Genomic DNA, 121896 nt, shown 5'->3' on the forward strand with positions numbered 1-121896 from the left:
ACACATGGCCAACCTGCACGATAGTTGGGCAGGTTGATCCTCCGGTTTGATTGGACAAACCACCTATTATCAGTTTGACGTCTTGTCCAACTGATAATAATAAAACACACGCCCAACTATCATCCAACAGACCAAGTTTAGATGATAGTTGGGCAAAATAGCTGCACGTGTGCATGTGCCTTTAGAAAGAAAGCTGAGGCTTCATAAACCTTAATTAGTTCAGGTTCTTGAAAGGACTTCTGATGAGGCTCCCATTATAATTAGGAATAGGGATGAGTGGCAGAATTCCAGCGTTCCAAGTAAAGTTTTGCAGGTTCTGTTTGGAATCTGTAAAGCTAGAAAACATGCTTAACCACATCAGTACCAGCGGTTTCTGGCCACTTAAAGACTAGAGACCGCTGGTACCAAAAAAAAAAAACCAGGCTTGCTGCACGGGATCGCTGCTGTTGCCCTTCACGCCACTCACCCTTCACCTCAGCTCACTCGCTCTGCCGTCACAATGACAACAGAGCTCTGTGATCCGGTCAGAAGCCGATTTCATTGGCTCCTAAACCTGTGATCAATGTGAGCCAATGAGATTGGCTCACAGTGATCATGAGTATAGGATAACAGCTCCCAAACTGGGCGTAGATTTCAATTCACGTCGTCTTCTGGGGCCAGGTTTTTTTCCTGCATTTTTAGTTTGTGCCACTGAGTTTGAGTTGATTGTGAAGCCCCCAAACATGCTATCATCACCAAGTGTGTTATGTATGTTAGGGTCAATAGTGGGAACACCTCAAAATGTTTTTTGTTGTTTTTTTTTCAAAGAAGAACGTGTAGTTCATGAGAAGGTCTGTATTAAAATGTTGGGTGCTAAAAAAGGTTTGAAACCAAGAGAAGAGCCAGATAGCAGTCTTGCCATTTGGACGGGTATAATATTAACTCCAAGGCAGTATAGTATACTTAGTGGAATTCAGTCATCTGTAGCAAACAGGCTGTCCTTTTTTCATAGACTCAGCTGAGAACACCCAGCTAATAGCAATGAGATAAACCATGTTCCTCCCTCACACATTCTTCAGTCCTTTAATTTACACAATGGATGATCTGACAATAGGGAGTGTGGGATTTTTCCCTCAGCTGCATTTTTGTCTTGTAGCAAAGAGATAACAAGATGGTTCTCCTAAAATCTTTTATGTTTCTCTTGCAGCCATGAACCGGACATACTATGATTTCTGGATGAGACAGAAGCATCCCACGTTGCCTGCCAACCTCCCCCAGCAACAAGTCTTCATGCTGGCTGAGCCCAAACGCAAACCTTCCAACTTCTGGCAGAACATCAGCCGACTGACTCCTTTCCGCAAATGAAAGCAGCTTTGTGTTCTGCTCCTTGCCTCCTGTACAAAGAAAGCACTTTACTCACAGTTGACGAAGTGCCCGTGCCTGGGACTCTTATTTTTCCTCTTAAAGGGCCTGGCGCTGGCTGGTACATTACAGTATATTTATTTTTTAGTAAGCGTTGGACATTTTCCATGTATTGTTTCTTGCTGCCTCTGCCCAGGTTAAGTGACCCATCTGGAAAGTGTTGTAGTTTTATCTTTTTGCTCTGTCGATGTTATGGACCGTATGCTTCTTTTTACAATGTTTACCAACTGGACATTTTATAAACTCAGACTGAAACTTTACAATGAACACAGAAAGTGTCCATGGATGGCAGATGTCTCACCAAGAACGATAAGTGGTGAGAGATCGGTCTTCAAAGTGTTCATTTTGACAGGCCCCTTTTGGATCTTTCCCTGGATTAGGCCAATGGAAGATGGCGATACACATATGGTGAAACAGCATTCTCTTTTCTCCTAAGAAAAGGGAACTAATAGCGATCAGTAACAGAGATGATGGCTGGAAGAGAGAGAGAGACTTCTACCTCCACGTGACTTAACTCAGTTTCATCACTTCCTTTTACTCAGCCAGTCTAAGGTCAGACATGCTCTCACAGACCTTGGTCATCAGAGTGCCTAAAATAAAAGCCGTCTCTTGTTCCACAACATTTAGTCTTTTTTACATTTTTGTTTTCCAGTTGTTTTATTAAAGAACACGTCGGATCATATGTTGCGAAAGTAATAGTTCAGCTAATTTTAAAGAGAACCCGAGGTGGGTTTGAAGAATATTATCTGCATACAGAGGCTGGATCTGCCTATACAGCCCAGCCTCTGTTGCTATCCCAAACCCCCCTAAGGTCCCCCTGCACTCTACAATCCCTCATAAATCACAGCCACGCTGCTGACAAACAGCTTGTCAGAGCTGGCTGTGTTTATCTCTATAGTGTCAGTCTGCTGCTCTCCCCGCCTCCTGCAGAACTCAGGTCCCAGCCTGCATCCCTTCCCTCCCTGCTGATTGGAGGGAAGGGACGGGGGCAGGGACCGAAGCTATGCAGGAGGCGGGGGAGCAGCTGAGACTCACACGACAGATGTAAACACAGCCTCACAGCGTGGCTGTGATTTATGAGGGATTGCGGAGTGCAGGGGGACCTTAGTGGGGTTTGGGATAGCAACAGAGGCTGGGCTATATAGGCAGATCCAGCCTCTGTATGCAGATAACATTCTTTAACCACTTGCCGACCGCACGCTTATACCGTGCGTCGGCAAAGTGGCAGCTGCAGGACCAGCGACGCAGTATTGCGTCGCCAGCTGCAGGCTGATTAATCAGGAAGCAGCCGCTCGCGCGAGCGGCTGCTTCCTGTCAAATCACGGCGGGGGGCTCCGTGAATAGCCTGCGGGCCGCCGATGGCGGCTCGCAGGCTAAATGTAAACACAAGCGGAAATAATCCGCTTTGTTTACATTGTACGGCGCTGCTGCGCAGCAGCGCCGTAAGGCAGATCGGCGATCCCCGGCCAATCAGCGGCCGGGGATCGCCGCCATGTGACAGGGGACGTCCTGTCACAGGCTGCACAGGACGGATAGCGTCCTGTGCAGCCCCGATCACCGGGGGGACAGGTAGGAGAGGGAGGGGGGTGAATGTCGCCGCGGAGGGGGGCTTTGAGGTGCCCCCCCCGCCAGCCACACGCAGGCAGGAGAGATCGGACCCCCCCCAGCACATCATCCCCCTAGTGGGGAAAAAAGGGGGGTGATCTGATCTCTCTGCCTGCACCCTGATCTGTGCTGGGGGCTGTAGAGCCCACCCAGCACAGATCACATATTTCAATGCTGGTCCTTAAGGGGGGGTAAAGGGTGGGTCCTCAAGTGGTTAAACACACCTCGGGTTCTCTTTAAATACTTGGATGAAGAACATGCAAGAAGTTCTGGATGAAAACTTAAATCCTTTAGCAGAACGAATTCTTACATATAAAGCAAAGCTGGGGGTTGTGTGAACATGTAACTAAAACAGGAGTGTAGTCTCAATTTATAAGCTAAAAGTTTGCCTTAAAACAGAAGGTATTTGCGATCATTTAGGTTGGAGTGTGCATTGAGGTCTCCCACAATGCATCCCAGCTAAATATGCAAATCATCAATTTGTTGTCCCTGATAGCTAAACACACCTCCAGAACCACTAGAATGCAATGATGTGTCAGCCTCTATTCATAGGCTAATATCACCTCAATGCGTGCCTCAACAGGGAGCGTGCATCAGAAGATATTAGCCTGTGAGGCAACACTCCTGTGTTGTTTGTATTTTCACAACCCACACAGACTGAAAATGTGGGCTGGCAGCATGAGTCGCTCACCTTAGGTTTTCAAATAAGATTTTAAGAAACCAGGGAAAAGCTATCTCTTTTGCTGTTAGATTACAAACTGTAACACAAATATACCTTAAATGGCAACTGAAGTGAAGAATATGGAGGCTGCCAAATTTATTTCCTTTAAACAATACCAGTTTCCTGGCAGCCCTGCTGGTTTATTTGGCTGCTGTAGTGTCTGAATCACACCAGAAACAAGTATGCCGGTAATCTTGTCAGAGGACACCGAGCAGCGCCAGAACATTAAGTAATCTAGCCCACTTTGGGCTCCAATCAATAGGCGTTTCCCTGATTCAGGTGTACTTTAAGCATTGTACTAAGGGGGGAATTACATAGATGGCTTGAACAACCTGTGAGTTTGCTCTCAATTTGTGATAACTATAAGTGAACAAGATGCGTTTATGAATTCCTGATCACAGTAGGGAGATCATTTATGTGTCTGTTACCGTACTGAAACAGTGGTGCAGGATCACTGTGAAGGGACATTATAAAGCTACAGTAGATAAAGGTAAACATTGATAATATCATGGTATACAGCTGTTGAGAGCATTTTACTGTCAGCTTACTACTTGTTTTCTGAGGTCTTCACCCTGGAGTTCAGAAGTAACATAAGGTGATCAATTTTCCCAAATTGGGATTCCAGTCCATATCTGGTCGATCCAGGACATGAAAACATGTACTGTATATATGTCCCTAATGAACCAATCAAAAGTCATAAAATGCAGCAGGTATGAAGTGTCTGAATGTAGAATATTTTCTTGGAACCAATCCATGTTGCCCTTTAGTTTTATAACCTGGCAACTTGGCAAGAAGGAATGGAGAAAACATTTGCTTGCTAAGTGAAGAGTAGACAATAGTCTATGGTCAAACACTTCATTTTCAAGGCTCTTTGCAAACAATTTATTTTAGTATTTTAACATTTTCCACGGTGCCTTACAGAGTACCCTATATATAGTCTTGTCACTAAGTGTTCCTCTGAGGAGCTCACACTTTAATCCCTACCATAGCCTTATGTCTGTTGTACTCTAGGGCCAAATTAGTGGAGGCAAATTTACTTATGTCTTTGGGATGTTGGAGGAAACCATAGTGCCCAGGGGAAACCCACACATACATGGGGAGAACATACAAACTTGTTGCAGAGGCCGGAATTCGAACCAGGGACCCAGCACTACAAAGCGAGAGTGCTCTTTACTACGCCACTTTATCAGGGAGTTTGTGTGCCTACTGTCAAATCACCCACTGGCCTCTAGTCAGTAAATAAACAAAATTTAATTGGTTGGTTCCCAACTTTTATTGAATGGTAGAAGCTAATGGGATTGTGGTTGAGAATTTCCTGCCCCAGCAATAAAACTATTCAAATAAGGAGGTGCTAAATAGCATTACTGAGGTAGCACCTATTCAGCAAGCACAGCCATGCCTTATTTGAGCAGTGATTTCCCCAATGTGCATTAGGAGCAATGGAGAGCCAAAGCAAGAACATACTATTGGACCAAATGTTCCATATGCATTTGTTGAGGAATTAGTCAATTAATTTTCAAAAATGTTCAAGATTCTCCAACCTCCCATTCAGTTTTTGAATTGCATGGGGTAGAGTTTGTGAATCGTATTGCACGTTTGGACACTCCTACTAATGTCTGTGTAGGTTGTGTGAATGCTATTCTATGTTGTGATACATATTCACCAATAAATGAAGGCCTCTGTTCCATGGAAGTGTTTGGTAACACCACAGATATCACATATGGGTGAAAAAAAAATGCTTCTGAGCACAGCAACCACTGTTCTCAGGTGCAACTCCATGGAAGGGGGGGGGGGGGGGCGCCTGTTTGTTGCCAGTACCGAGCGCTAGCAAGCATCCGGCTGGTGAGTGAAAGCAGCCTGTCAGGCAGTGAATTCAGGCAGGCAGGTAAATTTGGTCAAGTACCAGGTTTTCCCATTTCTGGCATGTAGAATATGGCCCACTTGGGATCTGAGCCAAGCACTGTAATTACAGCGCAGGAGATTTGGGTGCAGCCGGCGCCACCATAGACTGTAATAGGAATTACAGCTATAGTGGCGCAGTCAGAAGACGGAGTTTAAGTTACTTTTAAAACACTGTAATTTGGCCTCCAGCTATAGCTGAATTACATCATTCCCCACCATCCACGTGGACCTGAAGGGGGGATAGTAATTAACGCTGCCGGGACCTGTACAGCAGCAGGATAAGCCATATACCGGCTGTAGAGTACATTTGAAATCGGCGCCGGTAGACTTGGGCGCAGGATACAGCAGTATACGGCTGATCCTGCTTCTGCACAAGTCCGGCCCGTATTAATTACTATTCCCCCTCCAGGCCGCCATGGATAGTGGAGGAATGAAATAATTCGGCGTCCAGCGATTGCTGGAGGCCGAATTATTGTGTTTTTTAAGCAACTTCATCTCCGCCTTCTGACGGCGACGACTTTACTCACTGAGAGCTTGATACAAGTAATTCCTATTGTAGTCTATGGAGGCGACGGCTGCGCCCAAATCTACCAGCGCTGAAAAGCACTGCTCCGCGGCTGTATCCTGCACCCAAGTCTCCTGGTTGCGATTTCATAGGTATGCATCTGAGCAACTGCCTGTGATTACATCCATTATAGACCTGCACACACTACTTTGGATACTTTATGGTGCCCATCAATGATACAATCTTGGTTGTACAATCTTATCACATCTCTGTAGTAGGAGGGTAAGCACAGTGAATATATTTTGGATGGATACTTTATGTAGTCCCTCATATTACCAAGAAATGGTAAGCATACAATCAAGATTGTATCATTAATGGGCACCTTGTGGAAATATCCATACGGCACTTCCTAGGCATTGGATATACATTTGCATAGTGGTTTGAAATGAATCCAGGTACAGGGAGAGTGGCTGTACTAATGTGATGCCCGGTATAGATTGCTGTGTGAAGTATAGGGCACCTGGATCAGTGCCCAGTTAGACTGCGCACTAAAGTCTGTCATAAAGGCAGCTAGGTAACATGCTATGTAGGACTTTTGGAGACACTTCATTCAATTTCTACTACAGGCGACATTCCACCTTAAAGGCAAAACTGTAACAAGAGGGATGTGAAGGCTGAACTATTTTTTTTCCTTTTATTTTAAACAATGCACATTTCCTAGCAGATCCTCTGCCTTTAATACTTTTAGTTATGGACCCTGAACAAGCATGCAGATCAGGTGCTCTGACTGAACTGACTGCTACATGCTAGTTTAAGGTGTTCGATTTGGACACTACTGCAGCCAAAGAGATCAACAGTACTGCCATGCAACTGGTATTGTTTAACCACTTGAGGACTACAGTGCTAAACCCCCCTAAAGACCAGGCGTTTTTTAGCTTAATAGGCCACTGCAGCTTTAAGGCCAAGCTGCAGGGCCGCACAACTCAGCACACAAGTGATTCCCCCCCCCCCTTTTCCTCCCACCAACAGAGCTATCTGTTGGTGGGGTCTGATCACCCCCCAGATGTTTATTTTTTTGTAAATATTTATATCTTTATTTTTGTAATAAATTTGTGTATTCTTTTTTCCCCTGCTCCCTCCCTCCCTCCCTCCGCCCGCCAGCCAGCATGATCAGCTGTCATAGGCTTCAGCCTATGACAGCCGATCACTATCCAGCCTATGGAGATCGCAGCGCTGTACTATGTAAATAAACGGCGGTTACACCGCCTAACAGTCTCCCGCTTGGAGACTGAAAGCGGGGTGGAGCTCCGCCCCCAAGCAGGAGATGCGCACGATCTCCTGTAGTAGCTGGCTTCAGGACCTGACGCCAATTGGCGTTAGGCGGTCCTGGGGCTGCCGTCGCCACCACGCCCATTGGTGTGGAGCGGTCGTAAGGTAGTTAAAAGGAAATAAATATGGCAGCTTCCATATCCCTCTCACTTCAGGTGTGCCTGAACACCTTCTGCATTAGCACCAAAGAACAAGTATGCAGATCATGTGTTCCACCTCCTCTGGCTGCATATTTTTTTTTTTATACTAATAAAGCTAAGAGATCAGTTCTTAAGCCCCATAAACATGCTCAACTGCCGTCTTTTACAGTGCGTGCAAATCAAACGTTTTGGGAAAATTGAATGACAGTCTTCACGTGTAGATGTGCAGACGCCTGAGCGAGAACGACAGATAAGAAGAGGTTGAATCGTTCCGGAATTTAGATTGATTTTGAAAGATGGCGAGAAGATGTCTGCAAACTGTTAATGTGTACACAAATCTAGACGATTATGCTATTACATAGTTTTATCGACTATGGTGAAGAGACGGCGCTGTGATGCTTTAACAGTATGGTAAACACACGCCTTTTAAGGAAGTCACTCATTTTTTCGTGCAGTGTGTATTAACGTGTGCACGTCAAGGCATATTTTTATCACTTAAATTTGTCTTCTCGTTTGTACGGAGCATCCTTGGTTGAGTGTGTGTATGGGGCTTTAGAGCCAGACAGTAGTAGTTGCGTTCCAAGAACCAGACAGATTAGAAAAGCAACACCACACGTTATCTAAGCATTACTTCACATACAGTGAAGCAGTCAATGAAAAGTATGCTTCACCACATGGTTTACAGGAGCACACTACATGCAGTGCATTACGATGCCACAGGACGTTATACTGCAGTTTGCCTGCTGCACTGTCAACACCTGGTAGGTGGTGCATTGCAATCCGGCAAGCCACGTTACAAAACAACCATTATGCCACACCACTGAGAATATAGCCTTACAAAAGAAGTTGCAGTGGAAACTTTCATATTCCCCTGTCAGTTTTCTTTTAAAGTTGACCGGAACTCAGAACTTCTCTCTGCTCTAAAAGATACACAACAGCATCATAACACATCAACTACTGGTATATGCCAAACTTGTCTGTTAAGCCCCATTCACACGCTTAACAGCAGTCTTTTATGCAGCCCAATTGTCAAACAGCTTTTGTTGAGAAAAGTTGAAACTAAAAAAAAGAAAGTCTTTTGCTATTGTTCAAAAAGCTAATAAGACTGATAAGAAGTCAATCCAACAGCTGGATTGACTTCTTATCAGCTGTTTGAACAATAGCAAAATACTTTTTTTTCCCCTTTTTAGTTGGTTCAACTTGTTTCACGACAAAAGTTGTATGGGGCTTAACCTCCCTGGCGTTCTATTAAGGATCGCCAGGGGGCAGCGCAGCGCTATTTTTTAATTTTTTTTTTCAATCATGTAGCTAGCCTAGCGCTAGCTACATGATGCCCCCCTCCCTTCCGCATCCCTCCGATCGCCGCCGGCGCTGTAAGCCATAAGGAAATCCTGTTCTGAAACGGGATTTCCTTTAGGGCTTCCCTAGTCACCATGGCGACACGTGACGTCACAGGGAGACCCGATCCACCCCTCAGCGCTGCCTGGCACTGATTGGCCAGGCAGCGCACGGGGTCTCGCCTGAGGGGGCCCTGCATGGCGGCGGGCAGATCGGCGACGATCAGGTGAGACTCGCAGCAAGCAAAGTGCTTGCTGGGTGTTTAAAAAAAAAATTATCAAAATCGGCCCAGCAGGGCCTGAGCGGCGACCTCCGGCGGTAATGGACGTATTAAGTCGTCCATACCGCTAAGGAGGTTAAAGAGACACTGACGCGAAAAAAAATATATGATATAATGAATTGGTTGTGTACTATGAATAATTACTAGAAGATTAGCAGCAAAGAAAATATTCTCATATTTTTATTTTCAGGTATATAGTGTTTTTTCTAACATTGCATCATTCTCTAATATGTGCAGATTACACAACACTCTGCATTCAAAATGATTCTTTCAGAGCAGTCTTTGAACTAATGACCTCTCCTCTGGCAGATAAAAAGAAAACTGTTCACTTACAGTTGAGATAATAAAAGTCAGAAGACAGCCCTCTCCACGACTTTGAAAGTCATAGAGATTAATGGCTTTTTTGCATAGAGATAACAACTGGAGTTTCTTAACTCTTCCTGTACTGGAAACAATTAAACTGATGTATCTGATCTTAATGTTTTATTTCTTAGCTGTGCTACACATACAAATCATAATTTTTTTTCGCTTCAGTGTCTCTTTAAAGAGGATCTGTAACCTCAAAAAATCCCCTGGGGGGTACTCACCTCGGGTGGGGGAAGCCTCCGGATCCTAATGAGGCTTCCTACGCCGTCCTCTGTCCCACGGGGGTCTCTCTGCAGCCCTCCGTGCAGCTGTGACGTAATATTTACCTTCCTGGCTCCTGCGCAGGCGCTCTGACGGCTGTCGGCTCCGAACTACACGGAAATACCCGATCGCCGTCAGGTCTGCTCTACTGCGCAGGCGCAAGTTTCCGGCGCCTGCGCAGTAGAGCGGACCCGACTGAGATCGGGTATTTCCGTGTAGTTCGGAGAGGAAAGCAGCCACAGCGCCCCCGCTGGAGCCAGCAAAGGTAAATATTGAAATTACAGTCGGGCCTGTCGCCGGCTGTTCAGAGGGCTGCAGCGAGACCCCCGTGGGACAGAGGACGGCGTGGGAAGCCTCATTAGGATCCGGAGGCTTCCCCCACCCGAGGTGAGTACCCCCCAGGGGATCTTTTTCATGTTACAGAGTCTCTTTAACAGACAAGTTTGGTAGATAGTTGGTAGGTGTGTATGAACCTTTAAAGGGACTCCGAGCAGTGCAGAAAGTATGGAAAAATGCATATCATTTTAAAGCTCTCTTTCTCCTCTTTCCAATGATATGTAAACCACTGCCCTACGACTTTTAGTTTTCGCTATTTTCGTGATCGAAATTGCCGCGGCTTCGATCGCGAAAATAGAGAAAACTAAAAGGCGTAGGGCGACGATTTAGGTGTCGTCAGAAAGAGGAGAAAGAGCTTTAAAATGATATCCATCTTTCCATAGTTAGATTGTATTACACAGGGCGACTTTTTCTCAAAGTCAACAGCTCCATTCAGCAGGGAAAAGAAAAAAAAAAAAAAAAAAAAAAAAAAAAAAATCGCCCTGTGTAATACAATATAACTATGGGAAGATGGATATCATTTTAAAGCTCTCTTTCTCCTCTTTCTGACGACCCCTAAATCGTCGCCCTATGCCTTTTAGTTTTCTCTATTTTCGCGCTCGAAGTCGCGGCCGCCGCAATTTCGATTGCGAAAATAGCGAAAACTAAAAGGCGTAGGGCGGTGGTTTATATATCATTGGAAAAAGAAGAAAGAGAGCTTTAAAATGGATATGCATCTTTCCATAGTTTCTGCACTGCTCGGAGTCCCTTTAAGCTTCATATGAGCAAAAAACATTTCTTTTGTTACAGCTAATACAAGTCCTAAAATAAATCTGCAGTTTCTACTTCCTGATTCATGGAAGCAGACATATTGTTTACAGCCTGTACTTCCAAATAAGCTTATCTGCCGTAGGCAGTCATGTCACACAGTGGGGAAATTAAATTACAACTAGTGATTAGACACAAATGAGGGAATTACACAGGCTAAACTCTAAATACATACAGGGTGCATTTCTGTAAAAGGTAGCCATACACTGGTCGATTTGCCATCAGATCAACCAACAGATAGATCCCTCTCTGATCAAATCTGATCAGAGAGGGATCGTATGGCTGCCTTTACTGCAAACAGATTGTGAATAGATTTCAGCATGAAACCGATCACAATCTGTGAAGCTGCCTCTGCCCCCCTTCCCCCCCCTGCATACATTACCTGCTCCGACCGGCGCAACTCCCCCCGTCTCCGCTGTCTTCTTCTCCGCGCTGGTCTCTGGCTGGCTTCACTGAACTTCCTGTCCAGGGGAAGTTTAAACAGTAGAGTGCTCTACTGTTTAAACTTCCTGCCGGGACAGGACGTTCAGTGAAGCCAAGCCAGCCGGACCCAGAGCCCAGCGCGGAGAAGACAGCGGAGACCGGGGGAGTCGCGCCGGCCGGAGCAGGTAATGTATTGCAGTTAGCGTCGGTCGTCAGGCACTCGAAAGCCGCTATCGACGCACTCCCGACCCACCGGCGATCGTTCTGTCACCGTTTGCACAACGATTTCACAACACATTGATCGAATGTGCTGTATATCGGCAGGAAAATAGTTAGGTGTATGGGCCCCTTTATGTTTTCCTTCTGTCCTGTACAACAATTCAGGTCCACTTTAAGGTCCGTCTTTAAAGCAAGACATCTCCACTCACATTAGCAACACAAAAGTCAATATTTATTCAAAACAGTATTAATACATAACAATCCTTGTTACAATAAACGTGCTTTTAAAGAATTTAAATCTGAGCTGATCTAATCACATTATACAAAAAAAGTATACATAATTGAAGTTGCTCAGAATGGACACGCCATCCACCTACGACCGGAGACCTTGTGTAAATGCAAGAACGGTACTTTGTTTTCTTTTTGGAAGACAACATTTAATCTACATATAAAAAAGTATGAAACCTGCATGTAAAGTAACATATCTTTAACCAAAAAGCCAAACCCTATAGGAAAAAAATAATAAGTCCATGAACAATTGAATTCATGCTCTAACACTTTCTGACTAGGTGGGCAAATTGTTCCCATTGACCTTATTTAGGCTGAATGGTTTCCGTATTTGCTTTAGACACAATTGCTACTTTGCTCTTCTCCAAAGCATACATGGAACTAAAGAAAGGTTTATAGGAAATTTGACTACTGTGGTTATACAGTAATTCTATTCAAAACAGTGTAAAATGGGCCTGAATTTACAAAGGCATCTGAAAGCTCAAGACCATAACTGAACCTGCAGAACTGACCTGAAGCTATTAACAATAGTCTACCGAGGGTGGTGAGGGAAGGACTTGCCATAATGACCTGGGCCACAATAGACCCCGCCTATGGGTTTGTGAATTAGCAGTTGCACTATTGCAGTTGAGCGCATGCATCCCTCAGAAAGATGTTTCCAGCCAGCTTTGCAGATCACTTATGACCTCAGATGTTTCTACAGCCTACTTGGTAAGCCATATTGTGCTTCATGGGATTTAAAAAAAAGCAAAACAAAAAAAAACACAACACTTTGTACAGCTGGCCACAGTGCTGCACATCAGTGTATACCGGCTGTATAAAATTGAGGCAGTTTTAATTTACACATAGGGGAACTCCATGGTTTTGGCTTGGGGTCAAATAGAGACTACCTGGCAGGTAAAGTAATTAATTTCCATGAGCAAGTATAGTTTAGGGGAGGGAAAGTTTATAGGGAAATTCCACTGACATGAGTGTGTGGACAGTACCCTTTCAGATAGGTTGTAATAAACGACGCCCACACTATTCTGCCAATCACAACACTGTGCTGTAGAGGGTGCTGCGATCAGAGAACTGTTCCCTATGAGGTTTTCTTAACTAGACTAGTGCCCACGTCCAGAGCTCTGTAAAGAGCCACCCTTATGGAGATTACTTGTCTTTAGCCATCCAGCGGGGTACTTTTGTGTCAGCCATACTGACTTCCATAGAGGATCTTATAACAAGATGGAAGTGTTAAGGAGTGATCTACTCAGCGGTACTTTGCAAACAATCAGGACTTCACTGAGGGACTGTCATCAGTGTTACGCCAAACACTACAGTGATTTAGGTTTAGGAATATGTCATTTGCTCTTCAGACCTCATTTGTCTACAAAACTGTTATATAGTTTACTGCATTACCCCAATATAATACTGCACGAGACGTGGGAAGATCTTTCATGTAACAAGCAGGAAGATTTCAGTGTACTGTTCTATCTGGCAGGAATTACATGACAATACGATAGTTAAAGCATTACATTTAGTACAAAACCACTTGTGAGAGGGCCATAGTGGCAGTTCATGATTACCATTTACACATACAAAAACACAAGCGCACTTCGCCAAGTGTATGACCCTGCAATGAATATTCTGACAGCATTAAGAAGTAACAATTTTGTCTGCCTTATTGCATGTTTATCAAGAACAAAACCTGGTGCTGCTAATAGTAAATACAGCACGACAGGAATCTATTGAGGAGGCATAAAGAGAGGCTAGAAAATGGGGAATGGAATTAAAGTGACAGCCATTGACATAGATACTAAACTAATTGTATAATAAACCCTTTGGTTTCACTGGATAGATAAGTAGGGAAGGGTTAACACTCAGATTTTTCCCTCATCTGTCCTGGTGACAAGAGATAAGTCAACCAGATGCAGGAATATGCAAATTTTATACCCAAGTATATGCAGCTTGAAAATTGACTAATGGAATCATGGCTGAGGTGGCATTTGATTGGGTTGTTTTCAAGCTGTATAAATTTGAATAATCCTGCATCAATTTGGAATTATTTGCATCTCACCTGCCAGTGAGATGTCATGTGAGGGGCTCTACAGTGAGCTGAAATTTGCTGACCACTGATGAGTAGGTAGTTCGAGCTATGTGCACAATCCTGTTGGACTAGATAGGGAATGATTTGCTCATCACTGCTGGTTAGCAGTCAATGTCTCTGGCTACTTAGTAAATGCTGCATAAAGACATATAAAGACTGCACGGCACTTACAGGGCACAGCTAAAGCTCTGGGTGACAACAGCATTAAAAGCCACAGGAAATCTCAGTAGTGTTTAGGAAGTGAGTTCTACCCAACTCTCCCAGTGCTGAACTCTCCAATAGTGATGGTCATGTCTAAGAGAACTCATGGAGAAGCATGTGATCAGTTCGGTCAGGTGACAAGTATGCAAGTCCCTGATTTGCCAGTACTGATCATGTGCTAAAGCAGGATATGATCACAGCAAATCAGAGCTTTGCAAATTTATCAGCTGACCACATGCTTCTCCACAAGTTCTCCTAGACAGGACCATCACTACTCTCCAAATCTAATGTGATTTTAACCTAGCAGGTCTGCGATAGTGAATCGCAATAAGTCAGACTCAAAACATGCTGACGCCTCGGGTCTAACAATGTGGTAAATGTGGTTACGTTCACAACTGCAGATGTATATGGGGTGGCAGTGGGCAAATTTAAAAGCCATGTCCAGAAATAGAAAACCCCAGTTTGATGACATCACTCATATTAAGGGAGTCTCAAAAAATGTCAATACAATCCCACCACAGTAGAGCCATTAGTGTTTTGTTGTGCAATGAATAATGGACTCCACTTTCCAATATTCTCCCTTCCCTCACGGTCTCTTCTAATCTCTTCGTAGGAACAAATTCAATAATGCCATATAGTATATTTGCATTACTAATAAAAAGCCTTTGTTAAAACTTCTCAGAAGAAAACATTGAAATGACAGTTGTACATAGATGAAATCTGACGTAATGTCATGGCAAAATCCAACTACACACTAGATGTATATTAACAAATGGCCTTTATCTGCAAAATGTAGTCCGTTTGTTGCCCATGGTAACCAGACTGCATCCTCCCCATTCCTGCAGTAGATACTGACTGGGTGCCGTGGGCAACGTTTCGAGTTTTCCTACAGAAGTAGTAGCTTCTCCCCTCCCCCTTAATCTGATAGCTCTATACTTCGTAATGACAGGAAGCACAGAAACCATATAAAAGCAACTTTAGTCTGGACAAAACAGGAGAAAAAGAAAGGGGGTGTTTTTTGGGGGAGAGAAGAAATATCGCACGTGTCCAACAATAAGGTTCTGTCCAATTCTAAAAACATTGCAATGAGGCTTCTGTGTCTATCACTTATACAGCTCTTCAATAACTCACCCGATTACGCACACTGGAATTAGGAATGTTCACCATATTTATTTCTTTATTGTGGAATGCAAACAAAACTTCTGCACAAAGTGAGCATAATAAAAAAAAACTTATAAAAAAATGAAAAGAAAAAAAAAAAAATCACTTAAACTGTGGTCACTGTATCGTATTCGCTGAAAGGGAGACACTCTCTACCTTTCCTGTTCCTCTTTTCCAGTCACATTCTGTGATGCATAGATTTGTCTATTTTTAATTCAAACCATGAGAGTATAAAATGAAGCAGGTCTTCTGGCTTTCAGTGGACAGCTAGAAGTGCCCTTTCCTTTAACCTGCAAGTAGTGCAGAGCCAATTCTATGGAGAGTATATGGGGCCATCTCTCCAGGCAGCAGATGCACCCCTTATAAGGTCATAGATTTATAGTGTTCAACGTTACACACTGCGTTCTACCACTAAGAAATCCTCCTTAGTCACACAGCTAGCTGGTCACATCAACATGAGTCAGCTATTCCTATAAACACAAAAGTTAAAAAAAAAACAAAAAAATAAACTTAAAGAGGAACATAAGAAACGCAATATTCCTAGTGATAAGCTGTATATATTCTGAAATACACTATTTTAATATGATGTAGTAAGTCACGTTTCTCTTTAAAACATGGCACCATTTAAACTAGCAAAAAACTTCAAAAAAATAAAAATGGCAGAGCAACACTCAAAGTACACACTGGGTGATTAGTCTTGCTTCAGAGTCGGAGGCCTCCAAAATGGCAGCCGGCCTCACAATCTCCTCCCTCCTCCTTTGGATTTTGCATATGATGTTTTATCTTTTTTTTGTTTTTGCATATGTCACTGCAATAAACTGAGCAAGCTTTGTTTTGTGTTTAAACATGCATTTAACTAGATATGGATTGAAACGACTTTATAACTCCCTTTTTTATATCATTAGAATTAGCTAAAAAAAAAAAAAAAATGCAAGACTGTCCACAAAACAGGATTTTTTTTCATATTAAAAGACAACCACTAGAGTCCCAAGATGTTAAGATATGCAATAATGGAAATCTTCGAATCCTGAATTAGTGTTAGGCAAATGTTGAGAATTCAGAAGGAAGAAACTTCTCGCTGGAGGCATTAATGCTTCAGCACCATCTAATGAGCCTCTGACTTGCTTGCATATCTTCCATCTTTAAACCTGGGAGGGAAAAATAAAAAGGAGACAACAGCTGAGTATTGGCAAAAATGTTTATCGACAGTTTAAGGCTATTAAGTTCACTAGGGAAAGGCTCAGTTCACACTTATGGACCCAGCCATAGCAGCAGTTTATACAAGTACAGATATGCTGTAGTATTCTGGAGGTCCGCTACAGTGTCCTACTACCATTCTATCTGGCCAATGGAGCTGGCAAAAAAGGGCGCAGGCAGCTAGTGGACAAAAAGGGCGCCGCCATTCACTCCCATAATAAATAACGTTTAATGGGTGCCGAGCAGGAAAAAAGGGCGCCGGAGCTAAATAAAGTTTAAAAACGGCGCCGGGAGATGTTTAATGATTTATAACTGAGCTTGTGGTGATTTACGTTTATAAAATGCACCAGTGCCGAATAACGTTTATAAAAATACTAAACATATTTATCTTATTTAACTAATTAAAACATTATTTAAAGTTTTATCCCTTACTGTTTTTAAAACATTATTCACAAAATAAAGCAATCAGTACGTAATGTAAATTGCAATATATTTTTTGGAGTCACAATTTGTAAAACATTATTATCCACATAATAAAGCGATGACTAAGGGGGGTGGTTAGGTTTAGGCACCACCAGGGGGGGGTCTTAGGTTTAGGCACCACCAGGGGGGGGGGGGTCTTAGGTTTAGGCACCACCAGGGGGGGGGGGTCTTAGGTTTAGGCACCACCAGGGGGGGGGGGTCTTAGGTTTAGGCACCACCAGGGGGGGGGGTCTTAGGTTTAGGCACCACCAGGGGGGGGGTCTTAGGTTTAGGCACCACCAGGGGGGGTCTTAGGTTTAGGCACCACCAGGGGGGGTCTTAGGTTTAGGCACCACCAGGGGGGGTCTTAGGTTTAGGCACCACCAGGGGGGGTCTTAGGTTTAGGCACCACCAGGGGGGGTCTTAGGTTTAGGCACCACCAGGGGGGGTCTTAGGTTTAGGCACCACCAGGGGGGGTCTTAGGTTTAGGCACCACCAGGGGGGGGGGGGGTCTTAGGTTTAGGCACCACCAGGGGGGGGGGGGGTCTTAGGTTTAGGCACCACAAGGGGGGGGGTCTTAGGTTTAGGCACCACCAGGGGGGGGGGGGGTCTTAGGTTTAGGCACCACCAGGGGGGGGGGGTCTTAGGTTTAGGCACCACCAGGGGGGGGTCTTAGGTTTAGGCACCACCAGGGAGGGGGTCTTAGGTTTAGGCACCACCAGGGGGGGGGTCTTAGGTTTAGGCACCACCAGGGGGGGGGTCTTAGGTTTAGGCACCACCAGGGGGGGGGGTCTTAGGTTTAGGCACCACCAGGGGGGGGGTCTTAGGTTTAGGCACCACCAGGGGGGGGGTCTTAGGTTTAGGCACCACCAGGGGGGGGGTCTTAGGTTTAGGCACCACCAGGGGGGGGGTCTTAGGTTTAGGCACCACCAGGGGGGGGGTCTTAGGTTTAGGCACCACCAGGGGGGGGTCTTAGGTTTAGGCACCACCAGGGGGGGGTCTTAGGTTTAGGCACCACCAGGGGGGGGTCTTAGGTTTAGGCACCACCAGGGGGGGGGTCTTAGGTTTAGGCACCACCAGAGGGGGGTCTTAGGTTTAGGCACCACCAGGGGGGGGTCTTAGGTTTAGGCACCACCAGGGGGGGGGGGGTCTTAGGTTTAGGCACCACCGGGGGGGGGGGGTCTTAGGTTTAGGCACCACCAGGGGGGGGGGGGTCTTAGGTTTAGGCACCACCAGGGGGGGGGGGGGTCTTAGGTTTAGGCACCACCAGGGGGGGGGGGGGGTCTTAGGTTTAGGCACCACCGGGGGGGGGTCTTAGGTTTAGGCACCACCAGGGGGGGGGGTCTTAGGTTTAGGCACCACCAGGGGGGGGGGGTCTTAGGTTTAGGCACCACCAGGGGGGGGGGGTCTTAGGTTTAGGCACCACCAGGGGGGGGGTCTTAGGTTTAGGCACCACCAGGGGGGGGGGTCTTAGGTTTAGGCACCACCAGGGGGGGGTCTTAGGTTTAGGCACCACCAGGGGGGGGGTCTTAGGTTTAGGCACCACCAGGGGGGGGGGGTCTTAGGTTTAGGCACCACCAGGGGGGGGGGTCTTAGGTTTAGGCACCACCAGGGGGGGGGGGTCTTAGGTTTAGGCACCACCAGGGGGGGGGTCTTAGGTTTAGGCACCACCAGGGGGGGGGTCTTAGGTTTAGGCACCACCAGGGGGGGGGGTCTTAGGTTTAGGCACCACCAGGGGGGGTCTTAGGTTTAGGCACCACCAGGGGGGGGGGTCTTAGGTGTAGGCACCACCAGGGGGGGGTCTTAGGTGTAGGCACCACCAGGGGGGGGGTCTTAGGTGTAGGCACCACCAGGGGGGGGTCTTAGGTGTAGGCACCACCAGGGGGGGGTCTTAGGTGTAGGCACCACCAGGGGGGGGTCTTAGGTGTAGGCACCACCAGGGGGGGGGTCTTAGGTGTAGGCACCACAAGGGGGGGGGGTCTTAGGTTTAGGCACCACCAGGGGGGGGTCTTAGGTTTAGGCACCACCAGGGGGGGGGGGGTCTTAGGTTTAGGCACCACCAGGGGGGGGTCTTAGGTTTAGGCACCACCAGGGGGGGGGGTCTTAGGTTTAGGCACCACCAGGGGGGGGGTCTTAGGTTTAGGCACCACCAGGGGGGGGGTCTTAGGTTTAGGCACCACCAGGGGGGGGGTCTTAGGTTTAGGCACCACCAGGGGGGGGGGGGTCTTAGGTTTAGGCACCACCAGGGGGGGGGGTCTTAGGTTTAGGCACCACCAGGGGGGGGGTCTTAGGTTTAGGCACCACCAGGGGGGGGGTCTTAGGTTTAGGCACCACCAGGGGGGGGGTCTTAGGTTTAGGCACCACCAGGGGGGGGGGGTCTTAGGTTTAGGCACCACCAGGGGGGGGGGGTCTTAGGTTTAGGCACCACCAGGGGGGGGGTCTTAGGTTTAGGCACCACCAGGGGGGGGTCTTAGGTTTAGGCACCACCAGGGGGGGGGGTCTTAGGTTTAGGCACCACCAGGGGGGGGGGTCTTAGGTTTAGGCACCACCAGGGGGGGGGTCTTAGGTTTAGGCACCACCAGGGGGGGGGTCTTAGGTTTAGGCACCACCAGGGGGGGGGGGGGGGGTCATAGGTTTAGGCACCACCAGGGGGGGGGGGGTCATAGGTTTAGGCACCACCAGGGGGGGGGGTCATAGGTTTAGGCACCACCAGGGGGGGGGGTCTTAGGTTTAGGCACCACCAGGGGGGGGGTCTTAGGTTTAGGCTCCACCAGGGGGGGGGGTCTTAGGTTTAGGCACCACCAGGGGGGGTCTTAGGTTTAGGCACCACCAGGGGGGGTCTTAGGTTTAGGCACCACCAGGGGGGGTCTTAGGTTTAGGCACCACCAGGGGGGGGGGGGGTCTTAGGTTTAGGCACCACCAGAGGGGGGGTCTTAGGTTTAGGCACCACCAGGGGGGGGGGGTCTTAGATTTAGGCACCACCAGGGGGGGGGGTCTTAGGTTTAGGCACCACCAGGGGGGGGGGTCTTAGGTTTAGGCACCACCAGGGGGGGGGGGTCTTAGGTTTAGGCACCACCAGGAGGGGGGGTCTTAGGTTTAGGCACCACCAGGAGGGGGGGTCTTAGGTTTAGGCACCACCAGGAGGGGGGGGTCTTAGGTTTAGGCACCACCAGGAGGGGGGGGTCTTAGGTTTAGGCACCACCAGGGGGGGTCTTAGGTTTAGGCACCACCAGGGGGGGTCTTAGGTTTAGGCACCACCAGGGGGGGTCTTAGGTTTAGGCACCACCAGGGGGGGTCTTAGGTTTAGGCACCACCAGGGGGGGTCTTAGGTTTAGGCACCACCAGGGGGGGGTCTTAGGTTTAGGCACCACCAGGGGAGTCTAGGGGTTAGGGATAGGTACAGGGAGGGTTCTGTGTGAGAGTAGGCTTAGGTATAGTTTTACTACAATTTTAGTAATATTTACTAATGTTTTACAATACTTATTACGAACGTAGTTATATTTATATCATAGCTATAAAGAATATTTTCAGATTTTATTATAAGAACAAACCATAAATGAAGGTTATTCACAATAATATACAATTATAACAATCATATATTATCGTTATTTTAATAAAACGTAATTCTAAGTTTCACTTTTGAAACGGAAGATTAAAGTTTTCACAATTGCCGATTTCATAAACATTATTTAATGATTTATAAATTTGTTAAACATTATTTGTGAACGAAATATAGCACACTTTTTATAAACCCTATTAATGATTAATTGTTAATTAGCGTTTACACCCCGCGCCCTTTTTGTCCGGGCGCCCTTTTTGTACGTACGCCTGGCCAATGCTCTCCCCAGGCTCTTTTACCCGGCTAATTTTGGTGAGCACCCAGCTGACATTGGCTCGCCTCCTCATCCTCCTCCTATGCTGTAAGTAGAGTTGGGCCAACCCTGCATTCCCTGTGGCGCCCCACCCAGCTACTTTTTCATGCCACCCAGCTGTCTATAAGGGTGCATACACCCCTCCAATTTTTGATTGATCAATTTTATCACTTTCCTTGTAGTATGAGTGTTTACCTAACTAGTGTTCATAGGATCAAAAATCTGTTGTCCCTCCTACTACACAGAGATGGTAAAATTGGTCACGGTTGGCTTCTAGGCGCTGGAGGAAGCAAATGTGTCTATCAACCCAGCTCTGCTCTCTGCCTGTCCCCCAGGGTTCCCTTCCACAGCAGTTGCCGACCTTACCAGATCGGCAGCTTCTGTGTATGCACACAGTCACTCACGGTCGCAGAAGTATTGCAGATCGCTTCCAGCACCAGGCCCTCGGGAGACAGGCGGAGATCGGAGCTGGAGTGAGGGACACATAGGCTTCTAGGGGCTGGATGAAGCCGTAAGTAACTGATTTTTTTTTTTATAAAATTTGTCTCATGCATCCTATAAAGGACACCTGAACTGAAGGATATAGAGGTTGCCATACTTATTTTCTTTTATACAATACTAGTTGCCTGGCAGTCCTGATCTTTTTGGCTCAAATAGTGTGACTCAAACCTGAAACAGGCATGCAGCCAATCTACTAAGACTTCAGTCAAACATCTGATCTGCATGCTTGATTAGGCTCAATGGCTAAAGGTGGTATTCCTGATACACGCGATACAATTTCCCATCAGATAGATGGGTCGAGAGATAATTTCCGACAAATCCGATCTAAATATTTATCTGATCGATTTTCTGATCACTTCTATGAAAAAATCGATCAGAAAAATGATCGGAATTCAGAACGGACCTGTCGTAAATTAACTATTTGACCCATCTATCTGACGGAAAATTGCATGGTGTGTACCAGGCTTTAGAGGACAGGTCAACAGGACAGCCAGGAAATGTGCATTGTATAAAAGGAAATAAACAGGTTAGCCTCCGTATTCCTCTCAGCTCAGGTGTCCTCTAACATTAAAATTGTATTGGTAGTTTTCTAGTTTTTTTTACTTCTGCCTCCCTCCAAGAAAAAAAAGGTAATCAGAGTTGATTTGTGTTGGCTTGTACTGTAATTGTATTTGTATTGTAGTGGCCAAGGACATCATTACGTAAAATCATAGAAAAACTATGGGTGTGTACTGTGCTCTCAGGGCTTTATAACCCTCTCACCTATAGATTGCTGCTTTTTTGGAAGTAGCCCCGGGTAAGTAAAGATAGATTACGCTGGTCACCTCTGGAGTCCTTTAACCACTTCAGCACCACAGGGTTTTTTGCTTAAAAACCAGAGCAATTTTCACATTTCAGCGCTCCTCCCATTCATTCACCAATAACTTTATTGCTACTCATCAGATGTAAATGATCTATATCTTGTTTTTTTTTGCCACAAATTATGCTTTGTGAGGGTGATATTTGCTTTCAGTAATTATGCTATTATCTGTGCATTTTAAAGGGAAAAATGAGAAAAAAAAATACACAATTTCTCCATTTCCATGCACTATAGTTTTCAAGTAAACAATGTTACCATAGGTAAAACCCACACATTGTATTTGCTAATTTGTCCTGGTTATCTCAACATTTAAATAATGTTCCTAGTACAATGTATGGCGATAATATATTAGTTTCTGGTTTGTGTTTTTTGTTTTCTCATTGTACTCTATCAGTAATTAAAAGCCCTTATCTTCATGATTAACAGTAATACACTCTCATGGCATACATATTTTAAAAGCTAAGTCCCTAGGGTAACGATGTATTCTCTTTTCAATGCTGTCACTTTTGTTTTTTTTTACATTTATTTAGGGGTATAGAGTACATGAAAATAACAGTTTTATTGCTTTTCATTCAGTTTTCCGGTAAAAAAAAAAAAAAAAAAAATCACATGACTTAGCCCTCAGTTGTCAAACAACACAAAATCTATTCTCTCACTTGTCACGGTTAAAATGATACCCTATATACATAATCAGATAGCTTATTGGGCATACAGCACACTGTTTACCACAAGTACGCCTATCTACTCCCCTGAGCTTCAAGTAAAGTTTTGTGGGAGTAGATAAGCGTAGCAAGGGAGGTAAAGTGGTTAAAGAGAACCCGAGGTGGCTTCCTAAGAATGAAATCCGCACACAGAGGCTGGGTCTGCCTACACTGCCCAGCCTCTGTTGCTATCTCAATCCCCCTAAGTTCCCCCTGCGCTCTGCTATGCCCCATAAATCAAAGCCGCGCTGTCGACACGCAGCGGGCTGCGTTTACCTCTGTAGTGTCACTCTCGCTGCTCCCCCCGCCTACTCCATAGCTCCGGGCCACGTCCGCGTCCCTTCCCTCCAATCAGCGAGGAGGGAAGGGACGCGGTCAGGGATCGGAGCTATGCAGGAGACGGGGAAGCACGCAGAGTGACACTACAGAGGTAAACACAGCCCGCTGCGACGCGCTGCATGTTGACAGCGCGGCTGTGATTTATGGGGGATAGCAGAGCGCAGTTCAGTTCAGAGTGCAGGGGGAACTTAGGGGGATTGAGATAGCAACAGAGGCTGGGCAGTATAGGCAGACCCAGCCTCTGTGTGCAGATTGCATTCTTAGGAAGCCACCTCGGGTTCTCTTTAAGGTGGGGAAAAAAAAAAAAAAAAAAAAAAAAAAAAAAAAAAAATCACTAAATGTTTTCATGGGTTTCCTTTACAAGATTTGGAAAAACTTTATTCCAAAGGAGGCGGGAGGTGGCATGAAAATGGGGCAAAATAGTGATTGCTGTAACAGCACTTCCGTGTGACATATACTATGCAGAGTATCAATGAGCAATCCTTATCTACTCATGTATAAAATTAGCCACACAGCAACTGTAGTATGGACCACATACATACAAATTCAATGCATTCCAAGTTCTGTCATTCACCTCTAGTATATTAATGTCAGCAAACACATGGTAAGAAAGAGGCAGCTAGTACCTAATAGAGTGGTGGAATGTCCTTCACTTACACTGGTAGGCTTATCACCATTGTGGTGGGACATAGCTATATGTCGGAGTCCCTGGAGCCCGATATGCAGGCATTGTGACTTGATGAGGAGCTACTTGAGTTGGAGAATGAGTGGTCAACAATGTACCTACAAAACAAATATATTAATGAAATCTAAAAACTTCTGAAAGACATACCACCCCCCCCCCCCCCCCTCCCCAAAAAAAAACTATCAAACCAAAAAAACAAGTTCTAGTTACACAGGAAACAACTTTTTAAAAAGAAAATTTGAACACAAGTTTATTGGTGATGAACATGAATAGTACATGCAGAAGGAAAAGCTCCATTGACTCAGGCATTACATCATCCATATGAAGTCTGCTATTGTGATTATAGGATAACAGAGCCAAAATAAGCTAGGGTGAACAGGCATATACAGTCACCTGTCCTGATGCCTACCTCTTCCCCCGTTCTCCCCTCAGCCCGCCCAGGCAGCCTCTGCCGGGTCACCAGTCGGACACTACTGCGCAGGCACTGGCCGCCCACGTCCTACAGCGCACACCTGTGGCCGGGAGCGCTCTGTGCATGACGTCACTACATCATGCACGTGACGTCATACGCAGAGTGCTTCTGGCCACAGGCACACGTTGTAGGATGCGCACATCGCCTGTGCAGTAGTGCCCGATTACGGCAACCTGGAAGAGGCTGCTGGAGGAGCATTTAGGTAAGATGGGAGGGAGAGAGGAGAGCGGGGGAAGCGGTAGGCATCAGGACAGATCACAGTACATGCTTTCTCTCCCCCCCCCCCCCCCCCCTTCCTGTTTCTCTAGGTTATTTTGGCTATGGTATTCTTTAATCACAATAGTAGAGTATATAAATATCGTACATTTTACTCCTACAGTTGACTCGACCCATAGGATTGTTAAGCTAGCAACGACCGAGTCAAAAAAAGAGGTAATGGCAAAGGATGAGCCAGAAGAAAGAGAAGAAGACCTCCACAAGAGGAACAACCAGATTTTAGAGTATTTCTTGTCTGCATTTATCTACAATAAACTTGATACCGCCATTTTATGTTATATAAAGATTAGACAAATAAAGTATTAGCACTGACAAGACAAGTACTGGGAAATACAATGTATAGACGTACCTGCTGACATTGCCATTGTGGTCCCAGCCACCATCCCCATGGCCACGCCGCTGCCTCTGCCTGGTTGAAGAGATGCAGGGTACATAGCTGCTGGCATTCCATTGGGTTGCACAACAGTAGTGTGATGGATGACATGTGGAGGGGCTGCATACAGAGGTTGTGTATAGTATGCTCCTTGCTGTAAGAGGAAAAACAAGCAAATTCTTATCTATAATTTGCACAAAACTCAACTACTTTACACAGAACTACAGTATTGCCAAACCTAATCACAATATGAGCCTGGCATCTGTGACAGGATGCAAATGTGCATTTATTCCCTTCATTATTACACTGACACCTAATTCTTCTACAGGGAAATTCCAAATCTAAATGGTTGCAGTTTGGCGCTAAGTACCTGTGCTTTTTACTGAGGATTAGAGACAAGGATTGCGGTGTCGGTTGGTTGAATCGTTGCATCTGGGACACACAAGTATTTGCTTTTTGCGACCAGCCAATGAGTTTGTTCTCATAGGCTTTCATTGCCTCCATGCAGCTGGCATTTTGCTGTCCTGTTCCTGAAAAATGCTGCAGGTCGGGACTCTGGATCAAATTCTTTTCACAAGTGGATCCTATTTTTAAAGTGGACCTGAACTCAGAACTTCCACTCTGCTCTCGCTACCTTTAAAAGGGAAAACATTTCTTCGTTACAGCTGTTACAAATCCTGCAATAAATCTGCAGTGTCTACTTCCTGCTTTTATGGGAGCAGACATATTGTTAACATCCTGTGTTTACCAATTAGCTCTCTGCCATGGCAGCCAACTGACCGATGAGAGATCTAATTACAACCTGTGCTTACTCACAGATGAGGGGGAATTAGACAAGCTTAACTCTCTAAATACATACAGGGAGCATTTCTCTGTTTTCCTTCTGTCCTGTGCAAGAGTTCAGGTCCACTTTAACAAAAGGATTAACTTCCTGCATTTCTCGGTGGTGTTTATTCTACACAAGTGGTCTTAGGCCGGTTTGGTGTGATGCGACACCCCTCGCATCAAACAGACAAAAACAAGATTCATATGACCCTGCTGCAGAGTGTGCAGACAGGGTCATATGCATAGCGCCGCGCCGCACTCAGTGACTGACTCCCTGCTGGACAGGAAGTACTTCACTAGGATTCCTGGCTTCCCCGGCATATTTACGTCATCCTGCGCATACACGCTGCACCGCCGCCAACAAATTTAAAATTACTGCATCGTGCATTTACTTCAATGCATTCCACTGCTGCAGCATCGCGGAAGTCGCATGGTAACACGCTTTTGACTTTGCGGCAGTCTGCGCTGACTTGGATACTTCCGGCACAACGTGGATAATATACCGGACCCCATACACTTTCTTTGCTGTTGCGTTACCCGGGATGCAGAGAAAAAAAAAAAAAGTATATGGGTGTAAAAAGGGGCCTTAGTCTTTCAGCAGCAGCAGCGAGGAGGTGGGCAGCTCAGGGCTGGCCAGCACCCCCTCCAAGCTCCTCCCTGAATAACTCTTGTGGCCGATGCCGAGTTACACACAATATCCAGGAAACTAACAGTGAACAACCATTCAGGGAGATATCTTACTGTTACTACAAGTTACCTGTGCGTATGGGTTTTGCTGTGCATAGGCACTTCTTACTGGATATACTGCAGTCTGGTAGGGGTTTGGAGAAGAGGAGTATGGTGGAACAGTTCCACTAGTAGGTGAACATGACACTTTGTATGGAGTTCCTGGCGTATATCCTGCAATCAGAAACAATATTGATCATTGTGTTTTCAAGTCACTGTTCAGTGAAATATGCATACAATATCTAAGGGCTAAGAGAGAGATTCGTGTACTCAAGTTCTCTTATTTTACTTAAAATACTGTACATTCATTTTGATTAAATTCAGTGTAGAATGAATTTACATTAAAGCGGACTTTAACTCGAACTTCCTCTCTGCGCTAAAAGATACACTACAGCATAATAACCTTTAAACAAAAAAACATTTGTTACAGCCAATACAAATCTTACAATAAATGTCCAGTGTTTCTACTTCCTGCTTTCATGGAAGCAGACTGTTAAAATCCTGTGCTTTCAAATGAGCTTATCAGCTGTCAGTCAGCTGACAGGGAAAAGATCAAATTATAACTTGTGCTTAGTCACAGATGTGGAGGAACTAGGTAGGCTAAACTCTCCAAGTACAGAAAGGGTGCATTTCTCTATGGTTTCCTTCTGTCCTGTGCAAGAGTTCAGGTCCACTTTAATTAAAAAGCAATCTGCTGAAGTCATCTTTAAAAGTATTTGAACTGTAAATGATGCAGAACACACTGTATACTAGAGTTGGCTTATACTAGAATATATACTGTAGTACAACTATTTTAAGTACAAAATGCTCCCCAGACGCTGCCAGTCCAACTGGACCAAATAGGTGGAAGATTAACATGCAAATGATGCAATACTTTTATTACACATCAATAGTGGCATAAGTGCATACAGTACAATAGTAACAAAATCTACTCCCACCTCATTTGCATGCACCAGAGATGCATGATCTAATAAACTTACTATGTACACATCAAGCATTATTATTCCCATTGGCCACTAGGTGGCACTGTAAAGAAAGATGAAGGTGGATTCTCTATGTGCAACAAAGAGCCAGCGAAAGGGAACTTAGAGACAGGGATATGGAGGCTGGCATTTACTTTTAACAATACCAGATGCCTGGCAGTCTTTCTGATCCTCTGCCTCTAATACTTTAAGCCTTAGACCATACATATCAAACTCCGGCCCGCGGGCCAGATTTGGAGATGGCCAGTAGACATCGAGGTTGCCCTTCGACTTGGTCCCAGTGTACAATTTCGGCCCACTTTGTATTTGAGTTTGACACCCCTGCCATAGACCCTGAACAAGCATTCAGATCAGATGATTGACAAAGTGGCTGGACAGTGTACTGGTTAAGGGCTGGTTAAAGCCAGCACCTATTCAGTATGAGACCTTGAGCAAGACTCCCCAACACTGCTACTGCCTCTAGAAAGAGCCCTAGCTGCAGCTCTGGAGCTTTGACTCTGCCAAAAATCGGAGATTGCGCTGTATGCTTGTTTCAGGTATGTAAATCAGACACTACTGCACCCAAAAAGATCAGCAGGACTGCCAGGTAACTGGTATGGTTTCAAAGCGGAAAAATAAATGGTAGCTCCATATACCTCTCAGTTTTTTTAATCAGAGTAGACCCAGTAGCCAGAGTAAAGCGTGCCGGAAAGAAACTCCCAAGTTTTCCATTCAATTCCCATTCCATGCTCCTTGCGTTGTCCCTTCACAACAACTGATGCAATGCTAGACCTAGCATCTGTCTGTACCGCTCTCTGCCCTGTCACCTGATAGACTCCCAATCTCGTATGGCGACAGTAATCAAGCCTTATATGGCCCTTGAGGGCTGGAGATCCACACCTGTGCCTTAAGGTAGCCATACACTGGTCGATTTGCCATCAGATTCGACCAACAGATAGACCCCTCTCTGATCGAATCTGATCAGAGAGGGATCATATGGCTGTCTTTAGTGCAAACAGATTGTGAATCGACTTCAGCCTGAAACCGTTCACAATCTGTGGTGGTGCTGCCACCGCCCCCCCCCCCCCCCCCCATACATTACCTGCACCGGCCGGCGCAACTCCCCCCGGTCTCCGCGGTCTTCTTCTCCGCTCTGGTCTCCGGGTCCGGCAGGCTTCACTTCTTCCTGTCTGGGGGAAGTTTAAACAGTAGAGCGCCCTCTACTGTTTAAACTTCCTGCCGGGACAGGAAGAAGGAAGCCTGCCGGACCCGGAGACCAGCGCGGAGAAGAAGACAGCGGAGACCTGGGGAGTCGCGCCGGCGGAGCGGGTAATGTATTGCAGCTGTATTGCGTCGGTCGTCGGGCACTCAAACGCCGCTAGCGACTCGCTCTCTACCCGCGGGCGATCAACGGTAATTTCCCGCACGGAGCGATCGACGGGACCGATCCATTTCGGGACGAAATAGATCGAAATTTAGCGTTATTTGACAGCAGATTCGAACCCAGTGATCGAATCTGCTGTCGAACAGCGGGGAATCGGCCTAGTGTATGGCCAGCTTTACAGCAAGAGCATCAATGCAGTGTGAGATTTGAACAAAGATTAAAATAAGATACTGGAGCACTATGGAGGTAACAAAACAAACTTTTTTTATATTACAGTACAAAAGATATTCCTCCAAATTTTCATGAGCCATTTTTACAGTACACACAATCCCTCTAACATTAAACAACATATACTCAAGGAAAATGGAAACATACCAAAAGTAAAGAAAGAACTTTATTGTAGTAACTGAGCAACCAAAATGGGGTCTAAAGCCCAATTTACACGACACAATTCTTTGTGTGATTCAATTACGATTCCATTTACGATTCGATTAAATCCGACATGTCCGATCAGGATTCGATTTGCCATTGCATAATCATTTCCGGGTGAAAGAGTTTACTTCCCGACGGCAAAGTCAAATAGCTGTGCAAAAGCGCTTTACAAAAAAAAAAAAAAATCGCGCAGGTAAGTGCAGGAAGGCACAAAAGGAAAAAAAAACAACACACTGGCGTGAGCGATTGATGTGAACAAGGTCCCAGCAAGAGGAGGAGGAGGAAAAAAAAAATGTGTGATGGAGGAAATTATGTCAGGAGGTCAAAGATGGGAACTATCTAGAACAGGATTCTCGGCTTTTTCTTTATAAAATTCACAGGAATCACAACGTGGACAGTGCAATCTGTTATGTAAGTAGAACTATTTATCTACTTATATATGTGTTTGTTTGTTTTATTTCTAGGTTAGCATGGCTGTCACTTGTTCTTAAAAAAAAAAAAAAAAAAAACTGCAATAAAATGCAATTTGTTCAATTAAATATGGCCTCAGCTTAAAAAAGTAACCAGAGATGAGAGACATTGACGCTGCCATATTTATTTCCTTTTAAACAATATCAGTTGCCCGGCATCCTGCTCATCTTTCTAGTCAGTTTCAGAATCACACAACTGGAACAAGGATGCGGTTAATCTTGTCAGAAACATCTGATCTGCGTGCTTGTTCAGGGTCTATGGCTCAAAGTACCAGAGGCAGTGGATTAGTAGGACAGCCAAGCAATGTTTAAAGTCAACCCGAGGTCAGAGTGATATGGAGACTGCCATATTTATTTCCTTATAAGCAATGCCAATTGCCTGGCAGTCCTGTTGATCCTATGCCTCTAATATTTTTAGCCATAGCCCCTGAACAAGCATGCATCATATCAGGAGTTTCTGACATTCTCAGATCTGACAAGATTATCTGCATGCTTGTTTCTGGTGCAATTCAGTCACTACTGCAGCCAAATAGATCAGCAGGGCTGCCAGGCAACTGGCATCGTTTAAAAGGAAATAAATATGGCAGCCTACATACCACGCTCACCTCGGGTTCACTTTAAAAGAGAATAAATATGGCAGACTCCCTAGTTCTCCCAACTTAGGTTCCCTTTAATGCCATATGTATTACTGTCCTACTTTTCTGTAGACAAAGAGCACCAACATGGAGTGGGTGGATAGGAGGGGTAGTGTTACGTTTCCAGGATACAGCTAAAGTGCCTGCTTGGTGGTCAGATACAGATTTTTACCATGGGCTCCAAGCAGAATGGTACTACAATAACAAAAAAATAAGCCAGACAGCCTAAAGCCCTGTAAACACATCTAGCATGCACCACAGCCCAGATCCCTCTTGGCCAACTTTGGCTGACCAAGGCCAAGAGCATTGTTTTCTCTGCTTACTCCGCCCTCAGTGTGACACGGTTTTCCCTAATCCATTAGGAAAAACTGTCACTACCCTACAGGCTGACCATGCATCTGTCAGCCTCAGCCCAGCCATGTCACCTGAGGGATCGCAGTGGCCACTGCAGTACACACTATAACACGTGCATCATGCTCAATGTGGATCCTGCCTTAACTGCCTGCCTTTCAACCCTTGCTGCTACCATAGCTAGTGAAGGCTTTTCATTGACTGTTGTGGGCTACATGCTGCCACCTGATGCCAAGCCACACAACCCTCTTACTGATATAGTGCGAGCAGGGTGGGCATGAACCATAAGGTGAAGTCCAGAGACAAAAGAACAAGTTATCCTTGAAGAAGAGGTCAAAACTTACCTGATGGAAATGCTGGATTTGCACCAGGATACATGTTAGGAGAATAGGCAGGAGCAGCAGCTGCATAGCCCATGGGGAAGCCAACTGGTTAAAACAAACAACATCAATAATAAATCCAGTTTTATCATACAACAAAATGAAATTATTAAGGGATGGCAGTTCCCTTTAAAAAAACATTATTCCACCCCATTTCTGAAAATTAGAGAGACAATACAGAAATGATGATCATGCACCCCTAAACTGGTTTGTTAGCATTTTATACCAGCAGGAGAAGCTAAAGGACCACTCATTACATACCAGAAATAGAGCCTGGTATAAACAAAGCAGTACCGAAAATTGAACCAGCCAAATCAGGCCCCGATTTACCCCACAAGAGCCTATAGGCACAGATGTCCTGGCACCTTAGACTTCGCCCTCCATGAACCTACAAACCCCCATCAAACTGCACTGCAAGTGTGCTGACTGTCCCAGCTGTCACTTCTCCCTTACTTCCATTGGCCATTCATAGGTAGCTACAGGTGCCCCTTAGTATTAGGTAGCTAGAAGTACCCTCAGAATTAAGTAGCTAGAGGTATTAGGTAGCAAGAGGAACCTCAGTATTCGGTGGCTAGAGATGCCTCTGAATGAAGGCAGGACTCTGCATAGGGAAGGAGGAGCTCAGGGAGGGGAGCCTTTCCATCATCTGGTGCCTCTAGGCAAGTGCCTACAGTGCCTTATGGTAAATCAAGGGAAATAAAAAAAGTTTATTGAAAGCGTAAATAGTTGCTCTATATACAGTGGGTGTGGTTTCAAAAGTGGGTGGGGCTATACAATGTGTTATTTGGAGATTGGGCCACCACTTGTTGCCCCTGGCGATAAGTACAAGCACGTGCTAGCAAGGAAGAGTAACGCTTTATAGTAGAATGTGGTAAATTATTCAGGAAACCCACTTTTACATTCAACATCCTGATTTCAGCATCACAAACACTTCTTATAGCAAGCACTTTTATGTCCGCCAGGAAAAAAGCCCAATACAAATGTTATGTGTCTTGTCTACATATTGCTGTATATTGGTATATAGCCCCTCCCTCCCACTGAGGCTTTATTATGTGGAGCATTCTGGAAGATCAGAGATCTTTTCTACTGGCTTTGGGACTAAAGATGACCATACACTTATAGATTTGCAGCAGATTTGACCATCAGCTAGATTTCTGTCAGATGCCTGTCAAGTCAAATCTGACAGGAATCTGATGTGCGCCACACACTAGGAACAGATTTCCAATAGATTTCAGAATGAAATCTATTGGAAATAGATTTAAATGCATTATTGGACCATTAGATCCAATGCAACTCTATGGACCATCGCTCTGCTGCCAGCCGCAGATCGACCTAGATTTTCCATCCAGTCAGATAGATCAAATCGATCGAAATCAGCCGCAAATCGATCGGCTGTCAATAGAATCGATTTCCGATCGGATCGATCGCTGAAATCGACCAGTGTATGGGCCCCTTAACAGTAAACAAACATTCCACAGAGATTCCAAAGAGGTTTTCAAAATGTAAATCAGGGAGAGGAAAGATTTGACAATGGGTAGACGCTGACTAAATTTATAAATGAATATTGTAGAAAACATTTTTTATTCGATAGGTTAGGAATATCAGTCATGAAAAGCTTTTTTTTTTTTTTTTAAACAAAAAGGCATTCTAAGATTATAGTGAGTAGGTGTTTAAGTATGTGCCTTTGAAAGATACTACAGATGAGTGGCAACTGGCAAGTCCAAGGAAAATGCACTGGAACCAAAGGATTCTCACCCCCTGGTGCAGGGTCCAGGCTGCACATACCAGTCGGACTGAAGGTGGAGGAGGAAAGAACTGGTAACTTTAAAGGGGTGAAGGATTAAGTCCATTATATTGTGTAAAAACACATAACTGCATATTATAGCCAAATCTCCTAGTGCAGTGTTCTGGCTATACATTAAGCAGAACCCTGCAGCAATTTTGTTATCATATGGTGCTATGGTCACCTAATTTGCATGCCTGCAGGTGAAGTGTGTCACATGGGAGCCTCTGACGCAGTACGGAAATTCTGTTTGCAGCTGAACGATTTCAAGGTCATACAGAGTGAGAATGTCACGGGGTGTGAGAATGTTACAGTGGACAACGCAGCTGCAGGGAAAACTACAGTGCAAAACAAACAAAATACCGTCAGGGGAAACATTTATACAAACTTCTATTGCGAACAGATTATATAAATTAGGCTATTAAATTGTAGTTTGTTAAAATGTGGTACTGTATCTTATTCCCAGATTTTTAAACACCCACTATATTCATGGAATACCTTTTGTTTTAAAATGCTGTGTATCACACCTAGGGACGGTCAATGTAAGGCAAACAATTCTGCATTGTTGCCAATTTTATATAAATGTATGCAGTTGGAAACTGATCAAATCAAGTGCTACTACAGCACTTCATTGGTTGATTTTTAAAGTGTACCTTAGATAGGGAGCAATATAAATTTTATACATACCTGGGGCTTCCTCCAGCTCTCTTCACCCTGATCGCTCCCTCGTCGTCCTCACTTGCCCGCTACTGGCCCTGGAAAATCCTCCAGTCTAGTCCAGTTGGCCCAGGAGCGCTCCCATCGCCGGAAGCATTCTGCGCAGGATGCACCAGGCAACGTGAACCCAGCGGGGGAGCGCACACGTGACCAGGCCACACATGCACAGTTGGCGCCAGACCAGAGGACTTTCCAGGGCCAATTGTGGACAAACGGGTAGTCAGAGGAGCACAGCATGGGAGCAATCAGGCTGGAGGAAACCCCAGGTAAGTATCTTATTTTATGCCCACCTCAGGTTCCCTTTAAGCTGCATAAATGTACATGAAAATATTTCATTGACCACCCCTAACCGGCGATCAATATCTTCCAAATGACTTTCATAAAGCAGTTGCCCTGAAAAAGACGACATGTTGGAACATCAAGGGTAAAATAAATTAGAGGCAGGGAAATAATCCTTACCAGGATACCCAATACCTTTGGCATTTGCATATGGAACCCCAGATGATCCAGGGCTATAAACTGGATTCATGATTTAGATCTAAAGAGGGGGGGGGGGGAAAAAGGAGAAAAGTACGTTAAATTAAATTACAGTAATTAAAAAATTAATTCAATCATTACAATAGTTAATTTACCAAGACATTGGATTAAGAAAAGTATGTCAGGGCACGTTCATAGTGGCTGCAGTGTTTTCTGCAAAAGCAGAAATGCAATTGATCGGGATAATGGCACCGCACATTACGTTGGTGTTGTGCCGGGTACTTCTACTGTCAGGCCTGGTGCACACCAAAACCCGCTAGCAGATCCGCAAAATGCTAGCAGATTTTGAAACGCTTTTTCTTTTTCTGTAGCGTTTCAGCTAGCATTTTGTGTTTTTGGTGTAGTAGATTTCATATATTGTTACAGTAAAGCTGTTACTGAACAGCTTCTGTAACAAAAACGCCTGCAAAACCGCTCTGAACTGACGTTTTTCTGAGCGGTTTGCGTTTTTCCTATACTTTACATTGGAGGCAGAAACGCCTCCGCAATCCAAAATCTGCAGCATCCCCGGAGTATGCGTTTCTGCAAAACGCCTCTCGCTCTGGTGTGCACCAGCCCATTGAAATACATTACCCAAGTGTTTCCACATCCGCAAGCGGATCGAAAAACGCTGCCGAACCGCTCTGGTGTGCACTAGGCCTCAATGTACGTGTTTACAGCTACACTACATCACATAGGTGGTGCATTGCAGTGCGGTAAGCAGGGCTTCAAAGCGGCCATTAGACTGCACCCCTGTGAACATGGCCTAAACCTGCAGAAGTCAGGTAATCTAGAGTTTTTAGGGATTTGTTTTGTCCTAAACGGTTAACAAAAAATTTGAAAGTTTGGCCTGGGCCAGAACATAATATAGAGAACTGCTGAAACATGCTAATTATGACACACAAGACCCATTTAGGTAGGATGAAAATATAACCAATAAAAAAAAAAAAAAAAAAAAAAAGGTAGTTTGCCTTTGGAAATAATAAGTTCACTTGAAGTTGCCAATGCCATGCATTCAAACACAAACTGGTACCAAGTTACTTTACACTCAGCTGAAAAGGTTGCACTGGCATCAGGCAAAATGTGCACAATCCAAGAAAGATGAAAACTAATGTTAATATAATTTAAATTCACGACTAGGTTAATACTTACGTAATATGTGGATTACTTCAATGTCACTTAATTATATACGTCAATATTTTCAAGATAGAACTAAAGGGAAAAATAAACAGTTAGCACCCCAACACTAATTAGGAACATGAAAATAAATATCTGAAACTTGTTTTTCTCATAAAACAAAGGTAAGCTTCAAAAATCACTGCTCGTCTTGTCCCAGGTAGGTGCTATGAGAGGTGGGCAGAAACACTGGCCACACCTGGGCAGCTGAGGCTGCTGGGCACTTCTGTGGCTGCAAGCAGCTTGCTGCAACACATATCAGTATTTACAAATAATGGACAATGAAATCCCCAATTCATACTAGAAGCACATATCAAAGGAGCATAGCAGCTGCTATTGGGGCCTAACCCTCACCCGTGTATTGCAATTATTGTGTGTGCCACTAGCTAGTTACAAGACACTTGCATTTAAATCTGGAGAGGGGGCGAGAGAGTTGTAGGATCTAGCAAATGCATGGGTACTGCTCACTACTGAAAAGTCTGCAGGGTAGCTATGCTGGAAACGTAGCATGCTTCCCCTGCAAGATGTGAGGTCACTGATCACTGAGTCTTGCCGGAGATACACACACTCATCAGGGCACTTAGGAAACACTAACCAATTCCACTCCCCTGCAGGCTCAATGTGTTGCAATAGTGGGTTGAGTGGGTAGATTACCATAAGTCTCCATATCTACATTTAGGCCTAGTGCACACCGAGCGGTTTTTGTAGCGATCCGCCGGCCGCATCCGCCTGGAAAAACGCTTGGCTAATGTATTGCAATGGGATGGTGCACACCGGCGGTTTGAGGTTTTTGCCAAGCCGCAAACGCGCCTCCTGCTGCGCGTTTGCGGATTTCGGAAGCGTTTCGCCCTCAATGTAAAGTATAGGAAAAACTCAAACCGCTCTGAAGAACGCTACTTCAGAGCGGTTTGCCAGGCATTTTTGTTACAGAAGCTGTTCAGTAACAGCTTTTACTGTAACAATATGTGTAATCTGCTACACAAAAACGCACCCAAAACTGCTAGGTATGTTTAGAAAACGTCTCTAAACATGCCTAGAATCGCTCTGAAATCAGCTCCCAAAACCGCTAGCGTATTGCGGATCTGCTAGCGGTTTTGGTGTGCACTGGGCCTTAGAGTGGCTGGACATCATATCCACTCAAAATCAAAAAGGGATGCTAGGACAAATCTAGTTAGTGTACAGCAGCCCCTGATAGCCTTTAACGATTCAGACGAGTACTGGGCAAGATTGCATGCCACAACAGAACATACTGCTATCCAACAGGCTAGCTATGTGACTGTCTGTAAAGCCTCAGACGTGTATAAGATTTAAGAACAACTGTTTGGGGGCTGCCTCATGTCATTTTAAGAAATAGCAGTTCCCTGGCAGCCCTGCTGGTCTATTTGGCTGTAGTGTCTGAATCCAGGGCTGTGGAGTCGGTACAATAATCTTCCGACTCCAACTGCTCAGTTTATGAAACCACGACTCCAACTCCGACTCTGGGTGCCCAAAATTGCCTTGACTCCAACTCCTCCACTCCGACTCCAACTCCGACTCCACAGCCCTGTCTGAATCACACCAGAAACAAGCATGCAGCTAATCTTGTCATATCTGACAATTTCAGAAACACCTGATCTGCTGCATGCTTGTTCAAGGTCTATGGCTAAAAGTATTAGAGGCAGAGGATCAGCAGGATAGCCAGGCAACTGGTATTGCTTAAAAGGAAATAAATATGGCAGCCTCCATATCCCTCTTGCTAGTTGTCCAAGCAAAAGGCTGTAAAGCTATGTATTACTATAGAAGAGGAAAATGTACAACCTTTCTTGTACTGTAATACTGTAAACATTTTACAATATTGAAATGAGGAAAAAAGTATTACAGTTATTTTGCTTGATGTTCCAAGCCCATTTAAAAACATGCTAAACTGTAACTTATGCCCCCAAGTCACAACTGAGTTTTAATTTTTCAAATGATAGACTCCAGTATAAAATAATCACAGCCAACCACACCAACAAAAGTCTAAAGCAAATGATAGAAATTAACATATTTAGTGTAACCACCCTCACGATAAGGCAAAATTAAACTAGGTGGATGCAAATACTGTACTTCCATTTCTGGCTACTGTCCTTGACCAAGAACTAAGCAGTGAGAACAATAACACAGAAGGAAACAATGACAACTGACACCAGTATCTATTTGGAACACAAGCAAATTTAAAATGTGCTGGATTTTACAAACATTGTAAGGCTTTACATTTAGGCTCGGTTCACACTGGCAATTAGTCAGGGCTGTGGAGTCGGAGCAATTTTGGGTACCCAGAGTTGGAGTCTGTGATTTCATAAAAAGAGGAGCCTGAGTCGGATGATTTTGTACAAAATCCACAGCCTGTATTAGACTAAGGAGTTGGAGTCTGAGCCATTTTGGGTGGAGTCAGTGGTTTCATAAACTGAGGAGTCGGAGTTGGAAGATTTTTGTACCAACTCCACAGCACTGCAATTAGTGGCAAACGGATCCATGAAAACAGATCTGATTACCGGTCGATCGGATCAGTTTGCTGTTCAGCTGCCTTTGTTCCGTTTCCCCATCTCCCCCCAAAGTGGAGTTTGCTGAATAGAATGGTCTGTTTCTTCACTAGTGTTTAGAAGTTTCTCATTGCCCCCAATGCAGTGCTTCAGCTCCTGTTCCGCTGGGCTCAGCTGTCTGTAAAAATTGCCCCCAAAAAAATGTGCAGACCGTTCAGTGGATTGTGTGGTACGGATCCGCTCTAACAGACCAATGCGAATGGATCCATAGGTTAACATTGGATCCGCTAACATCCATTAGGATCCGCGAATGGACTGTTTTTTTAACGCTAATGTGAACCGGGCCCAACACAAGTAACAGTTCTAATGCTAGGTACACACTGAGATTTTCTGGCAGATTTACTGTCAGATCGATATTTCCAACATGTCCGATCTGATTTCCGATTGTTTTCCAATCAATTTCTCATAGGAGTGAACAGAAAAGTTAAACAGTCGGAAATCAGATAAGACATGCTGGAAATAATCGATCTGACAGTAAATCTGCCAGAGAATCTCATAGTGTGTACCCAGCATAACAAAGAAATGTATACATTCCAAGATATCAATGCCAGTGTTCTAGCAGATTAAATTAGTAATAACTGCACCAGTCACTGTTAAAAGAAGAATTAGGGCTGGTTCAGACAGACGCTTGCAGAGCGTTTACAGCCAGCGTTCGGGGCTTGGCGTTAAACGCTCCCATTCAAGTGAATGGGAGCGTTAGTACCAAGCTTTCACGCGCGTTTACACAAACGCAGCGTTTGGGTCCCGATTTTCCCTGGCGTTCAAGGAGCCCCTGGAAGCTACATGTAGCTTCCAGGGGCGGTTAACCGCGACGGCTAATGTCCCCCCAGGGGAAGAAAAACCGCGACCGCATCCAAACGCAACACGAACGCTGCTGAAAGCCCACGAACGCGACGCCAACGACCGCAACGCCTCCAAACGTCCATCTGAACCAGCCCTTAGGAAAACAGTTGCAGATCACAATTAAACTTGCCTTGAATGGTTTCCTTTTGAGAACAAAAATCTATCTACAGGTATATATTACTTACTACACAAGACATCTGAATGAACTGAAGGTCATTAAAGCGGACCTGAACTCAGAACTTCCTCTCTGCTCTAAAAGATACGCAACAGCATAATAACCTTTAAAGGGGTTCTGTTGACATTTAAAAAATAAAAACTGCCACTTACCTGGGGCTTCTATCGGCCCCCTGCAGCTGGAATGTCCCGCACCGTCCTCTTCCGATGCGCCGTTCCCCGTCGCAAGCATCGGTGTAAATATTCATGTAACTAGACGAATAGAAGTGTGGCTACGCGGCCGCGTGCGAGCTTGCTTCAGCGTGCGTCAGCGCGAGCATACTGCGCAGACGCAGTGCAGGAAAACTTTGTACTGCGCCTGTGCAGTTAGCTCCCGCCGTGCAGTCGCACTTCTATTCATCTAGTTAGACGAATAATTACACCGATGTCGGCGGCGGGGAACGGCGCATCGGAAGAGGACAGAGCGGGACATTCCAGCTGCAGGGGGGGGGGGGGCGATAGAAGCACCAGGTAAAAAGCGTCAACAGAACCCCTTTACAGAAAAACATTTATTACAGCCGATACATATCCTGCAATAAATCTGCAGTGTATCTACTTCCTGCTTTCATGGAAGCAGGCATATTGTTAACATCCTGTGCTTTCAAATTAGCTTATCAGTGGTTGCAGTCAGCTGACAGGTGAGAGATCAAATGATAACTTGAGCTTAGTCACAGATGAGGAATTAGGCAGGCTAAACTCTCTAAGTACATACAGGGTGCATTTCTCTATGTTTTCCTTCTGTCCTGTGCAAGAGTTCAGGTCCACTGTAAACTATCTACATTAACTGAAAGGCGGCCCCCCCAAGGAGTTGAGTGTCTTTTGACTACCTAGCAAAAAAGAAAAAAAAAATTGTTCTCTCAAAATCTGTCTGCTGGTGCTATTAATTTTAAATCAGTAGAGGCCCCTCTCTGGCTACTTATAGTGTGGGGGAAGTCACGATTCTGGCCACCTAATACTCGGGGTGCCCTCTCTAACTACCCAATACTGGAGGAGTGCCCTCTCTGGCCACCTAATAAGAGGGGGGGGGGGGGTAGCCATGGCTACCTATACTGGGGAGTGCCCTCTCTGGCTACATATATTGGGGGGTGCCCTCTCTGGCTACCTATATTGGGGACTGGGGAGTGCCCTCTCTGGCTACCTATATTGGGGACTGCCCTCTCTGGCTACCTATATTGTGGAATGCCCTCTGTCTCTGGCTACCTATACTGGGGGTGCTCTCTCTCTCTGGCTACCTAATACGGGAGGGGGGTCTCTCTGGCTACCTAATACTGGTCAGCTAACTAACAACAGAGGGAGACCTCAAGCTACAGTGTGCCCGAGTCTCCCCCGGGGGTAGGGAGGAGCACGGAGCGTACATTTGAATACGGCGCTGGTAGACTTGGGCGCAGGATCCAGCTGTTAAATGGCTGGTCCTGCTTCTGCACAAGTCCGGGGCGTTTTAATTACTATTCCCCCTCCAGGCCGCCATGGATAGTGGGGGAATGAAATAATTCGGCTTCCAGCGATTGCTGGAGGCCGAATTATTGTGTTTTTTAAACAACTTCGGCTCCGTCTTCTGACGGAGCCGACCTTCCTCACTGAGCGCCGCTATAGACTGATTCCCATTACAGTCTATGGCGGCGCTGGCTGCGCCCAAAGCTAGCAGCGCTGAAAAGCACTGCTCCGAGCACGGAGAATGAGAGAAACTCACCCTGACAGCTATTTATCCTAGAAACTGCCCTATCCATACATTATATTTAATTGGCCACATGCAAACACCCAGTTCTGTCCTACTACTTCTTGTAAACTATGACTAACGGGAAACGAAATGGGAACCTGAATTCCAGGTCACACCTCCAGGCATCACTAGCCGATGACAAACTACCCCCCTCCACAGCCACAAAAAAAAAAAAGGCAGCCTGGAGCAGTCAGGTGATCCGCGTTTCTTACTACAGAATAACAATGGGACGATCATCATTGTATGTCGCACTCAGTGATATCTATAGGGAGGGCAGTGGGTACACCTGCTTCCTCTGGTGTCCGTTATTGCATTTAGATGTAAATATAGAGGGGAGCTGCCATTGCCAACCAGCGCTTGGGGTGTACGAGAGACGCGCCTGGTGCGCAGAGCTGTACCAGCCGTGTGACCGAGCAGCCCAGCTGATGTGTGCAGCTGCAGAGCCGACCCCTTGTGCACAGAGCGGCTGGGTAAGTAGGCCGCATCCCGGCTGGAAGTGATGCCTGTGAATGGGCTGCAGGTGAAGCCAGCAGAAAGCGTCCCGCCCCTCCTCACCCGCCCGCTGCACTAGCAGGACCAGCATGCCGCCTCCTCACCTCCCGCTCAGCTTAATCACACTCCGCTTCTCCCTACACGCTGCAATACCCGGATTGCCTCTTCTTTCTTTGCTGGGATACCGCGCAACAACAACCTACGGGCCAGTGTCGTCACTTCCTGCCGCAGCTAGCTACCAGCTTGTTCCTCCTCCTCCGCCGCTGTGCGAATCACGGGGAGGGGCCAGGTCCGTCCATGCTCACGTGATGTGGCAGAGCTCTCCGCCCACATCTCTGTGCTGCGGCCGGACACGGAAGTCCTGCTACTATCTAGAGATGGGAAGTTCGGATCTTTTCAATGATCCGGATGATTCGAATCGGATCATTGAAGAGATCCGGATCTTTGATCCGAATCTCGGATCATTTTACTACCGGAAGCATTCGGGGGTGAAATGAACAGCAGGACAGGTCTGTGGACAGGAGAAGGGGAGGGGGTGGACACACAGAGAAGGGGAGAAGATGGACAGAGGGCAGGGAGTGGACAGAGGAGGGAGGAGGGACGAGCAGAGAGCAGAAATGTTTGCACGTAATACCCACATGCTGAAGTCATATGCTTTACATATATTTCACCTATATGTTCATCTGTACACTTTGAAAGAAAAGGTCGCACAGTGAAAGAAAACATTCCCAGAAGATAAGTGCAGCTGTTTAGTGCAGGAGGATTATATTGCCTTTCAATCACAGTGTCTGCAAAGTTACTGAGCTGTGCTGAGCCAAAAGCTTCCCATGTGATCACTGTGCAGCACTACGGAACAGCCAGCCTATAATGGGCAGCACATTGCAGCCAGTATGTGTGCTCTACACATATCTGGCAGTGGCACCCATGTCCCCTCTCTCTCATCTACCTGTCCCTGTGCAAGGCTGCTTCCACTCCAACAGAGCGATACCTGCTTCCAGGACCCCGCTGCCCGCTGAGAGGGGGCGTGTCACTCCTGGCCCCGCCCCTTTTGCGATCCGAATCACTCATTTTGATGATTCGGATTATCGACTCATAAAATAGATTCGGATCAAAGATCCGAATCGTTCATGATCCGGACAACACTACTACTATCACTGGGGTAGCTGTGACAAGTCTGCATATAATGACAGCTGGAACAGTAAAAACAGGCTACAGTAATAGCTAGCCTAGTGTATATAATGTATGGTATAGACAGAATTCTGTAGGGACATACAAGTAACTGCAGGGTAAAAACATTCATTTACTTGGAAAAAAGGTTTATGCCTGGTACACACCATGCAATTTCCCATCAGATAGATCAGTCGATAAATCATTTCCAACAGACTCTTCTGATCGATTTTCTTATCACATCTATGCACATCGATTAGAATAATAATCGGAAATCAGATCGGACCTGTGGGAAATAATTTGCGACCCATCTATCTGCCGGATAATTGCATGGTGTGTACCGGGCTTAATGCTGGGAATACATGATGAGATTTGTCTGCAGATTTACTGTGCAATCATTTGTAGGATTGATTTTCCAATTTTTTTTTTATCGATTTCCATTAACTTCTATGAGAAATCGATCAGAAAAAAAATAGAAAATCAGATCGGAAATTATCTATCGAACCATTTATCTGCCCAAAAATCTCATGGTGTATTTCCAGCATAAGGCATGAACAGTAATCTCATGCCTAAAACGCACAATGAGATTTTCTGGCAGATTTACTGCTAGATCGATTATTTACCACATTTCGATGGTTTTGCGATTGATTGATTTTTGATTGATTTTCCGTTAATTTTTATGGAAAATTGATTGGAAAATCGATTGGTAATCAGATTGGACATTTTGGTAATAATCGATCTGGCAGAAAATCTCATTGGGCTCTATTCATAAAACATTTGTGGCGAAAAAACTCCTGGAGGGAAAATACCGCAGCGGTATTTTAGACTTCTGGGTGGTAATTCATAAAAATCTTGCTAGCTGCGATGCAAGTGCGGAGATCTCCCGCTGAAGGCTGGCGGTAAGCTGTCGGAAGGCATGCGGAAACACTTCAGCCGGCAGAGTCCCTCCGTGCGCTGCTCTCTCTGGGAGGTCTGTCCCACTCACTTGTATGTAATCTGCAAAATCAGAGGAAGCGGTATTTCCCGTCCACATACCGCTTCCTCTAAACTTTATGAATGGCCATTTTGTTACTTTTTTTCTAGATAAATCTAGAAAAACACTGGAGAAGGCGGAAATGTCTCGCTCTGCTGGGGGATTGTAGATTTTCATGCGGGAACAGCTTTTATGAATGCCCACTTTGCTAAATGGACGGGAAAATCCGCTGTTTTGAGTGGAAAACTTGCGGTAACCTTTTATGAATAGAGCCCATTGTGTGTATTAAGCATTATAGCTCTGATGAACTACTAAACATCAATAAATGTGTTGTTTACCCTTCCATTGCTGGGTTCAGGCGTCTTTTTGGTTGCAAAATATTGATCCCTTATGATAGAAATCGTAATGGGTAAAATAATAAGTGTTTAAAATTTTTTATAGAATTACATATTTGCTGTTCTGTTATTTGCTGGGTCTGTTCATTCAGGCAATTGTAGGATTTTTACTGCAAGCCGTGGCGCTCATTACAGCGTTATCCATTTAAGTGAATGGGCAGCACCTGTACTGTCCTTTGCACGATTGCCACATTCTGTTCCCGATTTTTCCCCGTCCTTCTAGCCGACCCTGGAAGCAACATACTGTTTTCAGGGTTGTGTCTCCGTGGAAGGGTGAAAAAGCCATCGGAACCTGTCAATTGCCCTTCTGCATCCTTGCAAAAAAGCATTGGAGTGACAAGCCACCTGAAGCCTGTGTGAACCAGCAGATTATATGGATGGGTCTACTAATCTCCATCCTCTGCAATGTTCAAGTATACTCCCAAAGTAACTGTCCTCATTGTATATGTACATAAACATTTCTGCTTTAATTTGTAACCAAAGCACACTATGGGCTTGATTCACAAAACGGTGGTAACTGTTAGCACGGCAGTTAGCACAGCTTTTCGTGCGATGTAGCGCGTTTCCGTGTGAAAAAGTTTGCGTTTGTGAATTTTTCGCGTGTTAACGACGCAAATTTATCGTGTGAACGCGACCGTTAACACGCACAAAATTTGCATTAACGGGCGAACGTGAACTTTTTCGCGCAAAAACCATTTTCACAGCGTGTTAACAGCGCCGTTTTGTGATTCAAGCCCTATATATGCCCTTGTCTACCCTTATTTCCGTGTAGACTAGGCGTAAAGTAGCCCATGCATATGTAAATTGTCACCCAATGGGGCAAGCAGACCATCCCTCGCTGATCTGAGGCCCTGGTCACAGTGATGTATTGCGGTACTGACACATTGTTATGTGGAACCTCACACTGCAATTTAAAAGCTATGCAATGTTCACAGGGCATGCGTTACCACAAAATGTGCATGTTAATATTGAAGCATACTTTGCATTGACTGTATGCTACACTGTATGCGACGCGATGGTCGTACAACATGTGACACAACTTTCCCATTCTGTCTCGTTTCGCAGAGCGCACTGTGAACGTGGCCTAATATCGATAAAATCGATGCATGTATGGCCTGTGTGAAACTAAATCTAGACAAAACGGAATTTATGATCTTCCCACCCCGGCCATCCACGAACCTCCCAGATGTGCATGTCACTGTTAACCACACTACCATTCGCCCAAACTCTCAAGCCCGCTGTCTGGGTGTCACCCTGGACTCCGCACTCTCCTTCACTTCCCACATCCAAAACCTCACAAAGTCCTGCAACTTCCACCTTCGTAACATCTGTAAAATTCGCCCTTTCCTGACCTCTGCCACCACCAAACTCCTCATCCATGCCCTCATAATTTCCCGCCTTGACTACTGCAGTGCCCTGCTGTCTTGTCTCCCTATGACCCGAACAGCCCCACTGCAGTCCATCATGAATGCGGCAGCCAGAATTATCCACTGCTCCCATCGCTCCACCACGGCAGATCCCCTCCTAGAATCCCTCCACTGGCTTCCTATCCAGTCCAGAATCAGATTCAAGATACTGTGTCTGACCTACAAATCTGTCCACAAAACCTGTCCAACCTACATTTCCGATCTTACTCAGAGGTACACACCTAGCCGCTCACTCCACTCTTCCAATGAACTTCGCCTAACCGCCCCCGCATCACCCAGTCCCATGCACACCTGAAGGACTTCTCTAGAGCTGCTCCAACACTATGGAACTCCCTACCTCCACACATTAGGGCAGCCCCCTCCTTCAACATCTTCAAGAAAGCCCTCAAAACTCACCTTTTCACTCTGGCCTACTACCCCTCACAAGTGCTCTAAACCTACAGCTGAACTCTGGTCCCCTACCATTCGTGTCCTTACCTCTCCCTCTAGACTGTAAGCCTTTGGGCAGGGTCCTCCTCCTTTTGTGTCCTACCTGATCTTGCACCTCCATTACTGTGCACCCATGCTATGCATCTGAGTGAACCTAACCTGCCTAATCTCCATGCTCCCCTCCAGTGACTGACTAAGCATTACCTGGTACTCATACTATGGTGTGTGATCTGGTTTTCTTGTATTCCTGTATTGTCATATTGCTGTATGTCACCCCTAAATATTGTCTGTAACCTAAATTAATGTTCAGCGCTGCGTAATATGTTGGCGCTTTATACATTCAATAAATAAATAATTTTGATTTGCCAGTGACTGGCCAATTTTACCACCTCCATGTTGTATGAGGGACAACAGTATTTGAATACTATGAACAGATTGTGTAGGTAAGCTTTCATACTACATGGAAGTGGTAAAATTGGACAATCGAAATTGGATGTGTGTATACATATTGATTAGATATTGGATGTGTGGCAATGCACATACTGATTTTTCTGATCACATAAGAAGATCTTGGGCAAGACCCCCATAACAGAGCGTGTCCTAACGGCTGCAGGTCTAGCGTTTTGAGTCCGCCAGGAGAAGAGCGCAATATAAATGTTCTGCGCCTTGTCTTGATGGATTTTCAGGGAATTTGATCTCTTTGATAGAATCAGCCAGTCATCCATTGCCCTAACATATCCAACTGATTCACTTTCTATTGATTTTGGGCTGTTTACAATGGAAAGTGTGATCGGACATGTTGGAAAATCTCAGTGCAAGTGGTGCAGAGCAGGAGCGGTAGAGGAATTGATTGCCACATAGCTTTGCACTGCATCAAGTATGGTTTGATCGATGCTCAATAGATTTCCACTAAAATGTATCAAAATTGAGATTGCCATGTGACATAGGAATTGAAATGGATTCACAACTTTAAAAGTCTTGACTAGTTACATTGCACTTACTATACTGTTTCTGGGGGTAAAGGTGGCCATACACTTATAGATTTGCAGCAGATTCGACCATTAGATAGATTTCTGTCAGATGCCTGTCAGGTCGAATCTGACAGGAATCTATCTGATGTGTGCCACACACTAGGAACAGATTTCCAATAGATTTCAGAATTAAATCTATTGGAAATGTATTGGAAATCGATCTAAATGCATTACTGGATCGTTAAATCCAATGCAACTCTATGGGCCATCGATCTGCTGCCAAATCGATCAAGTAGATCGAAATCAGCTGCAAATCGATCGATAGATTTAATAGAATCGATTTCCGATTGATCGTTTTTTTAGAATCGATCGATCGAGGGCTGAAATCTACCAGTATATGGGCTGATCGATTCTATAGAATCGATCGATTGATCAAAAATCGTTTCTTTCAAATCAGCAAATCGATCGATTTGCGATTGATTTTGATCAATTTCGATCAATTTGATCTATCTGACAGGATGGAAACTCTAGGTCGATCTGCTTCTGGTGATGGACTAGATGAACTAGTTCAAAACCGACAGATTTTGGACTAGTCCATCTCTTCATGGGGAATTCTCTGGGTTTAATTTGTTTTCAGAAGCATTTCCTGAATGGCAGTTTAACTGCCAAAACAGTAGATACCAGCTAGCCTCCCTACTCACTTGCACACTATTTTGGCAGTTAGACTTAGCAACTGCCGCTCAGGAAATGCTATTGAAATCAAAGAAAAGCTTGAAAATTTCCCATAATGAGATTGACTGGTCTAAAACCTGTCGGTTCTGTCAGCTTATAACTGCTTACTTTTTTCGCAATAGTGGTCTATCTATGTTTCTCTAGAAATGCTTGGAGGAAGTATATCTCGCTTCAGGGAACCTCAGGAAAAACCCATGATAATCCTTTCTGTCCACAGATGCAGGCTCAGTATTAAAGTGGTCTGAAACTCTGACATAACATTCAATAAGAATGTGTTTTCTACTTTTTCATTACCCATTCAGTTACCATTATTGCTTTTGTGCACAAGTATTATTGTCCATTTGCAAATGACAAGCTCCCAAAGTACAGTTAATCTGCTCTGAAAGCTGCCATTGGATTTTATTCATAGCGGCTAAAAATGATATATTAAAATCTTCTAGTGAGCTCTGCTGAATGGTGTGCATGCTAGAAGCACAGAGAGCTCCTTTGCAGCTCAGCTAAGAATGTAACAATTGTGGAATGTAAAAAAAAAAGATAATGTTATTTCCTCTGTGGATGTGGATCATAAGCTGAAGGGGCTTTCCAGTGCAGAGCAAAGTGCTGTTTTTAACTGTTTTAGTGCTGTTCTGCTACATTTTTTTCTGGTAGTTGGATTAAAGCTGTAAGTACCGGTAATCTTTTAGAGCAAAGAAGAAATTATGAGTTTCAGACCATTTTATGCTCTACAGGTTCATTGGACCAAGATAGAGGCATCATTCTGTTCATACAGTAGACTGTAGAGGGCAGTAAATGACACACTACTAAAAGTAAAATCTTATTTTTACCAAACTCATATCAGGGTCCAGGCAGTAAGGGCCAGTTCCCACTTGTGCAAAAAACGTGCCCAGAAAAATGCGGCACGTCGGGACTATACATTCCATTTGCTGGAACATGGCAAACGGATGTTTTTTCTTTTCAAGTGCTCTGGAAAAAATTCTGCAAGGCCTAGGAGGAGCTTGTTTGCTTCCCTCGAGAGTGTCTCAGGACAAAGAAGTCCTCAAAAGCTTCCCAACAGATCAGATCTCCTGTCTCAAGCTACAGTATCTGACACAAGTAAGTGTACTTCTTACATTTAAAAAAAAATATTTTATTATATCTTTTCACAGGAATACACTCAAGATGTGATACTTTGATACAATGTAAAATAGTCAGTGTACAGCTTGTGTAATAGTGTAAATTTACTGTCCCATCAAAATAACTCAATAAAAGAATGTAAAAATTCTGCCCAACTAGACATTTTTCCTCCCAGGGGTCATGCAACTCATTAGTGCTACAACGTCTCAGGTGTGAATGAGGAGCAGGTGTGTTAAATTTGGTGTTATCAATCAATCTCACACTCCCTCATAGTGGTCATTGGAAGTTCAACATGGCACCTCATGGCAAAGAACTCTCTGATGATCTTAGAAAAAGAATTCTTGCACCACATACAGATGGCCTAGGTTATAAGAAGATTGCCAACATCCTTAAACTGAGCTGCAGCACAGTGGCCAAGACCATACAGAGGTTAAACAGGACAGGTTCCACTCACAAAAGGCTTCCCCATGGTCAACCAAAAGAGTTGAGTGCACATGCTCTGCATCATATCCAGAGGATGCCTTTTGCAAATAGACTTATGAGTGCTGGTAGTATTGCTGCAGAGGTTGAAGACCATACACTGCATCAAATGGGTCTGCATGGCTGTTGTCCCAGAAGGAAGCTGCTTCTACAGATGATGCACAAGAAAACCCTCAAACAGTTCGTTGAAGACAAGCAGACTTAGGTCAGGAACTACTGGAACCATGTCCTGTGGTTTGACGAGACCAAGATAAACTTATTTTTGGTTTAGATGTAAATGGTGTCAAGCATGTGGGGCAGCAACCAGGTGAGGAGTGTGTCTTGCCTACAGTTAAAGAGAACCAGAGATGAAGCACCCTCATGTATTTTATTATATTTATTAGTGGGAACATGACAGTAAACACCTACCCTGCTTTTAAGCCCAATCTACACAATACGATTCTTTATTCGATTACGATTCTATTTACGATCCGATTAAATCCGATCAGGATTCAATTCGATTCAATTCGATTTGCCATTGTTTTGCAATCAATTTATTGATCGATTTAATCATATCGTAAATAGAATCGTAATCAAATCGTATAAAGAATCGTATCGTGTAGATTGGGCTTTAGTTTCATTCTTATCTGCTTAATTAGTATATTATCAGCTCTGATAATAATTCCCGACTGGCTCCGTCTAGGTTTGACCTGGAATCATTATAGCTGAGTCACTCTTCTTTGATGTCTTTTCAAGCCCAAGCCTGCCACCTCCTGGCTCAGATTTCCTGCTTTGCATACTGAGAGCTGTGATGACATGGGAGGGGCTGCTGCTGCTGAGAGAGAATCTCTGAAACAGACAAGTGTGGCTGCAATGTGTGCTCTGTGTGCACTCTGTCTGCATAGATACTGATTATGACTGCAGTTTCATTCCTATGAGAGAGACTTCCTACAGGCAGCTGCACATCATACCAAAATGAAAGCACACAGATGAAAGGCTGCAGCAGCCTTTCTCATATAGCCTAAATAGCAGCCTAGTCTCATATAGCCTAGACAGCACATCCAGAACAACTCATAACCCGGAAGCAGAAGGGATATGAGCTGGCGGCCATATTTGATTTTTCCTGGAGCAATAATGGATAAAAAAAACACTAAAAAAGGCACACCAGAGCGGTGAAATTATCAGGTAGAGCATTTATTCTTTACAAGCTATCGACTGATATGTTTATTTTGTGTGAAACGTTCATCTCTGGTACCCTTTAAGCATGGTGGTGGAAGTGACAGTGAAGTTTTGGGCTGCATTAGTGCTGCTGGCAACAGGAAGCTACAGTTCATTGAGGAACTATCCATGCCAAAATGTACTGTGACATACTAAAGCAGCGCATGATAATGAACCCAAACACACGTCCAAGATGGCCACTGCCTTGATAAAGAAACTGAGCATAGAGGTGCTGGACGGGCCAAGCATATCTTCAGACCTAAACCCTATTAAGCATCTATGGGACATCCTCAAACAGCAGGTGGAGGAGCACAAGATTTTTATCATCCATCAGCTTTGTAATGTCATCAAGGAGGAGTGGAAAAGGATTCCAGTGGCAGCCTGTGAAACGCGAGTAAATTCTAAGATAGTTAAGGCAGTTGTGGACACACAAAATATTGAAACTTTTGGTAAAATGTTGACATTCTTCACTTAGGGCTGTATTGGGACAGAATATTTACACTGTTATACAAGCTGTATACTGATTACTTAAAGAGAGTCTGAAGCGAGAATAAATCTCGCTTCAGAGCTCATAGTTAGCAGGGGCATGTGTGCCCCTGCTAAACCGCCGTTATCCCGCGGCTAAACGGGGGTCCCTTCACCCCCAAGCCCACCCCCGCATACCTTGGTCGCAAACTTGGTCGTGATTTATTTCTTCCTGGAGGCAGGGCTAACGGCTGCAGCCCTGCCTCCAGTCGCGTCTATCAGCGGCGCATCGCTGCCTCTCCCCTGCCCCTCTCAGTGAAGGAAGACTGAGAGGGGCGAGGGAGAGGCGGAGATACGCGCTGACAGACGCGCGTGGGGCAGGGCTGCGGCGGTTAGCCCTGCCTCTATGCGGAAGAGGGGATGCGCTGCACGGAACGGATTTTGGGGGGTAAGGGACCCCCGTTTAGCGGCGCGATAGCGGCGGTTTAGCAGGGGCACACATGCCCCTGCTATCTATGAGGTCTGAAGCGAGATTTATTCTCGCTTCAGACTCTCTTTAACATTGTATCAAAGTGTCAAATCTTCAGTGTTGTCCCATGAAAATATATATTATATTTCCAAAAAATGTGAGAGGTGTGTTCACCTTTGTGAGATAGTGCAGGTGCCTAGCCAGGAATGATGGCTGACATAATCCCAATGTCTGGGATTGTAGGAGCTAAATTCAAATGCATTGAAAAGCAGATATCCACTTGAGGGTGATCCAGTTCATGTACCAACTGTACTGACTAGGTTCCGACGAGTGTTCAGTGTGCCCGTCTACACTCTTCTCCCAAGAGCTGTACTTTAGCATAACTTTTGCCATGCCACCTGAGACTAGGCAGTCAATGGTCCCAAACCTTTTTTTGGCCCAAGGACCACTTTCCTAAGAAATTTTCTGGAGGGTGGTGGGGAATTCAAGCACACAATTAGAGTGCATATACAATGCATCCAATTTTGTTTTGCCAATGATTGCCCAATTTTAACACTTCCATGTATTATGAGAGCTTGCCTACACAATCTGTTCATAGTATTCAAAATCTGTTGGTGGTAAAACTGACCAATAAAAATTGCTTGTGTGTGTGCATTTTCCACAGTTGAACTGAAGACATTCTGGCCTTCGTTTGTTTTGACAGTGGAGAATGCATCTGCATTTTTTTACACAGGTCTGCAGTAGTGTGAACAGCGCTATGTCAGCAAACAGAGAGGCCCAGGGAGCACCACTTCTGTACCACTGCCATTGGCACCATCTGTAGTGTGAAAAAAATACATCTGCATGCATTTTAAAGTAGTGGAGATAGGCCCGCCATTCTTTTATGCTTGGTAGGGTTGCAGTTTTTCAAACTTTACCATGGTGCAGTGTTGAGGCACACAGCAGTACAGCCCCACTCAGAGCTGCCATAACTCTTCTAGGCATAGTTGCAACTACAGTAGGTGCTGGAAACATTCCTCAGAGCTTTTGTTTCATATTGGCAAGATAGTATCACGAAGTTGGCTTCCCCCTACTGAAAAAGTATCTTTAAATAAAACAAAACACAGGTACCCTTTAACCCATAAGCAGCTTCAAAGCAATTATGTCATTTAAGATTGCTATTAGCCTCAGCCGGCAGCAGAACGATTGCTGTTAATTCTTGTAATGGTTTGATGTCTCTCTCATAGCAGAGGATATAGAAACTGAAAGCAGAAGTCCTTTGTTATTGTCTCACACTGCCCCCTAGTGACAAGTGGCCATAAATAATCATTGCAGCAGTACAGTACTAAAAAGTAGCAAGGAAATGTAACAAATAAGAAATTAAAAAAATGTGCTAAAATACATTGGCCTGAAGCACTTGCAAACCTCTAAATAAATTGGCTGCTAACAGGTTAAAGGTTTTAATTTTTGCAAATAAAACATAATGTTTTTATATATATGTATAATAATTATTTTTGTGGTTCCATTCAGAGGCCCTCACTTTTTACCTCATTCTTTCAATTCTTTGTCTTGTGAGGCTCATGTCTGGAGGACACGCCCACATCTTGGGTTGTTTATTCTAATTTCATTCTCACCAAAGAAATGGCTGTAAATTTTGCTAAGTGGGTCAATAAATAAATATTTCAGGAATGCCCTACCCAGTTGCAGAGGATGGTTTTGACTGTCAGAGGACAGAACTATAATTACACTGTTTGTGTTAGCTGTACTTGAAATTTCTCACAAGTCTGCCATACTACAGATCCAGGCAGATAGACTTGTGAGCAGCAGCTGTATGTAAACAGCGATCACAAGACTGGAGTCAGAGGGGTAGGTGGTGCCCAGCAGGAACTGATATTTGATTCTGCTGCTGGGGAGGCAGACTGACAGCAAGAACAAAATCCAACAAGCTTCAGGAGGGAGGAGAGAGGCAGGTAAGCTACTGTTCATTCTCTTGCAAGTAATAGTGACATATACTGACACAACATAACAAAAATGTTTAAATGACAGTTTTCTAGTTTTAAAAAGAAACATATTTGAAAGCTTTGCAAATGTACCAGAAAGTTGTTGTAGTCACAGGTTTTCTTTACGTTTCCTTCAGTTTTACTGTACTGTAAATGCCCTTTTTTCAGTGTTTATTTAGCATTGGCGTATTACACAACACATTACTTAGAAACATTTGCAACTGTCCCTGTCTATTAAAGGGGCACACAATCTGATAACCTTACTGTACACTAAAATTGCGATCAAGCCAGTTCATTAAACTTTATTTTTAGAATGAGGGGATAAAAGTATGGAAATGGGAAGAAATACTGTACAGACACTGCTTCTACTGTTTCTCTTCAGCTTCAGGCTGCCAGAGGCCGCAGGGCCCCAGAAGATGGGGGGGTCCCCATGGAGTTGTACAGTTTGCACACCCCAAGCACTGTCCCTAAGCTTACCAAATGACATCCTGCTTGTTCCACCCCTTGTCCATATCACAGAACAGCCTGCTCTGCTGAGAGCCAGCAGTCTTGTATGGGAATCGCTAGTTAACTGTCACCCAACATTTCATGGTGTTCTATAAATCTAAACACAATCTGATAGTACGTTTGAGATGATTGGGTAGTAAAAAATCATGAGCTTGCTAAACAAACACATAATCACATGCTCCATGCTGAAGTCTCTGAGTGGTAATTATCTGTACTACAGAATACCCATATAGCTCATGGTGACCCAGAACCACAGGGAAATCTGGTCCACATCATGCACTGATGAGGGCCAGAAAGTCCAAAACAGGCTGTCTGCCTATTGGGTTGATGTGGCTGTAAAATGTATAAGCTATGGGCTTGCTATACACCAGCGGTTCTGGATGCGAGGCCTGGCTTCAGGGGCAAAAAGAGATGATTTGCATATTCAGGAGTGATGCATCATGGGAAACCACCGTTGCTCACTGAAAGCTGAATTATCGCAAATACCTTCTGTTTTAAGAAGGCAAATTACACTCAGCATAATTATTTGTGTTGCCTGATTTCTGTTTACCCGACACAGGATGCAGAGGTTAATCATGATCATGTGATTATGACCATTCAATCAGCTCTATAAATCAATCATATGAACACATGTCACCTCTGCTCCTCCATGATTTTTGATGCAATACAAACTTATTAAATCCACTATAAAGTACTATCCTAACATTTGTATAGCGCTTTTCTCCTGTTGGGCTCAAATCGCTCAAGTGCTGCAGCCACTAAGGGCGCATTCAATGGGCCACCCTGCAGTGTTAGGGAGTCTTGCCTTGAACTCCTTACTGAATAGGTACTGACCCCAGCCAGGATTCAAACCCTGGTCTCCCGTGTCAAAGGCAGTGCCCTTAACCAGAAGTGGCAGATTTCTGAAATAATCAAGATAGTATATAGCCATATATGTGTAATGACCTGTAAACCCGTTTAAATACTGTAACCTGCAGTAATCGGAACTTAACCCCTTGGGCAACAGTTCCGAGCCAAGTGCTTTGCAGACATACTGTTGCTATGGAGCAGGGTGTAGGGACAATGGCCAGAGAAATGGGGATAAGGAGGAGAACAATACCATCAACCCTCGCTTGAGATGATAAGACACACCAAATCGCTTGGCAGGGGATCAGGGAAGGTCGGGGGGCTTCTGTACACACACTAAATTCTCAGCAGAGGTGGCTACCTTCTGGCCGAGAACCATCTAGCATATCTAGTCTTAAGACTGGACATATACATATCAGATGTGCCAAACTCTGTCTGATACCAAGCATTTACCATCGTGCCTCATTGCCCCTCCTGGTATTAGATCAGCAAAGATCGGAGCTAATATCCCTCTCATTGCTACATCTGCAAGCTTTGTACTGTTCACTGCAGTACAAAACTATGGAGCCTCTCTATTGTAGCGCTCCTGATCATTCACCCCTGCGCTCTATCCTGCATGATGAGGCTATCAAATGTGACATTTGGGGCACATTCATATGCCAAGCGCAGATAGGACAATTTTACTGGAACGTATGCCATTTGGCCGCAATAGCAGCATAGGGGGCGATATACAGGCTGGGAACGCGAAGAATCACTTGCGTTCCCATGCCTGTCGGCCGGTGACGGCCAAACCGGAAGTGTTCGCCGGCGGGTCCTGGAGCGTCAGAGCGGGGCTGCGAGGGCACCGATCGGCTGCTGGGGGCTGAGGGAAGCCCCAGGTGAGTAAATCTCATTTTTTATTGTTGACTTAAGTTTCCCTTTAATTGTGGTGGATAGCCTTTTTGAGAGGGAGGGGGGTTTCTCCTCCTTACCTATAAAGACTCCACCTGTGCACAGTGTTCTTGCAACTATGGCTAAGGGCAGATTGTAAGCCTGACAAGCGTCAGTTGACTTTGTGGATGTTTTTAGTGTCGTATTTTGCCCAATTTAAATAAAAGATGAGTACATATAGTACCAATCCTACTAAGAACTGGGGTGTGTTCTCTTTTTAATTAGTTTTATTGCAAGGCTTAATAAACTAGTGCTAATTATTTGTACAGTTGGAGAGGTAAGCATAAACAACCCTTTGAGTATCCCTGCATTCCCAAGCAAAATAAGCAAACAGGGATATATTTCCCTGCTAGAGGTAAAGCTATAGGGACCGGGTTGTAGTAAGACAATTTAAACATAAAAAATTGGACCAACCCTAGCTGGCACATTTGCATGTCCGCTTCATTACTTTTATTGCTATTTTGTATTATGGGTTTTTTTGCACACCTAGTCCATGCACCTGCACTTTTCTTTGTACATTGCAACTTAGCTCATTAGCACTCATCAGCTTCTGTATTCCCTCTTGAGGTCATCTATTCTCCTGATTCATTTTCTGAACAATTGACTATATTGTTGGCATATATATTTTTTCCTGATAAATTGGTGATGAACACGTTAATGACCATGTATTGTTGAACTCTAGATATTGTTGATAATTAGTGCAAGTATTATTCATGGTGCCCTGCCCACTCTTTTAGTTTTGTTTTTAACCTGTCTTTTTCATGTTCTTGGACACGGCCACATTAAAATGAATTAGGGTTGTAGATCGCCTTCTTTTTCTTATTTATCTGACACAGTAGCGTAGCAATAGGGGGTGCAGAGGTTGCAACCGCACCGTGGTCCTTAGGCAAAAGGGGCCCGAGGGACTCTCCCTCAACAGCAGTATTAGCTCTCTGTTGGTTCTGTACTGGTAATAATCACTTCTATAGATGCTTTAAACAGTAGTAATCCTTAACAAGCTGTTCCCCATCCCCTTCTTGCATCTCTGACACTGTGTTTGTCCTTGGCAGGTTTTGGTGCACCTTATCAATTGTTATGTCTAGAGTGCTTGGGGGGCCCAAAGTAAAACTTGCACCTGAGCCCATAGCTACACCACTGGTCTGACATGGGGTTAATTTAAAAGGCTGTTCCTTTTCTTGATTGTGTACAGTTGAAGAAGGAGTCGAACTGCAGTGCAGATTTCCTGAATACTAATCAGTAGCCAAAACACCTACCTTTACCTAGCTGAACAATCACTCCTGATAAAAGGATAGTGCTGAAAAGTTCAAAGGGTCATTATTTAATTGTGTGGGAGCTGAATGAAGCAGATATTATGAAGCACTGATATGGCTGCTGTTTAAAATTCACATTTGTAAGTTTGTCGCTTAAAATAAAGATGAGAATGTGAAACTCCAGGAAGTATTTAACATAGCTACCGCACATGCAAAATACCTCATGTTCCTGTTTGCTTCAGCCTTGCTTTGGACTAGATAAGACACATCTTCCCCTGTACCACAGGTCTATGGGTAAACAATTTAAAGTTCATGTTTTGTGGTGGTAGAAATAGCTGTCACATGATTGCTGCCTTCTTTTTGCTGTCCAGGACTGCCTGATAAAGGACTAGACCATACATGAACCATAAAAGCGTGAAAGAGCTTTCTCTTCTAAGGCATTATGTGGCACTAACCTCAAATAGTTCTTCTATATAAAGACTGAAACATCTATAGACCTTTGCTTCCTTCTTACATTGTATGTTTATATCATTATGCTTGCAGATGATACCACAGTTGTTGGCCTTGTCAGTTAGAGCAATGAGCAGGCCTACCGCCAGGAGGTAGACAGAGTCTGCAATTGGTGTAGAGAGAACAGGCTAGTGATAAACACAGCCAAAACTGTAGAGATGTTCATTGATTTCAGAAAGCATGCCACTAACCCACCACCAATCTATATTGATGAAAATGAAACTGTAAGGGTACCTAACGTCCGCCTCCTGGGCACAACCATCTCAGAGGGTCTAACCTGGAGGACTAACACATCTTAACTCAGAAGAAGATGCAGCAAAGACTCTTCTTCCTTAGCCAACTAAAGAAGTTTGGTATGGCCCAGGAACTTCTGAAGTCCTTCTACTCTGCCACCATCCTTGGTCCTCTGCTCATCCATCCTGGTCTGGTATGCTAGCTCTTCCGCCAGCAACAGATACAAAATCCAAAGGGTCATCAGCTCAGCAGAGAGAATCATTGGAAAACCTCTTCCCCCTTGAGACCTAATCTATAACACCAGACTTTGCACTAGAGCAATGAAAATTGCTAGCGACCACTCCCACCCAGGCCACAACTTTTTCAGTTGCTTAAAATCGGGCCAGAGGTTAGGGTCCATCCCTGCCAGGACCACAAGGCAAATGAACACTTTTTTCCCCATGCCCGTTAGACTTTTGAACTCTGCCCTTTCCCCAAATGCCCCCTCCATAGCTGTCTGCTGACTGCCATCTGTCCACGGCTGCTGCTGCTACTCTGCTGTCAGTTTACTGTCCTGCTAGAGGTTGTACTAGTTTTACTGTTCTTATCGTCTGTAACTTGTTGCTGTCTCTGTAAACTTGCATTGTCTTACTCCCATTGTTGTATTACTTTTACTGTGCCAGATCCAATTCCGGGCACGGCCCAGCAGTGCTTGGCGAAAATAAAACAATTCTGCTTCTGTACATTAGTGATTATTCACATCTGGTTTACAGACCAATGGTGGGCCATGGGTATGTGCCTGGTGGCCAATGAAACTAACTTTTCTGTAGATTAACTACTGTACATCCACTATGATCTATCTCTTTTGGGTAGGCACTGTATTATAGGTCCATATATTACCTATTTGGAAATGTTTCAAGACATTTTAGCTGTGACATTCATGTAAAAGCATACATTTACTCTTCTATATCAATGTACATATAGTTTTTGATTTGCTGTTATAATATCTGCATAGTCCTGTAGTTTAAAAAAGCTGCTTACATTCTGAGCAATTACCATGTGCTGTGACAATGGGAAATGCAGTATTTAGTTAGTTGGATAAGACATTTCTGTCATTTTTTCTTTATCGTTCTTACATGGGTGCAAACATGCATTGTGCAATCCGCCACCACCACCTGCCTTGTAACAGAATACTCCAGAGATACCCTAGACTTGGGACAAAATGTTCTACAAAAGTACAGGGGAAACTTGAAAAATTAGAATATCATGTGTAAGTTCATTTATTTCAGGCATTCAACTTAAATGATGAAACAAATATATTAAATAGGCTCAATACATGCTAAGAGAGATATTTTAAAGTGTACCAGAGTTGAGCTAAAATAAAAGTTATTTTAGCCAGTCGCGCAAAAGAAGTGCGCCCTCTATGTTTCTCTCCGGTAACTGGCTGAAGTTACGTGACCCGGTGCGCCCTCTATGTTTCTCTCCGGTAACTGGCTGAAGTTACGTGACCCGGTGCGCCCTCTATGTTTCTCTCCGGCAACTGGCTGAAGTTACGTGACCCGGTGCGCCCTCTATGTTTCTCTCCGGTAACTGGCTGAAGTTACGTGACCCGGTGCGCCCTCTATGTTTCTCTCCGGCAACTGGCTGAAGTTACGTGACCCGGTGCGCCCTCTATGTTTCTCTCCGGTAACTGGCTGAAGTTACGTGACCCGGTGCGCCCTCTATGTTTCTCTCCGGCAACTGGCTGAAGTTACGTGACTGACCCGGTGCGCCCTCTATGTTTCTCTCCAGTAACTGGCTCATGTTACGTGACCCGGTGCGCCCTCTATGTTTCTCTCCGGTAACTGGCTGAAGTTACATGACCCGGTGCGCCCTCTATGTTTCTCTCCGGTAACTGGCTGAAGTTACGTGACCCGGTGCGCCCTCTATGTTTCTCTCCGGCAACTGGCTGAAGTTACGTGACCCGGTGCGCCCTCTATGTTTCTCTCCAGTAACTGGCTCATGTTACGTGACCCGGTGCGCCCTCTATGTTTCTCTCCGGTAACTGGCTGAAGTTACGTGACCCGGTGCGCCCTCTATGTTTCTCTCCGGTAACTGGCTGAAGTTACGTGACCCGGTGCGCCCTCTATGTTTCTCTCCAGTAACTGGCTCATGTTACGTGACCCGGTGCGCCCTCTATGTTTCTCTCCGGTAACTGGCTGAAGTTACGTGACCCGGTGCGCCCTCTATGTTTCTCTCCGGGAACTGGCTGAAGTTACGTGACCCGGTGCGCCCTCTATGTTTCTCTCCGGCAACTGGCTGAAGTTACGTGACCCGGTGCGCCCTCTATGTTTCTCTCCGGCAACTGGCTGAAGTTACGCGACCCGGTGCGCCCTCTATGTTTCTCTCCGGTAACTGGCTGAAGTTACGTGACCCGGTGCGCCCTCTATGTTTCTCTCCGGTAACTGGCTGAAGTTACGTGACCCGGTGCGCCCTCTATGTTTCTCTCCAGTAACTGGCTCATGTTACGTGACCCAGTGCGCCCTCTATGTTTCTCTCCGGTAACTGTCTGAAGTTACGTGACCCGGTGCGCCCTCTATGTTTCTCTCCGGTAACTGGCTCATGTTACGTGACCCGGTGCGCCCTCTATGTTTCTCTCCGGTAACTGGCTCATGTTACGTGACCCGGTGCGCCCTCTATGTTTCTCTCCGGTAACTGGCTGAAGTTACGTGACCCGGTGCGCCCTCTATGTTTCTCTCCGGTAACTGGCTGAAGTTACGTGACCCGGTGCGCCCTCTATGTTTCTCTCCGGTAACTGGCTGAAGTTACGTGACCCGGTGCGCCCTCTATGTTTCTCTCCGGTAACTGGCTCATGTTACGTGACCCGGTGCGCCCTCTATGTTTCTCTCCGGTAACTGGCTGAAGTTACGTGACCCGGTGCGCCCTCTATGTTTCTCTCCGGTAACTGGCTGAAGTTACGTGACCCGGTGCACCCTCTATGTTTCTCTCCGGCAACTGGCTGAAGTTACGTGACCCGGTGCGCCCTCTATGTTTCTCTCCGGCAACTGGCTGAAGTTACGTGACCCGGTGCGCCCTCTATGTTTCTCTCCGGCAACTGGCTGAAGTTACGTGACCCGGTGCGCCCTCTATGTTTCTCTCCGGTAACTGGCTGAAGTTACGCGACCCGGTGCGCCCTCTATGTTTCTCTCCAGTAACTGGCTCATGTTACGTGACCCGGTGCGCCCTCTATGTTTCTCTCCGGTAACTGGCTCATGTTACGTGACCCGGTGCGCCCTCTATGTTTCTCTCCGGTAACTGGCTGAAGTTACGTGACCCGGTGCGCCCTCTATGTTTCTCTCCGGTAACTGGCTGAAGTTACGTGACCCGGTGCGCCCTCTATGTTTCTCTCCGGTAACTGGCTGAAGTTACGTGACCCGGTGCGCCCTCTATGTTTCTCTCCGGTAACTGGCTGAAGTTACGTGACCCGGTGCGCCCTCTATGTTTCTCTCCGGTAACTGGCTCATGTTACGTGACCCGGTGCGCCCTCTATGTTTCTCTCCGGTAACTGGCTCATGTTACGTGACCCGGTGCGCCCTCTATGTTTCTCTCCGGTAACTGGCTGAAGTTACGTGACCCGGTGCGCCCTCTATGTTTCTCTCCGGTAACTGGCTGAAGTTACGTGACCCGGTGCGCCCTCTATGTTTCTCTCCGGTAACTGGCTGAAGTTACGTGACCTGGTGCGCCCTCTATGTTTCTCTCCGGTAACTGGCTGAAGTTACGTGACCCGGTGCGCCCTCTATGTTTCTCTCCGGTAACTGGCTGAAGTTACGTGACCCGGTGCGCCCTCTATGTTTCTCTCCGGGAACTGGCTGAAGTTACGTGACCCGGTGCGCCCTCTATGTTTCTCTCCGGTAACTGGCTCATGTTACGTGACCCGGTACCGAAGAGGGAGAAGACTGAGGACAGCGGCGTGGGAGCGATCCGTGTACATGGAGCTGGAGGAAGCCCCAGGTATGTATAAATCTTTTATTTTAGCTCAGCTCTGGTTTCCTTTAAGCCTTTATTGGTTATCATGTTGATGCTTATGGATTACAGTTTATGAAAACCCCAAAATCAAAATCTCAGACCATTTCAATATTGTGAAAATGTTCAATATTCTAGGCTCACAGTATCAGACTCTAATCAGCTAATTCATCCAAAACACCTGCAAAGGGTTCCTATTTCATATATTAATTACATTTCTTTGTGAATTTGTGAAATAAATGAACTTTTGCACAATATTCTAATTTTTCGAGCTTCACCTGTAAAGCCCAATATTTATCCTTGTTTGTTAGTGTAGATTGAAAAGAACTGCATCAGGCAAGGATTTCACTTTTTTTATCTTTCTTTCTTTTTATCTTTTCTTCCATGACTGTGGAGTTGGTTCACCTTTATTATACAGCACTAAAACATGCACCCTTTCTACTCACTAAATTTGCCAGTAAAACCACTAGGTGGAGCTGCTGATATTTTCCTGACTGAAAAAAAGGGGAGCCGGGAGGGTCGCACTTGTTAAAATGACCACCATGAGCAGACTCCTTTACCCTACGCAGACAGTCCCACTCCTCATTTGGCATAATGATGCCCTGCAGTTGGAAAGAAGCAATAAATACATTTATCTGGCGTGGTAGAAAATCACGGATTGCGTTGGCTAAAATTTGTGCTACTGTTTGAAAGATATAGGGGGCTCTCAAGCATACCCCCTGAGTACCAAATGTGAGCTATCTGGGAGAAGCCTGACCTGGCTCTAGTACCTGTAAGCACGATATTTCAGAATTTGGTTTGTGAGATATCGTTCTTAGCTACTATATTTTAGGATGAACAGCACTGGAGGGGATTCTTTTCTTTAGTTATGGGGGTGGGAGTGGTGCAGCGGTTCATCTCGTTTTTCCACATTTAGGCTACTTTCACAGTGGGACATTGCGTTTTGATGCAACGTTAAGGTCGCAACGCAAACTAACAATGCAACACCTCAAAAAAGTTGCGGTGCAACTCTATGCCCCGTTATCGTCGCATACAGTAGGCATACAGGCAATGAAAAGTATACTTCCAGGTCATTACTGAGCATGTGCAAACAGACCAACGCAGCTAATAACGTTAATAACACACAGCGTGCAGCACTTTCTAATAACGCTACACGTTACACAGAAACGCACCGTGTGCACTGTGAATGTTGCACTTAGTATTGCTGTATGTTAGTCCACGTTAAAACATTTCCTAACGTGCGACTTTAACGTCGCACTGTGAAAGAGGCCTTAATGGTCCAGGTGTTACCCATATTGTTTATGCATTGTATGATGTGCTTGATTCCTATTTGTTGGCACTGTTGTATCTTTGTACTGATGCGCCATTCCTGTAGGGGTTTTCCTTGTTATAAAACCAAACTCATTTCAATTAAAAAAAGGCGGAGATGGATCTGATCCATTAATTTCACACAATTTCAGTTATCTTTATTTAAAATAGTTTTGAACCCATGTTTATCTTTATAATAAAATCCTTTTTGAATTGCAGTAGGGAATGAATGCAGTAGGGCAGTGGTTCCCAACCTTTTTGGAGTCGTGACACATCAAACCAAACGTTCAGATCTCCGTGACACGTAGACTAAATGCATGTAATGAGAGAGAGCGTTTCCCCACTAAATGCACATAATAAAAGACCTCTTTTCACCAGTAAATGCACATAATAAGAGACAGCTTTTCACCAGTAAATTCACATAATAAGAGACAGAGTTTCACCAGTAAATGCAGGTAATGACAGACAGCCTTTCACCAGTAAATGCACGTAATGAGAGACAGCGTTTCCCCAGTAAATGCACATAATAAAAGACCTCTTTTCACCAGTAAATGCACATAATAAGAGACAGCTTTTCACCAGTAAATTCACATAATAAGAGACAGCTTTTCACCAGTAAATGCACATAATAAGAGACAGCTTTTCACCAGTAAATTCACATAATAAGAGACAGCTTTTCACCAGTAAATGCACATAATAAGAGACAGCTTTTCACCAGTAAATGCACATAATAAGAGACAGCTTTTCACCAGTAAATGCACATAATGACAAACAGCCAGTTGTCCCCAGTATATGTAGCCAGGGATATATGTGCCCAGTATATGTAGCCAGGGATATATGTGCTCAGTATATGTAGCCAGGGGTATATGTGCCCAGTATATGTAGGCAGGGGTATATGTAGAGTTGGGCGAACAGTTCGGCTGTGTTGGGCGAACAGTTCGGCTTTGTTAGCCGAACTGCAGCCGAACTGTTCGGCTGCCCAAGCTGTCATTTATCTGTGGCTCTTACTACTTCCAGGTCGCAATGACCCGGAGTAGTACGTCTGCGCTGGCCCGGCGGAGCGCGTCCTAGATCGCGCTCCCGTTGCCGGGCACTCTCTGCGCATGTGTGTGGCGTCACTCATGACGTCACACACATGCGCAGAGAGTGCCCGGCAACGGGAGCGCGATCTAGGACGCGCTCCGCCGGGCCAGCACAGACGTACTACTCCGGGTCATTGTGACCCGGAAGTAGTAAGAGCCACAGATAAATGACAGCTTGGGCAGCCGAACAGTTCGGCTGCAGTTCGGCTAACACAGCCGAACTGTTCGCCCAACTCTCGGTATATGTGCCCAGGATATGTAGCCAGGGGTATATGTGCCCAGGATATGTAGGCAGGGGTATATGTGCCCAGGATATGTAGGCAGGGGTATATGTCCCCAGTATATGTAGGCAGGGGTATATGTCCCCAGTATATGTAGGCAGGGGTATATGTCCCCAGTATATGTAGCCAGGGGTATATGTCCCCAGTATATGTAGGCAGGTGTATATGTCCACAGTATATGTAGGCAGGTGTATATGTCCCCGGTATATGTAGGCAGGTGTATATGTCCTCGGTATATGTAGTCAGGGGTATATGTCCCCAGTATATGTAGTCAGGGGTATATGTCCCCAGTATATGTAGTCAGGGGTATATGTAGCCAGGGATATGTGCCCAGTATATGTAGCCAGGTGCCCCCCCCCCAGGAGGAGAGAGCGAGGGAAGGAGAGCGGCACCTCAGGGTGCTCTCGCTCTCTCCTCTGGAACGAAGTGCGGTGGCTGGCAGAGGGGCGGAACTTACCTTCCGTGTCTCTGTCCCGTCTGGTCTCGTCGCCGGCGCGGGATGATTTGCCACTACTCTGGCCTGATCCAGACCAGAGCAGCGGCTGCAGAGCCAGAACTTCCGGCCGGCGCATGGAGCGACACGGAAGGTAAGTCCCGCCCACTGCCAAGTGCCGCCAGCCCGTCACAGTTAGTATCGGAGGGGAGAGTGAGGGAGGCAGAGCACCCTAAGGCGAGAGAAGAGGGGGAAATGGCCCTCTTCTCCGCCGCTGCCCACAGTTCTTCTCCCTCCACTGCACTTCCCCTCCGAGAGCCGCGACACATACCCAAAGCTGCCGCGACACATGTATGTGTCGCGGCACATGGGTTGGGAACCACTGCAGTAGGGTTTTTTCTCCAGCTCACCTGAAGGTGGCACTGTGCTTTTCCCTTTTTTTAATTTTATTTCTTCTTTTTGCATCTGCGCAGTAGAGGCAGCCATTCATTTTAATGGATGCAGTCACATTCATCACTGCACATTCTTCTGTCATGCACAATGGCATACATTCTTGTGTGTGCAAGGTATGTTTCTGCCATCTGTTATATTACATGGTGAGCAATGCCATGGTGGTGGCACAGTGTCACTGATAGTGGCCAATATGTCTGTAGTACTTTATATAGAAAGGAGCGGGGACGGTCACACCACAATCTCCACTCATACAGTTCACAAGAATAGTGGAGACTTCTCCTCCGCCCAGTAAGTAGAGGGGGCGGGGCCAAAACAATACATTTACATTTTAAATATAAACATAATATCCCTTTGTAGGACATCTTAGGAAACATTTCGAATAAAAAAAAAATATAATGACTTCAAATATTTTAAACGGAGCTAATTTTCGAAAGAAAACAAATGGAGCAGAAAATGTAATTACATATCATCATAACTATTTGTATTACATTAAATAAATTGAAGATCAGAAGAGTTTGCTGCACTGATAGATATTCTTTGATTGCTTTTTCCATTAAAGTAAACCTGAAGCCAAAAAGTTAGACACTTACTACTGTAGAGGGAAGCATGTGGATGCTCTAGCAACATTCCTAATGTTCATGACCACTCCGCTGCCAGAAGGGACCCCTTTCATCTTCATAGCCGCACTCCCGTGAGCCCTAGTGTGGCCGATCTGTGAAGGAGCTAGCAGGTTCACACCTGCGCAGTAGCACAGAGCTACTCGTGCATGGAACAAAAGGAAAGAGCCGAGCGGCTTTGTGCTACTGCACAGAGGTGGGCCGTACTTTTCACTTGAGCAGTGTGGCTGCACTCGTACATGGAGGGGAGTGCGGCTGCGCAGTGTGACTGCACTCGTACATAGAGGGGAGTGCGGCTGCACTTGTACATGGAGGGGAGTGCGGCTGCGCAGTGTGCCTGCACTCCTACATGGAGGGGAGTGTGGCTGCACTTGTGCATGAAGGGGAGTGCAGCTGCGCAGTGTGCCTGCACTTGTACATAGAGGGGAGTGCAGCTGCGAGCAATAGTCAACATTAAAGTTGGATATTGCTAAAACATCACAGCAGAGAAACGGGCGTAGGAAGACTGGGAAAGCCAGAGCAGCTTCCCTACGAGGCAAGTATTCCATTTTTTCTGTTTCTGGCTACACGTACGGTTTGAATTATTTATATTTCCTTGAATTACATTTTGTTTTGTTTTTCATTGCTAAACAGGGTTTCCAGAGGAATCAGCTTTCCTTAGAAATGTGACCCGCTGATCTTTGATGTTCTTGTCTTATATAGCTTTCCAGCCAGCACAATGTAGGTGGCGCTTATGCTGGGCATACACGGCTCATTTTTGCCACTCGATTCTCCTGTTTGATCGTTTCGCCGCTCGATTCCGCAGTAAATTCTCTTATCTTCCACTCGTTTTTCTTATCTTTTACCATTCACTGCTATCTGGAATCGAGCGGTGAAAAGATCAAGCGGGAGATCTGACATGTCGGAAATTATCTATCGAGCCATCTTAATGGCTCAAAAACGAGCTGTGTATGCCCAGCATTATGTAGAGTATCAGTATTGCTATTGACACCCTGATTACTGATTAAGGATCCATAGCAAGATAAGGTATGACATAACAGTTTACAATCTTGCCAAATCTTATGTAGTAGCGTGGTAAACTGAGTGGATATACTCTAAATGGATACTTTAGGTAGTCCCTCATATTACATAAAAGTGGTAAATTTGCACAGTCAAGATTGTATTATTGATGAGCATCTTTAAAGAAGACCTGAAAATAACAATAAAATTGCTTTTTTTTTTTTTTTACAATAGTCACTTTGTTATTTAGTGTTTGCCCATTTTAAAATCTTTCCTCTCCCTGACTTCCATTCTGAAATTTATCACTGGTGGGAATATCTTTAGTGCTGCCTAGTGATCTGTACAGAATGTTCGTTTATTGAAAGTTCTATGCATGGAGGGAGATATTGCTTGCTTGGCAATTGGAAACGGCCATTATTTCCCACAATGCAACTAGGTTCACAGACAGGAAACTGTCAGGACAATTGTCATGACATCACACTGTAGGAGGGGCTTCACCACAAGTTCAGCTATACAGATCCACCTGATGATCTATTCAACAAAAGGTAAAGATTTCGCATGTGAAATGGAATATCAGCTACTGATTGGGATGAAGTTCAATCCTTGGTTAAAGTTCATCTTAGGGCTGGTGCACACCGAGCGGCTTTTTCAGCGTTTCTGCAGCCGCTTGCGGCTGCGGATCCGCTTGGTCAATGTATCTCAATGGGGTGGTGCACACCAGAGCAGGAGGCGTTTTGCAGAAACGAAAAATGCCGGGGTGAGGCATTTTTTGGATTGCGGGTGCGTTTCTGCCTCAATGTTAAGTATAGGAAAAACGCAAACCGCTCTGAAAAACGCCTGTTCAGAGCGGTTTTGCAGGCGTTTTTGTTACAGAAGCTGTTCAGTAACAACTTTACTGTAACAATATATGAAATCTACTATACTGAAATCCGCTGCAGCAAAACGCTAGCAAAACGCCATAGAAAAATAAGAAAAAGCGTTTCAAAATCTGCTAGCATTTTGCGGATCTGCTAGCGGGTTTTGGTGTGCACCAGCCCTTAAAGGGCTATTTTTTTACAACTGTGTTCCAACCAAATTACTGATCGGACGCAATTTTTAAATTCTTACCTGAAGAAAATGTATGCGTGCTCTAACACCAAGTCTTAACCCTAGCAAGTCTGGCTCTGCAAATCTGGCTCAATTGGCTATTCATGAGGCAATGCTCATGCAAATATGCATTTGCTTTCGCACGCCAAACTATGCAGGGTCAAAAAACGAATACCGCAAAGCGGTCGCCCTGCGGGAATTAGTTCATGCCACATAAGCACTATCCAGGAGCGCCACGGGGAGGCTTCCCAATGCATACATTTTCTTCAGGTAAGCAATTTTTAAATTGCAAGGTACCACTTACCACAATAAGTATTGCGGCTGCTATTTCACACCAGGGCATTTGGTTTTTTGATCAAAAATGCAAACAGTGCCTTTGTTGCATTCTTTTATTTTATATTTTACATTTTTTTTTTTTTTTTTGCATCTTAGCTACTTGCTTTGGAAGAAAAATTGCAAAACACAAACATGCATTTTTTTATGCATGCCATTTGCGTTTTTTGCTTTGTGTTGCGCTCCCTGTGACAGCACAATGAATGGGGAACGTTGCCCACGTGTTGTGTGTACAGTGAAGCCAATGAAAAGTATACTTCACTGTAACTGTGACACACGTGTTTTGCAGTAATGCATGCAGTGTGTTACCATGCTGCACTCCGTCGTACCACAACCCACCCAGTGCACTGTGAATGTCGCACAGGCGGTGCATTGCAGTGCGGCGAGACGCATTACAGAGCAGTCATTATACTGCACCACTATGAATGGGCCTGAAGTAAACCTTCCACTTCCTTCACCAAAATAATTGTGATATGAAGATGGAGTGACAGCAGCCAGTCAAGTTATTATATAAAACATGATTTAATATTTTAAACTAGAGACCTTAGCCCATTTAATAAAGGGCTCTAGGTCTGTCACCGCCACCACCTGTCAGCATGCATGCGCGTGCCCTTGCCGCGCGGGCACACGCACCTGCACCCGCTCGCGCTAACACACATGCCCGCTCGCACACGCCCGGCGCCCCCCTAGCTGTCCTGTTCCTGTCCGAAAAATGACACTTCCTGCAGCACATGCGCAGTAGTGCAAACGCAGGGACACACACAGACATGAGACACAGGTTTTATTAGGTAGGATGGATGTTGCCTTCACTATATCTTGTTGTGAAGTCAGGCACAATCATTTTCCTCAGAGTATGTGTGGCATTGCTGGTTTTGGCTAGTTTTGTCACAGCAGTATTGAGTATATGCTCTGTAGATAAAGCAAGTGCAGCCCACCAGCCAGCATGTGTTAGCAGCAGAACAGAGGCATCATTGTGCAATACAGGCAGATTTCACAACACAGTGTGCAGTTGTTATGGACAGCTAAGACACAAACTATCTACTAAGCCTCTCTTTCTTTTAGCTGATGTCTGTATGCAGTATTGTATCTACCAAGCTTCTCTTTTCCTCTTTATTGTGGTTGCTGCCTGTTTGTATGTAGCATTTTCTTGGCAGTAATGTTATTGTTTGCACTGTGAAATTATATGACTATTTTACTTATGTTGTTAGGTCAGGTTGTACACTTGTTAGCTACTCTTCATTACAGACATGCTGTGTAAATACTGCACAACATTCCATTTCTTTCTTGATAATTCTAGGAACCTTCTACAAGAATCGTGTGATGTTTATGAGTCTGGTATTTAATTTTACCCCGGGCTTAAATCTATTCTCAAATAAACCACTTGGCCTGACAGAATAGGAATATTTATTTTTGATGAAACATTTTATCAAGCATAGCTATTGTTTAAAACGTAACTGAACTTTCAAATCTATATCTACAGAAAGCTTCAAAAGTAATCCCATTATTTTATTACTTCAACAACACAGTTGCCCAGTGGCGCAGCCACAGAGCTATGGACCCCAGTGCATTTTTTATGCTAACATTTTACATTTGAGATGCACAATAGCATAGTGAATAGGGCTCTTGCCTTGCAATGCAGGGTCCTCAGCTAAAGTCCCAGCCAGGGCACTATCTGCATGAAGTTTGTATGTCCTCCTCGAATGGGTCTCCTCTGGGCATTCCAGTTTCCTCCCACATACACATAAGTTAATTGGCTTCTCTCTAAAAATTGGTCCTACACTATAATGGACTTCTGACTATTGTAGGGATTATATTGTGAGCCCCTCTGAGGGACAGTTAGTGACACTGCTATATATACTCTGTAAAGTGCTGCAGGAGGTGGCAGCGCTATAGAAATACTAAATAATAATAATACACTTTTATTGTATAAATTCAACAAACGCAGGGCATTTCAAGAAATCATGAACTGTTTATGGATAGTTTATGGATAGTTTATGGATAGTTGTAGTAAATAGTGTCAAGGGTTATGTGGAAGGGGTTTCTAAAAAAAATGTCTATTGAGGACACTGCTTCTTTTAATCAAATAGAGGTTTTATTTTATTTGTTACACTCCCAATTAATGGTTATCAAAATTGTAGTATCTACATCAGGGATTAGAACTTGTTCACACTAGGGGCTTGATTCACTAAGACAAATAGCATGCCTTATCAAAGTGAACATGCCTTATCAGAGTAGCATAGCAAGCGCTACAAACCTGCAGGGGCTCAGGGCAGGACGAGTGGAGCTCTCGTCATTGCCAATTAGCAGGCATAAGTTTGTTATGCTACTCTGATAAGGGGTGTTAACTTTGATAAGGCGTGTTATCTCTGATTAGGCATGCAATTTGTCTTAGTGAATCAAACCCTACGAGGATTTTTTTAAGCTCTGGCGATTTTAGAAATCGCCCAAAAAGAGCTTGTGCAATGATTTTCTATGAGAGTGTTCACATATGAGCGTTTCAATTTTCAGCAAATCGCAAACGCGTTACATGTACCATTTTCTGAGCGCTTTTGCTGTAATGGGAGGTATAGGAAAAACGCAAAATGCTTGAAAAAGCGCTTTGTATATCGATTTCCCGAGCGCTTTTAAGAATAAATACGTTGTATTTATTATTTTCGGGGTCAAAGATTTCACATCCTGACTGACGTCAGGAAGTAAAAATCTCAATCGCTCAGCAACAGCGCTTACAAAAGCGCTTTTCTAAGCTCAATGCACAGGGAAAAGCGCTTTGAAAAAGTTCAACAAATCGCTCAGCGCTTGTGATAAAGCTGGCGATTCATAATGTGAACAAGGCCTTAGGGCACATTGGCTTGCAATAACAGAAGGTGTGAAACCTGCTTGTCTTGTGCACAAGCCAAAAAAACATACCCACTGCACATAAATACTACTAGACCAGTTCTCCCGTGCACCTGATATTGTGTACATAACACTTTGCACAACATGCCTGTCCAGAGGTATCTGTATAGAGACGATGCTCCACATACTCCACATACATGATGTCATTAGTATAAGAGTAAGTCACATTACATGCTTTATCACAGAAAGAACTACTAGTTGTATTTCATAGGATTATAGCCCCAGTATACATAAGCATCATATAATTAGTAGACTTGTGCAAAATGCTTATATCACTGGAATCACTTCCCTTCCTGGGGTGGTTGAGGCAGAAGGACATAGGATTACATAAAAATGATAGGAAAGAAGAGAGAAGAAAGGCAAAGCTATAGAGAGGTAAGTGAAGAGGCACTGGAGGGAAATTTAAAGGACACCTGAAATGGGAGGGATGTGGAGACTGACATTCATTTCCTTTTAAACAATGCACATTGCCTGGCTGCCCTTCTAATTCTCTGCCTCTAATATACTTTTAGCCATAGACCCTTAGGATACTTTCACATTTAGAGCTTCACCATGCATTGCTGTACTCTCCCCCACCGCATGCTCGTTTCAAGGGCAATGTAAGTCTATGGAGATTACACACTATTGCGATGCGGTGGAATGGAAGTAGCAAAATTGCTGTAAGGCCGCCGCAAACTCTGCAGCTCGTTGCCGCATGATCTGTGCCTACTGCATGGATTATGCTTTGTGATTATGCTCTGTGCTTTGTTATCCTGTCAAATTCAGAACTTTTCTTTGCAAATCCTAAGAAACCTCATACACGTGAGGTGCAGTGCGGCACAAAGCAAAAACATCATTCTTTTGATTATTAATAATTAATATTCTCTATAACAGCATTGTCTCCCGTAGTGTCTGCAGTCTGTATATGAAAATGTATGCTTTAACTCTTGTGCCCATGCCCACCCAGTTGCATTTTTTTTTTCATTTATTATTATTTTTAACCCCTAAAAAACAAAGGTCTTATCAGATATTTTTCTGTTTCTAACTTTAAAGCTCACAGTGGTCCTGCTCCCATTCACTGTGACTGGGTTATGTGCACATTGTGTTCACAGTGAGTGTAGGACTGCAGCAAGCTAGCCGAAAGCAGCTCTTTATGTAGAAGTCCTGTCATTCTGCATTGCTGATACCCCCTTTTACATAAGAAATCTATTCCTTTTCACAAACGGATCATCAGGGGGCTCTGTATGGCTGATACTGTGGTGAAACCCCTCTAACAGGAAACTGTGAGGGCCGTGGTCCTGGCAGTTTCCTGTTTGTGAACCTTGTTGCATTGTGGGAAATAGCTGTTTACAGCTGTTTCCAACTGCCAAAAAAGCAAGCAGCAACTACCTCCAGTGACATAACCTGCCAGCAGTAAAAATGTCACCATGTGATAAATGTCAGAATGTAAATCAGGGAGAGGAAAGCTTTTACAATGGGCAAACACTGATTAAATCATTTATACATAATTATTGTAAAAATTAAGCACTTTTTTTTATTACATTATTCTCACCGGAGTTCCTCTTTAACCCTCCTGGCGGTTTAAATATTTCCGCCAGGAGGCAGCGTAGCAGTTTTTTTTTTTTTAAATCATGTAGCGAGCCCAGGGCTCGCTACATGATAGCCGCTGCTCAGCGGCATCCCCCGCCCGCTTCGATCGCCTTCGGCGATCTCCAATCAGGAAATCCCGTTCAAAGAACGGGATTTCCTGGAGGGCTACCCCATCGCCATGGCGACGGGGCGGGATGACGTCAGCGACGTTGTGACATCATTGGGAGTCCCTATCCACCCCTCGGCGCTGCATGGCGCGACGGATAGCAGCGATCGAGCGCGGGGTTACCGCCAGGAAGGTTAAAATTTACCCAGGGCAGTGTAAAAACAATGTGGTACTTTGGATGGCTCTGGATCCCATTGCCTTCCCTCCTTCCTATAGCAGAGTAGTGCAGCGGTGGGCTGTGGAGGAATATGCCGGGACAGGTTATCTGAGCCCGTGCTGCCAGTTATGCTGCGCCTGACCTGGGTGCTGTCAGAGAACATCTATAGCAGCACAGCGGGATTCTCAGTGTAATTCGGGTGCTGGTGAAAGCCGGACCCTGTATTACTTCTTCCTCCAAGTTGCTACCACTCGAAGGAGGAAAAGCAATTGCGTAGCAATAAGGGTTGCAGAGGTCTTGACTGCACCAAGGCCCTTGGGCCAGAGGGGCTCCGTAGGGCCCTCCCTAAACTGCAGTATTAGCTCTTTGTTGGTCCTGTGCTTGTAATGATCAATTCTATAAATGCTTTGAATGATAATGATCATCAACAAGCTGTTCCCCATCCCCTTCTTGCACCTCTGACACTGTGTCAGGGCAGGGTTTGGTGCTCCGTATCAATTGTTATGTTACGTATAGAGTGCTTGGGGGGCCCCAATGCAAAACTCACATCGGGGCCAACAGCTCCTTACCGTAGCTACGCCACTGAGGAAAAGTATTTAATGCTGCCTGGAATTTCAGCAGCAGCAGCAGCAAGGTGAGCGGGTATCCCAACTGACCGGGTGGCCGGATAATATGCAGGATAATATGTACTTGAGTATGCTGCCTTTTAGCATTGGGCCTGAATCATCATCCTGTCTGCAGAAGCCAGATCTCTCACCTCTGTCCTAGTTTTCTTACATGCCGTGTGATGTCATGTGACAAGCTAGAAGAGTTGGGATGAGAGACACTGGAGAAGGTAATATATGACTCCACAGCTTACCATTGTACTAATAAGCATAGTGGGGAGGAGGTGGAACATGGTAGCTGCTCTAGATATGGGGGAAGGGGGCAACGTGGCCTAACAGTTATGGGGGGGGGGGGGGGTAACACAGTGGCTGCACTGTTATGGATGGCATGGTGGTTGTGCTAGTTATAGGAAGGGTTTGATATGGTGGCTGAACTTGCCATGCAGGAGGGGTACAAGGTGACCTAGTAGCTGCATTGTTATAGAGGGATGGTGACTGCACTTGTTTTGGACATGAGTAGCATGGTGGCTGCACTTAGTAACAGTGTGGCTGCTCTTGTTATGGGCAGGCAACAAAATTAAATAAAAACCATTTCATCCTAAATCGAGATGGCCCGAACCTCCGATTTTCGGTTCGTGAACCGGGTTCGCGAACTTCCGCAAAAGTTCGGTTTGCACGAACTTTCATGAACCGCAATAGACTTCAATGCGGAGGCGAACTTTGAAAACTAGAGACACTTATGCTGGCCAGAAAAGTGATGGAAAAGATGTTTCAAGGGGTCTAACATCTGAGTTTTTGCATGGATGAGTGGGATAGACACCAAAAGTCCCGGGGAAAAATCTGGATTTGACTCAAAGCAGCATTTTAAGGGCAGAAATCACATTGCATGCTAAATTGCAGGCCTAAAGTGCTTTAAAACATCTTGCATGTGTATACATCAATCGGGGAGTATAATTAGAGTACTGCTTCACACTGACAGACCAAACTCACTGTGTAACGCACCGCAAACAGTTGTTTGTGTAGTGACGGTCGTACTGGACTGGTGCGTACCATGGCGAGAGTGCAGGCCGTGGCGGTTTTCAAGCCCATATGGTCGCCGGGAAGTGGTAGCTCAATGATAGAACAACAGTGACTGTCCAGCTGATCAAATTTGGTCTGTCCACAATGAAGCTTATTATCTTGGGTATGCCCCCCCCCCCCCCCCCCCGAGACACTCATATTGCCGTCGGTCATTGCTTCATTGTGATACGCAAGCCCCTTCACCGCGTCAAGGTAATGATCACGAAGGGGAATTGCCACATGTACATGCTTTTTGTTTTGTTGTTGCAGCTGCAGTGCAACCAGAAAAATTAGGCAGGCATGTACACACACCAGAAAAATTATTATAGTGGCTGCTGCTAGCAGCGGCCTTAAAAATTAAAGAATCCGCCTGATGTCCTGGACCCTGTAGGTGGTGGCGGAGAAGGCAGTCAAGCGGCCTGCAGGCAGAGATGCTGTGTGGGGAGCAACTTAGTCATGGGGCAAGCAGTCACACGGCGTGCAGGCAGAGATGCTGTGTGCGGGGACTGACTTCGTCTTCGTGCGGGCAGTAGCCCTCTGGGATCCATGCCTCATTCATTTTGATAAAGGTGAGGTACTGAACACTTTAGTGACTTAGGCGACTTCTCTTCTCAGTGACAATGCCCCCAGCTGCACTAAAGGTCCTTTCTGACAGGGCGCTTGAGGCAGGGCAAGACAGAAGTTGGATGGCAAATTGTGACAGCTCTGGCCACAGGTCAAGCCGACGCACCCAGTAGTCCAAGGGTTCATCGCTGCTCACAGTGTCTACATCCACACTTTAGGCCAGGTAGTCGGCTACCTGCCGGTCCAGGTGTTGGTGGAGGGTGGATCCGGAAGGGCTAAGGCGAGGCGATGGACTAAGGAATGTCCGCATGTCCGATATCACTATGAGATCGCAGGAGCATCCTGTCCTTGCCTGCCTGGACATGGGAGAAGGATTACTGGCAGTGGTACCTTTATTGTGTTGTGCTGTGACATCACCCTTAAATGCATTGTAAAGCATGGTTGCCAGCTTGTTCTGCAAGTGCTGCATCCTTTCTGCCTTCTGGTGATTTGGAAACATCTCCGCCACTTTGTGCCTATAACGAGGGTCTAGTAGCGTGGCTACCCAGTACAGCTCATTCCCCTTGAGTTTTTTTATACGGAGGTTGCTCAACAGGCTGGACAGCATGAAAGATGCCATCTGCACAAAGTTGGATGCAGACCTACTATCCATCTCCTCTTGCTCTTCCTCAGTGACGTCAGGTAAGTCCTCCTACCCCCAGCCACGAACAATACCACGGAAACGTTGAGCAGCACAAGCCCCCTGTGACGCCTGCTGCTGTTGTTCTTCTGCCGCTGCCTCCTCCTCCTCCTCCAAAGAAACACCTTCCTCATTATCCGAGTCTGACTCCTCCTCCCCACACGACTCTTCCTCCTCCTCCCCCCTCTGTGCTGCCGTAGGTGTTGAGGAAACATCTGGTTCTGATGAGAATTGATCCCACAACGCTTCTTCCTGTAACTGTTCCTGTTCACGCTCCTCCACAGCTTGATCCACCACTCTATGCATGGCATGCTCCAGGTAGTAAGCGTATGGGATAAAGTCGCTGATGGTGCCTTCACTGCGACTCACCAGGTTGGTCACCTCCTCAAACGGAAGCATGAGCCTGCATGCATTTTGCATGAGTGTCCAGTTGTTGGGCCAGAACATCCCTATCTCCCCAGACTGTGTCCTTCTACTGTAGTTGTAGAGGTACTGGGTGACGGCTTTCTCCTGTTCTAGCAGGTGAGAGAACATAAGGAGGGTCGAATTCCAGTGAGTCGGGCTATCGCAAATCAGGCATCTCACCAGCAACTTGTTTCTCCGCTGAATATCGGCAAAGTGTGCCATGGCCATGTAAGACCGCCTGAAATGCCCACACACCTTCCTGGCCTGCTTCAGGACGTCCTCTAAGCCTGGGTACTTTGACACAAATATTTAAATGACTAGATTCAGCACATGTGCCATGCAGGGTACATGTGTCAGCTTTCCCAAATTCAAAGCGGAAATGAGATTGCTGCCGTTGTCACACACCACGTTGCCATCTCCAGTTGGTGCGGGGTCAGCCACTGATCCACCTGTTTGTTAAGAGCAGCCAGGAGAGCTTCTCCAGTGTGACTCTCCGTTTTGAGGCAAGACATGTCTAAGATGGCGTGACACCGTCGTACCTGGCATGCAGCATAGGTCCTGGGGAGCTGGGGCTGTGTAGCTGGAGAGGAGATCGCAGCACCAGTAGAGTTGAACTGCCACTCAGCCAAGGAGGATGACGACAGCGAAGAGGATGTAGCAGGAGGAGAGGAGGTGGCAGGGCCTGCCTGCAAGTCGTGGAGGTGTCACACGTTGGTCCGCTCCACAGCCACGTACTCCCTGCTTGTCAGCGGTCACCAGGTTGACCCATTGGGCTGTGTTAGTAATGTACCTGCCCTGACCGTGCTTGGCAGACCAGGCATCCGTGGTGAGATTGACCCTTGACCTAATGCTGTGTGCCAGAGATGACACCACTTGCCTCTCAACTTCATGGTACAGTTTGGATATCGCCTTTTTAGAGAAATAATTGCGGCCTGGTATTTTCCACTGCGGTGTCCCAATGGCCACAAATTTACGGAAGGCCTCAGAGTTCACCAGCTGGTATGGTAACAGCTGGCGAGCTAACAGTTTCGCCAAGCCAGCTGTCAGACGCCGGGCAAGGGGGTGACTGGCAGACATTGGCTTCTTCCGCTCAAATATTTCCCTCACGGACACCTGACTGCTGCTGTGGGCAGAGGAGCAGGAACCGCTCAAGGTCAGAGGCGGAGTGGAGGAGGGTGGCTGTGAAGGTGCAAGGGAGAAAGCGGCTGAAGATGCTGCACCTGAAGGAAGCAGAGGAGAAGGTGGGTGGCTTTTCGTTTGTGTGCTGCTTTTCCTCTGGTGCTCTTTCCATTGCAGTTCGTGCCTTTTCTGCATGTGCCTTCGTAAGGCAGTTGTCCCTATGTGGGTGTTGGCCTTTCCACGGCTCAATTTTTGGAGGCAGAGAGAACAGATGGCATTGCTCTGATCTGAGGCAGACACATTAAAAAATTTCCAAACCACTGAGCCCCCCTGGAGTGATGGCACTATGGTGGCATCAGCAGCTGACGTTGAAGGGCATGTTGGCTGGCTGTCCATAGGGTGCGATACATGGTGCCGGGCACTGCCACCAGCTGTTTCTGACGACGAGCTCCCCCTGCTTCTTTCAGCAACTTGTCTCCTCCTACTCTTCTCTGACTCCCCCCTTGGTCATCTCGTCTCTTAGGAACCCACGTGGCATCTGTATCATCGTCATCATCATAATCATCTTGCCCAGCTTCGCTTGCCTCAGACACCTCCAAAACTGCACCAACAGCAGGTACTTCATCCTCCTCCTCCTCACACGTTACATCCATAGTGTCGTGTAACTCAGACATATGGGTGGTGTAACTTGCTTAGCGCCTTCATCTGGTTGTAACAATAATGGCTGTGCATCAGTGATTTCCCCACCAAATAACTCCTGCGAACTGTCAAATGCAGCAGATGTGGTGCTTGTAGTAGCGCTGGTGGCTGCGGAAGATGAAGTGTTCTGTGTTAAATGATCAACCACGTCCTGACAATCTTGGGAGTTGATGGGACGTGCCTTCTTTTGAGCACTGTACTTTGGTCCAGGGCCACACAAAATCACATCAGCACGACCTCGCACAGACCTGCCGGGTGGCCTTCCTCTGGGTGTGCCTCTACCTCTGCCTCTACCTGTTTTGTCCATATCGGGGGGGATAAAGTGAAAGGTATGCACTGACTTGACTAATACAATGTGCAGTCACACAGGTGAAGTTAACAGGTATGCATGGAGTGGTATATCACACTGCGTAGGTAGGTGGGTGCACTGAACACAACAGGTAGGTATATGCAGTGATGGGTATTATAATGTGCACCTGTCACACACAGACAGGTACCGGACAGGCACAGTGACACTGCATGCGCTCACGTAGGTAGATGGGTGCACTGAAGTGAACAACAGGTAGGTATATGCAGTGATGGGTATTACAATGTGCACCTGTCACACACACAGGTAGTCACTGAATGTGCTGGGCCTGGCAGTGGCACACACAGTAGGAATTACCATGGCTGTCTATGCAACACAAGTGTCTGTGGGACACTCACACACACACAAAAAAAATCACAAGAACAAGATTAGCTCTCAAAAGAGCTGTTGAGGGGTGCTTTTTTTAGCAATAAGAATCAGCAAGGAGCAAGAAGCCTACAAGAGCCTAACTAAGCTTTCCCTATAGGTCTCTGCACAGCAGCTCTCCCTTCTCTAATTACTGCAGGCACACAAGTGAGTGAAAAGCCTGATGCTGCCTGCCTTTTATAAGGGTGGGGGGGGGGCTCTAGGAGGGAGTGTAGCCTGATTGGCTACAATGTGCCTGCTGACTGTGATGTAGAGGGACAAAGTTGACCCTAATGATGCACTATGGGGGTGAATCGAACTTCCGGAAAAGTTTGCGAACGAGAAACCACCGAAGATTGCTGGGAACCGTTCGGGCCATCTCTAATCCTAAATAGCTGACTTAGGCTCTTAGTTATACTTGCAGTTGTTGGTACAGGTTTGCTGACTTTCCTATGAACTTTTGTGGATGTTATTAGCAACTGTGTCATTTAAAGTCATTTTTTTCTGTCAGATTTCTGGTATAAACTTTCTGCTGCCCTCTTGTGGCCATCTTGCTTTTATTTCATACCAAGCACGCAGAAGTATCTTTATGCATTCCTCTACGAAGTGGTCCTGGTCTATATGAAAACAATTTGGCTGTGAGGGATTATTTAACTGCCCCCTTAAAGAGGAACTTCAGCCTAAACAAACATACTGTCATTAAGTTACTAGTTTAATGTTAATTAAAATAGATAGGTAATATAATCTCTTACCCACCCTGTTTTAAAAGAACAGGCAAATCTTTGTGAATTCATGAGGGCACCCATCTCTTGAAAGGAGGTGACAGGGAGCACGAGACACAGTTCCAACCGTCCTGTGTCCTGATCACCCCTCCCAGCTGCTAGGCAATGAGAACAACAACATCAGAAATCCCATCATACTTTGCATAGCATCAGGGGAAAAATGCCCGGGCAGTTTTCTTTGATGGGGCAGAGCTTAGCTTCTGTGCAGCTACAACTTAGGCTTAGGAAGGAAAAACAAAGTTATGCTGCTGTGAAACTGTTAAAGAAACACCAAGCCTTGTCAGTGCTGCTGAGTAGCTTTTTAGTCAGGAGGTTCACTTTAAGGACCAGAGACCGCTGGTACCAGAAACCAACGAATACCAACGAATCGCTGCACATACCCGGGAACCACAGGCCACCCACTCTGCGGTCTCTATGATGGCAGAGTTCCTGTGATCTGCTTTTATTGGCTCCTGACCGTGTCTATCAATGTAAGCCAATGGGAGTTGCTTACATTGATAGACAGGGTCAGGAGCCAATGAAATCGGCTCCTGACCCGCTCACAGGGCTCTGCTGTTATAGAGACAGGCAGAGCGAGTGAGCTGCGGCAGGGAGACAGCACCACGATTGGCGGGAGCAATGAGAGCGGCAAGAACGCGCAGTGTCGGTGAGTTGAATTCTACGCCCTGGCAGCCACATCAGCAACAAAACAGGGCATAGATTTCTATTAGTGTCGTCTGTAACTGGTTAATGTTTGTGCCAGGGGCATAGCAATAGCCATAGCAGCTGCTATGGGACCCTTGAGCATAGGGGGCCCAGGTGGTACTTAATGTACTCACTATTCTTGTGTTCCTCTGCCCTCAAACTTTGCTTCATGCCCATGAAATATGTGCAGTGTTGATTGCATGAGAATGTAAATTTACCAAGTAACTCATATGAATTACTTGGGAAATTTACATTCTCATGCATTCAACACTACACATATTTCATGGGTATGAGGAAAAGTTTGAGGGTAAGGACAGGTGACATTGCTTAAAGCGGAATATAACCCAGAATTTTTTCTTCGCTCTAATAGATTATTCACAGCATAGTATATACAACCAGCATTCTTTTTTTTACTAGAACATCATTCAAAGGGTTAACACAGGCTTTAGAAGCTTCAATGCCTTCAGAGCTGGCCGCTTCCAAAAGTTAAACAATGTAATCTTGTGTTTACTTAAATGTATCAAGTGTGGAATGTGACACATTCTCTGACTGTGCAGGAGCTCCCGGACACAGAGAGAAAGTCAAACGATGTCTGCCTGAATGAATGAATAAAAGCAGTTATTAATAAAATGCAAAGTCAGCTCATAAAGCAAAAAACTGTACTTTTGGGAAGCTATAACTTGAATAATAAATGAATAAATAATAATTGAATAAATGAATAATAATACTTATGTACAAATGCAAATATGATAACCGTATGGCATATAAAAAGTAGGAAAACATGTTTTTATTGAATATTATGTCCGGGTTTTAAACCGCTTTAAGGGTGCCTACACCTAAAGGCCCCATGAAAGTTTTGCTATGGGACCCCATGATCTCTAGCTATGCCAGTGGTTTGTGTAGAGAGACTATCCTGAGGCCGGTTGCACACCTGTTTGCTATGTGATGAGGTACACGCACCACAGAACTGAGGCTTCATAAGACCCCAACGCCTCAGTGCGGTGACAGCGTCATATGCATAGGCCCACCCCCTGTTTAGTGATGTACTCCCTCCTAGGCAGGAAGTACATCACTGGGATTCCTGTAGGTCTAATATGTATAATATGAAGGACAGGTGGTCACCTACTTACAAACAGGTTACAAACCGAGAGTTTGTTTGTAAATTGAATCATGTTATACTGGGAATACACGGGTCGATTCTGGCGCTCGATTCTTCAATTGTTTTGCCCACTTGATTCTCTTAACTTCTGCTCGTTTTTCTTATCTTTTTCAGTTCACTTCAATGACAAATCGAGCGGCAAAACAATCGGTGATCGGACATGTCGGAAATTATCTATCTAATTAGCTCAGAATCGAGCTTGTGTATTCCCAGCATTAGACATAGTGAAATCTGGATAATTGATTTACTTTCGGACAACTCTGGATTTGGACACAATGTGCCCAATCCAATTGACTTTTTCTTATAAGTTTTCTTCAAGGGGATATTTCATATATTATCAATAAAATGCTTTTTAAGCCTTCAGCAAGCAAGAAAATTCTCAGAATAATTTTGACAGGACTTTTTCACATACTTTTTGGTACTTTTTCACTTGCAGAGTACTGATAAGTTATTGTAAACAGAAGATGAAAATTATCTCCTGGGAAAAAAAATTAATTGGATTGGGCCCAATGTGTTTTTGATGGTTTTCAACGTCTTTTTGATTTGTTTTAAACTACTTACAACAGTTTGTACAATACTTAACTGTAACAACAAAAATCTCACTAATATTATAAATGCGAAAGTTTGGATGTTTTTTGCTCAATCACGCAACAATGGCTGAACGGATTTGAATGAAATTTAGCACAAACAGCCAATCAGATTTTGTTTAATTTCAATGCAAATTATTGATGCCAAAAACAGCAAAACTCACAAACTTGGTCATTAAGTAGTTGAGCAATTGTGTGTTAGGGCTAGAAATAGTGGGTGCAGCCAACACCAGCCAAATCAGTAGGGGGAAGGCTTTGGGTGCTCTTAGCAACCGCCCCTCTGCCAGCTGGGATGTTTTTCATCTTCACTGCTCCACTCCTCTCTGTGTACAAGTGTGGCCACACTACAGAGGTGCCAGTGGGTTTGCACTTGTGCAGTAGCACAAAGCCATACATGCAGAAGAAAGCCATGCACGGGTGGCTCTATGCCCTGCGCCCAGAGCTGGGACAAGGTCCTCCAGCACCCAAGGCTGAGACACCAAAGTGCGCCCCTCCATCCCTCCCACCCCAGCTGTCACACACTGATTGCTTTTAGACTAAGAGGGCCACAGGGCCCACAACCTCCCCAACACCTTAATATCTAGTTATCTGGCTTGCAGTCACTGCCATGTATCCCCTTTTCTTATTTCTTTCTGCTTCAAACACAATTAGGAATGACAGCTGAATGAATTGTGCGCCCCCTCCTACACTGCGCCCTGAGGCTGGAGCCTCTCCAGCCTATGCCTCGACCCGGGCCTGCCTGCGCCTGTGCAGTGTGGCTGCACTTGACAAGGAGGTGAGCACAGCCTCAATTAATATTCAATTTGAATGTTAGGTGTTGCTTGGAGGGTCCCAATGCAGGGGTATAGGAAGACCGGGGAGGCCTCTGGACCATCCAGAGGCTTCCCTCTACTGAGTTAAGTATCAAACCTTTTTTTTCTCATTTGACTACAGGTACCCTTTAAAGTCTGATTTGCTAAGCTGAATGCAGCAAAGGCACACAGTTGTGATGTGCTAAACTCCTATTTGCAGAGCCACTAAAGTAGCCAGGCTGTCACTGGGAGTTTAATATAAGATTCCCATATCTTGCTACAGAGCTTCTTGCTCCAGGTAAATGCTGCAGGTCAGTGCAGGGCCATTTATTCATTTATTCTGACCAATGGAAATCCTCAATGGCAAATTCAAATAAGCCCGACAGGAAATAAAAATAAGCTATATATTGTATACAAGTTAGGGTGTTTCATTTTTATAAGCTAAAAATAAAATATAACTTTTATGTAGACTTTGCTTATATTCTGGATCCTATTAATATAAAACGTATGTATGATCAGATCTAGGCAAATTGGATGATATTTGGAAGTTTGGACAATTATATGATGTACAGTAAGGGCCCATTTCCACTGTGCTCACCATGCACCTTGTGAGATGCAATGCCAGCAGAGCTGTGATGCAAGCCGTGCCATGCACGGCTATAGGGATTTGCATGCGCGATGGGGAAAAATTGTAGCATGCAGTCTGATTTTTTTTTTACCCCTGCATGCAAATGGGTCGGCAGCCTATTGATTTCAATATGTTTTTGGGGTATGGGAGGAAACTGGTGTGCCCAGAGGAAACCCACACAGACACAGAGAGAACATACAAACTCCATGCAGGTAGAGCCCTGGCTGGGATTCGAACCAGGAAGCCAGCACTGCAAGGCAAGAGCACTAACCACTACGTCACCATGCTGCCCATATAGTTGTAAGGTTTTGTGTATCAGGGGGTAAAAAAAAGTATCTGTACCTCAGCAGATCATAAAATTAGGTAAATACAACATCACATGGACAACAACACATGACATATCTCACCATGTCATTATTTATCTAACAAAGATTAAGCCAAAACAAAATAGTAGCATGTGAAAAATTATGTAAACCTTCACCACTACTATAGAACTTGAAAGGCTAAGTATCAGCTAGATCAGGCATGGGAAAACTCGGCCCTCCAGCTGTTACGGAACTACAAGTCCCACAATGCATTTGCCTTTATAAGTCATAGTTACATAGTTATTTTGGTTGATAAAAGACATACGTCCATCGAGTTCAACCAGTATAAAGTACAACTCCAGCCTGCTCCCTCACATATCCCTGTTGATCCAGAGGAAGGCGAAAAAACCCTTACAAGGCATGGTCCAATTAGCCCCAAAAGGGAAAAATTCCTTCCCGACTCCAGATGGCAATCAGATAAAATCCCTGGATCAACATCATTAGGCATTGCCTAGTAATTGTAGCCATGGATGTCTTTCAACGCAAGGAAAGCATCTAAGCCCCCTTTAAATGCAGGTATAGAGTTTGCCATAACGACTTCCTGAGGCAATGCATTCCACATTTTAATCACTCTTACTGTAAAGAATCCTTTCCTAAATAAATGGCTAAAACGTTTTTCCTCCATGCGCAGATCATGTCCTCTAGTCCTTTGAGAAGGCCTAGGGACAAAAAGCTCATCCGCCAAGCTATTATATTGCCCTCTGATGTATTTATACATGTTAATTAGATCCCCTCTAAGGCGTCTTTTCTCTAGACTAAATAAACCCAGTTTATCTAACCTTTCTTGGTAAGCGAGACCTTCCATCCCACGTATCAATTTTGTTGCTCGTCTCTGCACCTGCTCTAAAACTGCAATATCTTTTTTGTAATGTGGTACCCAGAACTGAATTCCATATTCCAGATGTGGCCTTACTAGAGAGTTAAACACGGGCAATATTATGCTAGCATCTCGAGTTTTTATTTCCCTTTTTAATGCATCCCAAAATTTTGTTAGCTTTAGCTGCAGCGGCTTGGCATTGAGTACGATTACTGAACTTCTTGTCGATGAGTACTCCTAAGTCCTCCTTAAAGTTTGATGTCCCCAACTGTATCCCATTTATTTTGTATGGTGCTAGACCATTGGTACGACCAAAATGCATGACTTTACATTTTTCAACATTGAATTTCATCTGCCATGTATGTGCCCATATAGCCATCCTATCCAGATCCTGTTGCAATATGACACTATCTTCCTGAGAGTTGATGATTCTGCACAGTTTTGTATCAACTGCAAAAATAGCAACATTGCTCACTACTGCATCTAGTAGGTCATTAATAAATAAATTGAAGAGCACTGGACCCAGTACAGACCCCTGTGGGACCCCACTGCTAACAGTCTCCCATTTTGTGTACGATCCATTGACCACAACTCTTTGTTTTCTGTCCATTAGCCAGTTCCCTATCCATGCACACAAACTCTTCCCCAGTCCTTGCATCCTCAACTTTTGCACCAGACTTTTGTGGGGAACAGTGTCGAAGGCCTTTGCAAAGTCCAAGTATATCACAATATCCATATTAGCATTCATTACCTCATAAAAGCTGAGCATGTTAGTCAAACAGGACCTGTCTTTAGTAAACCCATGTTGATGCTGAGAAAGTCATGACTGTGGCTGTCAGACTCCTGCAGTGCATTGTGGGACTTGTAGTTCCTTAACAGCTGGAGGGCCAAGTTTGCCCATGCCTGAGCTAGATGCTGCTAATCAAATGCACATACTTGATTGATTGATTGACCATCAGCAAGTGTGATCACCTCCATACAGGCAGACGTTTTGGCAGTTTGCTGGTCTGTAGTTGTGTTATGTTTATGGTACCTATAACACTAGTTGTACTATCTATTTGGAGCAATTATACGTGCCAAACCCAATTCTGGGCACGACCCAGTCGTGCTTGGCGATTAAAGATATTTCTGATTCTGGAGGATTCAGATGTGTGTTAACAGGATGCCAAGGAGGAAAGACATCAGCAATGAGCTTAGCAAAGCAATTGTTGCTACCAATCAATCTGGAAATTTCCAAATAATTTGAAATCTCTCATTCTACATTGAGAAAGATTATTCACATGTGGAAATCAATGGCCAATCAAAATTGAATTTTTCTACACACATCCAATTTTTCAATGGTCAACTTTACCACTTCGATGTAGTACAAGGGCTAACAGGTTTTGAATACTATGAACAGATAGGCTTGGTAAGCTCTCATACTACATGGAAGTGCTAAAATAGGTCAATCAATGGCCAATCAAAATGAGATGTGTGTATGCACCCTAAGTTAGCATGTTAAATGTTCAAAATCATGACAGTACAATTATAAAAGAGTGAACAAGCATGTCTTGTTTGGGCAGGTTGCCAGCAGAAAGCATTTTATCTTTAAAAAGAACATGGCAACATGGGTTAGGTTTGTAAAGTTGCAGCTGATGAACAAATCACAGAAAGTCTGCAACAGTGTCTAGAGAGATGAGATCAGAGTGTACAGGTTTGACCATAAAGCACAATGCTACATTGGGGGAAAACCAAACACAACATATCAGCAGACCTCATCCCAACTGTTAAGCATGGTGGTAGAATGGTGACGATTTCAGCTTGTTTTGCAGCCATATGGGGGCACAATGCACTCAGTGAGTAGACCACAACTACTTTTCAGAGCAGAATATTCTGGACTGACATGCAAAACCATCTGTGTGACATCTAAACCTGGCTGATATTGGGTCATGCAACAGGACAATGATCCTAAGGATACTAGCAGTGGCGTAGCTAGTGCCTATGGGGCCCCATAGCAAAATTTTCATGGGGCCTTTTGATCTAGCCACTCTTGAGCAATGCCACCTGCCCCTACTCTATGGAGTTGACTGGGCAATTTACATATGATTTCCATGCAATGTACGCTGTGTACAGGGGTACTGAAAAAAAGGAAAGTTAATAGTGAAATCATCAAGTACCACCTGGGCCCCCTCATCTTCCAGGCCCCATAGCAGTTGCTATGGTTGCTATGGCTATTGCTACACGCCTGGATACTAGGAAATCTACAGCAGAATGCCTGAGAAAGAAAAGAAACAAGGGCCTGATGCAATTAACTATTTCTCCTGAGTTTTCTCCTAGGTGATATTTTCAAACTTGAAAATAAAATGCCTTTTAAATCAATATCAAGCAAAAAATGCTCAAAATAATATTTATAGTACTTTTTCACCTACTTTTTGGTACTCAGGAGAAAAAACTAATTGCATATGGCTCAAGGTGTTCCAATGGCCCGGTCAGGGTCCAAACCACAACCAATTGAAATACTGTGATAGAACCTTAACTTCTTGCCGTCCGCTCCATGCCAATTGGCGTGAACGGGGCGGCAGCCCCAGGACCGCTCCACGCCGTCTAATATATCTGTACAGCGCTGCGATCTAAGGCAGGGCTGTACTGTCCCCCTAGGGGACAAGAGAGCGATCAGCTGACTGGGGGAGGGAGGGAAGATGATTAAAGAAACAGGCATTTTTATAAAAAAAAAAAAAAATTGTAAAAAAATAAACAAACATTGAGTCAGCGATCAGACCCCACCTCTGTTGGTGGGGAGAAAAGGGGGGGGGGGGGAATCACTTGTGTGCTCAGTTGTGCGGCCCTGCAGTGAGCCCTTAAAGCTGCAGTGGCCCAATTTATGAAAAATGGCCTGGTCTTTAGGGGGGTTTAACACCGGGGTCCTCAAGTGGTTAAGAGAGTTATGCATAAATGAATACCTGCAAACCTCAATGACCTGAAGCATTGTTGTAAAGAAAGTTCATCCACAGTGGTGTGAGACACTAATAACTTCATACAGAAATGCACATTATTGCTACTGAAGGTGGTTTTACAACCTGTTGAATTTTGAGGTGTAGGTAGTTTTCACACTTTTCTTCTTCATTTTGGCTTTGCTTTTGTTAAATAAAAAATGATTTTGTTAGATAAATAATGACCCAATAATGATGGAATTTGCTGTGGGTTGTTTTACTCCAGATAATTTTTTTAACATTATTTTTTGATAGATATAATCTTAGAATTGAATAAGATTGTACTTGATTTTCCACATGAACTGTATTCAGATACTTTACCCTTCACTACACAAACTTGGTAAGATTGGACCAGGTTGTACAATCAGAGCTGTCCAACCTTATGTACAGCTAATGTTTTACAGCTGGTGCCAAACACTGAGGGTTGTAGGCTTCTTCAGGACTCCATTTAGCTATAAGACAAATAGATGTTGGGTAAAGCTGACAATTGGACTCCTTCCAGTGGTCCTTAGCAAACCTCAGTCTGACTCAGTGACATAGCTAGGGATAATAGGGCCCCATAGCAAAACTTTCATGGGGCCCTCAGATGTAGGCACTATTAAAGGGACTCCGAGCTCTGATTAAAAATAAAATTTGAACTTACCCGGGGCTTTCTCCATCCCAGCCCTGGTCGGGACGTCCCACGCCGGCCTCCTGGCTCTTCTCCCGGTGGCTGTCCGCATAGCGCGGACAGGCCGGGCCCCCGGGCGACACTGGCGAGTGTCGGGGCTTCTTCTTCCCCATACGTCACGAATGACGTCACACGCTGGCCGCCGCGCATCATGACGGCGGCCGGCGTGACAGCACGGCGCATGCGCGATTAAACCGCACATGCGCCGTGCTGTCACGCCGGCCGCCGTCATGACGCGCGGCGGCCGGCGTGTGACGTCATTCGTGACGTATGGGGAAGAAGAAGCCCCGACACTCGCCAGTGTCGCCCGGGGGCCCGGCCTGTCCGCGCTATGCGGACAGCCGCCGGGAGAAGAGCCAGGAGGCCGGCGTGGGATGTCCCGACCAGGGCTGGGATGGAGAAAGCCCCGGGTAAGTTCAAATTTTATTTTTAATCAGAGCTCGGAGTCCCTTTAAGCAATGCCACCTGCACCTACCCAACGGATATGAGTTAATTGGGCAATTTACATTCTCATGCAAGTAACACAGCATATAGTTCATGGGCATTGAGACAAAGTCTGGGTGGAGTCTCCAGTGGGTGGAGAAAAACAAGAAAGTTAATAGTGAATACATTAAGTACCCACTGGGCCATCTATGCCCCAGGGCCCCATAGCAGCTGCTGTGGCTGCCATGACTATTGCTACGCCCCTGGTCTGACTCTTCATTGCTTCTCGCTGATGAACAAATTTTTTGTGGCTCTGCATGACTTCAGCCCTGTCTGTCTGTTTCGAGATGTTTTTGTAGTGCAAGTCACCCCAGTCTCAGTTTTCCTTCACTGTTTAACTGTAACCTCATAAATTGAGAATAGGAGACTGCAAGGTGGTTCGATATAGTATTCTTCATAGGGGTGTTATATATACAATTGTCATGAACCATCTCTATTGTATAGCTACAAAAGCTACATTTCTATCTTCTGAAGAAGTCATAGCCTGACAGATACAATTTGGTGTAAAGAAATATGAAAGTTTTGGAAGAAGTAAATCAACAAAGGATTTCTGTATACAAGCCTGCATAATTCGTACTCATTAGATGTCATTAGCAGTGTAATTTGTTGTATTACATCAACTGTCATGTGACACGTAACCGTAGAGAGGTATCAACGGAGCAACCTCAAGGGTGACAACTGTATCCTGCAAACACCCAGCTCAGCAACAAGTCTCAGCAGCTGCCTGACCTAATGCAAAACACATCAGTATACCTCTAACAGTTCTGTTCTGTTATCATATTAGTGGGTTTCTGCATAACTTTACTGTAGCAGACATCTCTCAACATGAACAGTAAGGAGACTCTAGGAGATCCTGATTTGGCTATGAGCGTGAAAATGAAGAAGGGTATGTAATGTGACCCCAATGCTGAGCTGTGTGGACTTTGTTATTTTCATTTATAAGACTTAGGTCTTGATTCATTAAAGAAATGAGCAGCAGCGCAGCTTAGTTTGAGCAATGTGAGTAGAAGTACTCAAGGACATGATTAGGCCTTTCAAGTGTCTGGCAGCCTATTGGGCCAATCAAAGAGCGGGGATCACGTCCTAACCAGCTACAGGATGCGATGGGTCTCAGGGCGGGAGTAAAGGAGCAGCCACTAAACAAGAGAGAACGCGTAAGTTACAAGCGCACACTACACAGCCCGTAGCGTACTCTGAGGATTTTTACTCGCGCTGCTCAAGCTTAGTGAATCAAGCTATATGGCCCTTATTTAAATCACTTTTTCTTCTAAGTCTTCCCCTAGGAGTTAATTTTTCTGTTTAAAATAACTTCTGCACTCTGAAATCGAAAAAGTACCAAACAGTTGGTTAAAAAGTATTTGAGTATTTTCTTGCTTGCTGGTAGTTTAAAATAAATTTTATTGATAAGGTGTGAAAATATCACCTAGGACAAAAACTTTTTGAAGAAAAAGTGGATTGAATAATGGCACACAATTCTCTGTTTTCAGTCCATTTTGGGCAAACTTGAACACTAGAGTTGGGCCGAACGGTTCGCCGGCGAACCTGGTTCGCGCGAACCTAGGTGGTTCGCGTGCGGGTACCGCACGCGAACTTTATTGCGGAAAAGTTCGCCCCATTGCGGTTCGCCCCATAATGCACTGAGGGTCAACTTTGACCCTCTACATCACAGTCAGCAGGCCCAGTGTAGCCAATTAGGCTACACTAGCCCCTGGAGCCCCACCCCCCCTTATATAGGCAGGCAGCGGCGGCCGTGGCCACTCGTGTGCCTGCATTAGTTAGAGTAGGGCGAGCTACTGCAGTCTCTCATAGGGAAAGATTAGTTAGCCTTAGCTTGTCCCTGGCTGCATACCTGTTCATTGATCCTGCCACTGCATACCTGTTCATTGATCCTGCCACTGCATACCTGTTCATTGATCCTGCCACTGCATACCTGTTCAGTGATCCTGCCACTGCATACCTGTTCATTGATCCTGCCACTGCATACCTGTTCATTGATCCTGCCACTGCATACCTGTTCATTGATCCTGCCACTGCATACCTGTTCATTGATCCTGCCACTGCATACCTGTTCATTGATCCTGCCACTGCATACCTGTTCATTGATCCTGCCACTGCATACCTGTTCAGTGATCCTGCCACTGCATACCTGTTCATTGATCCTGCCACTGCATACCTGTTCATTGATCCTGCCACTGCATACCTGTTCATTGATCCTGCCACTGCATACCTGTTCAGTGATCCTGCCACTGCATACCTGTTCATTGATCCTGCCACTGCATACCTGTTCATTGATCCTGCCACTGCATACCTGTTCATTGATCCTGCCACTGCATACCTGTTCAGTGATCCTGCCACTGCATACCTGTTCATTGATCCTGCCACTGCATACCTGTTCTGTGAACCCACCACTGCATACCTGTTCTGTTCAGTGGACCCGCCACTGTATACCTGTTTAGTGAACCCGCCACTGCATACCTGTTCTGTTCAGTGGACCCGCCACTGTATACCTGTTCAGTGGACCCGCCACTGCATACCTGTTCTGTTCAGTGAACCCGCCACTGCATACCTGTTCTGTTCAGTGGACCCGCCACTGTATACCTGTTTAGTGAACCCGCCACTGCATACCTGTTCTGTTCAGTGGACCCGCCACTGTATACCTGTTCAGTGGACCCGCCACTGCATACCTGTTCTGTTCAGTGAACCCGCCACTGCATACCTGTTCTGTTCAGTGGAGTTTGGTGTGTCAGTGTGAAGCAGTACCTTAATTACACTCCCTGATTGATGTATACACATGCAAGATGTTTTAAAGCACTTTAGGCCTGTCATTTAGCATTCAATGTGATTTCTGCCCTTAAAACGCTGCTTTGCGTCAAATCCAGATTTTTCCCGGTGACTTTTGGCGTGTATCCCACTCCGCCATGCCCCCCTCCAGGTGTTAGACCCCTTGAAACATCTTTTCCATCACTTTTGTGGCCAGCATAATTTTTTTTTTTTTCAAAGTTCGCATCCCCATTGAAGTCTATTGCGGTTCGCGAACTTTAACGCGAACCGAACCTTCCGCGAAAGTTCGCGAACCCGGTTCGCGAACCTAAAATCGGAGGTTCGGCCCAACTCTATTGAACACATGTATAAAATTTTCCCCCAAAATCAATAAACAATGATTAATATGAAAGCAGTGAGTCAGTGGTAAGCATGACTGGGCACTCTCCTTTTGTACTACATTAAACAGGAGTGAATTATGTGCAGGTTAAAGTTGGTGTTTTTTTTGTTTTGTTTTGTTTTTTATTTATTTTTTTTTATTTTTTTTTTCTGGATAGACTTAATGGACGGATGTCTTTTTTCAACCAAACTAACTATGTAGAGTTGCAAGTTTTTATTTTTTTCATGCAGATATTGGCCTCAATTCACTAAGCTTATCTCCTGTCTTTAATAACTCTTCTAGAGTTGTTACCATGGTGATAAGGCATGTAGTATTCAGGAAACATTTTACCTCAGGCAAACCTAAAGTTAACTCTTCTGTCTTTAAGTTAACTCTCCAATCCTTAAAATAACTCCAGAGTTAAAGACAGGCTGTTAATTAACTGCGTGTGAAAATAACTACAGATGAGGTAAATTAACTACAGATGAGGTAAATTAACTACAGAGGATGTAACGTAAGGAATGAAGAGATAAGATAACTCTCTCACTGTGTGAGGTAAGTTTTCTCTTGCCTTATTATCTCCAGCATGATCTTAGTGAATTGAGGCCATTGGCTGAAAACAGAGAAAAAGTGGAGAGTGTAAAGTGGGCACTAGTTGTGAGGGCTCTGGTAAGTTTTCACTGAGGCAGGCTGTTCCTGATTGGTTTGGGCACCATTGCTAGGATATAAAGCCAATGCAGTCACTCAGTGTTCTTTCGGCAGTAAAGGTCAAGCTGGGTTCTACTTGGATTGTGTGTGCATTATTGAGTTGGAAGCCATGGTCAAAAAGCTGAATGAACAAGTAATACTGAAGATCCACTGACTACATGGAGAAGAGTTTGGTGCTCACCAAACAAGTACTGGCTAAGATCACTGAGAGCGAGGGTGGAGTATATGGAGCAAGATAGAAAGGTTTCTAAACTTTAAACTTATTCTCAATCAATATTGTAGTATGTATATCCCATATGGAAACAAAATGTCTAGGAATAAAAAAAGGCCTCTATGGATGAATAGAAAGGTTAGGGATAAAATGAAGAGGAAAAAAAATGCCTATAAGGTCCTAAAACAGGAGGGGACCGAGGCTGCACTAAGCAATTATAAGGAGTGCAATAAAAATTGTAAAAAAGAAATTAGGCTGGCAAAGATCCAAGCTGAAAATCAAATCGCTAGGGATATCAAATCTAACCCAAAAAAGTTTTACAAGTACATCAACTCTAAAAAAAGAAATGTTGACTGTATAGGACTCCTAAAGGATGAGGGTGGGAACTCAATGGTGGATGACCAAGGTAAGGCAGAGTTATTAAATGCTTTCTTTGCTTCTGTCTTCACAAAGGAAACAGCACTGTTGCAAATTACAGAGGCAGAAGAGTCTCAATCTTCTAACTGTAATATTAAATACTTAACGCAGGAAGAAGTAAAGGCAAGACTAAGTAAATTAAAAATAGACAAGGCACCTGGCCCGGATGGCATGCATCCTCGGGTCCTAAGAGAATTAAGTTTAGTTATAGCTAAGCCCCTTTATCTTATCTTTTGTGACTCTCTTGCAACTGGCAGAGTCCCAGTGGATTGGCGTACAACCCACGTTTTCCCATTATTTAAGAAGGGCAAAAAATCTGATCCAGGAAATTATAGACCTGTAAGCTTGACATCAGTTGTATGCAAACTATTTGAGGGGTTACTAAGAGATACTATACATGACTTCATAGTAGAAAATAATCTTATTTCTCAGCATCAACATGGGTTTACTAAAGACAGGTCCTGTTTGACTAACATGCTCAGCTTTTATGAGGTAGTGAATGCTAATATGGATATTGGGAATGCTGTAGATGTGATATACTTGGACTTTGCAAAGGCCTTCAACACTGTTTCCCACAGAAGTCTGGTGCAAAAGTTGAGGATGCAAGGACTGGGGAAGAGTTTGTGTGCATGGATAGGGAACTGGCTAATGGACAGAAAACAAAGAGTTGTGGTCAATGGATCGTACTCAAAATGGGAGACTGTTAGCAGTGGGGTACCACAGGGGTCTGTACTGGGTCCAGTGCTCTTCAATTTATTTATTAATGACCTACTAGATGCAGTAGTGAGCAATGTTGCTATTTTTGCAGATGATACAAAATTGTGCAGAATCATCAACTCTCAGGAAGATAGTGTCATATTGCAACAGAATCTGGATAGGATGGCTATATGGGCACATACATGGCAGATGAAGTTCAATGTTGACAAATGTAAAGTCATGCATTTTGGTCATACCAATGGTCTAGCACCATACAAAATAAATGGGATACAGTTGGGGACATCAAACTTGGAAAAGGACTTAGGAGTACTCATCGACAACAAGTTAAATAATCGTACTCAATGCCAAGCCGCTGCAGCTAAAGCGAACAAAATTTTGGGATGCATTAAAAGGGAAATAAAAACTCGAGATGCTAGCATAATATTGCCCATGTTTAACTCTCTAGTAAGGCCACATCTGGAATATGGAATTCAGTTCTGGGTACCACATTACAAAAAAGATATTGCAGTTTTAGAGCAGGTGCAGAGACGAGCTACAAAATTGAGAAGGGATGGAAGGTCTCGCTTACCAAGAAAGGTTAGATAAACTGGGTTTATTTAGTCTAGAGAAAAGACGCCTTAGAGGGGATCTAATTAACATGTATAAATACATCAGAGGGCAATATAATAGCTTGGCGGATGAGCTTTTTGTCCCTAGGCCTTCTCAAAGGACTAGAGGACATGATCTGCGCATGGAGGAAAAACGTTTTAGCCATTTATTTAGGAAAGGGTTCTTTACAGTAAGAGTGATTAAGATGTGGAATGCATTGCCACAGGAAGTCGTTATGGCAAACTCTATACCTGCATTTAAAGGGGGCTTAGATGCTTTCCTTGCGTTGAAAGACATCCATGGCTACAATTACTAGGTTATGCCTAATGATGTTGATCCAGGGATTTTATCTGATTGCCATCTGGAGTCAGGAAGGAATTTTTCCCTTTTGGGGCTGATTGGACCATGCCTTGTGGGGTTTTTTCCGCCTTCCTTTGGATCAACAGGGGTATGTGGGGGGCGGGCTGGAGTTGTACTTTGTACTGGTTGAACTCGATGGACGTATGTCTTTTTTCAACCAAAATAACTATGTAACTATGTAACTAGTTTGGTCGCAGTTAAAAGAAGGGGTCAGGGGAAAGAGAGTAAGGTAGGCTAGTCCTGAGTCAGCACACCCTACTCAATATTTCATGATTTCAGAATGTTATATGCTAATTCTGGGTTAGTGAAGCTGCTGGAGGATATATCTACTACCAACTATGGACTAACTGCTACATTGAGAACAGGCATAGGAAAGCTACTAAGGCCAGACAGGTGCTGGTGATAGAGGACTCCTTATCAGGTGAGCAAAAAGACTACGTATGTCAAACAGTATGTTGTCTTCTGTCAAGGCAGGAACTGTCTTGCTACAACAATAGTTGGTACCAATGACACAGTGAAAGGTAGAAGCTCAAAAGTAATTATAATTAATTAGGGGGTGCCAGGCAATGTCATGTGCTTCTCCTGAATGTCAACAGGAGCTTAGAAAGTTAAATAAATGGCTGAAAAGTTGGTGTAGGAAAAAAAGGTTTGGGGTTCTTGAGAACTAGGTAGGCATTTCAGACTGCCTCACACTCTACATCAGCACCTATTTGGGGTGGGTGGAGGTACCCATGGGGAGAGGATGGATAAAAGGTTGTAGGGGATTTTAATCTAGGGCCTGGGAAAGGAAGGGAGTATAGAGAGAACATGGAGACAAGGCAGGGTAGATATACAATGAGAGTTTGGAATTATAAGAGCACAAGAGATGAAGATGGGACTAGCACGGAGAGGTAATTAAGCATCACATATTTCCAGCGTGATGGAAGATTTGATCAGCCTATAATACCATTTTTACGCGCTAGCGGTGTATTGGATAGCACTCTTGCCTCGCTGTTCTGGTTCCCTGGTACTCCACAATCCGCATGATGTTTGAATGTTTTCCCCGTATCTGTGTGGGTTTCCTCTGAGAACTCGGGTTTCCTCCCACTACCAAAACATAGAGATTAGGTAATTGGCTTGGCCCTGGACTATGATGGACATATAACTATGGTAGGGATTAGATTGTGAGCTCCTCTGAGGAACAGTTAGTGACAACAGTATACATGTGCTTTATATATACATGTGCTTCCTCCAACGACCTTCGCCTCACTACCCCACGCATTTCACACTCCCATGCCCGCCTGCAGGATTTCTCAAGAGCTACCATCACCCTCTGGAATGCCCTTCCACCACCCATCAGACTTGCTCCCTCTTTCAACACATTCAAGCAAGCCCTCAAAACCCACCTCTTTATGATGGCCTACCCACCTCCTACCACACAGTAACTCTCTAAGGAATATTTAACAGCCCCACCTAGTGTTTCCACCCCTCCCTTTAGATTGTAAGCCTCTGGCAGGGTCCTCTACTCCCTAGTGTAATCTACAGGATCATGTGCTCCTGTCCTATGACAGCCTGTACTTGCATTACTGGGCCTACCTAACCAGCCCATATTGCATGATCATGTATTTTGTACAATTTGCATGTACAACTTTGTTCTATGTGTATAAACCTATGTATGTCATCCTTGTATCATTGTATATATTTATTGTCCAGCGCTGCGTAATATGTTGGCGCTTTATAAATACAATAAATAATAATAATAATAATATAAGAGCTGCAGAAGATGTTGGTGCTATCTACTTAATAATAATAATAATATTTCTCTACCCATACACATACAGCTCATTATTAAGGTAGACACACATAATACAATACAATCATCCAATTTATGGCAATTCAATAAAACGATCGGAGCGAATTGCACAGAAACATGTAAAGCTTTTTTATTTGTTCGAAAAATCTAATCAAATTTCCCAATTTTTTTTTTTTATGACAAAATATCAGGAGTGGTGGATTTTTCTACTCTTGAATAGTTTGAATAGTATTGGGTGGATTGTGATGTATAGACCTAAGCAATTTTCTCATGGTTTTCAATATTTTTTTTTCTTATTTGGGGGAAAATGTAACACTTCTGTGAGATAAATTGATCAGTGTTGTAACTGTTATAATCAATCAGAAAAATGTATTTTAATTCTTGAATTGAAAAGAAATTAAAAAAATTGTATTGTGTATGGCCACCTTTTGAGAGATTAGGCATATGATGCCTATACATGGTACAATTCCTTCATTTTTTTATTAGAGAATTTCATTAGATTATTCCGTTAGATCGAATATAAACATTTTTCCAACATGTCCGATCAGATTTTTATTGAAAAAAATGGATAATCATTCAATTTTCTTGATAAAAAAAACAACGATTCTTTTAGATTCAATTGTTTTGGTAAAATTAACTGGAAAATGGAATGTTTTTATTGTACCGTGTATGGGCACCATTAGGTAGACCTCTTTGGAGACACCATGCGTGTTGAACAGATTGTAGGGCATTTAAGTGCCACCACAATGATGAGGGACTTGTTCTGGAACTGTTATTTGTCTTTCAGAATTGCAGCCAGTGTGTTTTATTATGTGTTTTTACACAGGCTACTGTAAAATCAATGCTAATAGAAGCTTTATGGTGTACACTACAGTAAACAGATTGAAATATATTCACATCTGGTCATTTACAAGCCTTGTTTAATTATATAAACTCAGTAGTGGAAGCCCCAAACCTAACAGAATAGATATTTAAAGTAAATTTCCCTTATAACTATTTTTATGTAGAAGTCATAAAATCCAACAATAAAATCACTGTGGCTGCAGATTTGATGAATGATTCTCTGCAGTGGTACAGAGTACAGATGAGATGAGAGATGTTAATAACACCCTTATAACTTCAGTTCCTAAAACATAGTGCTTACGGGTAATATTTGACTCTTCTCTCTCCTTTATTCCTCACATTCACTCCCTAACCAGCTCCTGTCATCTCCAACTCAAAAATATATCTCGCATCCGACCTTTTCTCACTCAGAAAGAACACTACTAAAAAGTTAATATATGCTCTTATACTATCTTGTCTGGACTGTTGTAACATACTACTTTGTGGACTACAAGCTAATAGACTGGCACCACTCCAATCTTTTCTGAACTCAGCTGCTTGCCTCATTCGAACTTTTCTTCTTCTCGTTCTTTCTCTGCTGCTCCTCTCTGTTAAGCTCTTCATGGGCTGCCAATTAACCAGGGAACCAATTCAAACTTTTAACGCTAACTTACAAAGCTCTCCACAATCTCTCTCCTGTGTACATCTCCTCACTAGTTTTCAGATATCAACCCAACTGCGATCTCAGATCTGCACATGACCTTCTATTATCCTTCTACAAGATTTTGCACGTGCTTCACCTCTCCTCTGGAATCCACTGCCACAACACATCCTTCACTCCCCACCCTTTAATATATTTAAATGTGCCCTCAAAACTTAATTTTTCCGTCAAGCATACGCTCTACCTGAGGCCAGTTCACCTGTTGACCTCTGGCCAAGCTGTACTTCCTACCAGATAACCTAAAACACACTGCCTCTAGGTACGAATATTATATACTACCCCACCTCTTGTTTCCCCCCTATTCCTTTAGACTGTAAGCTCGCAAGGGCAGGGCTCTCTCACCCTTTTGTGTTTTGGATTTTGTTACACATTTATTCATATTAATGATGTCACTGTTATAATAACCAAGTCTGTATTTTGTACTGATTCTGTATTTTGTACACTGGTGTATACCATTGTCTGCATCATTTTGTACCCTATGTTTGTTTCTTACTTTGTACAGAGCCACAGAAGCTATTGGTGCTTTATAATTCAATAATAGTTATAATATTGAGAGGTATTGGTAGAGATGTGACATCAGTGGTACAGCACATATTTCAAAGAGTGTGTCACACATTTACTACAGCCGAGTAGTTGGACACATAAGGCTGCAGTCACATGGGCTTGTTTTGACCCCCTGTCAGTCGCAAATGCCATTTTCTGCATTCTGTGTAGCTGAGCATTAACTGATATTTCCCCAAGCTTGGCAGCAACTGATTTGAGCCCCTTTTATACTAAACTATACAGAAAAGTGAGAAGGGGTGATAACCAGACCTCCAGGGTGCACAATTACACCTTTACAGTGGCTTTGCTAATGTGACCCTGGAATGTTCCTGTTTCAGGATTGCTCCTATTCAAACCTATTAGTACAGATGAGCTCAGTGAGTGCCCATAGAACATTGTAATATCTGTTTTCCCTTATGATGTTGCATGTATATAAGCTGTCTGTACCACCAGCTTGCAAACTAACAGGATATAAGTCCGACGAAGGCTGCAAGGCCGAAAGCTTGTTTATTTTTATTCATTTTCAGTTAGCCAATAAATGGTATCATCCTGATTTAAAACTTCTTGTTTGTATAGAATAGGTTTCAACCACATAGTCAAACAACTGACAGCCACAACACCTGGGTGAACCTGAGCTGGGTAACCTAAAAGGCAACCAAGCAGATGCCTGAAGGACCTGGGTGCCATCAAGCAGCAGCAACAGCCATACTATCCCGGGAAAAACAACAACACATATATAAGTAGATAAATACTTGTTCTACTTGCATAACATATGCATTGTACTGTCCACGTTTTGATTTCAGTGAATTGTATATAGTTTATAAAGAGAAAATTGTTCCTGGCATCCTCCATTTTTATTCCCTCTTACTCTTACTGATGTCATTTCCTCCTTTGCTTTTTTTTTTCTCTTATAAAGTCTCGGCCGGACACACACACACACACACACACACACACACACACACACACACACACACACACACACACACACACACACACACACACATCACACACACACACACACACACACACACACACACACACACACACACACACACACAGTCACACACACACCCACACACAGACGCACATGGACGGACACACACACACACACACACACACACACACAGTCACACACACACCCACACACAGACGCACATGGACGGACACACACACTCAAGGTCAAACTTTTAGAATAACCCATTTTTTTATTTTTAACTGAGATTTAAGCTGTTTGGGAAATCTCAAATCTGGAATTAGTTTTATTTTGTTACAGGGACATAAGCATTGGTTTTCTGTGATGTAATCTGTGAGCAGTAACGGTCTTCCCTAGTAACAGCCTTTCTCTTCCCCCAGTAGACAGCTCTGCCCATCTCAGGGGAGAGTGTGTGTTTACCAAAGCTTTCCTATCACTTGTGTGTACTGTACGACAAGGCACAGCGACAAACACTGATAATGTACAAAACACAACTACTTATAATAATAATCAGCTCATCCGAAAATACGATCACATTAATCATAACAGGTAATATAATTTTTTAACAAAAATTGAATAATCTTGTATTGGCTTCTCTTCAGAAAATTATTCAGGACAAGTGAAACACTACAGTACATACTGTGACAGAACAATCATTTGTTTGTGGTCCAATGTGCAACTGATTACAGCGTAACCTCTGCTCTGATCAATCACTTTAAAGATCACATTGTATATGGCCACCTTAAAGAAATAGCCAATCCTGATTTAAAGTGAATCCGAGATGAACTTTTACTCATTGCATAATTGTGTTCCTTTCCTATTGTTTATAGGGCATTCCTCAAGCCAAATACTTTTTTGTTTTGTTTTAATACGCTAATTCCCTATAAACTAAGTAAGCCACGCTCACAGGTTTTCAGAGAGCCAAGGCACCTTCAGACAGTAGCAAGGGCTCATGGGAGCTCAGTCTGGGCAGGAGGAGGGGGAGGTATTACTAGCCAGAGATTTCAGAGGCAGAGGGGAGGAGGGAGCATTGAATCCTAGATTACTTACTTAATACATTTCCTCCAATAAGCAGATGTATAGTGGTTTAAATATTTATTGATTGGATTCATGATGGTGAGTTCTGTCAAACAGCAATAAAACAGTGGTTGGGCTAATGATATTTTTACAGTATATCTATCTAATACAGGGGTGCCCATTGTGTAGAATCTACACAGACTACTACAGACTATGGAAAAGCTGAATCATCATCATCATGAGACAATAGCATTAAACCTTTTTTAGCTTTTTAAAATGGAAAATAAAACTGGGAGGTTCTAAAAAAAAATAATACATTTTTCAGGAGTAGGATGGATGAAATTGTTTATCTTCAGAGTTTATTTTCAACTTGGATTTTCCATAATGTTCATGTATGAGTTAAAACGTTTGTATGTAGTTTAAATTGCTGTTGCCACTTTGCGATAGATAAGTGACTTTTGGGTTGCAGTTTGGACACTCGGCCTCCAAAAGGTTTACCACCACTGTCCTAATCTATTGCTAAGTTCATGTAAATTTGCCTCCACCCGTGGCCACACCCGCATTCTGGTCCATGGCCACACCCATTTTCCGTAGCGCGCCGCTCAACGGAACCCTCGTGTTTTCTAACTTCGCCATTATTTTAAATTGAATTTTGTGAAAAGTGCTGCCAATCTAACTGTCCTTTAATCGCATTTTTTTTCCTGGGGGGGTCTGCGGCTCTAGCAAGACCCTTCGGCCCTCCACAATGGGGTCTGAAAAAAAAATGGCCCTCCATGCCCATGAAGTTGGACAGCACTGGTGTAGATCATGATCTATTGGTAGACTGCAAAGGACTTCTGGGTAGATCCCATACCGTTGGCCTAAGTGATGTATGTATCGTACACAGTCCCTTTTACTTGGATGAGTTTAGTGTGATATGTTGTCATGACCTTTTGCACAGCAGTGCAGATGATTTTGATGTTGCAAAGGAGGGAAGCCATACATTTAGTGTTCAAAATATACTTTATTGATAAAGAAATGATCAAAAATTAAATAACTGGATGCAAGATGAAAGAGGAACATATGTCTAAAACATAGATGTTACAGTAAACAACATATCGTCTTACAGAGATCACATATTAAGATAGTGTTTAAGAACAAGTTCTAAACAAGGAGCAACAAAGCATAGATTGCAGATTGATGCCTGTTCTATACAATTTAGGTAGGGTGACATCTGACATTAACATCTAGCCATTTAGAACATTGTGCATAGATAAACCACCCTTGTGATCTATCCAGGGCCTCCACACCTTCTCAAAGTTGTGCATGGAGTTTGAGACTGGGAGGCAATGTAAACCTTGGCAGAGGACACAATGTGATGAATGAATTTGTGTGTAGCATGCTTTATTGATTCAGGCTTATTGCCTAGAAGGAAAATTGCGGGATCTTTGGCAAAGGGACCTTGGGTTATGCCAGATATTCAAGGATACCCGAAGTGACATGTGACATGATGACATAGACATGTGTATGTACAGTGCCTAGCACACTAATAACTATGCTGTGTTCCTTTTTTTTTCTTTCTCTGTCTGAAAGAGCTAAATATCAGGTATGTAAGTGGCTGACTCAGTCCTGACTCAGGCCCGGTGCACACCAAAACCCGCTAGCAGATCCGCAAAATGCTAGCAGATTTTGAAACGCTTTTTTTATTTTTATGAGGCGTTTTGCTAGAGTTTTGCGGATTGCTGCTGCGGATTTCAGTGTAGCATATTTCATAAATTGTTACAGTAAAGCTGTTATTGAACAGCTTCTGTAACAAAACCGGCTGGCAAACCGCTCTGATCTGCCGTTTTTCAGAGCGGTTTGCGTTTTTCCTATACTTAACATTGAGGCAGAAACGCCTCCACAATCCAAAAAATGCCTCACCCCGGAAGGATTCATTTCTGCAAAACTCCTCCCGCTGTGGTGTGCACACCCCCATTGAAATGCATTATCCTAGCGTATCCGCAGCCGCAAGCGGCTGCAAAAACGCTCGACAGGCTGCTCGGTGTGCCCCAGCCCTCAGACAGGAAGTGACTACAGTGTGGCCCTCACTGATAATAAATTCTAACTATAAAACACTTTCCTGCACATTTAAAGAGGATAATATTATCACTCAAGGATCTATATTTGTACATAAACATTGACAATACTGCATAGTATCTCCAGGAGCACATCAGCAGTTTAGGTTTAGGAGCTAATTTACATACGTGTATATATATTCTTGTGTTTTTACATTTTTTATACATTTTTTATTCATTCTTTAATATTTTAGAATCATATTTTTTCAAATTTTGTGGCACCCTTCCTTTTGCTGATAGCAATTGTTTGGGTGTAATTGTCACTTAAAGGGGAACCAGCATGCTCTATGTATGAGTGCATGAGTGTATGAGAGTGTGTATACTTTTGAGAGATATGATCTATAGCTGAAACATTGCTTATAATAAAACGTTTTTATTCAGAACAATACTCTTGTATTAGCTTATGTCCAGCCCCCCCCCCCTATTATGCCATAATTTGCCTTTTTCTTAGGGTGGGGAAAGGGGAGAACCCCACCTTGGGTGGTTGCAGCAGGAGGTAGTCTACACTGTGAAGGATTTCTAATAACAGTTATTAATCCAACAGACTTTTGGGCAGCCCTCCAGTGTGTGTGTTTTTTTTTTTATAAAACACTTTCCTAGCAGAAAATGGCCTCTGTGAGTAGGACAGAGAGAAAAGGAGGAATTTTTTATCAGTGAGGGTCACACTGTAGTCACTTCCTGTCTGAGTCAGGACTGAGTCAGCCACTTACATACCTGATATTTAACTCTTTCAGACAGGAGAAAAAAAAAAGGAACACAGCATAGTTATTTGTGTGCTAGGCACTGTACATACACATGTCTTTCTTATCATGACACGTCACTTCGGGTATCCTTTAAGGTAGCTGCTCTGGTCCATAATCTGGAAACCTGGACATTCCCACCATATATGATACATCTAACATGTAGCAGAGCAATCCCAAAAATAATAAGGCAAAAGTAAGGGATAAATATTTTGCAAGTTTAAGTGGGGCTAAGTAGGTACGATGTAGAAGGTGTGTGGATACCTCCATAGCTGAGGCCTGCATGCTGCCCTTAGTAAGTGTCTCAAGGATTGTTGCCAATCCTCCACATCCAGTGAGGCTCCAACATCTGTCCATAAAAGAAAACTTGGTGTCCCCTTGAGGCATGTTAAGGGTGGAATATAGAGATTAAATCATCCCATTCAGCAAAGCTGAAGGTAGCCAATCTTCACTCCCTAGTCAGGCGTCCATGACAAGAATTAGGCTGGATTTACATAATACATGCATTATAATGAGTGTGAACTGCAAAGGAGACCTGGGTATAGACTTTAATACAATGCCTGCATGCAGCGAGTTAGAATAATGCAATCCGTTACAAAAGATGTGACCAGGGATATGTGAGATGTGACCAGGCCCATAGAACTGTAAAGGCAGGCATGCAAATTTATTCTACAACGCAAATGAGCAATGTGAACTAGCCCTTATGCTTGCATCTCTGTAGATACACATCTGAATGGTTGTCTCACATGTCTCACCAGACTTGTATGGTGTAATGTATATTTTAGAAAGTTGAAATGTCTCTCTAAAAAAGACAGAATTATCCTTGAATGTACCTGCTGTTTTCATAACAATATTTTTGGAATATTCTGCAATATAAAGTCTACATAATTACATGATGATTGTAATCTGTTATATGCTATGTATATGATAATGTCATGCCAATGTAATTCTTCCTTTTTCAGGGACACCCCATTGGGGTACCCCTCTTCCTCTCTTTCATACTCTTTCTCTCTTTTACTGTCATGCTTAGACCTACTACAGTATATGTAGTTCCTGTTAAATGTACTGTTAAGTTACGTTTGTTTTTGTATTGAAACTAAACTTTAAAAAAATCGATAAAAACTATAAAAAAAAGAATATATTGCAAAAAATCCCCCCAACACAAAGTTCTTATTCACTATTTTATCTTCTTTCTTTCAGAAGCTGAAGATATGGCTTATGTAAAGAGTGGATGGTTACTCCGGCAAAGTAAGTGCTAAAGAAATCCCCCCAAAACTCCACTGCTCCCGATTAGCTGAACTCTAATGTTAAGTTTCTTACCTTATTTTAGTACTCTTTAGTGCTTAAGTTTTTATATTGATAGATAAGGAGAAAAACAGATAAGGCAATGTAATTCATGGGGGAAGCTTTGTGAATCAAATCTATTGGTTGCCACCAGACAAAACACAGTTTTCATTTCACACAGTTTGGTAGATAAGGATGTTTGTAAGGTAGCGAAAATGGAGTCGCATGAATAGTGATAAATGAGTACTGCAAATAATATAGTTTTGACCATTTAAGCCTGGATCGCTCCCACACCGCCATCCTCCGCTTCCTGGATCGGCGGTACCGGGTCCCGTCACTTCCGGCGGACGCGGCCAATTGTCCGCATCACAGGGGCTCCCTCCATACCCGTACGCATGCGGCTGCGCAGTAAGCAGCCTCACGCGTACGTATATGGAGGGAGCCCCGTGTGATGCGGACAATTGGCCGCGTCTGCCGGCCGACTTACCGACTGGCGGCCATGATGGGACCCGGTATCGGCGGATCCAGGCAGCAAAGGACGGCGGCGTGGGAGCGATCCGTGCGTATGGGGCTTGAGGAAGCCCCAGGTATGTATAGAGTCTTTTTCCTGGGGCCTCTGGTTCCCTTTAAATTCACCCATATGGATACAGAACGTTGTAATATTTTATATGAAAGGGCAATAAAGTACAAAGCTTTTCACTGGGATTTCACATGTAATTTGTATTCATACCACATTTGCTGCATTTGCAGAATACTTTGATAAGATGGGATGGGGGGGGGGGGGGGGGAGGGTAAACTGTGTCTTCCATTAAAAAAAAACAAAAAAAACGGGAGCCCTTTATGGTGAAGTAAGTCTGGCAAATTGCTAAATTAAATCAATTAAATTGGGTATTTACAAACTTGAATTGTGGATGGCAACCACAGTGAAGCGCTTTACATGTTAGTGTGCCTCCACTCACTGCACTAGAGAAAATCTTGTGGTTAAAGCAAGACAAAATAGTAACAAACCAAGACCCCCTACGGATGGGAAACAAACTTACTTGGAGGAGGCACCCCAATAGAGATACTTTTAAAGACACTTTTTATTGGCCTGAAAAATCAGTGCGATACCCATGAAATGCGTCATCAAGTGATCAATACATGTTTGTATTATTTTTCCACCTATTGGCTTTTGTCTGTTATTGAGGTAAGTTTTACTTACCTTTTAAACAGTTTTAAGCATTTCATCTCCATCAGGGTGCCTTTAAGTACATTACTTTAATAAGATAGTAGTTAGGGTAGGAAGTGCTTCTGAATTTAGATCAGCATCTGTTCAGCATTGGTTGACCAGTCTAAGTTTAGTTTTTCTCTAGTCTCCCATATTCATTAGCATAGTCTGGAAGTCTGGATATTTATTGTTGTCAAGCAGGCCTCCATCTGATTTTATACATATTACAATCTTTATGAATCTTATTGGAATGGGGAATTACAGTGAATTGTCTGTAAATTTGCTATGAAATTAGCTCCTTATCTTTATAGGTCTGTCCCATACTAAGAAAAAATACTAATAGGCCTGGTCAACATGGACATTTGGTTCATCCCTACTTAATAGACTCAGAGATGAGATCAGCTAAAGATTTTTTTCTTAACTGGGGCTTCCTCTAGCCCCATAAGCACGGATGCGTCCCTCACCATCCTCCCGCGGTCCTCCGTTTAGTGGCAATCAACCCCGGTTACTTGCTCAGCAATGTCAGCCGGGGTCTTCTGCACATGCGTGGACCTCCAGCGCATGCGCAGAAGACCACGACTGATGCGAATGAGACAGTTACCGGGGCTCACGAACGGAGGAACGCGGGAGGACGGCGAGGGACGCATCCGTGCTTATGGGGCTCGAAGAAACCCCGGGTAAGAAAAAAATCTTTAGCTGATCTCATCTCAGAGTCTCTTTTAGTAGGGATGAACCAAACGTCCATGTTGACCAGGCCAAGACACTAGGTTCAAAAAAGAAACAAACAGAGAAAAAATGAAAAACAGCGTAGAGCTTACTAATCAGGTCAGGTGGGTCGTGTTAGTTCCAGGCTCAGACAGATATAGGTTAAAGGACATCAGGTCCCCAAGCAATGGAGATTAGCCAGTAGGATTGGGAGAGCTATCACTCCCTATGTTACTATCCCAAGGCCCCACGTCTCAGTGTTCTGTAAGGAAACATTGAGCTTTTCCATTTGTTTAGTCCAGTTTATCTTTACTAAAATTGCCAAGCTATCTGGATGGGCAATTTTTTTCCCAATTAGAGGCTATGATGAGCCTCGATGCAGTTAAAAAGTGATTTATTAATATTTTAGCAAATTTGCGGGTGTCTGATGGAGTTTTACCTAAAAGCATAATTAGGAGGTCTAAAACTAAGGAGATTCCAAGTATCATCTGAAACAGCTAGACAGAGCTAGACAATACCAAAATATGTGTTCTATCATTTCCTTTGTTCCAATATACGTCAGAGATGTCCAGATAGATGTGTGAGAGGCAGGTTGGGGCTAGATACCATCGGAACAGTATTTCATAGGTATTTTCTTTGATTTGGAAGCACATGGAAGGATCTTTAGCAGTTTGCCAAATAGATTCCCAATCATGAACATGACTTCTCATCTAATCTATAGCGTATGACATTCTTCACCTTCTTATATAAAACTTCTACATTCACAAAAACACTGATCATTCTATATTTTTTCCTTCTAAGGCACAATATTGAAGAGATGGAAGAAGAATTGGTTTGACCTTTGGACGAATGGCTATTTAATCTATTATAGTGACCAGGAGAGACAAGACATGGAGGATAAAATCCTAATGCAGCTTGACTGTGTAAATATTCGTGTGGGTCAAGATTGCAAAGGTACATTAGATTTTGCATGCAAATGTGCCATTAAGTGCAGGTGTATTTTAATTACAGGAGGGAGAGTAGAATGATGACTCATCATTGTGCGACCAGGGGAGGGGCTGTGCCCTGGCTGGGCTGCAGATGGGAAAATGGAGTGGGCACATAGCTAGTTATGCTGGCTATGCTCTGTGGCTAGACTCATAGAACTCACCCATTTCACATATGCATTTTAAGTCTATATATATATGCCTTTTCCCTGAAGCTCAACTGTAAGGTATCTGATAATTTTCAGATGCACTGGACTATCAGTAACCCTCCATATGGAGAGAGCCTTCTCAATCTACCGTCTGCTGAATTTTCCTGCTAGTAGGAAACAATAATATCCTCTTGTGATAAATTAATACAAATAGAAGACTTTAGGCATAATTTGATTTTCTAACTTATGTTTAGGGTTATCTTAATTTGCTTTTTGTATTATAGATGTCACTTTACCAGAAGGAAGAAGTAAGGACTGCTGCCTGCAGATTATATGCCATGAAGGAAAGGTCGTAAACCTCCTTGCTGAGAGCACAGATGACTGCTTGTATGTATTTATCATTTTGTTATAAAACAATATAATAAAGTACCAGATATCTGTCTCTTTCTATAGCTCCATAATTACTGTGCACTAACTGTCCCTCAGAGGAGCTTACAATCTAATCTTTAAAATAGTCACATGTCCCTATCATCATCTAAGGCTTGGTTCACACCTAGATTGAAATCGGAGTGCCCACAATGCCACTGAGTAAGGAGGGTTTTTGGTCTCTTTCAGCCTCGTACACACTCCTAGGAGTTTTGGTTCACCATGAGCTTGCTGAGCAATCTGTAGCAATATTTATGTAATAACTGCTGTTCTCAGAAAAAAAAAGTGTTTAGGGGCACCTTAAAATAATTATTCTACTCTTACATGGCTAATGGGAAAGGGTAGGCATTGGTATAACACAGGGCTGAGCAAACAAAGGCGGCGGGGGAATTTGAAACTCATCTTGATCTCTGAATTGCGTCTCCATGGTAACAGGGCGTAACATGACGGAACGTCGGGACGTACCAGTTTATTACATGCTGGCATCCAGCGTATAAAACACTGGTACGTCCCGACGTTCCGTCATGTGATGCCCTGTTACCATGGAGATGCGATTCGGGAATGAAGGTGAGTTTCAAATTCCCCCGCTGCCTGCTCGCAACTCTGGAGGGAGAGGAGAGGAATATCGGGGGCCGTAGCTTGCCCAGCACTGGTCGAACACAAGTTTTTACCTGACAGGGACTTTAAATCAACAGTGCAGAGAATAAAAATGAGGAGGACACATGAGTTTCAGGCTGGTTTCAGACTGAAAACCAGCGTTAGCGATGCGGTGCGTCGCGCCCGACACACTATTGCACAGTATTCCCTGTCTGGCCACCGGCCAAGCAGGAAGTAACGCACGCTTGCCATCACCTGCTTCGGGTATGCGGAAGCGTATTGTTAAAATACGCTTATGCACATGCGTCGCTTCTGTAATTTTTTTAAAATCCATGTGTCGCCATAGACTAACATGACTTCCAGTCAGTCCACAAGGATCACCAGCACACCACCAGCTTACAGCACACCTTTTATTGTGCCACGCAGGGTCCCCCTTTATCAAGGCATGTGGTTACCACATGCCTTGATAAAGGGGGACCCTGCGTGGCCCCCAAAACAATTGTTGGATTATTGTAGAGACTAGCACAATAAAAGGTGTGCTGTATGCTGGTGGTGTGCTGGTGATCCTTGTGGACTGACTTGAATGTGGTACTGCCTATACCACTTCACCAAGCACCCCCTCCGAAATCGGATGACGGAAGGTGTGCCTGCTTCATTCTGGAAACTTAACATGACTTCCAGCACAACACAGATTGCTGCAAGTCGGGGATGCGGCAAAAACTTCACTTTCATCGCGTCACGCCGTCCCTCGGCAGTATGCAAGTACCCATAGACTTTCATTGCATGGCGGTGGGGTGCGGTAAAAATACCGCACCGCCTCGGTGTGAAAGGGCCCTCAAGGTTCTGTGATCTGGTCCACACTGGAGCTGGATTGCAAAACACCAGCTGTTGACATGACCATTTGCCAAAATGAAAATGGACAAAAAATGTCTGGTACTGGCTCCAACATGAACTGAGCCTTGCTTGCTGCTTTCACCATTCCCAGCTGGCATGTGCTGATACAGAAATCTGAGCTTTTCTCAGTTACTTTATGTATAAGCTTATACAAGCTAATGTGACTGCACCTAGGGCTGAGCTGTAAACAGGAAGCAGAACTTGATACAGGAAGCGGTTTAGCAGGCCAGAGCACTGACAACAGCAGAGGAGATTAGTTAGGGTAAATGGCAGGCAGTACCTCAGCTGCTGCACCCAGTGGTCTTTTCAGTGTTTATAAATCCCTTCAAGTTTACTTCAAGGCTTTAAGTGCACTTTTAAAATGACAGTGAATTTAACTTGTCTGAATTATTTTTTTTTTCAGAGCCTGGGAAACGGCTTTACGGGATGCCAGAACAAAAACAGTATGTATTCCATGTGTCACACAAATATTTAGCATGACCCACTGTTTCTTCAGAAATTAGCCCCTGTGTACTTCCAATGACTCGTCTGTATTCTTCCTCCTAGAATATCCTGCCTGCACCATTGATGTATGATGAAGCAGTATTTGGTCCTGCTCCGCCCTACTCTCAGTATGATGCACCACCTGTAAGTGCCTAATGAGGCTATTGTCAGCTCTGTTACTTGTCTTTTAAAGGGAACCTGAAGTGAGGTGTATATGGAGGCTGCTATATTTATTTCCTTTTAAACAATACCAGTTGCCAGCCATTCCTGCTGGTCTCCCTGGCTTCAGCAGCGTCTGAATCAAATAACTGAAACAAGCATGCAGCTAAACTTTTTTAGATTTTTGTCAGAAACATCTGATCTGCATGCCTGTTCAGGGTCTATGGAAAGGCAGGGGTCACACTTGAGAAAATCTGCAGCATTTTGCCGCTTACAAAAATGCATGCGAAATTGCATGTAATAATAGTCTATGGTGCTGCTACGCTTTCCAGAGGCATATGCAATTCTGCACAGTGTTAAAAAAAATAGATACAACCTGCACTACTTTCCCGCAAAATGCATGCAATTTTTAAATTGAAATCAATGGCTACTGTAAAAATTAAATGCGGCAAAAGCCTTGTGGGGAAACATCTTCAAATCCTGGGAGCTGCAAATGTGTTCCCTCTCTAAAAGCATTAGAGGCAGAGGACCAGCAGGACTGCCAGGCAAGTGGTATTCTTGAAAAATTAAATAATATGTCAGCTTCCATATCCCTCTCACTTCATGTTCCCTTTAAGCATTGTTATCTTAGATGGAACTAAAAAATATTCGTCAAATATTGCTAAAAAAATAAATAAAAAAAAGTGTGTTGGATAAACATTAATGAATGTTTAAAAGGACTTCTAGTTTAGAAAAATGGGGAAAAAGTAGCAACGTGTTTATAAAGAATGTAAATGGTGCTCACTAACAAGTTCCTGAGCTGCAGATTATAAGCCATGGGGCCATTCATGTAAATCCAGCTAATGTCATCAGGCCTGATTCACTATGGACACTATGGACCAGCTTGCTACAGCAGGATTGGAGGGAAGTGAGGATTGTGGTCATCTGCCCAGGTGTTGGCCCCTGAAGCTGAGGATCCCTGTAGGTGGTGGGGGTTGCAGGCTTGGTGCTAATTACATGCTTGAATTAAATAAAGCCTTGACTACTCTTCACCATACTAGTTAAGTAAATCCCTGCCCATACTAATGATCCCTGCCCATACTAAGAAACTCAAATACAAACAAAATAATTACAGCCATTGGGGCTCTCACCATAAACAGCGACAACATATTTACTTTTAAAACTTTTTGTACCACCCATAGCAGGAAATTTCGTTATGTGCAATGTTCTCCCCAGAGTTTTTTCTCCAGCCGGGTGGCATGAAAAAGTAGCCAGGTGGGGTGCGACGGGGCAATGCAGGGCCAGCGCAACTCTGCTGACAGCATAGGAGAAGGATAGGGAAACAAGCTGGGTGCTTACCAAAATTAGCCGGGTGGAGCACCCAGCTAAAAGAGCCTGGGGAGAACACTGATGTTTTCTTCCACAAAAACACAAAATTGTAGACTTGGATTTGTCAGTCTGTGTAGCGTCAAAAAAGAGGTTGTGTACTGTATGTAATGGGCTTTTTATGTGCACTACCAGTAGCTTCATGATTCACGATTAGATGTTGAAAATGATTCCTTTTGTCAGATTCTGAGCATTTGGACTCCACTCAGGGCAGCAGCAATAGAACAATAAAGGGGGGCCCACTTCTCATCTCCCCATCCCATGGCGCCCCTCCTGTGCTGACTTGCAGTGGAGCACAGTACTTTACCTGCTTCTAGTGGCAGGCAGGCTGCTCCACTACCCACAGCAGCCTCATGTCTGCTTGCAACCACTGAAAGCAGGTTATTATTATTATTTAGTATTTATATAGCGCCAACATCTTCCACAGTCCTGTACAGAATATATAGTCTTGTTACTTAACTGTCCCTCAGGACTTGTTCACATCATAAATTGCCAGTGCTATCACAAACGCTGAGCGATTCTATTTAGTTTTTTGTCACTGTTCCCTGCGCTTTGTGCTTAGAAAAGCACTTGCAGAGCAATTTTGTTTTTTCACTTCCTGACCTCAGAAAGTGAACTCTTTCAAGTTTAACACAGCGGCGCTTCTTGAATTCTTTATATGTCTCCTAGAGGAAAAGATAAGAACATAGCAGGTATCTCTGGTAACAGTACACCCTGTGCTCATATACACACTGTGCAGGAGACCTTCCACCACATGCAGGTTGGGAACCAGCCCCCCTAGGTGCCCTGCTCACCAGATATTCCTCATGCTCAGAATCGTATCAATAAGTCTTTCCACAACTCCAGCTGTATAAATAAAGCATAGAGGGCTTCTCATAGCGTAAACAAGTTTAGTTTAGTATGGCCATAGGCCCCTCTTAAAGTGTACCAGATAAAAGATAAAAAAACAGCATATCCCACATCTCCATATCGACTAGGCGCATCTCTCTCCACATCTGTGCCGGCGTCCTCCGCGTATTTCCGGATAGGTAGCGTGCGTGCTTAGGCTCCGCCCACCCTCTTTCACCCGGAAATGAATAAATACAATGTATTTATTCATGAAAGCACTGGGGAAGTCGCTATACAAAGCACTTTTTCAAGCGCTTTGCAATTTCCCTATACCCTCCCTATAGCAAAACCGCTCAGAAAATGGTACAGGCAGACTTTGCTGAGCGGATCGGAGTCGAACCGCTCAGATGTGAACTCTCACATAGGGTTGCACAAGCGCTTTCAGGGCGATTTAGAAAATCGCTGGCGCTTAAAAAAGAAATGAAAACGTCCTAGGTAGGAACAAGCCCTCAGAGGGGCTCACAATCTAATCCCTACAATAGGCATATTTCCATCATAGTCTAGGGCCAATTTTGTTTTAGTAGGAAACCAATTAACTATATTTGTTTTGGGGGTGTGGGAGGAAACCGGATTGCCTGGAGGAAACCCACACAGTTGCAGGGAGAACATACAAACTCCATGCAGATAGTGCCCTGGCTGGGATTTAAACCTGCCACTCTGCTTATATCTGGAGGGGACCATGGCGCCTTACAATAATGACATGCGAGCTATAGGAATACCTAATACTTAGGGGCGGCTGGATAGTGTAATGGTTAAGGGCTCTGCCTCTGACACAGGAGACCAGGGTTCAAATCTTGGCTCTGCCTGTTCAGCAAGCCAGGATGAGGAGTCGTGAAGGCGGGGTCATAAAAATGCTGATTCTGATTTAGGAAGCTAAAGTCAATATTGAGTCAGTCTAATGTTAGGTACACCCTATGAGATTTTCTGGCAGATTTACTGTCAGATTGATTATTTCCAACATGTCCGATCTGATTTACAATCATTTTCAGACTGTTTTCTATTCAGGCTTCTTGCACACTACATGCGTTTCTGATTTTTTTATACGATCTGATTTTTGGTTTCTATTAAAAAAGGTACTGCATGCCGCTGTTTTTTAATTGGAATCACTAATCAGATCGTATAAAAAACCATCACATGCAGTGTGCAGGAGGCCTCACTTCTATCAGAAATCGATCAGAAAACGGTCAGAAATCTATTGGAAATCAGATTGGACATGCTGGAAAATAATTGATCTGACAGTAAATCTGCCAGAAAATTTCATAGTGTGTACCCAGCATAAGTATGTTACTGCAATAATGAAAAAGAAACTACCGGTAATAACCAGATGAATCTGTCGTTATTTCTAGCCATATGGATATGATCAGTATCCTGGGACATATCCAGTTCAGGGGTCACAAGTTATCTACACGAGAGATGGACAAGCCTATACTGCCTATCCCATCCAGCAACAAGGTAAGGATTAGTGTACATCAGCACGAAGTTGCTTCAGCTGCACTGTAATAATTTCAGCATTAAATCACGTAGTTCTACATGTAAATTAGGAGGCATGGTTCTTGGCTAATTCATATACCACCAACATGATCAGGCCTGAGTAATCAGATATCAGCATTACTTATTGTAGTCCTGGTCACTTCTTATACTTGGGGGCGGGCACAGATTCTAGCCACACATCTTACAATGGGGAAGGGGCAGATACTGATCAAAGGTGTTTGGCCTTACTGAAGGCGGCTTAACCTTTATCTCAGTCACCAGAGCAGGATCATCTACAAGGCAACCTAGGTTGGTGCCTAGGGCTTATGGCCCATACTCACGAGGGACTTTTGTCGCCTCAACACGCGGCACGCGCGTGTTGCGGCGACAGGTCGCCCGTGAGTATGGGCCGCGCGCACCCCGAACTGTCGCCCGGAATGGGCGCGCAACCCGAACTGTCGCCCGTCGCTGATGTCGCCAGGCGATTGAAATGTCCGCCGCAGCTGTCGCTAGTCCGCGTGAGTACACGGACTAGCGACAGCAACCTCCATTGGGATACGCATAGCTTCCGGCGGGGGGAGGAGGAACATCGGCGACAGCTTCCGTCGCGGCCGCTGGTCCCTCTTCCGCGGAGGGACGTGGCGACGAGCTGTTGCCGGCCTGTCGCCCACACGCTCACGTGTGCTGGCGACAGGCTACTTTTGCTGCCCGTGAGTATGGGCCATAAGTGGGTGTCAGGGGGCCCAACTGCCACTTTCTCTGATCTATTCCCATTTCAGATTACCAAAAGGACCATAAGGAGAGGGTGCCAAAACTACTAACTTGCTTAGGGCCCCATTTCATCTTAATCCATCCTTGTATGGCACGGGTTGTGCTTTACTACTATGCATTATCTGTAAAGCCCTCGATTTTTCTTGCTTATTTGTACAACACAACAAAAATGTGCTTTTTTTAAACCAATAATTGCTCCCTCTTTAAGCAAATAAGGGAAATATGATTAATTTGCTAATGTTAGTGAGTGCTTAAAGCGGATCCGAGATGAAAAACTAACTATAACAAGTAACTTGTCTATATATCTTTTCTAAAGTTTAGATAGTTTACACAGCAAATCTGTCTGCATACAGCTTCAACAGTTTATGATGATTTATTCCTGTGATACAATAAGAGCTGCCATGTTCTGTTTGTCATCATTACATAGGTAATCTGCAACTGCATCTCCAGCCCCCAGCCTGTGAACAATTCACTCCCCCCTCCCCTCTGACTCTGAAATCTATGGCTAGTAACCTCCTCCTCCTCCTGCCCAGACTGCGCTCCCATAAGCCCTTACTGGATCTGAGTGTCTTGGCGTTTTGGAGAAGCTGTGGGCAAGGCTTGATTAGTTTATAGGGAATTAAGTATTAAAAAAAAAAGTATTTAGCTTGAGGAATGCCCTATAAACTATATGTAAGGAACACAATTATGCAATGAATAACAGTTCATCTCGGATCCACTTTAAAGGAAACATCCAAGCAAAAAATAAAATCAAAATCCACTTACCTGGGGCTTCCTCCAGCCACTGGCAACCGTCCTGTGCCCTCACCACAGCTCCGGTGGCTCCCGGTGTCCTTCGCTGCTGAAGCTGACCTTGCCAGGTCGGCTTCCGGGTCGGCTTCTTGTGCGCTCCACGGCGCGAGTCACGTGGTCCCCCCGACGTCATCAGGTCTGTACTGCACAGGCGCAGAACTACTGCGCCTGCGCAGTACAGACCTGATGACGTCGGTGGGACCACGTGACTTTGTGATGTTGTGATGTTGTTTTCCAGTACAGGCAGAGTTATTTGTTATCTATGCATAATTGTTTGTTATCTATGCATAATAGCTTCTCTGAGCTAATCGACCAACTTGGTTGAACACAATCCTGTTTTCTAAATAGCTTAAACAGCCATGAAACAGTGAGATACAGCTTGAGATAAGGGTTTACTGCAGGAAAGTCCAAAGGGACATTAGCTCTGCTTTGTTTTACAGCTTAAAATACAGAGTATGGTTTGTAAACTGTAAATATGACAGAATGATACAATGTTATAAATAAAGCTATATAACTGAAAATATACATATGAGACTCTTTTATTTTCTACTAATGTTCTATTCATTATCCATACTACACATACAATTCATTATCTCATAAGTGTATTTTCGCTTCGGTGTGGAGACTCTGTAACAATTTTTTCAGCCTTAGTTCTTCTATCATATAAGTTCCTATGCCTGTTCTAATGTGCTGGGGCTTACTGCCTAATTACACTGTCTCTGTAATAAATCAATGTATCTTTCCTCTGTCCTGTTTGTCGGGCTAAGGCTTTGAATGTGTGGAATGTGCAGGGCTGCTTGTCATTGGATAGAAGCGATACACACCCTCTGCAGGCCCCCTGCACACTGAATGACTCACACACTCTGTATATGTGAACCTATTAGGAGCTGGTTAGTTTGTTTGTAAACACTGCCTAAAACTGTTAATTACAAGCCAGGATTGCAGCAGAGAGTGGCAGAAACAGCACAGAGGGGCACAGGAGAAAATAAGGAATAGAATGGTATGCTTTTTAGTGTAAGAATATTAGAGTACAGATTCTCTTTAATGAAGCCAATCACTGGTATTAACTGTGTCTTTATTATCTGCCACCAATGCAGGTCCTGGAGGAAGCAATCATATCATCATCCGAGAGAGATACTATGACCATGATGGGGACATGGCGATGGGGATGCTGGCAGGGGCAGCCACAGGAATGGCCCTTGGCTCTCTCTTCTGGGGATTCTAGATGCCTCTTCACTCTGAAAAAGCATAGATTTATTAAATGCACTAAATGTCCTATATTTCCATGTTAATAGCCTACTGAAACACTAACATACTAGGTGTACAAGAGACAGTACAAAGTTGTGCAGGCATAAAAAATGTGCAAAACAGTAAAAACCGCTACAGCGATTCTGTTTGTATATAAAATAATCTGATCTGCATTGGAAAGAGTTTATTTTAGATGCCTTATGGAAGTGTACAGGACAGCTAACAATGAGGGGACATCTATTTCTGGAGACCATGAAAAAGTTTAAGTGACAATAAAGCAAAAAAATAAATAAATATAATATAATGAATGAGTGTAGTACGGATAATTAATAGAACATTAGTAGCAAAGAAAAGAGTCTCATATTTTTATTTTCAGTGATATATATCTTTATTTATAACATTGCATCATTCTGTCATATTTGCAGTTTACAAATCACACTCTGCTTTCTAAGCTATAAAACAAAGCAGAGCTAATGACCCTTTGAACTTCCCTGCAGTAAAACCTTATCTGAAGTTGTCTCTCACTGTTTCTTTGGTATATAAGTGCTTCAGAAAACAGGACTATCTTCGACCCAGTTTAGTCAAAAGAGCTCAGAGAAGCTCATTTGAATAGATAACAACTGAAGTTTCTTGAAGTGAACCAGAGACGAAGTCCCCTCATGTAATATACTAATTTATCAGTGGGAACATTAGAGAAAACACCTACCCTGCTCTCTATTTCATCCTTCTCTGCTCAGTCTGCCTTGCTCATGAATCATTATAGCTGAGTCTGTCTTCTCTGATGTATTTTCAAGCCCAAGCCTGCCTCCTTGTGGCTCTGCTATAATGGCTCAGCTATAATGATTCCTGAGCAAAGCCAGACTGAATGCTCAGTCTGGGATTTTATCAGGGCTGTAACAAGCAGGCTGAGCAGGGAAGGATGAAACAGAGAGCATGGTAGGTGTTTTCTCTAATGTTCCCACTGATATATATGGTAAAATACATGAGGGTGCTTTGTCTCTGGTTCACTTTAAGTTTGACCCGGAATGAAGCCTTTCAAGCCCAAGCCTGCCCCCTCCTTGCTTAGCTTTCCTGCTTTGCATACTCAGAGCTCTGATGACTGGGAGGAGCTGCTCCTGCAGAGGAAGAAGCTCTGAAACAATAGACAAGTGTGGCTGCTGTAGTATTTCATCTGTGATCTGTGTGCAGTTATCATCATTATCTGTGCAGTTTCATTCCTAAGAGAGACACTTCCTACAGGCAGCCACACAGCATACCAGAATAATGAAGTTGAATGCACACAGATGAAAGGCTGCAGCAGCCCTGCTTGTCTATAGTCTCATAGAGCCTAGACAGCACATCCAGAACAGCTCATAACCCGCAGAACAGGTATGAGCCAGCAGCCATATTGGATTTTTCCTGGAGCAACAGTGGATAAAAAACACTAAGAAAGGCACACCAGAGCGGCACAATTATCAGGTAGAGCATTTTTTTTTTTACAAGCTATCGATTGATATGTTTATTTTGTGTGAAACCTTCATCTCTGGTTCCCTTTAACTCTTCCTGTACTGGAAACAATATGAGACTCTTTTGTTTGCTACCAATGTTCTATTTCTAAGCTGTACTACACATGCATTTCATTATCTCATAAGTTTATTTTCACTTCAGATTTCCGTTAATAAAAGATTCTTGCATGAACCACTGACGGCAGGTTTATGACTGGGGTAAGATGAAAGATAGTCATAATTAGCTATATAAAGCACGAGACAGGAAGTGCACAAATCAGAATAAGCGTGTTTTTCGGGAACCAGTGTGCAGCAGATTAAAGGGATACTGTAGGGGGGTCGGGGGAAAATGAGTTGAACTTACCTGGGGCTTCTAATGGTCCCCCGCAGGCATCCTGTGCCCGCGCAGCCACTCACCGATGCTCCGGCCCCGCCTCTGGTTCACTTCTGGAATTTCAGACTTTAAAGTCTGAAAACCACTGTTCCTGCGTTGCCGGGGCCTCGCTTCCCCTGATGTCACCAGGAGCGTACTGCGCAGACACAGACCATACTGGGCCTGCGCAGTACCCTCCTGGTGACATCAGCGGCAGTGAGGACACGGCAACGCAGGCGTAGTGGTTTTCAGACTTTAAAGTCTGAAATTCCAGAAGTGAACCAGAGGCGGGGCAAGAGCATTGGGGAGTGGCTGTGCAGGCACAGGATGTCTGTGGGGGACCATTAGAAGCCCCAGGTAACTTTAACTCATTTTCCCCCGACCCCCTTACAGTATCCCTTTAACTCTCTTGTCAGGTCAGCTGGTACTTAGCCTGATACCAATGTGTACTCAGTCCAGTTAAAGGGAATTATTAGGGTACAATGAGCACCGATTGTAATACAATATATACATAAAAAAGCAGAACTGAGAGGGCCTAGAAAACAGATCCTAGACAGCGAATGTTATAAAGGTGAACTGGAGCTTCAAGGGAGCATTAAAATGTCATTATTTTCACGCTAGTGTCTTTTATGTACTTTTGTTAATAGAGTTCTGTTAAATCTACGCAGAAATGTTATTGTAAAATATTCAGATAAAATCAAAACAAAGCTTTAACCTGTTTGTGGGCAGACTGGGATACTGTGTAGTATGTACAGATGGTCAATGGGATGAAAATAATTCTGACTTACATGCAAATATATGTGCAGATTGTATGCAGCTTGGAATTGAGCCATTGAAATACACTTCCAGCGTGACGGAAATAACAGTTGTCAATTGCTTATTGGGGTCTGTTATAAACCTCCACGCATAAATGAAATGGAGGAAGTGCAATTACTGCAGCAGATTGAAAAAGCTGCAAGCAAATGCCATAATTATGGGTGATTTCAATTATCCAGACATTAACTGGGAAATTGCAGCCACTCCCTCTAGTAAAAGTGACAGATTTATATCGACACTGCAAGACATTTACTTAACTCAGATGGCAACCAAACCAACCAGGGGAGATGCTCTGCTGGATTTGGTCATTTCAAATAGACCAGATGTTATATCTAATGTACAAGTTTAAAAACATTTGGGAAAGAGTGACCATAATATTAATATTATTTATTTATAAAGCGCCAACATATTCCGTGGCGCTGTACAATGTAAGAAAACAAACAAGGGATACATAATGATACAGACAATGATATACATCAAATATGAACACTGATATAAAACACAGAACTGCTGATTACAATAGCAAATTTAACATGATGACTGAAATGTATAAATGTCTTACAGTGTGCAAGCAATTACATTAATAACATTCCATGACACAAAAGGGTGAGAGCCCTGCCCTTGCGAGCTTACAATCTAAAGGATAATATGGTAATATTTGACCTACTACTCATCAGTATTGTGAACAAGGGGACAACTAAAACTATGAATTTTAGAAAGGCTAACTTTAACAAGCTCAGGGACGCGCTAAGTGCTCGTTCACATTGCGTTCTGCTCGCGTTATCTGTCGGGGTTTTTTAGTAGCGTTTTTTTTCCGATTCCTGGCGCTTGGGTGGGCGTTCCGTGTTTGTGAAAAGTGCTTTTCTAAGCGTTTTTTTATTCACTCCATGACGCAAGTCAGGAAGTGAACTCTTTGACCCGGAAAATAATAAATACAATGTATTTATTCTTTAACCTCCTTGCCGGTTTAATTCCTCCGGCAAGGAGGCAGCGCAGGAGGTTTTTTTTTTTTTTTTTTTTTTTAAATCATGTAGCGAGCCTAGGGCTCGCTACATGATAGCCGCTGAGCGGCGGCATCCCCCCCACCCACTCCGATCGCCTTCGGCGATCAGAGTAAGCAGGAAATCCCGTTCAGAACAGGATTTCCTGCAGGGCTTCCCCGGTCGCCATGGCGACGGGGCGGGATGACGTCACCGACGTCATGGACGTCATAGGGAATCCCGATCCACCCCTCAGCGCTGCCTGGCACTGATTGGCCAGGCGGGGCGGGGGGGGAGCGACTCGGCGCGGCAGATTGCGGCGGATCGGCGGCGAGCAGTGGCGATCGGAAGTTACAAGCAGCTAGCAAAGTGCTAGCTGCTTGTAACAAAAAAAAATTATGCAAATCGGCCCAGCGGGGCCTGAGAAATCCTCCTGCGCAGGTTATCCGAACTGAGTTCGGGATAACCGGCAAGGAGGTTAAAACATGAGTGCATTAGCTCCACAAAGGGATTTTGTGAGCGTTTCGCTCTCTTCCTATACCTTCCATTATATGCAAAATCGCCCTTAAAACGGTCCAGGCACAGCTTTACTGAACGCACAGCGCATGAACCGCGCTGATATGAACTTTCTTATAGACATTCATTCCACAAGCATTTTGGGGGCGATTTTAAAAATCACCTGCACTTGAAAAAAGGCCGAAAATGCCTCTAGTGTGACTGGAAGAGTAAATTACAGGGCAAGAACACTGAAAGTAAATGGCAAACTTTCAAACAGATTCTGACTATTGTAGAATGTACATATCTTATGGAAACAAACATTCTAGATCTAAAAAAAAAGGGCCAATATGGGTAAATAATACTGTTTTAGACATGGTAAAGTGTAAAAGGAATGCCTTTAGTGCCCATAAGAATGAGGGGACTGCATCTGCACTAAAGAATTATAGGGAATGTAACAAAAACTGCAAAAAAGTAATCAGACTTGCAGTACTGGAAGCGGGAAAAATAAGTACTTCGTGATAAAATCAAATTCCCAAAAAAGTTTTACAAATATATAAACTCTAAAAGAAAGATGGTAGAGAATGTAGGACTTTTTCCAAGATCAGGCGGGCAACTTGATTGTGGAGGACGGAGCTAAAGCAGAAATTTTAAATGCTTGCTTTGCTTCTGTCTTTATCTTTTCTGGTTGGACTTGATAGACAGATTTTTTTTTCAACCAAACTATGTAACTATGCATCATAATTTGATTGGTCCAGTACCAAGCACCATACAATTTGCATATAATTTGTATGCAAGTCAGAAACACTTGCATTTCATTGACTGTCTTCAATGTCACCAAATGCATTTATACACTAAAAGGGAATTGTGAGGAAAATGCATGTTTTGTAAGTGGAATGAAACTTAAATGTCATATCTGCTCGTAATCATTAAATGCAGCATTGGAACTAAATGTCATGTCTGCTTTAAATCATTAAATGCAA

General features: G+C 44.2%; 3 protein-coding genes across 8 annotated transcripts in view; 2 read left to right on the forward strand and 1 right to left on the reverse strand.

The window, feature by feature from the left end:
* Nucleotides 1-2021, forward strand: part of LOC137571500 (uncharacterized) — a 189014-nt gene extending 186993 nt beyond the window's left edge. Inside the window, 2 exon segments of the mRNA XM_068280710.1 lie at nucleotides 1187-1284; nucleotides 1287-2021. Of these exon segments, the coding sequence (XP_068136811.1) occupies nucleotides 1187-1284; nucleotides 1287-1643 (455 nt within the window). The 3' untranslated portion in view covers nucleotides 1644-2021.
* A 9822-nt stretch (nucleotides 2022-11843) lies between these two features.
* Nucleotides 11844-42251, reverse strand: FAM168B (family with sequence similarity 168 member B). Of its 4 annotated transcripts, none has more exons than XM_068280715.1 (8): nucleotides 42233-42251; nucleotides 35437-35496; nucleotides 34228-34306; nucleotides 31233-31316; nucleotides 26686-26828; nucleotides 25080-25257; nucleotides 23924-24080; nucleotides 11844-16514 (listed from the first exon to the last, which is right to left on the reverse strand). In XM_068280715.1, the coding sequence occupies exons 3-7, from the start codon at nucleotides 34295-34297 to the stop codon at nucleotides 23968-23970; spliced, it is 588 nt and encodes a 195-aa protein (XP_068136816.1). In that variant the 5' UTR covers nucleotides 34298-34306; nucleotides 35437-35496; nucleotides 42233-42251; the 3' UTR covers nucleotides 11844-16514; nucleotides 23924-23967. The 4 variants fall into 4 exon arrangements, with proteins under 4 accessions (XP_068136816.1, XP_068136812.1, XP_068136813.1 ...); XM_068280711.1 differs by lacking the exon at nucleotides 42233-42251 and adding an exon at nucleotides 41391-41553; XM_068280712.1 differs by lacking the exon at nucleotides 42233-42251 and adding an exon at nucleotides 41391-41552 and having other exon boundaries at nucleotides 23955-24080.
* Nucleotides 42252-52791: 10540 nt separating this feature from the next.
* On the forward strand, nucleotides 52792-118568 carry PLEKHB2 (pleckstrin homology domain containing B2). Of its 3 annotated transcripts, none has more exons than XM_068280717.1 (8): nucleotides 52792-53053; nucleotides 104542-104589; nucleotides 107339-107491; nucleotides 107957-108059; nucleotides 109993-110032; nucleotides 110136-110216; nucleotides 113831-113936; nucleotides 116615-118568. In XM_068280717.1, exons 2-8 carry the CDS (start codon nucleotides 104553-104555, stop codon nucleotides 116740-116742), a joined length of 648 nt encoding a protein of 215 aa, XP_068136818.1. In that variant the 5' UTR covers nucleotides 52792-53053; nucleotides 104542-104552; the 3' UTR covers nucleotides 116743-118568. The 3 variants fall into 3 exon arrangements, with proteins under 3 accessions (XP_068136818.1, XP_068136819.1, XP_068136817.1); XM_068280718.1 differs by lacking the exon at nucleotides 52792-53053 and adding an exon at nucleotides 82528-82549; XM_068280716.1 differs by lacking the exon at nucleotides 52792-53053 and adding an exon at nucleotides 89143-89383.
* Nucleotides 118569-121896: the final 3328 nt, after the last annotated feature.

This window comes from Hyperolius riggenbachi, chromosome 4, assembly GCF_040937935.1.
Source record: "Hyperolius riggenbachi isolate aHypRig1 chromosome 4, aHypRig1.pri, whole genome shotgun sequence".
NCBI lineage: Eukaryota > Metazoa > Chordata > Amphibia > Anura > Hyperoliidae > Hyperolius > Hyperolius riggenbachi.

Excerpts from the sequence above, each read along its gene's own strand:
- FAM168B (XM_068280715.1), bottom strand. The coding sequence starts at position 34,297 with ATGAATCCAGTTTATAGCCCTGGATCATCTGGGGTTCCATATGCAAAT. Across the intron at positions 26,829-31,232 it reads AAATCCAGCATTTCCATCAG|GATATACGCCAGGAACTCCA; the intron begins GTAAGTTTTGAC and ends TTCTGATTGCAG. Across the intron at positions 25,258-26,685 it reads AGCAAAACCCATACGCACAG|CAAGGAGCATACTATACACA; the intron begins GTAACTTGTAGT and ends TTCCTCTTACAG.
- PLEKHB2 (XM_068280716.1), top strand. The coding sequence starts at position 89,323 with ATGAACAGTAAGGAGACTCTAGGAGATCCTGATTTGGCTATGAGCGTG. Across the intron at positions 110,033-110,135 it reads GGGATGCCAGAACAAAAACA|AATATCCTGCCTGCACCATT; the intron begins GTATGTATTCCA and ends TCTTCCTCCTAG. Across the intron at positions 110,217-113,830 it reads CTCAGTATGATGCACCACCT|CCATATGGATATGATCAGTA; the intron begins GTAAGTGCCTAA and ends CGTTATTTCTAG.